The sequence below is a fragment of the Chanos chanos genome, chromosome 14 (genome assembly GCF_902362185.1).
Source record: "Chanos chanos chromosome 14, fChaCha1.1, whole genome shotgun sequence".
NCBI lineage: Eukaryota > Metazoa > Chordata > Actinopteri > Gonorynchiformes > Chanidae > Chanos > Chanos chanos.
The window spans coordinates 6,135,190-6,279,368 of NC_044508.1; the positions used below are offsets into that span (position 1 = coordinate 6,135,190).

Consider the following 144,179-nt stretch of genomic DNA (forward strand, 5'->3'; position numbering starts at 1 on the left):
TTGGGATTAAGCGCTTTTGCTGATGCTAGATTGTTCTTGGGGCTGTCAGGCAATAGAATTTTGTATGTGCCGATGATAGAACGCTGTTTTTAGAATTATAGGAATTGTAAATCTTAAACATTAGCGTAAGGGTTCCAGGCGGCAGTATATTGTGTACATAAAACAGTCATTAATTGCAGCGTTCGCTGTTTCAGATGACGTTCTGTAAAGCAGAATATAACAGGCTTATCAACGGCTCTCCAACCCCCACCATTGTGACATCGTGTTTTTCAAGTTCCGCCTTCTTTGTGTCATCGTGTCTTCTCCAACCTCTTTTGTCCCAGCACCTCATATTAAAGCCACACAAAATCAATGACCCATAGCTCTTTATGGATAAACTATTGATCATCTCCTCTTGCCTTCCTGAACAATTATCTAACAAATTATTCACAACCCACAAATTTGGCTTGTACTTATGCACTAGCCCATTAATCAAAAGGTTTCCACCATGGATCAGCTGAGGAACTTTGTAGGCTGAGGGAGTTTCCCCCTCACCATGCAGGGTCCACCCAAGACTGCTGGAGAGCACCACACGCACACACACACACACACACGCACACACACGCACAGTGCTGAAAGATCAGCCAAATAAACCAGATGCTTTTCCTCCACTCTCTTGTGTGCACTAATTTTAAAATCAGTCTGTCCTTAGAGTGTGTGTGTGTCTGTCTGTGTGTGTGTGTGTCTGTGTGCACATGTGTGTGTGTGTGTGTGCCTGCGCATGCACACGTGTATGTGTCAGGGGTTGGGTCATTAATGAGCGAGAGATGAATATTTAACTAAAAGTCAAAGCTGAGAGAGAGAGAGAGAGAGAGAGAGAAAGAGTGAAGCAGTCTCAGATTCCCAGTATCTGTGTCTGCCAACACGTATGTTTCATACCCCCCCACACACAGTGCCTTGCTCCCCCTCTTTGCTTGTCACCCTTTTGCCAGCCAGAGGCGTCTAATGCACAGTGGATCTGTCATCCTGTCAGGGTAGAGGCACAATTAAAAGGAGCGCTGAGAATGCAGGTTTGAATTAATGACAGCTCAGCCGGCTCACACCAGCGTCCAAGGCGGCTTCATTTATTTCATAGCTTGACCTTGGTTCTGTGCCCTTTTACATGAGGGATAGAGGTCTCTCTCTCTCTCTCTCTGTCATTTCTCTCTCTCTCTCTCTCCCTCTCTCTCTCTCTCTTTCTTTCTCCCTCCCTCTTGTCTATTAGCTGAAATATCTGTCATATCTTTGTACCGTGTGTATTACCAGAGTTTTCCGGAGAATGCTTTGTTGTATTGTTTGCTACTGTGTGTGTTTCCGCCAATTGCCATGGTGACATTTACAGCATGGGTTTATAGCGTTGTTACAGAACCTCAACTATAGGCTATTCATTTTGTGTGTGTGTGTGTGTGTGTGTGTGTGTGTTGTCACTGGTATGTATGAACAGTGACTTTCCAAAGCAAACAAACAAAACCAAAATAACAAACACATCAAAGGCCCTGCACCTTTCTGAAGCCACTTATGTTGTTTAAGATTAGCTTGAATCTTCTCATTTCACTCACAGGACATTGACCTTTCTTTTAAAGAATAAAAAATTGCACGATAACAGCGGTAGGAGAGGGTAAATCCATGGATAATGGGTAACAGAGCTTTTCTAAGCTAAGATCAAACTAGATCACAGCTGTATGTCCAATCATTAGTTCATTATGGACTAGACGTAAAGATAATCTCATTCATTTCTCAGAGCTGGGAAAATTCTCTGATCTATATGGACTTTTCAAGGATGCTACTCGGTATGAAGAGATTGAAAAAAAAAAAAATCTACCAGCTACCAAGTTGTATTTTTATAGCGACTGATCTACCGGGATTTTGATAAACTAGGTTACGGGGATTAAAAAAAAGGAGCAGCAAGGACTGGAAAGGTCAAATAACCCTTAGGCAATTAATCCATTTGGTCAAAGGCCATGAGAAAATGTCGCTTTGTCTGTGAGGCTTTCGAGTTAAGCTTGCGTCAATCAAAATAGAAACCCTCTTCCCTTTCCATTAACGTTTGTAACATCACTATATTTCGCTGAGGCGGAACGCCCAGAGGCGTTTTATCATCGCTGACTCCTTGCTCTCAGCGATTTAGACCCATTCATGTCGACAAAACAGAAGAATATCCAGTCTAGTTTGTGTCGTTTGTTGTAGAAAAGCAAGGTTAATAAAAATTCGCTCTTCTTAGTTCTCCTTCAAATGAACTCTTACCAGTGGTAAAATAAACAAGAGGCGATGTCATAAAATGCGGATGGCGAATAAGTTTTGTACGTCGCGCGCACTTTTACATGAGCGACAAACCGACAGATTGATAAACTAATCTAGATTTAGATTTTCAGTCAACTGAATCTTTATATGTCACGAGCTTCATTTGCCATTTGATACGACGTGGCGAATATAAGACGCTCACGGAGACTTCTATTACACTGCCAGAAGTAAAATATGGGAAAGGTGAGAATATCATTATGGTTCCGTCATATCTTGCAGACGGGCTGTTGCGAGCTCGTCAGAATTCATAATGTAGCGACGGGTGAGGAATCCCCCGACACCCCGAAGCTTCTCATATTTCATCGCGGTACACGTCTCGATAATCATCGCGGCCGGTTCCACGGGTGTTAGCACCAGAAACGGCTAACGCATATGATTCGGTCGTCTTCTGCCAGTCATGGATGGATTGCTACTTTATGGTCACTGATGTTGCAGTCCATAGCCTGGGACTCACATCTGCCCTTGAATATCCTTTTAATTAAGCAGTTTGGGGGGGGGCGGGTGGAAGACAACCTCCTGTTCATTTAATTGAATCGGAAGGTCACCGGCCATGTATTTCTAAGCAAACCCTTAATTAGCCCCTCTGAATCATTTTTAACTCGTTTAAATGACCGGTTTGACCCTTCAATGACATGTCGGCTCTTCGATGGACGTATATCACCCTTGACATGGGACTGAAATTCATTTTTTTCATTTCCTACATGTCAACAGATATCACTGTGACTGAATGACTTCATTATGGATTCAGCAAGGTGCGTTCCCTGATCTTGCTGTATCCAACTGATGACCTCCATACGCCATCTCATTCACTTAAAACTCAACGGACGTCTGAATTTCTATTCAATTCTATCTCGTTTTTATTGGAGCTGTGGAATTTTGGTGAGGTGATCTGACAGTGACGGTACAGGTCCATTTAGGAAGGTCTTTTTTTTTCTCCAACATGATTCCCGGAATGTTCTACCAGTGCCCAGAGAAACAGATTCCCCGTCTAATTTATTCTCATTTGAACCTCCTAAGTAGCCATGGCTTGCCACAGACATACTTGTAAAGGCTGAAGACGCCAGCACAGGATACCTTATGCATAACTTGGTCTATTGCTTTCGTCCAAATCCCCTTCAGGCATCTGATGTGAATAATATTGTTTGTAATAAATCAAGGGCCATGTAATTATACATTATACACATATATATGCATGAATACAAACAGAGGTATGAGGGTTCTTTGAAATGGGAACCATAAATTGATCCATGTCATACATTGTACACAAAAGAAGGAGTATCTGCCGGTAAAATGAAGCTTGACTCATGTAACCATCGTCATCCACTTTGCTTTCGAGTCAGACGTTTTTTTTTTTTTTTTCTGTGTGGAATTATGAAAGCACTGAGTAAATCTGGTTTTGATAATCAATGAAGGGGGAACGCGGAGGACAGAACCTTCGGTCTGTCACCAGTTGCTAGGCGCACGGAGTCGGGTCTATTTTGTAAACACGCCGCACTGAATTTGGAACATTCCAGAAAGTCCGCGGGGATGAGTCGGTCACCCTTCTTTCCCGGGAGCCGTAGTGTGGGAACTATGGTCGTATCCTTCACTACTATCAACAACGCAGTGTTGATTCTGTCGACTTTTATCTGTGGACGGGTCCCTGGATTAGGCTGTCATCACAAATATTCATAAATATTCACTCACAGAAAAGAGAGGCCACTGATGGGTTCATCAGGGTGAGCTTTTTGTTTTTAGAATCTGCCTCCCCCCACCAGTCAGCGTTTTTCCAGTTTCCTTTCTTCTTCTTCTCTTTTGTTCCGCGTAACGTCAAGTTTTAACAGCTGCGTTCATCGAGTCTAACTTTAAGGTTGATATCGGACAACAGTTAAAAAAAAAAAAAAAAATGTTTCAGTTAACTCTCCCTCTACTTTTCTGTCACTGTGTCTCTCCCCATTATCTCTCTGTCTCTCTCTCTCTCTCTCTCTCTCTGTTCTCTCTTCTGTTTTTCTCCTTGCTCAGAAAAGTGTCAAATGTTAACCATGCCGAGGTCTGTCTGTTTGGCAACATTTAATTTTGTTCTCATCAGGGAAGTTCTTTTGTACGTTTCAAAATGTGACATTCAAGAGCCCAAAAACAGCGCCATTTCAGCACCAAAATTATCCATTTGAAGGACTCTCTCTGAGAATAATTACATGCAATTTCAACACTTTGACCTGTCACATGGACCAAAAGGCATGACTGCATTAGCATTAATAATGACTTTGAGGGATGTTTTAATTGCATAGTGAATCCTGCTTTTCAAAAGCACATATGAAGCAATTGCCTTCCTTTTGTGTTCAACACAAAAGCTGCTAGTGATATCATTCTACATCAGTGTCAGGCATGGTCAGATACATTAGTGGAGATTATCACCTGGATTTAAGTGGATGGCTGTTTTGGTTTTGAGTGGGCTCAAGACAAAATCAATTCCAATATGAAGTAGGTGTGACCAATTAATGATAAATACCCAAATTTCACTTTAAGAAATACATTAATTTATTATGACCGTGAACAAAGTGTACTGAGTGTGTGTGTGTGTGTGTGTGTGTGTGTGTTTCAAGTCCTACAGCCATCATATCATCAAGTGGTGCATTAATGCAAAATGGTTTGCATAACAGTGTGAGTATAGAAGAACAAACAGATTTTGAAAAGTAAACATTTGTCTGTACACTGTATCCTTTTATTTCTGCTTCATCGGCAAACAGTTTGTGCGCACAGACTGGACAACACTTGAAACTGGAGCCAGTTCTCTTTACTTAGTGAACATGGAGAATAGTCTGATTGCTCATCTATTGCGTCCATATGAGATAGCGAGCGCTCTTCACAGTACGGCGACTCTGTTTGACAGTCCGTCCTTTTTCTATGGCATCGTCAGAATTAATGTGGGATTGGAGCAGCTGCTGAGACATTGTCGCAGATACGCAAACTCAGAATCCCCACAGCCGCCCATCAAAAGATAGCGTTCACGTGAAAAGCCACATCCATCCACTAAGCGTGTAAGCGCTGCGTTATGGTAATAAGAGTAGGTATGGTAAAAGCCACTGAAACAAAAGAAATGCATCTGGAACCTTCTCCTCAGGCGATGAGGCGATTTACCAATCTGACTCAGATTCAAAGCGGCTTGTTAATTACTACTTGTCTGATGTTAAAATGGTATTTCAGTGGAAAGAAAGAATATGAAAGGGTATAAATTTGTTAGAATTAAATGATTAAAAAAAAAAATCTAAAACATGAAATGTTTTAAGAGTTACACTGATAATTGAATTATGATATAGTCCTTTAATAAGCAAGTTTTTTTCATTCACTGTTAAAAAAAGAAGTATTTTACTCAGGCTGTACTATTAGTTACTATCCCATCTTTTCCGGGCTCTTAAAAGAGAATTTTTGTCAGCTTTAAGAAATCTAATAACATTGTGACATTTTGTACTAGCACAGGTCATATCCAGCAATTTCATAGACTGTAGTAAATCAGGACTGTGGTGTAAGATGCCCCAGATTTCTTATTAAAGCTTGAAAGGATAGAAAGAAAAAACATATATAAAGTATTTCCAAAAACTGTCTGATTATGGCTAAGGTTCTGGTATGAGACCATTAATCAACCTGATATTCACCTGAATTTTTGGCAACCTTTTCAAAGTAAACATCATTATTTCATTCAGCAAAACATACTCCATACTCCAGCCTATTGTGCACGAACGGAGAGTATTTTTCATTGTCATGATCTTTTAGAGTAAATTATCGATGCCCACAGATGGGTGTATACCACTTGCCAGGCTCCCAAAAACCCTGTTTTCCCAAGTGTGGCTTTTGTGCGACCGTCCAAAATGTGCTGATTGGACACTTTTGGCTGTGCCGCCTCAGTAAATATTTTGCTTGAGCAGTTCTTCTTATGGAGCCATTTGGCCCTGGGCGTAAAGGGAGGATTTAGGGAGATTTGGGGAGGCATTGTTTAATAAGCATTCAAATGGCTGCCCTGTATAAGAAATGATTTTCAGCTACACTAGTTAGGCCCATTCACCCATTGCACACATTGTAGGCATTGTATGTTTGTTGGCATGCATGTGGGTGTGTGTGTGTGTGTGTGTGTGTGTGTGTGTGTGTGTGTATGTGTGTGTGTGTGTGAGAGAGAAAGTACATGGTACATTTCATTTATAGTGTTTACAACAGACTGCACAATTATTTATCTCAGTACAATTATTTATCCCTCTAAAAACAGACAGAAGGAACATAATATTTTGTGCTACCATATGGTTATTAAATATTATTTACTTTTAAATTCTCGCCCTACATGACATCGTTTGCATCTAATTTTTTTTAGATTTTTAGGCTGTTCATTTTGTGTAGTTATATATGTTAAGTCCCACTTGTACCTAATGCTGATATATGTCAAAATGTGACCAACTGTTAAACACTGGGCAACCAGTCACAGGTGCTTGTCAACTTCACTCTCATTTTTTGACATTGTCCTGGGCGGTCCCACGACGGTTTCCTTTCCTTCACAGCCCTGAATCCTAATATCAAGAACTGCACTTTAAGTCTGATTTCATCTAAATTCACACCCTGGTAATCCGACAAGGTCTTTTGTCCCTGTAATTGGTGCCCGTGGTGCAGAAGAGTAAATCTCAAATGCAGCCTTTTGCTTCAGCATATAGGTCTGGAAAATAGACTTTCTGATTGGCCGCTGTAGCTCAAGGGGAGGTCACAGACAGCTTATGTTATACTCAGTGGACCAATTAGTGAGGTGATGTGGGTGGGGGGAAGGGAGGAGTTACCCAGGTGTTGACCATTCACAAGTATAATTTAAACTGGCTTTGCAGCAGTGGAAGAGTGCTAATGCTGCCAAAAAAGCAACTAAAAGGGGAATTCAAACTTCAAAGCTCGGAGGGAGGATGATGTGGAATTATCGTCCTCTGCCAGAGATGATCCTACGTGTAAACGCCGCCTCTAGGGGAGCCATTTTGGAAATAAATGCAGATATATTCTGCTAATTATCCAACATGAGCTTATATGGTCGAATAGGCGTTAGAATTTATCTGGTGAAACCCCACAGAGCAAGAAATTTAGAGTTTGAGCTAGAGCTTTGACGCTTTGACATATGAATTTTTTTTTGGATGGGTTTTTTTTTTTTTTTTGCTAAGCTTCCACCTCATTCTAATCTGTTTGAAAATGTTTTCTTGCTCAAAGCGTTTGTCCTCTCGGTAAAGAGAGATGAGACAGTTCAGAGCAAAGCTATCTGAACTACACAGATTCAGGCCGCTTGAATTTATCCTGTTATAACGCGATACACTGTCTCTTCAAAAAAAAAAAAAGGATTTATTTATTTATTTGGTTGTTTATTTTGAAAGCAGACCAAACTAACTAAAATCCTTACAGCAAAATCGGTCACTTACCCCTTATTTCTTTTGGGTTGCCTCGAAGTTTCACAGGAAGAAATGGGATTTTAAGTTATTAAGACGACAAGCCTAGCTGTCCTGAAAAGACCCCATTTGTATCCAGAGAGATGCCTGGTAACTGGTGAATGTAGAGTCATGTTTTCAAAATGTCATGCTCACCCGAGCTAAGAGTACAGCTCTCCATTATTCAATAGCCTATGAACTCCACAGGACCTTATGCTGCCTGCATGTGTGTGTGTGTGTGTGTGTCTGTGTGTCCGTGTGTGTCCATGTGTGTGTGTGTTTGTTTCTATGAATTTCAGTTATATAAAAGTGATTTAAAAAACTTGTTTTCTCTGATTTGCTTTATCTTGTGTTGTATAGATAAATTTAGAATATTATTAAAGAGTATTATTAGAATATTAAAATAAAGAATATTATTTCCTACGTTTTTACAGCATGTGTCATGCTTCTAATTCATCCAAAATCAGGAACCTAGACATTGATTGGTCGAGATATTTTGTAATTCACCAGCTATTGTCCTTGCTGGATTCGGGCTGGACTTGCCAGTGGCATAAGCGAATCTGGCCTCAAGTATCAGTGAAATGAGATATAGACAGGAAGGGCTGCCTTTCTCTCTGTGAGGTAATTACCTGCCAGTCATTTCTCTGAGGAATTCTAATCTGGAAGTGAAGAAGTCATTTAATGTGGGCACAGGTGTTCCTTTGTGATATTGAACGTTTGTACTATAATTGTCTGCTGACCACCCCAGTGTTGCCCGCCTGTAGTTGAAGACAATATTCTGCATTTTTCAGTCCCAGGTCGGGTTTTTTTTTTTAAGTGCATAGAGACAGACTGCTGGTGAAGGGTGGGAGGGGGTGTTGGGGCAAGAGGGGGATGAAACAATCTAATGGGGGGGTGTGGTGGGGTGGGTGGGGGGGTCAGAAAAAAGCACCCTGAGTCAAGCACCACTCCTGAGGCCAGTCTAAATGCTACCTCAGCGGTAAGTAGTGAATTATTCATCTGGTCCCCACAAAACGCACATGGTCACATGCACACTCACAGACACACACACAGACAGACAGACACATTCAAACACATATGCACGCACACACACACACACACACACACACACACACACACATTCAAACACACATGCACACGCACACACAAACACACACACACACACATGCACGCGCACACACACACACACACACACACACCCACATACACGCACACACAGGGTCCTGCAGAGTTCATTGGCTAGTGAATAATGAAGAAGAAAGCTATGGTTCTGCTGTGGAGCGGAGTCCTTTTTTAAAAATTCAATGTTTGTGACATGAATCTAATTCGCCAAACCCCCCACCCCCCCACCCCCCATTTTGTCTGGGTGAATTCGAGGACAAAGACCAGCGAAGGAAGAACAGCACGCAAGCCTGCCTCCACGCCGCCTCTTGTTCCTGTGAGAAAGCATATTTTTTCATTAACTGACACTGAACAAGGCTCATGCAAGCATTTCTTGCGTGAAACTGAAAAGAAATGAATTTTGCCAATAGGCTCAGCATGAACAAAAAGGCTTCGCTTTAACCCTGTCAGCTCACTGAAAAAAAAAAAAAAAAGTCACAGATTCAAAGCCAGAACAAAGGATAACAACGATACGAGCGAGTTTGTCTCAGACAGCATCGTTTCTCGCCGATAACACGCCGCTACATTCAAGAATTACAATGAAGCTGTCAGAAAACCTCGAAATCCGAATACAGAACAATTATTTTGTCGTCATTCACACAACCCAGGATGTCTCCACTATGCCCAACACTCTCACACAAGGCCAACAAGACAGACTTTTATTGATGTATCCAGTTCTAATGATATAACAGAGCATTTCCAAAGAATGGATGTAGACATGTCCAGTGGACTGTATGATGATTTGAGCTTTGTAACAGAGCTGATATTTGACACATTAGTTTAATGCACAATCAGCTCTTCTCATCCCAAGAATGAGTTATGATGACTCGCTCGTCAATACGCTCAATAGCCCTCACGTTGTTTTGACAATAATACAATGATTTATGCGCTGGAAGAAAAATTTTGCGGAAGAGGCATGGTAAAGGAAAAGTTCAAGACATCTAGTTTCAAACTTCAGTGTCATCACCTGGACTTTGTGCATGTATGCAATTCAATGCAGTAAAACAAAAGATTACAGAGAAAGTTCCTATTGCTTAAATTTCTGTGAATAATTCGGAGCTTCTCCCATCTGTCTTGTTCAGATTTTCTTTGTTTTTACTATTTTTCAAATTATTTTATTTCTGAAGTACTGAATTCTATTACCAGGTCTAAAAATACCATTGAATAGGGTTGGACACAGACTACACCAGAAAATGTACAGCAGTCAGCAAATGCCAAAAAACATTGTTCTCTCAGAAACCCTCCAACCCCCTCACAAAAGGGCCGCAGGCGACCACCTCAACCTTGAACCCCACCCCCTCGCCCCTGTCTTGTGGAAGAGGTAGAGCTGAAGACACCTGTCCACACGCTGAGAAATTCTGCTGTCCTCATTTATAGCCACGGTTTTTGATTTATTGTCCCCTTAGGAGCAGCCCGGAGCCATTGGAAACGACCTCTAACCCCAACATCATAAACTTCAATCAGGAAAATGTGGTTTCATCAAGAAAAAGAGAGAGGGGGGAAAAAAAATGCCATTCCATTTTTCCCAAACAGTAGTGAACTTGAAAACACGATTGCCTTAGAGATCCTGGTTGTGTTTGGTATGAAATAAAAAGAGAGAGAGAGAGGAGGAGGAGGTGGGTGTGTGGTGTGGGCTTTTCTCCTTTCTTTTTCTTCATTGCTCTGAAGAACAATCGTTCTGATGTGGTATTATGATGTATTCAGTAAGCATTTAAGGTTGCATGAGAATTCTTTCTTCTAACCTTTCAATAAGAGGTCAGCATTGAAGAGTAACGACCCATAGAGTTATTGTCAGAGAAACTTAATTTACAGCTATAATAAATCATATTGAATGAACCTAGGAGAAAAATCTAGATTTCTCCTGTATCATTCAACAGAGAATAATATTGTCGTTATAGACATGGAGGAGGAGCTGTTTTTTAGACTTCACAGAGAGGAAGTGCTGCAACTGTCTCCCCTTTGATTTGGCTTTGTTCGAGTCTGTGGCCAGTTATCCAGTAGCCCTGTGTGGACAACCAAACCCCTAATGTTTAATTTCCTCCTGAAAATCATTTGCAATGTAATGAGCTTTGTGGTGTGTGTGTGTGTGTGTGTGTGTGTGTGTGTCTGGGTGTGAGTGTCTGTTAGTATGTGTGTGTGAGTGCGTATGTGTGTGTTTGAGCGTGTGTGTGTGTGTGTGTGTGTTTTTGAGTGTGTGCGTGTGTGTGTTTGGGGCGAGAGGACAAAAGACAGTTTGCCAAGCCCTGTAATAAGGACTCTTGAGCTAAATGGGCCAGACAAATGCAAAAGATGTTCAGCCATCTGGGGTCACCCCAAAGTGACCATAAATACTGTCAGTGCGTCTGCTGCTTTCGTCAGCAGCACCCAGGTGCATTGCCTGCAGACATAATCTAATATACAGTACTGACAAGAGCCCCGGGAGCCCCACCTACAGTTACACATTTAACCGGCGTGGGGGATGGGAACGGAGGAAAGAGAAAACACATTTCTCACATGCCTCTTCTTGGATGCTTTTTGTCATCTTCTGAGTGCGATGTGTTGTGTGTTATTAATATGGAGTTTCATTAATCTTCCTTGACAAAATACTGAAATTTTCCCGGTAATGGAAATGTCTCCATGTTGAGAAACAGCGTCGTAAAAACCTATTAAGCGAATTATGTGTGTATTACAGGACCCTTCCAGCACCCCAACACACACGCACGCACACACGCACACGCACACACGCACGCACATTTAGTTGACTGAGGTCAGCTGAGTAATAATTAGTCAGTACTGCTCAGATATGATATGTATAATGTCGTCAAACAACAAACACCAGCAGTTTCTGTGCCAGTACATTACAAAGAGGTTTCAAGCAATTATACAATGAAAAAAAGCACTCTTGACTTGTTTTCTTTCTTTCTTTCTTTCTCTTTCTTTCTTTTTTTCTCTCTCTTTCTTTCTTCCCTTCTTTCTTTCTTCGTCATCGTTCCTCTTTGACCACAAGATATCGGTTGTTTACGACAAGGAAAAAGACTCCATTCATTCTGCCTGTGGTCACTTGCGAGCTGGAATGCGGTTCACTCCATCAAATTCATGATCATTGAATGACTCACAGAACATCCTTGGGCTTTATTCAAATTCACAGTTGTCTCCACTACCATTACAGTTCTATTATAAACAAAATGAGAAGGGCAACCTTTTAAACACAAGGGGCCTTCAGAGTATTTGGCGAAGGAAGTAAGAAACACTATGATGTTCAGTTTGGTTAAAGTAGAATAAATATTTGGGTAGCGCTAACACTTCCAGAATGGGCTTTTATATAGCGGCCGTCTCTGAGTAGCGATCCATCTACGTAGCTACATAAATCATGGCAAATAAACCCAGGCTAAAAGGAGCTATTAATGATCTGAAACAGGTTTGGGAAAAGTCACCTCCCACCAATCAAAATGGGCAAACAAAGCTTTCCCCACCAATCAAGATATGCTCACGGATTTCTCTCGCCAATCGGGACGCACAGACATACCAATCTTGTTTATCTCCATAGTTACCGTGGCAAAAGAAAATGTCTTCCAACTGTGAAGTATTTCACAGATGTACTTGAGAAAAATGCAAAACGGGGCAAAGAAGCCTTCTTACAGGCTCACCAAATGTTAGAATTTTTCTTTTTTTTTTTTTAATAATAAGTCTTTCGCTCTCTAACTTAGATTAGCTTAACATATGTCCACGTAACTAGGTTACTCTCTCACATCCAAGACAGATCCATTTATTTGAATCAGTTCTGTGCAGCGGGTTTCTTTCCTCATGGCATTCTGCCCTCGTAGCGCGTTGTAAGTGTATGAGAACGTGAACACCAGTCCGATCGGTACCTGTTGAAGCGACAGCAAGTTCAGGATAAAGCAGAGAACTTGCAGCTGCCTTTTCAGACCTGATTAATGGAGTGCTGAAAGGTGCTCCTGGGTTCTGTTAAGCGTCACGTGCTCTACACAAAAGCCTAGAGGCACTTAGTGAGGTGATGATGTCTATTTTGAAATCCCCTATGGGGATTCGCTCATAGCTACTATCAGGGTACGCTGTGTTGGCTTTGTCAGACGTATTACAGTGACTACACCATTCATTAACAACATATACATTACTGGAGGATGAGGAGACAGATTCAATTCATTTCTTATTCTTTCTTTCCTTCTCGCTGGAATATGTTTGCTCTGTTTTATTCTTCTTACAAAGGGTTTTTTTTTTTTTTACTTTTTCACCTCAGCACTGGTGCATGACACACCAGACTATGGGCCAGGTTAGATTTTTGCCAGAAAAAAAAAAAAAAACCCGGCAACGACGATTGGCATTCGACTGGAAATCTGGCAAAGTCACTGGCAACCCATTTAACCTTGATTACAATTCTTCAAGCCAAACATGCAAATCTTTGTCTGGGTAACTGCAATTACAGTGCAGTCAGGTCCCCCACTGCTCCTCGGCAGGCAAGAATGGAGGAAGGGGGAGGGTGGGGGGGGGGCGTCTTTTATTGTGTGTTTTCAATTCATCAGGGAACATTTGGTGAAATGGAATGGCCAATTTGTATGGAAAAACTGTCAAAATACAGAGAGGTGAAAAGTCAGTCATCAGCTGTTGGATTTATGTTGGATTTAAATTTGTCGACCTGGTGTATTCCCTTATATAAAAAAAGGCAGAATTTCCACAATATTTTCACGCACTACTGTTCAAGATGTGTTACACGAACGTTAATCTAGATGAAAATGGATTCATTTCCCCTTTGTAAGCAAACATTGCCAGTGGTATTACTGTTTGTGTGGGTCACACTCACGCTCAAATCAAAATACAGACACACTCCAGTGCCTGGATGTTCCTTTAAGGTTGTTGTTGTTGGTTTTTTTTCGTTTGTTTTTGTTTTTGTTTTGTTCTGTTTGTGTTTGGTGGTGGCAGCAGCGGCGACTGCCGTATTCTCAGCAAAAATCCCCCAAGGATGGTCTTGCTCTGTGTTTTCAGCTTCTGAATTTCAAATATGCTAAGTTTCTTTTGAACATAATAAACTATATACCCTTCTTTTGGTTATGTATGTGTGTGTGTGTGTGTGTGGGGGGGGGGGGGGGGGGGGGGGGGGGGGGGTAAGAAATACAGTGCTTGGCCTAAGGGAGAGGAGTTTTCATCGACTTGACAGACACCTGCAATGCTAACAAGAGAATTCCTCAGAGAGTTCCACAGGGATATATATGCTCATTCAGAATCACCATAGGCCTTTGTTTGGGTGCAGAGGAACATAAAAACATCACCCAGTGTCTATGTAAAGCTCAGCTTACACTGCAAAGCCTCCCCAGACGCATTTCAAAAAAACCCAAAAAGGTGGGGCAGAACTCCTGAGATGTGTGTCTGTTTTATCCAGTGAACTGCAAGTTCTTTTTGACATCCTCACACCACATTATTAAACCATCGTGAACCATCGTAACAAAACAAAAAAAACAAGAAAAAAGTTGCTGTTCTCAGAAATGGGTTTTTTTTTTTTTCTTTCTTGACATTTCCAAAAAAAAAAAAACTTTCCTAAAAAGAATATATTCCATATTCCAGTTTTCATCCAGTTTTTATGGATTCAGGTCAACTACACAGGCAAAAAAAACTAAGAAAAAGAAAATCTGAGGACTTTGGGGAGTACAGTGCCTTGTACATATGTATTATATATGTGCGCATGCAACATATCATATTATATATGTGCACATATTATATACTGTTACTGCACTGTGTGTGTGTGTGTGTGTGTGTGTGTGTGTGTGTGTGTGTGTGTGTCTGAAAGAGGACCGTGAAGGAATGCATATTGAGTTAAGGTGGTCTCTTGAAAGCGTAAGGTGTGCTGGGGTGGAATCTGTATTGGAAATTCTTCCTCTCCACATCAAGTAAAAATAACAAAGCTTCTCCAGGAGTGGAGAAACCTCCAGCTCTGCCAGTACACATTACACAACCTTCACCTCAAAAGAGAAGGTCCATAAATCAAGCTGCCTTTTCTTTTTTTTTTTTCTTTTTCTTTCTTTCTTTCTTTTTTTTTTTTTTGTTTCGTTTCGGGAGCCGGGGCCAACTTTCCGACTTTCTCTCTCTCTCTCTCTCTCTCTCTCTCTCTCTCTGTCGGTCATAATTAACAGTAGCGTATGACGTTTCTGTTTTTCTTTGTTTGTCTCTCCCTACAGCAGTGTAAGACAGAACACACTCAGAAAGCACTTCTTTTCTCCACAAAATTCAACAGCAACTCCGTCAGTGTTTATGACATATTTTTCTCCACTTTCGGTGTAAGAACTCCAAGCAATGTGTCCAGGCTGTCAATAACATGACCACTCTGATCTCTGAGCGACATTTCTGGAGTGTTAGAGGGCCCCCCCCCCCCCCTTCATCATTCAGATCATTTTATACTGATCTCCTACTGATGCAGGGAGAATTTCAAAGCAGTGCTCAGAATGAGCCATTGACAACTGATGATCCATGTTCATGTGTAACAATGAACAGTTTAACCGGATGGATGTTGAAAATAGTGATAAAAATCTCATTATAAAAATATGAAATATGATGTTACCCTGACTTTTCAGTGCCTTAACGCCTCTGCAGCAATGTTTGTTCAACTGAATTTAAAATAAATAAATAAATAAATAAATAAATAAATGCATGAAAACACTGAGTAGAGTCTCATACCCGTGAAATGCTAATACTTAAAAAAAAAAAAGTCTCTCCTCAAAAAATGAGTTTCTCTTCAAGGGTCTGTATTCAGCTGTCAGTTGGGGAGACCACTGATTTGAATCGACAAGTTGATTAAAAATGTAGAAAAAAAATGAATAATTAAATATGTTATTTTACAGAAAGGAACGCCTGGGGAGTGTAAAGATGATATCAGCATGTCACAAAGAGCTAATTAAATTACACAGTCTCATTAAATGCACAAGTTTGAGATGACGTTTGTGTGAAATGGTGACATGGTGACAGTCATAGCGAATTAAGTACCTGATTTTAAAAGACTTTTTAAAAAGTGCTAAAATAACAACAATATGTTTCCATATAAACAATGCACGCGTAACAAACATCAGGGTGTGGTGATGGATGAATGTGAGAAAATGCGTTGAATTTACATTCGTGCTCTTTTTTGCTCAGAAAAGACGCGTGCATTTGGGTATATGCAAATAAGATAGTGTTTATTAGCGCAAAAGAAAGAGGAAAAGAATAAAAAAAAACAAAAGAAGATGAAAAAGGTAGAAACAAAGAATTCAGGAACCGTATCGGAGAATTATTATGCTAATTTGGTGAGAAGAGCTCCCCGTGGACACGCTGACAAATATTGGTGCCACCTGGGAAATTCCTTATTAAATATGCAGACGGAGAAAACAGTGACGAGAATGGCAGACAAGTATCTCAGCACGTTATCCCGGAGACCGAGAACATCGCTGCATATTAACTGGACACCCCATTTTAATTAAATTTCAAATTTAACAAATCATTTATATAGAGAGGAGCAAATAATACTGTTATATTGTCTGCAAACACATACAAGCTGAACGTAAAACGACTCAATATGATACAGTGTGTTATATAGTAATAAAATAAGTTATATAACTATATAGCTATACAATAGGTTATTACAATCCATCGATGAGTGTTATGGAAAATCACGATGCTCCGTACCAAAACGCTAATTAGCATGCCCTGAATGAAACTAAAAGACTTACAGAAAAAAAAAACCAAATCGCTGACAATACATTTAAGACAAACGTAAATAGAAGACACAGAAAAGTTTGTTTTTCTTTTCTTTTCTTTGCCTCTGACAAAAGCACTCTATGCACTTAAAACGCACTTGTGTACCAGCTGTGGCTTGGACTCCAAGAGTCATTTGTTCACGCTGCCAGTCTCTTCCAGAGAAAGCCAGTGACAATGTGGCGAGTGTACAGGAAATGGTCAGAAGGGAGACGGGGGTGGGCGGCAAATATCTGGACCATGTCCCTCAGCGGCACAGATGGTAGAAACACTTGTGGGGGCCAATAGTAAACCCCCCCCCCCCCCCCCCCCCCGTTCTCCCCACTGCCCCCCCCCCCCCCAACACACACACATTCTCTCTCAGCTGTTGCCTGCTAACATACTTCAAGCAGGGAGGTCCCAGTATACTTGGAATGCCTCACCCTACTCCCATTTCAAATCACATCATATGCAAAAAGCATATTCGCCTGAAAAATTGTTAAAGCTACTGGCACAAAACAAGCAAAGTTAGCGACCCATTGTGGCGTGTGACCTGCTTTCCCCCAGTTTGGAACGCAGAACAGTCCTGTGAGAGGTCAGGTAACTGGTCGTCAAACAACTGTCACTCAAACAGTTTGTGCTGTCCGTCAAACATTACGTGCTGCTACTCCTAATGAAGGAAAATCCTTTTTTTGTTGTTGTTGTTGTTGCTGTTGTCGGTGGTGGTGGGGTTTTTTTCAGAGGCGCTGTTGAGTGCCATATGTTTATAAAATTATGAGAAGTTGTTAATGTTAGACTTCCAAATAACAGCTTAGCTTTTGTTTTTCATGGGAGCGGAAGCTATTCTCAAAAGGGGTCAGTGGGTTTTTTGACATCAACCCCGGGCTAGACATGGGAGAGCAGATGTGAGGAGAGAGAGAATAGAAAATTCAAATTCCAGATTTCCTGCTCTTCGCAGCATGTAGGGAATATAAACATATGTGATTAGGGTTCCAGCATTACATGCACCGTCCAGTCTACAGGGATTCAGTGATAAAGTAGGTCAGAACTGATCACTGGAAACTGGACCTCAAGATGCAAGAACATTTCCGATAATATGATTTACATGTCTTACATGCGAAGCGGTGTTTATTAATTGCAAGCAAAAAAGAAAATGAAGAGCAACCGTCACGATCACTGAGTTACGCTAACCGTAAACTGCAAGACGGTCGCTGTGGCATTGTGTACAACCGAAAAGAGCATCTCAGTAGATTCAAAGACTCTTCCAGAAGGGCGAACCGGAACTCATCAACACTTCGTCTTGTTGGAAAATTCCAGAAAGTTGAGGTTCATTCTTAAACGGTTCAAGAATCCCTCAGTCTGGACTAAGAGTACTCAACTCCGACTCCAAATTTGGTCCTGTTTCTCCTTCTCACGGTTTGATAACTGAACAATTACCAATGATTGATTAGCCACTCTCTCATTACACCTGACTCCAACATGAAGAGAGAGAGAGAGGAAAATTAGCAGTGCCGGGCAGAACTGTGAGTTGAGAACTGTTAGTTTAGCAGCACTGGTTCAGGGTGGAACTTTGACAAGAAACTCAGTCACTCATGAAGATGCAGTTCCTATCAGATGGTTCAGACTGTTTTCAGATTTTAAGATATAGAGGCTTATTGGCTTATTTAATGGTCTTTGGTGTTTGGATGAATTTAAAGCAAATCTAGTTGATGAGATTTTCTGTTTGGTTTGGTACTCTGCTTAACATTATGTTAAATGGCATTTATTCTCATTTGTAAAGATTAAGTGCAGTGGCCAAAACAAATAATGGCACTGAATCTATTTCGATACCACTTAATCTTCGTGCTGGCCTTTGCCTGCATTTTACATTAACCTTTCCCAGCGAGTCAACATTACAGTGTTTATGTCAGTCATGTAGCCGCATAACTGAGACGGTTAGAAAGAGAGGGGGGAAAAAAAGCTAATATATGCTGGGGCCATTCTCCTGATATAACTCCCCAGACTACCATTCAGATACAAAGACGTTTGTCTCTCATTAAAAGACTCATGGCTGGACATACTGTTTCTAGAGAAAGACAGAAAGGAAGAAATCCATCCACTATAACTCACTGAATGGATGCAGACGTGCCTTTGACGTGAGCCATTCATAAGACCGTCTGGACTTAGGTTCTAGGTCTACCTTCTTAGTTCAGTTTTTTTTTTACTACAAATTAAATCAATGACGGTCGCTCTAAGGAAATGTTTAGAACGTATCAGTAAACCATGCCTTGACAAAACAAACAAAAAAAGCCAACTTTTTAAGAAACGGACGTGACCTTGTTTAGATGTGGGTCTATAACTGGCTGGAATCGGCGGCATAATGGAAAAAAAAAAAAGTCCGCCAGAGAACACGTGTACTTTGCGAGGACTGAACGCGTCGTCAGGACATTCGGCTGGGCTTCTCTCCTGCTGCTGCTGTGTGTGGGCAGACGCTGACGGCGAGTCGGAGACCGGCGTGTGTCTAGGATAGCTGCAGGGAGACATGGGATGGAGAGAGTGAGTAATGGATATGATGTTTTCTCCTCGTGACGACTCCGGCTCTGTGCCAGTGGATGACCAATCCTCGCAGAGAACTATGGAGAACGCCGATGATCCGTGGGGATTTTTATTATGATTATTATCATTAGTGAGATCCCACCTCACCCCTCACCCCACCTCCACACACCCCACCCCCACGGGAGATATTACATTTGCTTTGATTTCATAGATATATTTGTAAGACAGCATGTTACAAACGTATCATACTGTATGACGTACATGGCTTAAAAAAAGTGGGGAGATTAATTCTAACACAGATTATGAAACAGATTAGTGGAAGCCTATTGCTAAGACCAAGGTTCAAATGTCCCACTGTTGGTCATTTTTTTCTGTAGCACTGATACTGCCCAATCAACTCACCATTGTTCATAAATATATGCAGATATAATACATATATACATACACAACAAACAAGTAAATAAACTGTGGTCGGTCAGATCATGTGAGACATGGATATGGGGTGGCAATTAATAGCTCTATGCAATGTTCAGATGATAAGAAATGCCTTGGTATTAAAATACTGCAGCCATGAGCATCTCTCTCTCTCTTTCTCTCTCTCTCTCTCTCTCTCTCTCTCTCTCTCTCTCTCCCCCTTTCTGTCTCTCTCTCTCATCTGGTTATTGATCGATCAAAAGAGTACTGTACTTGTAGTGTCATGGAAAAAATCACCCCAACAATAACACGTCCCCTCCTACATGTGTTTTGTCGGTCGGGGGGGTGGGGGCTGAGGATGCACTCGTTGGGAGTGACAGCTGTTTTGGCGGCAGCGGTGGCGGCGGAGGACTCGCCCAGGAGATGGGGCAAAGATAATGAAACGGCACCAGTGCGTTCGGCTTTTTTTTTTTTTTTTTTTTTTTTTTTTGCGCTCGAACTGAAAGCAATCCAATCATGCTTCTTAAAAAGAGCCATTAGCTATTCTAATTACCGCAGGGGAGAGTTTTCCTCGGCTCCAACCTCTGCACACCACGGAAAGAATAGGACTTTGGCTCTCTGTCTTCTCCTATGCATTATACATTAAACCCATATGCTAGGTCTATGGAGCCTCTGCTCCCCGAGGAAATGCTGATGAAGGTGGGGGGGGGGGGGGTTATAGAGGTGGGGGGGGGGGGGGTTATAGAGGTGGGGGGGGGGGGGGGGGTGGGGAAGGGAAGGGCAAATGCCAGGATTTCCCCTTGATGTGTAAGAAAACAGTATGGGAAAGCCATTCCTGGAGGAGGAGATTCAAAACACTGGGAATCCCAGCTGTTTTTTTGTTTTTTTTCCTTTTCTTTTGCATATTTCAACATGCTCGCGCAGTGTGAAGCGTTTGAGCTGGGCTGGTTTATATTCAAAATTCCAGTAGCATCGTTACTTTATTGCATTCTTACGCGGAATTTCTGAGAGCTGATTTCTGAGCAGTCATTATGCAAGCATAAGCCATAAAATATCACGAGACCCATTAAACCAATCAGCATGTCACACAAGCCGTATTTTTATGAGAACTCGTTTTGATCTAATTAGAATCGTTCTACAGTCTGCACAAGATGCACCAAAGAGTAATGCATGCACAACAAGGAGAGAGGGAGAGAGAGAAAGAGAGAGAGAGAGAGAGAGTGCGTCGGGAGGTTGGCCCATGCTCCTGAAATGAAACAAAAAAAAGAAAAGAAAGTTTAATTTAATTAATAGATAAAAATAATTAATAAATAACTGAATGAATGAATGAATGAATAAGCATGACTCAGCACTAAGATTTAACATTTCAAAGATGTAGTATGTAGTCTATCAGGGATAAACTTTTCAAACATTACACACACTCTCTCTCTCTCTCTCTCTCTCTGTCTTGTGTTTAAGTTTTATTTGAGAAGGAGACTGTGCAAACTGTATATTAAGGATTGTACTTGCTGTAAACTTTTCCAGCAGAGGGTCAAAGTATATTGGAATCAAACTGAACATCACATGAGTCATCTTAAAAATGAAAAGCATCATAAGATGAGGCATGAGGCGGATTGCATGTTGCCTGTAATTGTGAGGACTCTGCTTACATAGACTTCATTCATTTCACTGGGCCTTGTCCCCTCTGCCCCCTTGGCTAAAAGGCATCCCACGTTGCCAGGCGATGGCTGCCAATTTAAAAAGCACCTGTGTAGTCATGCAAAAAAAACAAAAAAACCCAACCAAACAAACAAATAAACATAAAACACTGCTCTGTGATTGTGGAAACTGCCAAAAATCTTTATTTGGCTTGTGAGACATCTTATGATCTGCATGAGGTTTATTCGATTCATTTCTGGTGTCCTCTGTGTGTGTGTGTGTGTGTGTGTGTGTGTGTGTGTGTGAGAGTGTGTGTGTGAGAGTGAGTAAGTGAGTGAGCAAGCCAGCAAGAGAGAGAGAGAGAGAGAGAGAGGTGTACAAAGTGAATAACAGTGTGTCTGTGTGTGTGTGTGTGTGTGTGTGTGTGTGTATGTGTGTGTGAGTACGTGTGTGTCTGTATGTATGTGCGCGTGTGCATGTGTAGATGAGTATGTAAGAATGTGCTTGCATGTGTATGTGTGTATGTGTATGTGAATGTATGTGTGTGTGCCTTGTAACTTAATTTACAGTTCCCAATGGATATACTCTCTACGGCGGCGGACAATGCTCTTGTTGTTTGAGAGGTGCTGTAGACCAGCGGGTATCAGCCCCCTAGATTAAATATCCCTTAAGCATAGAGGAAGTACAAAGGCAAGGCGAGGCAAGGCCAAAACAGCCACCAAAGAGGCTTTTGACAGCGAGCAAACAGATGGCTTAAAACGAAGAAACAAGGTCATAGGACATCGAACACACCCCCCCCACACACACACACACACACATACACCAATGCACGCCCCCACCCCCACCCCCAACTACATTCGATACGCCGAAGCATCATCTGATGTTTGCTTCACTCGTTTTAATTAAAATGGATGCTTTGGAATAGGAGCTTCCTTGTTTTTACCCGAAGGTGGTTTGGGAGGCAGTGGGTGGGTGGGTGGGTTGTGGGGGGGTGGTTAACATAAAGGCAAGGCTTTGTATTTCACTCCCCAATGAAAGGATCTTCTGTCTCCGTTACTCGATGCAAGACCAATCAAAGATAACCTGGGTTCTGATGATAACGGCAATTGTAAAGTATTAGCGACATGTAGTATCTACATGTAGATTTGATAAGTTTTTTGTGGTAAGAGGACCTGCAGGCTAGCTCACGGGTGTGAATGAGGTATTGAGTTTTCCACAATATTGAGTGACTTTTTGCACGTGTTTTGCTATGTATCTTCGTTTTATGGCTATCAAATAACCAGGGGGTCTTATCAGAGCCGCGTTCAACAAAGCGAACAATGGCTAACATTGGCTTACCTGTGCTTTTAAAAGGTGATTTAAAGAGAGTTTCCGTAATATAGGTATATCAGCGCTCACTTGGTTGATTGAAGAGAGGCAGTATAATGCTTCATTCAGGCTACTATGATTCCGCTCAACCTGGTTCCTGTTTTTTTTTTTTTTTTGACCAAAGAGCTCGACTCCTGGCTGTCTATTGTTGAGTATATTTCTTAGCCAGGCTTTTTGTTGATTCAGGTTGTTTACTGAGCTGAGTTAAGGGTGAACTTGTCAGAACCAAACCGTTTCACTGTAGGGCAAGCGTAACACCTTTGAGAAGCAGCCAACAGCACCTCCACAGACTGCACACAAGAGAGAATTACAAAGTAATAATGCAGTAATGTAGCAGATGTTCAGTCTGTTATAAGACCTGTTGTTAAAATGGACTGATCTCTTTGATGAGGGGTGGCTGAAAGAACACGTCTATCTCTCATGATGGAATGTCTCTTGCAGGGGTTCGTTTATTTTGTAACCGACACTGGGGCAGCTGAGGGGAAATCGGTCCTGCGGCCTTGATGTTTTTGCTAGGTTGGAGTGTTACAGTTGCTGGAGATGGGGACAGGATCTGTCTATGTTGCCCATGTTCACTGTTATTAGAGGCATTATCATCATATTAGTAACTACAAGCATTCAGTGGCAGAGACTAGCTGGGTGAACAATGCATCTTAAGGAGCACTGAGTAACTAACTGATTATCTGACTGACTGGATGCCCATTCTCTCCCCTATGAAGATCTGTTGGTAATATCCCCGGTTACACCTGAGTATTAAACCTTTTCACACAGAGAGCAAGCTACACTGTCATTTGCCAAGGCCACCAGAGGTCAAAAGAGCAATGGCACATTGACCTCTATTCAAATCTGACAAAGCTAGTCTCAGGTCTCACAATCCCCTTTCTCAATGACCAATCAATAAGTCATCAAGACTTGCCTGAGCAACACTCTGGGCTCCATTTTCTCCCAGCAATAAACCCTGAGCAATTAGTAAAGTAACCACAGCTCTTTAACACGAATCGCTGGTGAAGAGGCAGCATCCGTTTATAAGCAATTTGATTCGTAGTTCTTTGGGTCTCCAGGTGGTTTCAAAGCGATATGTTAAAGGGGGTTACAGCTAATTTTCCTCATCACAACATGATATATTGGGGGGGGGGGGTCATTCTGAGCTGGTTCTCTGTCACTCCAACCAGGAGAAAGATATTTTTCTATTTTGTCTCATTACAGTAGAAAGTCATTTCTGTGTTTACTTATAGTTAGAATTTACATGGTTCAGGTACATTGGAGGCTTCAAGAGGTACAGACAAAAAGCAAACAGAACATACAATCGAAACAGTCAATGTCAGGTACAGTATAGAAACAAAGAGTAAACTCACACACACACACAAACACACACACACACACACACACACACACACACACCAAAAGTAAAAAGTAAAAGGTAACCTTGCTAGCTATTTGCCATTCATGGTCAGGTATGTATGAGCTGTTTTGTTTTTTATTAAATGGAGCTTCTTCTGACCTTGAGTGATTCTCCAAGTGCTTATATTAGAACACACACAGCACTGTCTCACAGGTCTGCAGCAACTACACTATATGCAAATGACAAAAATACTGAAATTATTCTTTAGTTCATATAACACCCCGCCCACTGTCTTCCTCCCGTAGCCGAGTGTGTGTGGACCAAGGATATCAACACACGAGAAATATTCCATAGCATTAGTGTGTTTGAACGTATAGGGTAACAAATGCATTTATTTAAGGTTTCTGAATGCCTGTGATGTTCTTTTTTGGACATATCAGTACTGTTGTTGTTTTAATTTCTGTGATTTTTAGGAATGGGACTTACTGGGATTTCTAACTCTTGTGCTCCCCCTTTGGACAGTGGGAATGAGCTTTCTGTAACTTCCGAATGGTCTGAAGACCTTTAGATTCAACTCTCTCCGCAGTTTTCTTCCACAGGATTCTGAAGGAGAGGAGTGGCTTGTAAAATCTGGGGTGTTTGTGTCACATGGAAATTTACCATGAAGCACCTGACTATGTTACTACATAAGCACATTTATATATATGACTCATTCAAAATGATACCACACAGTAGTAGTATTAAAATAGGCCTATACAATTTCAGTAGGTCACAAAACACAGGCAGACAAACGCACACATATCTACACATATCTCTCTCTGCCTCTCTTTATTTGTGTGAGTGTGTGTGCGTGTGTGTGTGCATGTGTTTGTACACATATGATATATATATATATACACACACGTAAGTGTATAATTACATGTATATATGATTCTTTGTTCTGGTAATTTAGAATACAGAATGAGGGAAACATGGGGTAGAATGTTTATATTTCTTCACTTTTGCTTGCTTTGAGATACAGAATTCGGATTGTGTTTTATTTCGTTTTAAACTCATTCAAATTATGATATAAACATTGTTTTTACGTGCACTTTTAGAATGCATCACCCTATCGTCACTAATAGATCAGAAAAGACTAGAATATCAGTAATGCATAGAATCGACAGGGGCTTAAGTGTAACGAGACTGCAATGTGCATCATAAATGCTTTGAAATGGCGCGCAGTTCTGAACCTTATCTTAAACTGGGAGGGCGATAGGACACTATGGTTCAAAACATTCTTACCACAAAATGACACTTTGCCTCGTAGGCATTTTTTAATCAAACAGATTTCAAAACAACCGGTCATACCAAAAGATGCCAAGTTGTTTTAACCGTAATCTTTATATTGCATATAATCAACGTCTGCAATGCAGAGATACACTGTAAAGTTCTTATGATGTTTATTTTATTATCATTAATATTATTGGTTTTTTCCAGAAAGTGGGCAAGAGTATTCTAAGGTGTTGCTCTCCTCCCGGGAAATCCACCGCTTTAAGGGCGGCGCTCCTATTCCATATGGGCGGGGTTTCCGCTAAACTGAACGTTAGGTTGATTCTCTATCGATCAGTTGGAAAAGACAAGGCTAGATTTTCTTGCGTTGAGGAAATGCGATGTGTGCGCGTATCGGACGATTGCGGACTGCTGATTGATCTTTCCTTGTAAATAATTTCTTGTTGAGGTGACTGTCCTAAGACTGACATCGGGACAAACCCCTAATTTAACAAGAACAACAAAAGTGTCTTTTTCTCACTTGCTTCAGGAAGAACAGTTTGCGAACGGACTGAATTCTTACTTTGTTTTTTCTCTTGCTCTTTGCTACGGGCGTCTTGGTTTATCCGAAACCATTTCAAAACAGTTACGCTTCGGAAGATCCGTGGAGTGAGAGGAGAGAGTGAGAGAGTAAAGGCCCGATTTCTCGACATTGTCGCTAGTCCTCCTCTGTTTCTCCCGTGGAGTACTTGAGTCTCTCACCACCGGGACCTGGATGGATGGGCATGGGGAAAGTAGGATTTTATTACCCCGGGGCTGACCGCCTCATCTACCCATCGTCATTTCTTTTTCTTCTGTTTCTCGGCACACTCTCGTCCCTGTGCCAAATAGGTAAATGTCTCTTACTTCTTTGGCATCCTCCCCTAAGTAGGCAAATCATTCAGGGAAACCCATACAGTATAAAACATTCAAAGAAGCGTATCCCTGGAACGTAGTGTTAAAACTTCATGGTGGTTCTGTTTGAGCAGATAAAGTAAAACTCTTTATTGTCGGCTACCTCTGAAAAATAGAAATTTTTGTATAAGTACGCTGTAACAAACTTACCTATCAATTATAATTTCCTTATCGTGTGGGATAGCTGCGCTGTTGATCTAGTCAGTGTCATATTTCCTCCGCCTCGTCTCACTCGCACATACCGTAGCTAACAAACAGGGTGATGTAGCGCGTAATTTTCTCCTTATTAAGGACAGGTGGCGGCAATTAAAAAATATGGAGTAAAGTGTAAAGAAAACTGTGCTTATATAACCAAATAAATATGTGTCATGTCATTACTACTTTGGAATATCGTGGGCAACGTGGTTACTTAATCCAAACATAATGGTCATAAACCTGGACATTATTAGCTTTAGATGACAGTATCGAACGTTTATACAATTTAAGATGTATAGGTTGCATTCTCAGTAGCACGTCAAATGCAAAGTTCCCTTCCGTCTTGACGTTTGCTGACATGTGAGGGAGGGAGGAAGGAAGAGGGGGGGTGGAAACGATCAAAATTCCTTAAATCCTTGAAAAATGATGGGAGTTCGTGATTCCAGAAAGTTTTCATAGTACTTAAGTTTTCGCTCACTGTGGGGGAAAAATATACGTTTATGACACAGGCCAGTGCATGATCATTGTAGCGGTCCCGTCAGTGAAGACGTGTCTACTAGATCTCGTTCCTCAAACTAGAGCAGGGCTTGGCTTGTGAATAGGTGTCTTTTAATACCGCACATTTGGTGCCCTGTTCTAGCTTGGACCCCGGACAGCTGCTCCACTTTGGGTGTCCTGGCCGGAATGTGTTCAAGGCCATTATGAATTAATGAAAGAAGGATTGCCGCCGGGTGTCCGTTTAGCAGTCACACCTTCATAATTAATTTAACACGAATCCTCCAGCGTTTGGCAAAGCACCTTTCAATATTCCTCCAAGATGAAGCAGAGATTTCTGAACAACGGCTGAAGAGCCGTTTTGTCGTGAAATTGTGTGGATTTTAAATGTTGAATGTAGAGGCATGATTTTTGTCTGATTCGAGAAATGATATAATACAAGGGTCAATGTTTTAACTTTTTTAAAAATTGTGCTTTAATTAGTTCGTGTGCAGTATGTTTTATGTTGTGAGGTGAGAGACCAAGTTGCTTTTGATGAAATGTAAAGCTACGTTTAATGGCGAAGTGGTTGCTTCAAACACCGAGGCACTGTTAAAGAATAAGTTTGGTTCAGCGTTCTGTGTCAGCCAGTGCATTTCCAACAATGCAGTGTCTGTTTTGTGATTTTGGATAGTTTTAGATATGAAGTAAAGTGAGCAGAAGCATCTGTTTCACTTATCTTATCTTCTATCTAAATGTCTTTGTTTTGAGCAATTCAGAAGGACCTGAATGTTCACTTGGCTTTACTCTCCAAGACCACTTGGAAAAAAAAAGAAGTGAATGAGCATTTGTATTGTATTCTAATGAAATATGCATGAAATGTCCATGATTTTATCAGACATAATGCTTTCTTCTGCTCTCCTCTGTAGAACAGTGTTTGGAAACCTTTTGTTTCAAAAGACTATAGCATTCGATCCAACAACAACCAGTTACTGATTCAAATTTTAAACAGGGGAGCCAGCCGCAAAAGGAATTTTAGATTCCACATAAGCCGCTGTGTTTTTATTACAAGTGTTGTTGCATCTCTTTTTTATAATCTACAAAACCAGTCCAGTTTCAGTGTCTTTTCTGTAAATGTGGATCTCATTCAAAGCATATGTATTTTTCTACTGTGTTCTTTGACAAATTGCTGCCATGTTAAGATGGGTCACAAAACCTTCGTGAAGTTAAGGGTTGGAGATGCCATTCAGATATAGGAGCTTGTTAAAAAAAAAAAGAGAGAGAGGAAAGAAAAAAGAAAAAAAAAAGCCCCCAGTTCTTGTCTACTCTTCGGCTCTTCAGTTGTTAACATTCACTCCTGGAGAAGGGCGTGGGGCTTGTTGACCTCTTTGCCCCGGCCAAATTCCACATCTTGAAATTTCACTCCGTCACACCGACCAGGGCCCCTTCTGAAGCGGAGAGCTGCCCCTCTCAAACGACCACCCTGAGAAAATATTTCCAACTACTTAATTGCAACAAGGGCTTGCTGTATGTGTGTGTGTGTGTGTGTGTGCTCCCCTAACGAAACATGTTACTCCCAGAGGAAGAAAACACAGATAAAACTTGCCTGTAAATCAAGTACCTCATTTGAATTTATAAGGTTTTTATTATCTGTTTTATTTTAGAATCTTAGCAGAGAAATTGGAGTGGTGTAATAAGAACATTGTTCTTCTTTAACCCTTAAATCATTGTAAATATTATGACATTAAAGTTGCAATTACATTTTTGAGGACCCCAAAGTATCAGATAAACATCATTATACCTCTCTAAAAGTTAATAGTTCTAAACTTTATAGCTGAAACAGATTTTTTGAATTTACATCGGTAAGTGTTTTGTTTGTTTGTTTTTTTGTATGTTTGTAAGATTTTTTTTAAAAATGTTTTAAGAGTACCTTATCTCTAAGTGTTTTTATTGATGCGTTTTAAGATAAGTATTTAAGAGGTGAATATGTTCTTCTCGTCTGTTTTTATTTGTGTTGTTTTCATTTTGGTAATGGACTGAGTAATTTTCTTCTTAGTGAGAACAAATGAGAATGTCCTTCATGCTGAGGCTGCAGCAGTCTGCGAATTCAGTCTGATCATGTCAGGTCTGCGTCGATGATGAGCCCGTCTGAATTTTATCTGGAAGATCAAGTTTCATAGGGTTGGAAATAGTTAAACAATTCCGTCTCCACATTCGTTTCTGTAGGATTTTTGGTTACTTCTTGGTTGTAACAGTTATGTGGGCGTTTACCAAGTTGAAGTATTGCGTCACTATCTGACGGTGAATTGAGAAATTCTAACACTGCATGTCATAGTCTGAGTGGTGCATCCTTTGCTGCTGACAGAAGAGCTTCTGCTGCCCCCAACTGGGAGACCCTTTGGAAATGAAAAAAGAAGCTTTTTATAGGCCACTTCATACTATATGAATATAATCAACTGCAAACAAAATTGGGCCTTTTCTGTGCGGTGTCTCTTCTCTTATCAAACATCTCTCCTCTGTTATTGTTGCTTAGCTTTAACCGTGGATCCAATTGCGCTGGTCTCCTACAACAAGGAGGGTGTTTTTTTGTTTTTTTTTTCCTCAGATTGTAGTGTCAGATGATCGTCTAATTGTATTTCAGCTAGCCTAACAGCGAAAAACAGCCTATGTTCATGATTGGCGAGAATTCAATTACAGTGGATTTTTTTTTTTTTTTTTTTTTGACACAGAAAACCCTTGGTCATTTATGCCAGCCTGTGTAAACGGCTGTGCGCTGGGTTTGGCCCTGCTCACACATGCTGGTGATAAAAAAAAAAAGAAAAAAGTGCTGGAGAGCACATGGGTATAGTGAGCAGAGAGGTCACACAGGACTGACTGTGACTCTGTGAAAAGCTCCTCTGTTTTCAGGCCTGGACATGGGGCATACCTGCTTAATGCAGTTTCATCTGCAGCTGACACTCCCGTCATCTTCCAACCATGCTTATCTACCTCACAGACAGAACGACAGCACAGAGAGAGAGAGAGAGAGAGAGAGAGAGATATACAGATAGATAGATGATCCCCAACATTTGTCTTATAGAGTAGGCCCTTTTTGGTTTTGACTGAGCACTGTAAAAAAAAAACTCACTTATATTAGCTATAGTTGTTCAAAACTTGAATTTAGAAAATGTGCAATATACTGCTTTGTGTCAAGTAGACAGAAGTTTAAGTAGACCTAACTGTTTTGCATTTTACAGTTTATGTTCTGTTTCGCTGTATTTGTTTGACATATTTTATACCAGTGATCACAACATTACTTTATGCTGTTAGTATTTAAGTTTGTATTTTAAAGCTATGCCTCTTGAACAGTTCCTTTTGCACATGAAACGTAAGGACTAGATAGACACTGAAACACATTGACAAGTACAACAAAGATGATTGCCCACCGTGACTAAGGTGTAACCTCAACCATTTTCTTTCTGTACCACAAAATGGTATAGTCAGCAAGAGGCTGTGTAATCAGGCCTGCAGGATGCATTAAAACACGCTTTGTCATGCTTCCATTCCATGCTGAATGCAGTTAAAAGAAAAAAAAAAAAAAAAAACACAACAGCTATGGTTGAATGAGTTGTCAGTGGCAGGCGGTACATCATCAGATAATCAAATCAGATGTATTTGAATCTGTGGTGGTTGCCGTTATTGGCAGCTCTGGGAGAAATGGGTGGCCTTCGCTGTGAGGCAGAGAGTCATTAAACGTGTGTTAATGGAGAAGGCTAGGCCTTGCTATCAGATTATGGAGCTGCTCTCCGAGCTAATCAAATTGGTCCACACTTTCTGCTGAGGCATTGTGGCTTAGTGCTCTGGGTTGGGAGTGTCTTCTTTCTCAGTAAAACAACAGTGTTTCCTGACGCTCATTACTGATGGATGTTATGAATGATTGTTGATTTTTTTTTTCCCCCTGATAAAGAGAGATATATGTCATGATGTAGCATTACAGTGTTTCGAACCAAGACAAGTATGTCAAACATATTTGCAAATTTACAGAAAATGTACAAAAAAGTATTTACAAAAATACTTTGGCTGGTGTTTTATGTATCTAAATGCACTAGTATTTTATGTTATGCATAAACATGGCTAATTTACACTAGACAGAACCAGTCAGCATGAACGTAGTTCATTTAACTGAGTGCAAATCTGTGGCCACGCCCACCGAAGGATCGGGTTTATCAAAGATCATCACCAGAAGGCATGCAAATGGCCCAGAGCACTGATAGAACACTTATGGAGGTTGACTAGCGTAACCATATGGGCAGTTTAATCCTGCTGAATGAACTAATTCAATGGTCTGTCTGCTAGGTAGGTTTTAACAATGAACTTTCCTCAGATATTGCTTGTTTATCTTGCTCTTGACAGTTAAAATAAAAAAAAAAGAAGCCGCCATTGTCACAGGTCTTTGAGGTGTCTGTTTTATGTGGTTTTACAGGGGCTATAAATGTAAGTTCCTTTGGAGATAAGAGGAAGTTTCTCACACTTGATGACCTTACTTAGAGTGTCTTTGTTTTCACAACCTGCTGTATTTCAACCCTGTTATGGCACAACTTGCTGTTTTTCAACGCTGTTATGTATCCTGACCTTGGGAATTGCCTTATTGTACCACTACTTGACATTTTTGACTGTCTCAATATCAGTGATGTGAACTAAAAACACTCTTGACCCACTTTTCTGCTTGGTGAGCCTAATAACTGTATATTTCCACGTTTTCCAATGTGCCACTTTTCTATACACTGCATTCATTTATTAAGTGGTTATGAACTCGTCACTTAGCCTGAAAGTTCATAATTCCAGAAGAATGTATAAATTTCCTGTCAACAGCGTATAATCTCTAATTTAACACAATGGGAAGAACATCCCACGTAATGTGCGATTGGAACTCTGTGTAGGTCGATTCGACCTGATTTTGATCAAAAATCGTGGAAAATCGCATCGGTTCCTCCGTTCCCCTACAGGTTGGCAATGAAAAAATCCATAAGGCTAACCTGTTTCTCTGTTTGGCTTCCTTAGGTCACAGTCAGGTGCATACACCACAGTGCCGCATCCAGAAGTGCACCACCGATTTTGTTTCGCTCACTTCCCACCTGAACCCGTCTGTGGATGGCTTCGACGCGGAATTCTGCAAGGCCCTCCGCGCCTACTCCGCGTGTACCCAGCGTACCGCCAAGAGCTGCCGTGGCAACCTGGTCTTCCACTCGGCCGTGCTGGGTATCAGCGACCTCATGAGCCAGAGGAATTGCTCCAAGGACGGACCCACCTCCTCCACCCACCCAGAGACCACCGTAGAGCCCTGTAACTACCACAGCCGCCATCACAGCCCCCGCCCGGGTTCCCCGGGATCGCCCGAGCACGTCCGGCCAACGTACCTTTTCTGTGGTCTCTTCGGAGACCCCCACCTCAGGACATTTAGGGATCATTTTCAGACCTGCAAGGTCGAGGGTGCGTGGCCCCTCATTGACAACAATTACCTGTCTGTTCAGGTCACAAATGTACCTGTGGTGATTGGATCCAGTGCCACAGCAACCAATAAGGTGAGTAATCTAGTGTAGGTGCCTCTTGATTGACTCTAATGTTCCCTGAAATATAATTTCGTTTTATTCATGTTGTTTGTCAGTGAGATGATGCATGTTTCCGTATGTAAATCACACATACGTTTCTTATTGAATTCTGAAACCACTCAGATGGTCTTTAACTGGCGTGTAAAAGTGTTTTGAGAGGTCACAAGATGTCCTGAAACGTTCTGACACCTTCGTGAGAGGTTAATCTCTTTTCACTTCACCTGCCCTGTATAATTCTTCCTTAAATGACACATCTGCTGTCCAGATATATTGGTAGAGGTGAACTTTTTAAGAAGTTTGTCAAGATTCTTAGGAGACTGGTGGTGATGGTGTGGTTTTATACAACATATGGAGTGTTATGGCATATATCTTTTGTTCTTTTCAGAAGGTGCAGTGGGAAAACCTATTTTAATGGAGGATATGAATGTTCAGTAACAAGGCTTGAGTGTATTGCAGGAGCAGCTTTTCCTGCTCAATGACTTTAACATTGTTATGCGTCCATAACTTTGTTTCATTATTTCTATTTTTGCTATCGGCAATGCGTCTGATATCACTTTAAAAGCCCAATTAGTAAGACTGCTTTTCTCCTTGTCACGCATAATTAAATCCTGAAAAGGTTTGAACTTTTTAAACTTTTTTTTTTCCATTCTCTTCTTTCAAAACACCAGTTTCCCCACTTCTTCTTTCTTGTCTTTCTTTTTTGCATTCCATTCATACAGATTCTTTACTGTCAAACCTGATTAATGTTTTTATTATATTCATATTTAAAGAAAAGAAAAAAAGACGTGTTTCGTGCTAACACGTTATTTAGATAAGGCGTTATCAGCTCGAGGCCTAGATGACAGATAAGCGCCGTCTCAACCCTGACCACACACTCACAGGTGCGAGCTGAACAAAGCAAAACGCAGAGGTCTTGTGACTCACACTTGTGACTAACGCCTCCGTGAAATTCTAATTCCATTAATGACCAGATATAGCCCAGGCAGTGGCATACCCAAAATGAAATGGGTGTGAAAGAAGCTTCTGTTTTCTGTTTTTCAAGTCCAGGGCAGAGGACTTCTCTCACACAAGCCATGCCATTGTACAATGGTTCCTAAAAAGGGTAATGCCAAATGTTGATAGCTCTTCACTACGCGCCAGTTGATAATGGCTTTAATAAAACCCAGTCCAAAGAAAGGTGTGATAAATCCTCACAATGTGAGTGATACGCTTCACAAAGAAGCTTTACCATAGTTTAGAGTATTTTAAAATACTCCTCTGCAGTTTTTGTTGTTGTTGTTGTTGTTTCGGTGAATTTTAGCAGTTAAACTCATCTGAGCTTAGATGATTATTTTAATGAAGGGCTAGTTCTGATGCTAATTATGTCTTGTTTGACCTTATGACCTCCTGTGGCGGAGGAGTGCTATTAAGCATTAGCATGTAATTATTAGCACAGGCTGTTGAACTTAGGCCTTTTCAGCTGGTCCTCTTAATGGTTCTCTAGTCATTTTTCATCCATGTCATGTGTACAAAGCTAGCATTCATCGTCAGCTAATGTAACACCAGACTTCTTGTTAGCCAGCTGGACTCTCCTCCATTTTAGTGTTACTTTCTTGCACAATTTTTGGCCATATGTTGAGTAAGTTTTTGTATTTTGTTTTTAAAGATATTTTAAGTGAAGAATGCATGTCAGCATGGGTAAACCTGCTATTCTTAAGTAAACTGGGGGTGTAATCATAGCTTTTGTTTTACATCAGAATTTTGGGTAAATCAGTGGTTGTGTGGGTTTTAGGCTATGGTTAGGACTGAAATATTTGATAAATAAAATGTTCCTGTATATATATATATATATATATATATATATATATATATATATATATATATAAATATATATAAAAAGACTTACACACTTTGAAGGTGTGAATATCAAATATTTGTTTAAACTTTTAGAGTTGGATTTGATTCATGTAATGGACACATAGGTAATTCAGAAAAATCATGGTTTACTGAACAGTAGTTCTCATTATTCACAGTTTGTGAAGTAACAATGAAATACATTGTGGTGTGAATAATGTTGGGTCTGGTTTGAGGCGTTGTGTTGTGAAGGTTGACCTAGTTTCAGGTGTGTCTAATAAACATGTATTTTTCTTCTTTTCTGAACTCCCATAGCAAATTAATGGTAGTTCTAATACCACTTAGTACACATAGTCTCACCAGATATATCTATACAGACATTACACTCTACCTCTAGATGTGAAAGTTCTTTTACGGCAGACATAAGAGAGAGGGCTGTCTTCATCCTTCCTCCATCTTGTTGCTGTTGTATCTTCAGAACTGTGTCCTGATGAAACTGAAATTGAGATTCTACATTCTTCCGAAGTTATATTTTGTACTAACGTATCTATGTGCAAGGACTGGATAAGGATGCAGTCTGAAACCAAAATCATCCCTGTCTGTTTTGCCCTCAGATTACGATAATCTTCAAACCGTACCAGGATTGCACTGATCAGAAAGTGTACCAGGCCGTGAGCGATGACCTGCCTGCGGCCTTCGTGGACGGCACCGTCATCGGGGGGGACAGCGAGACCCGCAGCCTGTGGATCTTGGAGAAATCGGCGGGGCGCCACGTGGAAATCCACGCCGCCTACATCGGCGTCACCATCATCGTACGTCAGCCGGGCCGCTACCTGACGCTGGCCGTCCGCATGCCCGAGGAACTCGCCATGGCCTTCGACGAGTCGCAAGACCTCCAGCTCTGCATGAACGGATGCCCCACCATGGAACGCATCGACCAGGAGGGACACCTTCAGCTGCCCGTTCTGGGCCTCCAGCAAGCCAGCATCCAGCAGCAGTCCCGGACGAACCCCGGGCACCAGCGCGCGGGCTTCAGCCTGGAGGGCGCCATGGCCAAGTGTCGCGAACAGTTGGAAGTGAAAGACATTTACTTCCACTCGTGCGTGTTTGACCTCCTGACCACCGGGGACGTTAACTTCACCTCCGCCGCTTATAACGCCCTCAAAGACATGGAAGCTCTTCATCCCAAGAGGGAACGCTGGCACATTTTCCCACGCTCAAACGCTGGATCCGTATCCGTACCGTCGCTTTTGAGCGTGCTGTTACTTCTCGGTCTCGTCCTCGAGCTTTTGTGATGTGTGTGTGGCTGTGACTTTTTTTTTTTTTTTTTTTTAATTTTTTTGGAAAAAAAAAAGACAAAAAAAAAAAGAAAAAAAACCCAAGACTGACAACAAAAAACAAACAAACAAACAAACAAACAAACAAACAAGAGGGGGTGTCTGTATATACTCTAGAAAAGATTGCAAGAAACCCCAGGGACTAAGACTGTAAAATTCCCCAGGGTGTAAAACTCGCGTACATGTCATTTTCAGACGAGCTGGGAGTAGTAGTATTTTTTGCGTGTGTGTGAATATTTGTGAGTGTGTATGCTTGTGTGTGTGTGTGTGTGGTTTTTTTTTTGTTTTGTTTTTTTTTTTTTAAAAAAGAACCTCGAACGGGGACATTTAACAGAAGCACTTTATTTTATTTGTTTTTTTATGTTGCAACTACGTAACAGTGTTGCCTGGAACCAGAGCTTGGTTAGCTAGTTTTCTTGGTACTTTCTTCAGCGCTTTTCTTTGTCCTTGTTCCGTTTCTATTTGATCTGTATATACTATGGATGGTACGTTCCTCATCACTTTGGTCCATTGTAACTTGTTTCAACCGGCTTTTATGATAGTGCAATTGTACAGTGTTTGCTTTGGAGAGGTGAAGAGAAGGCTCACAATGAAACAAAAACACTTTCACGTTATCTCTCTGTAAATCAGTTCATATTTATAATCCTGTTCCTGGTACTATTAGTTCACCTGTATACAACTATAGATAAAAAAAAAAGAGAGAGATGTAGGGTTAAGTCTGTCCGCCCCCTACAAATTTTAAGACAAAGTGTCTTTGTTTTCTGTTAAGTGACAATCAGAATGGTACTAACTCAGTCATCTGTGCATTGTATACAATGCACAGTTATTGCTTGAGCAGGTACTGCTCTCTTGCGCCAAAAAAAAAAAAAAAAACAACAAAAAAAACGCCATAATTCCTGAGATACTTTAGATGAAGTATTTCTTTTTGCAGACAGGTTTTTGAGACAAGGAATGCACCTCAAATTCTTTTAATTATGACTGGTTTTCCATGATGAAATTCCCATGACCACAAGAAGAATTTTCCCATCATCCTCCACAATCTTTAACCTTGGAGAGACAACAATAAATGCACTAAAAAAAAAGGGAGGCAAAAACAGTCTTTGGAACACAGATCTGAGTAGTGTGTGTGTGTGTGTGTGTGAGAGAGAGAGAGAATGTGTGTGAGAGAGAGAGGAGCAAGCCCTCCCAATTTCACAGTTTTATGTGTATAGTTCACAAAAAGTAGTGCTTTATAGCTGAAAAAATATAAATGTATTCTTATACATAATTCTTGTATTCAGTGAATGGAAGCTGTGCTTTGGACTCTGTTATTTTGTCCCATATGGAACTATAATTAGACTACCAGCTTCGTTTGCCGTGTCATGAGTGAGATGAAATATTTAACACACGTGTGTGCTATTCTCACTCACATAACTGAAAAGCAACAGTCTTTGAACCTTAACTGTCTGTTAAGGCAAGTCACTTGTCTGACATACTACAAAATCATCATGTCCAAATTTATGTGAGGGGCTTGTATCTTTCTCTCCACAAAATGAATCTCCACAAATTTGAGGTCTTACCTGTCAGCTTTGCTTTGTCTCCAAACCACACTGGCTGTCACATTTAGCACATAATGCGTACCGTTAGAGTTCGTGTTTTGTTTCAACCAAAGATGTTAACTCTGATGTCACCGGAGAGCCAACTGCATATCAGCAAAATGTATGGCATCGCTAATATGAACAAACCTAGACATCGCAGTCGAGATGCAGCTGAACTCTCTGACCTCTTCCAAGGATTTCATTGATTTAGTGAACTTTGTCTGACCTTTTCAAAAATATCAGATGTCTTAACCTTCATAAAATGCTTACATAACACCCCCCCCCCCCCCCCCCCGACATAGGCTACAAATGATTTTGGGGTGATCCTTCAGTCTTATTTTCATACAGTTTGCCGCATAATCATCATCAGCAATCTTCTTATTGGTTGCATACTGCATAGAAGATCTTTTTTTTTTTTAACTCTAAATGTAATTGGTCACAATGGAATTATATTCGGAACCCAAATAGATGTTGTTTTTCAGTTATGCATTTCATCAAGGAAGCGGACCGAAACTCACTACTTAAATGTGAATGAAGTCTCCTTCCTTAGAGTCATTACTTATATTTCATTTTCTGAACTTTAATATCTTGACAGGAAAACTCTTTGTATTCATGCCTGACAGAGGCTTGTAGATGACACGTGGTTTGAAGTTGGTTTGAATATAGGTGAAGTTTGTTAAAACCGAGTGCTGATGCTCTCTGTTGAAGGAAACATTTCACATTTCTACTCACTGTTGTCGCTGTTGTCTTTAGCATTGTGGAGTATGACATTTGCTTTCTTCTACGTCTTTCATTGATACTGAAAATGACAAAACGCTACAGTCGTCAAGTGCAACTAACATGGTAGCCCACTTTAACACCCCCTCCCAGCCCCCCCATTTTTATACCATTTTGCATTTTTTAAAAGAAGAAAAACTTGCTACTGTAGATTCTTGTGTTTTTTGTAACTACTGCCAGTGCTGAAGAGCTGCTACCATACTGTGACAAATGTAATAATAGATTGTATTTAGAACACTGGGAGATTCAAAGGCGTTGATTGGCTGAACCATAGATGGGCTAGTATTTCATTGGAAGATGGGATATTTAAAACCATAACAAGGTCTCAGTGCAATTAATTGCAAAAATAAGCCTTCATCCTATGTTTTTTGGGGGTTTTGTTTTGGTTTGTTTGGTTTTCTAAACATTTAGATTCTTTCCCTTGCTTTACGTCGCATTTGACCTTGTGATCTCTTTTTGTTGTGAATGAATATCTGTTTTTGTGACTGAGAGTGACTGCTCAATGTTTATACTTAAATTATTTATGAATATAGTATCTTGTTAGGAAAGTAAGCTTCATATTCTTGCTGTTGGAAAAAAAAAATGTTTCAGACGTGATTGTACTGCCACCTAGTGGTCCACCATTGTTACATCATCAGTGTTTTAGTATTGTACTGGATTCAGTGAAGAAAAGTGGAAAAACGGGAGTAAGTGTGTTTTATTTAAAACAATAAATGAAAATAATGAAATGTGGACGGGTCTAATGTGTAATTATTTTGCATAAAAACTCTGCTTACACTCATTTTTAGGTCATTTGTTTGAAGAAAAAACAAATCCTCCTCCCTCTTGTCTTTTTTATTATGTATGTATGTATGTATTTAGTTATTTGATTACTAATCAATTATTTTATTGCTGGAAAGAGGAAATGTTAAAAAAAAAACTATTTACCATGGCCACTCTTTCCTGTTACGATTAAAAATAACAGAAAAGCACAAACAAATATGTGAAACAGATATGAAATCAGAAATACACGAGAATGACATAAATTAGTAAGTGAAAAAAATCTCTTTTCTGGATGCATCCACCAGACCATATCCCTGTTTTTTTTTTACAGACTGGGATTTCGAGTTTGTTCTGTTTAGCTGTGGGATGAGCACTGTTGAATTTTGCTTGAGATCCTTCCAGTAAAAATAAGATGTCTCTAGATTGAAGTCTAGACCTTTAGAGCTGGATAAAACCAGGTTGAGTTTAGAAAGGTTTTCTCGGTGGCTGTCAGACCAGCCCTGGAAATGTGTTCCTACGTGTTAGAGAGAGTGACAGTGCTTTTTTTAATACCCGTTTAATAGCTGTGCCACTGTCATAAAAAAATGAATGCTTCAAAACACTAGAACCCTTCAAAGCTTTAGCAGTTTACTTCTTATCTTTCATTGACAGGTATGAGGGAAGATCTTTTATTTCGGGTGTAAAAAAAAAACAAAAAGAAGGCATAAAATGAATGAATATTCAATGAATTCCAAAGCAATACGTAAAAAGGGATTCACAGAGTTTATGATCGCCCCCCCATTGTGAAAAAACTCTAATACTCCTTATGTTTAGATAACAAACAAATTTTTAAAAAAAAACAGCTCATACAATAGAGTTCATCAGAATTCGTTAGAATTTTTCACGTCAGCATTAAGACACACTTTCATTTTTTTTTAATAAAACAAGAAAGAAGATGAAGGCATATGAGTAGTAATGTGGATGGCAAAGACTTTGAATAGAGGTCATAATGTATTAGCCTTATGCATGCACTATTTGTCATAAATTATAAGTTCATTTTGCTTGTAAAAAAAAAAGAAAAAAAACAACCAATTTTGAGGTCATATGTAGAGTGAGCCTGTGTCCTTGTGGCCCACATAAACACAGGTGTTACCTTCTCACTTCAAGAACATTTGAATCCACCAGTGGCTTCTGGGTAACAAGAATCATACCTCTCATTCGATTGGCCTGCCAGCCAGACGTTGCGTAAACATAACGTAACCTAATAACTTCAAGGTTCAACTGAAAGCCAAGCCAGTTGTCTGCTAGACATATAAAACTGGTTTCAGGGTCATGGCTAAAGCTGTAATAATATGGTGTAATGCATCTGTTTTGTTCAGATAGCTTTGGGTCAGGTTGTGATCAGATACTGCAGTGTTCCCACAACATATACACCAGGCACCTGTGCCTCACAGCCAGTTTGTGGTCAGCCTATCAGATGAGAGCGTTTTCAAAAGAGCCCAAACTTTCTCTGAACACAGAGCTACTTTTCAGTCACCGGCTTGCAACTGTAGTATGTGCAGAACTGTAGGACATCCAAGCGAAAACTGCCTTTCTCTTCAGAGGTTTCACTCAACTGCAAACGTGTCCCGTTCTGTAAGAGACGGACGCAACAGGACAACGGCACGGTCTAAAATTCAGGATCTGTTTTATGGAGCTGATGAGAAGAATGAACTTTCTGGGTATTCAGTACAACAGAGAATTATTTCTTAGCAATCGTAACATGCAAAAATCACAAGAAATTTGAAGAGGAATAGCTTACCATTTTATGACAGCTCGAGCTGTCATTAAGACGTTAAAAACCGTCATCTTGAGGAGTAATATTCTGAGACCCATGATTTCAACATGACGAGTTTGATCTCGAATAGCTGAGAAAGAGACATATATTAACAGGCACCAATTAACAGTCAGAACATAAAGGGACATTCGCTATTAGTAACATTTCAAAACTGAGCAGTGGCGGTAGATGTGGCTGTTAAAGAAAAAAAAGTTTCAGTATGAACCAATATCTATCTATCTATACACACACACACAAATATATATATATATATACACAAACACACACACACACACACACACACACACACACACACACACACACACACACACACATATATATTTAAGTTTACCTTCAGATATGCTCCTATGTCGAATAAAACAGGTGTTGTCCTCGTCCCTATCTGAAAACAAACATAAAATTAGAGCTTAATCTACTAATAATAAACATTTTCATGAAAACATTCGATTTTTTTTTTAATGAATACAGTCTTTGAATAGAAGAACATACTTCTCCAAGGGAAACTCCTCTCCTTTGGAAATTCAGCGTAGTGTCTCTGGGTCACTTTGGCCAAACGTCTATGACTCACAAAACACATGTAAGAGTTCCAGTCATCAGTGGCCACAGATATGACAGACATTGCGCTTAGGGTTCCGTTCTCTCCTCTCATCACGTTATAGGTGCCAGGCTGAGATCCGAAGGCCCGGCCAGACAGCCAAGACACCTGAAACTCCCCATTCACGAAGTCGCTGACCACACACACAAGAATGGTCAGACCTCCTCTTTCCATGGGCAAGTGGACAGGAGGGGACAGTGTGGCATAGAGCCCAGCTGCCACATGCACTGTGCAGAGAGTACAGTCAAGAAACATGCTGTTAAACTGAATGAGCATTTAACAGGTTAAAAATAATTCATACAAGTATGTGCATGTATAATTTACGATACTTAAAATCATACTTGTTACTGTTTGCAAACACAAAAATACGTTTATTTATGCACCTTTCACATCTCGTTCAGTAATCACAAAGTGTATAAGAGTGTAAACACAACCAGCAACAAAAACAAATCACAAAGAAAACAGATGAATATATGCCAAATTCACCACATTATCATAATTTTCATCAGCGGTCCAAAGCATCTAAAGTCTCTTTGACAAGCGCGTCGCTATGAGCAGATACGCGTTACCCTACACTTACATGTGGTGAGGTAGATGGAAAGGAGAGCGAAGATCATGCTGTTGCGCTCTGTGAAGTTTAATGAGCCGAACGGATTCAACGCTGCGGATTATCTGCTTTAAGTCACATGACTTCACACCCGCCGCGGAATTTTTCCACCGTGTTCAAACTCCCAGGGGCACCGCGCCAAACCACACATAGTGCCATATTTACAAGAGGAGAGGTATCAGTCCTCTACTGTACACTTATTATAGTCTGGCACCGGCTTCAGACCGTTTTGGAAAAATATTTTTAAAGTACCAATGACACAGATTTTCCCTCTAGTAGACCTTGGCTGTTCGTTTTTGCAGAAGCCTTATTCTGTTTTGTTATGATCGATGAACCAGTCAATCAGGGAAAAAAGTGATGTTTTAATTAATATACTGATTGCAAAGTTAAAATAAGCAAATATATGAATAAAGCAAAGATTGGGTAGAATGTTGAGTTCTCTGAAATACTTGGAAATGTGTGGCACACCTGCTTTTTTCACCAGGTTTTTTTGTGGTGAGAAATCGATGATATCAGCACCAGCCACAAGAAGACATGAAAACGGCTGCGCACCTGAACAAAGCAGAATTGTTCATTTACAGTCCATGGTTTGGCTGTTTCAGCATTAACAAAAGGTAGGCTATTTGATGACATGTTTTAACATGAGTCAAAAGGGTGTTTCTGTTCCAGAGCCTTACTCGAATCAACATACTGTTTCAAAAGTTAAGAAATAAAGAATGACAGGCCGCTTGTCGTTTGCAGTGTTTGGAAAGACTCTAAGAAACAGAGGTTTAGTAATCTTTTCTATTTCTCTTTTCCCCCCATAGGTTCCTCCAGATTGCCCGCGCTTGTATTTGCACACATAAAACGTTAAAACATTCAAAAGCCATCTACTTTGCTCAACCAGTCAACGTGTTCTGTTACACAACAGGAGCTGACTAGAAAACAAAAACATGCCATTCCATTAAATCCTATCCTTAAATGACCCTGCTCGATTCTAATTTAACTCGCTGCCTGCTCTTGTTGTCCTTTTGTTCCGTGTCTTTTTTGTGCCCTCTGTTTAATTCCGCTGTCATTTGAACACAACACAGGGAGGCAGCGTAGCAGCTGCAGTACACCGAGGAATTATGGGTCGGACACATGAAAGGGAAAATGAAAGCTGACAACAGAAACGACAATGATGCAGCCGAATTTTAGGTAACGATCCAACCTTCCAGTTATGGCAGGATGAAATTTAAACAAGTTTGCTGTTACACTAAACGGTTTGTCGGTTAATACGTTGTAGTCAATCGAATGACTGCTATGTTGGTGACATTCTGAAGGGTAGACATAGTTTTGAGTCAATCTGTAATCAGTCATTGTAAATCTCTCTGTAGTAACGTCTCGTCTCTGTGTTAGCCGTGTCACATTACACGTGATGAGATGTGCTGTGTTGATTCTGAGCCCACCATAGAGAAGCATGCAGTCCGGTCTCTGTCTTTGCTAAGCTGTTTTATAAACATTGTTGCTGTATTTATGTGCGGACTCTCTGTGCTTAATGTATTGTGTGTCTCCATAAATTTCGTTTGCTCTTGCTAACCTATTGCTCAAAGCTTAACGATACTTTGTATCATGCAGTTTTTTTTCCCAAAAGTTGTGCAGTAATCATAAATAGGGCAACATTTACGTAATGCTAAAGATGTAACAGCTTTTTTTTTTTTTCTTTCAACTTTTCCCCCCTCTTCATAGGTTTGAATGAATGCTGTTCTTGCTACCATCTGCCATACCCACAGAATGTGACAGGTTTTGTTAAAGCTAGCATCATCAAATCACAACCACAATCCACAAACAGTCCGTTTTCTTTTCCAAATATGTACCTCTTGCTTTTCACTCTTCTTCCTGTTGTGCTGCGCAGCCTGGCTCATGCCACGGATAGCAGCAGTGACGTTTTGGAGAACACACACACGGCCACCAATGAACTGTCCTTCCCATGGAGCAAAGTCAGACTTCCAAATTACATCGTGCCTATACATTACCATCTACTCATCCATCCCAACCTTACAACACTTAGATTCAATGGTTCAGTTAGCATTGAGATTGATGTGAAGAACAATACCAACTGGGTGGTCTTGCACAGTAAAAATTTGGAGATCACCACGGCAACAGTTCTCGATGAGAAAGGGGATCACCTGTCGGATAAAGTCCTTCCTGTCTTGGAATACACTCCACATGAGCAAATAGGGATCTTTTCTCCAAAGATTTTAACCTCTGGAGAAAAGTATTTTTTATACCTGGAGTTTGGTGCTCCGTTGGCGGACGGGTTTTATGGCTTCTACAAAAGTACATACAAGACAAAACAAGGAGAAACAAGGTGAGCGGGATTTTATTAGTCTTATTGTTTTCAAGAATTAAAAAAAAAAAAATGCGGAATGGGGTGTTATTTGTGGTTGAAATTTGAGCTTGTTTTCTTTGTTTGGTAATTCTGTTCTCTTTTTTTTCCTGACCTTTCTGAAGGTTTATGGCCTCTACACACTTTGAGCCCACTTCGGCGCGAATGGCCTTTCCGTGTTTTGATGAGCCCATTTTCAAAGCAAACTACTCAATCAGAATAAGACGTGGACCCTCACACGTTGCCCTGTCCAACATGCCTATAGTAAGAGCTTAAACATTAACACAGTCCTTCCATAAATCAAACGCAAACACTTGATCAATAATGGATATCTCTTCACTTATTGTTAATTTTCGTTATTCCGCTGTTCTGTTTAGCTCTTATTTTAAGGTTTATATATGGCACCTATTAATCGTTTATAAATATACTGCAACACCACAGTGAGACATCGGTAACACGCAGTTTTTTTTATAGTCTTTGCAGTTTTTCATATTCAGGCCTAAGGCCACGCTTACAATGTTTACAGTCACACGTGAGAAGATTTTTAAAACTCACGTGATGGGTGATATATGGGTGAACAGTTTGGTAATTGTATTTAAAATTTTATAATACAACGAAAAAAGAAAACTATTCCCAAATGTGCATTATCCTGGCTGATTCTCCCCTGAATGTTTTGGATGAAAATCTTGCTGATAAATGCGCACGAGAACTTGTACCCTTAACATAACATAAAAACAATTTTTAATATAGCAGACAGATTTTGTGAGAAAGTCCTCCGGTAAGTTTTTCCACCGTTTCATCAAGCCTTTCTGACCGTCTCCTAGGAGCAAACAGTGAAAGTGAGTGACGGACTCCTAGAGGACCACTTTGAGCCCAGTGTTCGGATGAGCACGTATTTGGTGGCCTTTATACTGTGTGACTTCAAATCTGTTAGTGGAAGAACCTCAACTGGAATAGATGTAAGTAGCACAGACCAGCACAGTGCAGCACAGCTGAGTTATCACTGGACTGGTTGCATATCCGGTTACGTTTGCGCAGTAGATGTAAGTCTCGCTGATCAACATAGCAGTACCTGTTAATGGCTAGAGTATGCCGATTATAACTTAATAGAAATTCATAATAGATAGATTGTACGTTCTGTAGACGTTAATGCCTGTTTAGGTTTGTTTACCATGAAGCATTTACTGTAATACACCATGTATTTTACCATCAGATTTGTGAAGTGACCATACACCCCGTGAGTCTTATGTAAAACTATGCAAGAGTGTCACTGCATGGAAGTCATAATCCATGTCAATGTGAACATGCAGGTCATAGAAAAAAAAGTCAGACAATCAGATATAAGACTATTGTGTTGACTCTGCGGTTTTTTGTTCATTGTAATGATTGGTAATTATATGTAATGGTGAAAATCTCTCTCTCTCGGTCTCTCTCTCTCCCCCTTCTCCAGGTCTCTGTCTATGCTGTTCCAGATAAATGGAACCAAACCCATTATGCTCTGGAAGCTGCAGTGAGAATTTTGGAATTCTATGAGAAGTATTTCAACATATACTATCCCCTTCCCAAACTCGGTGAATATGAACCTTCCGAAACGCCTCTGCAATTTTCCATGATCCATTAAGCAGCTACGTGCTGGATTACTATTAGCAAACACGAGACCGGCTATGTTTGTAAACCACCAAACCAGTGCATGCTGTGTATTTTAGTGCAAGGTATAGAAAAGAACAGACTATATCATATTACAGTATTTGACCTAAAACAGTTATTTAACTTTGTATACATATAACTGGAAATTTGAGCTTTACAGTTTGAAATTAGTAATCTCTAATAATGTGCATGCATCTGTATCATACAGCTATTTACTGTCTTCCTCTCTCTGTCTCTCTCGTAGATTTAATTGCTATCCCTGATTTCCAGTCTGGTGCTATGGAGAATTGGGGTTTGACCACTTACAGGGAGACCTCTCTCCTCTATGATCCCAGTATCTCCTCTGCTTCAGACCAGCTGTGGGTCACCATGGTGATAGGCCATGAGCTGGCCCATCAGGTCAGGCCACACACACGATTTTCATGGTTTATGTTGGAAACAGAGACTCAAAACCTTCCCTTAGCATGACAGTCCACTCCCATGTTTCAGCATAAGGCTTGTGCAGTGTGCGGAGAGCCTTATCTTTTTTAAAGCATGCTCATCTTCACAATTTTGCCCAAAAGAAAAACATATTAGACTTACTTTAATTATTTTCTGTGAAGTTGGCAGTATCTCGTACACACATACACATACACACACGTGTGTGTGTGTGTGTTGAAACTTTGCTGAAAGCTTTGTCTGACCGTCTTCTCTTTTCAGTGGTTTGGAAACTTGGTTACTATGGAATGGTGGAATGACATTTGGTTGAATGAGGGATTTGCCCGCTATATGGAGTTTGTTTCTGTTGATGCAACATACCCAAAGCTCAGAGTGGTGGGTTCAGTTTTGTTTTTTAAACAAATATACATTTAACGGACACAAAGACTGTTTCTTCTTCTTACTGTTCTCATGAATCAATGCTGAAATGTTTGTGAATTTTAGGAGGACTATTTGCTGGACACTTGCTTTGCCGCGGTTGGACGAGATTCGCTCAACTCTTCGCGGTCAATATCCAGCGCTGCAGAAAACCCCACTCAGATTAAAGAGATGTTTGATACAGTGTCCTATGACAAGGTGAGATCTCTCTTCCTAAACCCAGTTCAAAAAACGCCCTTATAAATATATATATATATATACACACACACACATGCTCACATGTGCCCCATTATACTCCCCACAAACATATTAAATGACTTTGGTACATTTTTTTTGTTAGGTTTGATTTGATACTTGATATATAAATCTTACATCATATTCTGTATATGATATATTAAATATATAAAAGGAATAAAAAAATCAAAAGGCAGGAAACCTGCATGAAACAACAGATGTATCTTGTACAATGACTGTGTTTAATCCCCATAGTATATCTATGGTATTTGACAGTGTATTTTTGAAAAATGCATAGGTTTGTGCACGTTACATGTGCTTAATTTTGATCATGCTGACCTGTGATTGGCTGTTTAAGGGAGCATGCATTCTGCACATGCTCAGACACTTCCTGTCAGATGAGGTCTTCCAGAGTGGCATTGTGAGGTATCTGAGAAGGTTCAAGTACAGAAATGCCAAAAATGAAGATCTTTGGGAAAGCCTTGTCAACGTACGTATTCATTTCATCCTCTTTCTCCTATTTATTCATCTTTTGGATATTTCAGCAGTGTTGAAGGGTTATGTTTTCTAAATGTCTGTTCGCCAGACGTGCTCCGAAGATGACTTCACATCTGGAGAATACTGTTACAGCAGCAATCAAGCAACAAAGAATGCGGTAAACATTTTTCTCCTTAAGTTATAGTCCATCCAGTCATAATTTGGTGAAAATTCACTGGAACAAATTCTCCACTGAAAACTAAACCTGACACTAAAAAGTTAATAGTAAATGTCCATTGTACAAAATTTTTAAAAAAGTGTTAATGTATCAAATTGTGTTGTCGTAAGTTACCACAAAGACTGTGATTGTTTAACTGAACAAGGACCTTAGTGCGCCATGATAAACTGAGGCACAGGTAAAGTGACTAACCCATTAAAATGATATTCATCCCAGTACCGCTACGCCGGGGAGCACATAGACCTGAAGGAGATGATGCATACCTGGACCCTACAGAAGGGCATGCCTTTGATCACTGTTAAACGACAGGGTTCAAAACTTCACCTTCAGCAGGAGCGTTTCCTAAAGACCATTCAGCCCACTGATCCCGTCTGGCCTTTACTACAGAAAGGGTAAGCAAAAACACACACACACACACACACACGAGTAATTATATGTCACAACACCAGTAATTTCTCTTTATACATGTACCCATGATAAGTGTGTTTACTTTTTGGTCGTTCGGTTATGTAACAAGTGGTTGAAATGTCCGTTTGACAGGTACTTGTGGCATATCCCTCTAACGTACAAAACCAGTCACTCAACGCATGATGTGAAGCATATTATGAAAACCAAAACAGGTATGAAGGTCTTTTGGATGCAGTCATTTTAATCTGTGTCTCTGCTGTGCCGTGTTGCGTTTTTAAGACCTTTTTCGCTCGTCTTCTCAGATGTCATTCGTCTGGACGGGGATGTAGACTGGGTAAAGTTCAACACTGACATGACTGGATATTACATAGTTCATTATGAAGGGAAGGGTTGGAATGACCTGATCAAGCTCTTAAGAGTTAATCACTCTGCACTGAGCTTTAAAGACAGAGCCAACCTCATTCACAATGCATTTCAACTGGTCACGTAAGTTACCCTTCAAGCACAAACACCAACCTCCACAAATTAATCAAATAATTGAATAAACATTTCTTTTCACCGGGACTCAGGAATTTGAGTGAAAAGGCTACAGCATGAATAGATTTTAAGCTTTGACTTATTTTGAACTTTGTTTTTTGGTTTGTTTGTTTGTTGGTTTCACATCCTGTGTATCCAGCGCTGGGCGGCTGTCGCTTACCAGCGCCCTCGATCTGATCAGCTACCTGAAGTCGGAAACTCATAACGTTCCACTTCTGCAAGGCCTGGGATACCTCGAAACTTTTTACAAAATGATAGAGAAGAGAAACATTGCAGACGTCACTCAGAACCTAAAGGTGGGACTTAGTATCCTTAATAAGATGTTCGATATTATCCTAACAATCTTTTGTTTACAGTGCACAGTTCACTTCATGAGAGCTTTGTACCAAACATATCCAATCCTGGTAGCACCTTATAGTAAACCTGAATGAGCTGTGCACTATGGAGCAGTGAAAATAAGACTGAAACAGTTACAAAAACTATTCCCGTGTTTAATTTTAGTGATTGTTTGTGTGTGTGTGTGTGTGTGTGTGTTTATGTGCATTTCTGTCCTGCAGACCTACATCCTACAGTATTTTAAAGATGTGATTGACAAGCAGACGTGGAGCAATGAGGGAACGCTCTCTGACAGGAGGCTGCGATCTAATGTTCTATCCCTGGCCTGTGATCTTGGTTATCCACCCTGTCTGGAGAGGGCCAAGGGCTTCTTTGACGACTGGGTGAAATCCAACAGCACTCTCAGGTCATTATATATATGAGTACAATTAATTTTCTAGTGAGTGTATAAAAATGCTCTGATATATTCATCTGGTAATAAATACATTAACACCAAATTCACCGGTATTAAAATAAGTCTGAGAATATTGTTCCAGTCTGGAATATTTCATTCCATTTCATTCAATTTAACACTGATGAATTTGCTTTGATATTGATAATGAACTCGAGACAAAAAATAATGAAAATGAATGATAAATAATTAATAATAAAGCATCAAATTAATAACTTTAAAAAAGTTTAATGTCCTTTCTTTCATTATTTTAAAGCCTTTTTTGTGTGGTTTACGTTTTGTCTTTTCCACAGCTTGCCCTCTGACCTGATGGAGACTATCTACGTGTCAGGAGCACAGAGTGATGAAGGCTGGGCCTACCTTTTGGAGAGATACAGCAACTCCATATGTGCAACAGAGAAATACAAACTCCTCTCGGCTTTAGCCAGCAACAGGGATTTAGATAAACTGGCACGGTAAAATCTGATTCCGTAACAGAAAAGTGTCAAAAGGTCAATCTGTATAAATATGCTTAAAAGTGGATTTTGAATAGTCTTTCCCAGTGGTCAGTTTGTTCCCTCCAGTCACTCAACATGGCAGTTTAATCTCAGTATCACCAGAAGTACTCACTTAAGAGTTCTTAGTTACATGACTGAGGTTTCATACAGACTGTGTCGAATGGCTGGAGATCCCCGCTGACTTGTTTGAAAAATGCAGATCAACAGAATAGAAATGAAATGTATCACGCGATTATAAACCACATGATTATAAAATTCATACATCTGTGTCTCTGTAGGTTGTTGGAGCTTGGAATGGAAGGAAAAGTTATAAGAACTCAGGATTTGTCTACAGTCATATACATTGTGGCCAGAAATCCAGCAGGACATTTCCTGGCTTGGAACTTTGTGAAGAAGAACTGGGATGAACTGGTGAAAAAGTATGTGAAATTTCATCATGATGTCAGCTGCTAATCTGGAAATATATTAGTGAATTAATGCATAGATCTTTTTTTAGTTCATGAAAGCCAAGTAATTAGTGATGCCATCACAGTGATGTCAATGTAGTGATGTTGTCTGTTTCTTTTTTGTTTGTTTGTTTGTGTCATACAGGTTTCAGTTGGGATCTTTCAGTATTAGAAACATTATTATTGGTACCACAGCTCAGTTTTCCTCTAGAGAGGAGTTGGCTGAGGTGAGATATGTTTTGAAATTCTAGCGCACTCTACAACACGGGTGTTAAAGTCCAGTCCTGGAGGGCCATGGTCCTGTAGCCCTAACTAAATACAATCTCTGATTGGCTGAAAAGCGTGCACACCTGTTTTCAAGGTGAACATCAACAGGTAACTAAGAGGTGAAAACAAAAACTGGCAGGACCCTGGCCCTGGAGCCGGGACCGGATTTTTGACGCCCCTGGTCTACAGCAGTGATTCTAAACTCCAGTCCTGGGGGCCCACTGTCCAGCACATCTTTATTATCACAGTTATCTGAGCTAATCAGGGGCTTGATGATTACTTGATCAGTGGAATCAGGTGTGTCAGTCCTGAGTTAAAACAAAGACATGCAGTTCAGTGGGCCCCAAGGACTGGAGTTGAGAATCACTAGTCTACAGTAACCTTCATCCCAACAAATGGTTCTTTTTGGTTCAGTATCTACTTCAGTTAAGTGGTGCATGTTCCCTGTTCTCAGATCAAGGCCTTTTTCGAGTCCATACGGGAGCAGTCGTCTCAACTCCGTGCCACTCAGGTTGCCTTGGAGAACGTCGAGAAAAATATCCAATGGCTGGAGAGGAATTTGGAGACCATGAGGACTTGGCTTCAAACAAGACTGGGTTAAAGAAAGTCCAGTATCAATGCTTTCTCAATTACAAATCTCAAAAAAAAAAAAAAATTTTGATACACTTCATAATTTTCACAGTGAATGAAAGATTGATGAATGTGATGCTTTAGCTGTTGGATATTTTTGTTTGTTTGCTGCCTCTGAAAAATCACTAATGCAAGCGGGCGGACAGTCCACCAAGTAGTGGACTCACTGTGTTCGACAACTGGAACCAAAAGTGAAAACAGTTAAGTAGGAGAACACCTGAGGAACGTTCCTATTGGACATTTAATGTTCCTGTCGGAAGTTAATCGACAAAGTGGGAAATCCTGCCAAAAGGACTCCGTTTGTCCGCCTAAGCTCTCTTGGTTTTGTTTTGAAGTTCCTCAGTGAGTGGAGAACTTGTTTATTAGGAAATTTCAGTCAGCATGTTTTGAGTGATCAAGGGTTAGAGGAAATGTTTACTTATGTGTAATATGATGTGTGCTTTATCAAACGTCATAAAGTTCAGAGAAGCATGAGTGTGTTGTTTTCCAGAATTTTCTTAACATACAGTTTGAAAATATATTTGGTTGACAGGTTTAAATTTGATTATTTTACAAAGCATAGCAAAGCAATGATCTAAACTACTGGAGTTTTTTGGAGTTTTTTTTTGCTTGAATGATATGGGGGTAATGGGTGTGATGCTGGGGTCAGCCAAAATATTTTTTTAACAGATGTGTGCCCTTTTTCCAATAGAAAATAAAACTGTTATTACAAATATTTGGTCTTCTGTTGAGCACTTTGAACTGCACTGCTACACAATAAAATAGTGACCGTCCATACACTCGTTGTAAAATTGCTATGGATATACAATTGACCGCATATGCCAACGGACTACGCATGTAAACCTTTGTGGTTTGCAAATTAATCAGTGCGAGGCTTGGTCAAGAAGCAAGATAAGCGCTGCTTTAATAACATCACACTAGTCGATAGACAGCACAATCTTGAATGCCCTCTTGCAACACACAACCAGGGAAAAATGGATCATTATCTGGTGCATGAACCACCGCTTGTCTGCTTGTATTGTGAAATGTTACAGCTGTGCATGAAGAGAATAGTTACGTGCTTATGAAAACTGTCAACTGCCGAGGGAGCAAGATTCAGCGTTTAAACAATTTTGTTATTTCTCTCTTACGACAGGGCTTAAGAGCAAGGTTTGTAAACAAAAAAACAGGAACAACGTATGTCACATTATGTAAGCCATGTGACTAGTTACGGATCTAGCTGAGTGCTTAAGTAACTGAGTACCAGAAACAAAAAAATATAACAGGACAGAAATGCAGACGTATAAACCATAGCATTACCAGTGTGCGATCCCAAAAATTGTTTGTCCGTGAAAAACTGTGCTAACCTTACGGATGGCGTTGTAGCCAGTATTACTCTGCGTTTTTGGTGACTGTTTCCTCGTCTGAGAATGGATTCATAGCGATACAAATACGCAGACAACTGTGGTCTCTTACTTATTCTTACGCTTGGAATACGTTTCTGTTCTGTCTCTCCTTCGCTCTTCCTGTCACTCTCTCTACCCTTCTTCAGCTGTGCATTTAGTAGGTGAAGCAACTGTCCCTCGAAAAAAGTGTATCATGCGTCATCGATTGACTGCCAATTAGAGAAGTAGAGCATTTGGGGTCAGTCGCCCTCACTCTACCATGCAATGTAGGCAGCACGTTAGTTAGCGACTGGAACGAAACGGGAAGAAGTAGCAAATAAATGTAGTCTGTCAGATTGGAGTTAGTTGATCTTCGTGCTTTTGTCATAATCGCAGTTATTCCCTCCGTCAGAAGTGTTGTTAGCAATGGCTCCACAATTTCTCCACTAACTGTGTCAATGCCTAGGTGTATTTTTTTGTTATCAGAAGTAAAAGCGCACGAAAAGCATGCTAGTAGGCTAGCCTAGCTTAGCCAAGCTAGCTGTCAGCAGCAGTGGAGTTGACGATAGGCTGTCCTGATAGCTCGTAGGATAACGTTAGGCAAGTGTGGGTGGTTTTGCTTCTCTTTTCTGTGGATTATTTTGTGGTTGTGAAGTGGATTCGTCCGTATCTTCGAGTGTCAGACTTGACATCTCAAAATGGAAACATTTGACAATGGTAAGAATATTATTTAACTCATCCAACTATTTGCTACTTCGCTAAATAGCTACAGAAATGCAAATAAAGCCCGATAACAACGCCATTTACCAATTTGGTACCACTCATTTAGCAAAAACAGCGTTGTCCCGCAAGTGGTTTCCTCAAATTACTTTTTTAAAGTGATTTTAGCTGGCTAGGCTATTCACTTGGCTGTAACTATGGACAAGTATCACTTTCCATAACCAGAACTGGCCAGTACACTAATCCCACATGATAACTTGTTCGGCTGCTTCTTCCAAATGTCAAAAAGTTTGACGTTCCGAGTTACTTTACGGGAGTTGCACGTAAGTTTTAACGAACCATGTATGTAGCGGCTCGCCATTTAACCGGCTAACTTTAGGAGATCTGCAAACGTTAGCTAACCTCTCAAAGTTGCTTCATGGCCTGCTGGGGTAGTGTCAGACAAGTTTGGTAAGGTCACCGTCCCGGAGGACCCAGCCAGCATTTCATTTCTTTTTCTTACACGCAACGGCGAAGTTGCTTATTTTGTCTCACGGTTTGACATTCACGTGATGTGGTTGACGCCTCAACGTCCTCAAAGCCAAGTGCTAGCGAATAGGACCCCACAGGGAAATAAATGGACAAATTATTTATTCTCCCTGTTCATTTCAGTTGAGTCAGCTGATGGACAATATCACATAATAAAGTGAAGCAGGTTCTTCTCTTCGTGTCTGAAAAGATACGAACCGTGGCACCGCTGCCTTAGAGTTTTTAGTTACACATTTCCTCCTTTTCATTTGCAGCCGTAAATCAAAAGTTAATAAACTTGTTGACATTTCTGACAGACTGTAGCCATGCAATATAGGTAGCAGTTCAAACAGTAGTTCAGTTTATCCTCTTTTATTGCTGAAAACCTTTACAAGATCGGCTGATAACATACGAAGAAGTGTTTGCTTTCATTCTGTTTGTTTATACTGACAATTACCACAGGCACACTTCATTAGAAGAATATGTAATATAAATATAGATATAGACATGTGTGTATGTATATGTACATAAACATGAGAGAGAGAGAGAAAAGAGAGCTTGGAACTACTTTGAAAATGGGTAGGCTGGGTATACATAGATTTCATTGCAAATTCAGCTCATGTTTCTTCAAGGCCTAACTGCAAGTTGCCCAACTGTTAATTACATGAATTATTTTACGTTAATGTGAAAATGATCAAGTTAGACCACATTATGAGACAGTGTTTTAAATCATTCTGGCCAATGACTTCAATCAGTAAGCTATGTCGCAACTTTGCAACCTCTGTGAGGCAGGAAATGAAAACGGGAAGATTGTGGTCATTGGTTCGATTTCAGGTTGTTCTTTAAGTGTGAAAATAAAGGTCAGAAACTAAGTAGCTTATTGTCACCTACATTTACTGAAACCTTCATTAATTACTAAAATTAAAAGAGATGCTTTGTTTATTTATGTGGTTAACCTCATTTTCAGTATTTACATCTAATCTGTTGCTGTTTTTGCCAAACTGCTATGCAGTGTTTAAGTCTCAAGTCCTGCTCCAAATTCAGATTAGTTTCCGTCTCAGCATGTTGCAAAAGAGTTTGCTGTGTTATCTTTAAAGCAACAAAAGCTTGTGCCCCAGACTGCCACTTGGCTGTTTTTTTTTTTTCTCCCAACCACTCTGTATGTTTACCCGTCTGAAAACATTTTTTTGTTTGTTTGTTTGTTTGTTTGTTTGTTTGTTTGTTTGTTTGTTTTGTTTCAGCAGCAGTGAAACCATAGCAAAGCTTTTGCGTCAGGGAATCTAAACAGTTATGCACAACGTGTAAACAGACAATGCTTTGTAAATGAGTTCAGTCATGTGACTTAGGTTAACTCTACATGTCAGTTAGTCTACATGCCATGACATAGCAGCGTAGTTTGGCTTGGACTTATGCAGCATGCAGTTTTTTGATCCCATGTCTGTTCTGGCCTACAGAACGGGCATCACTGCCCAGAAACATGATTGAAAACAGCATGTTTGAAGAGGAACCAGACGTGGTCGATTTGGCCAAGGAGTCGCCTTCCTATCCCCTCGACCCTGACGACGTGGTCTACGAACCTCGCAGTTCCCGCCTGCTGGTCCGCGGTCTGGGCGAGAACGACATGGACGAAGACGAAGAAGAGATGGAGTCCTCCGCCCGACTCCTGGGCATGTCATTCATGAACCGCAGCTCCAACCAGCGCAGCACTGCCTCAGCCTACATTCGCCAGACACCCTCAGGGTCGTGCTCCATGCCCTCCACCAAGACCTTGGTGATCGGAGTTTTCATCCTGGTGTTGGTCGCCTCTATGGTCATGGTCATCTACTTCTTACCCGGCTGTACCTTCACCAGAGCCGGCTGCCGGAAGAACAGCTCCGTTCCCTTGGAGAGGGTGTATCCGATCTCCACCAGCGGAGATCTTTTCCCCTGGACTGAGCCAAGGCTTCCTGCCAGCGTTCGGCCCGTCCATTACGACCTCTCCCTTCACCCGAACCTCACCACCATGATCTTTCAGGGAAACGTCTCCATCAGAATGTTGGTTCTGCAAGATGCCAAGAAGATTGTCCTCCATAGCTCCGGCCTGAAAATAGACAGCTGTACTTTACAAGGGAAGAGGGTCAAGATCCTGGAGTACAAGCCATGGGAACAGATCGCCGTCGAGTGTCCCAAGGAACTCAAGAAGGGACAAGAATACGTGTTGAGCCTCGAATACTCTGCAAATTTGTCCAACAGCTACGAGGGGTTCTACAACAGCTCATACCACAGCTCCAGTGGTATAGGAAGGTAGGTGTCAAACTAGGGTAGTTACTGCAGTGTTTTCATCAGATGGGTCATATTACAAGCTGAGGGACCAGTTCTGGTGTTGTGAGGTCACTTCCTTATTCACAGGAAGAGCAATGAGCGCAAAGATGAACAATCTGGGTTTAAAAAGAGAGAAAGCAGGCCCAACCGCAATTTTGTGTTCCAAACAGGTTGGTTGTTCCACACGTAGCCGCACAATGTCTCATTTTGAGTGTAAATTGCGTGTGGGCTGGTGTTCTGTCTCTTTTTTCAACCACGTACCTATTGAGCACTGTTTCTATCAGATAGCGCAGCCAGCCTGTGAGATCTGTATATTCAGATGGTTTGTGGTTGCTGAACAGAGACCAAAAAAGGCCCAGATAAAATATCACTTCATAGTTTGTATAGTCAAAAAAAACAGTCGGACTCGAATTAGAGAGTTTTTTTGCCCCCACTCCTCCCCGAAATAAAAGGACACGTTGAGTAAATTAATTTAGCTGACAGAAAAGAGACTACGATCAAGGGAACTGCTCCGTATTGAAATATTCTTGCTGTGTTGTTTTTTTTTTTTAATGCAGATGTTAACAGTAGAGTGATGGCTGATTTCCTGTGTCTCTTTTTATATCAGACTGGCTGCCACTCAGTTTGAACCTGTCGCTGCTCGAAAGGCCTTCCCTTGCTTCGACGAGCCTGCCTTTAAGGCGACTTTTAGCATCAAGATAAAGAGAGAATCTGGATACGTGAGCCTCTCAAACATGCCCAAGGTAATTATTTTCATTTTTCTGAAACTGGTCTTTCTTTTTCACGATGTGATAAAGAATCACTGATGTAGGCCAGCTTCTGGAGGTCCACAGCACTTCATGGCTCAGACCTCTTTTTGATCAAACGCACAAGACTCAGCTTATGAGCTAATTATCAAACACCTGATAGGCCCATCATGTGCATTAGAGTGGGAAAGACAGCTAAAACATGGAGAGCTGTGGGAATTATGGGACCAGGAATGGGGATATCCTGGTACACTTTATTAATCTGGACCTGTGTTTGCACAAACACTTCTGAAGACTCTCTTTTGTGTGATCCTGAGTGGATTTCAGCCAGTGCCTTTCTTAGCGGCTCTGTTCACTGGAGCGACAGAATTTGAATTCCTCTGTTGTGCCCCTAGTTGAAATCGACCGATCTAACCAACGGGCTGTTTGAGGATGAGTTCGAGACTTTCAGCGTGAACATGAGTACCTACTTGGTCGCTTTCATTGTGGCCAACTTTACCAGTGTCAGTGCCAACGTCTCCAATATCAACGTACGTATTTCACCCTGGTTGTTCTGTTTAGTATCATTTGTGCGTATGCAGAACAGATTTACCTACCTACTGTCTGCAATTTGCCATCTGGGTATCTCTCATTTTCTCTCTGTCTCCCTCTCTCTCTTTCTGGGCTCGATTGTTGGCGTGTGTGGTGTAGGTTTCAGTATATGCGGTGCCGGAGAAGAGGGACCAAATGCACTATGCACTGGAGAAGGCCTGTGACTTGCTGAAATTCTACAACCAGTTCTTTGAAATTGACTATCCACTAAAGAAACTGGGTGAGCCAGCCTTCTTCTCACAGCTATTCCACCACTGTGAATTACTTCCATTTTCTGAATTATTGGGGAAATCACCATAAACTTTATTAAAGACAGTAGCTAGTTTAGTTAAGTGGTATGTGTTGGTGGTGGTAATGATGGTGTTTTTTTTTGTTTTGCTTTGTTTTGTTTTTTTTTTTGACGTGGTGATTGACAGATTTGGTGGCCATTCCTGACTTCTTGGCCGGCGCCATGGAAAACTGGGGACTCATCACATTCCGAGAAACAACCCTTCTGGTGGGGAATCATTCCTCACCGTTGGACAAGCAGCTGGTCGCCTCTGTTATTGCGCACGAGCTGGCACACCAGGTGCTTCATCCTGAATGTTCTGACGTTTTCTTATAGAAATTTCTCGTTTTTAATAGAATTGTTTCACTTTACGCGATTAATACCACGGCCAATGTCAGCCCGGTCTCCAATCTCAAGCTACTTAATTCGTATTCAGAATATTGAATGCTGTATTAAATTAATCCATTTTTCCACTTTCAGATATATCTTTTGATCAGTCTTGTGTATACTGTGTGTATGTCTGTAGTGCTGTGTGTGGATGTGTGGTATTGATGATGGTGCCTGGTACTCTGTTACAGTGGTTTGGGAACCTTGTGACCATGCGCTGGTGGAATGACCTTTGGCTGAATGAAGGATTTGCCACTTACATGCAATACATGTCGATCGAGAAAATTTTCCCCGAACTTGAGATCGTAAGTTTTTGTATTCTGTTCTGATCCTTTTCTACGTAATACAGATTTAATAGTTTTTTTCTACATCTCTTATTGAATGTTTGTGAGGATGATGCTTTGTACACAGGAACCTCAAATGACTGAGTCGTGCTTTTTTCTTTTTTCTTTTTTAATAATTATAGAAATGTTGTAGTTTCATATTCTGTTCATATGTCTCTCACATTTTTATCGATTCTCCAATTTATGTTTGTATCCTGGTTGTACTCATTACAAATCTCCGGTTTGGCTGATTAGCATTGGACGCAATAAAGGACTCAAATCTCAGATTTTTCATTTTGTTTCACTCCAGTTGTGTCATAAGCTCAATTTTCCCTTTATTTCTCATTTCTCAGGACGATGACTTCTTAAGCATGCGCTTCCGCACACTGGCCAAAGACTCCCTGAATTCCTCTCACCCTGTCTCCAACGATGTGACCACCCCAGAACAAGTGTCCGAAATGTTCGACCCCGTGTCGTATGTGAAGGTAGAATTCCAGAATTCCATACACGGTTCCCGTTCCATAATGCTACACGTATACAGAACTCTCTCAAGGTTTAGATCCGGTGTACTCTGAAATGCATGATGGGAAACAGTGCCACAATGTGTGGCTTTCATATCAACGTTAATAAAGTAGAAGTTTGCCATAGATGGCCACTGTGCGTTAGTATTGCATTGTCTTTTTGTTTTTACACAGTGCAAATTCCCTAGTCCGAGGATTCAAGCACTTATGTTGTTTTTCCCTCATATTTCACCTGTTGTACAGGGCGCATCCATGTTACTCATGATCAACTCAACGCTCGGCGAACAGGGATTTCGTAAAGGAATCATCGAATATTTAAACAAATACAACGGCGGGAACACAGAGAGTGCAGACCTGTGGAACAGCTTTCCCTCGGTACCTATCCGCAGAACCCTGCTCAGGGTGAAATACTGAGTCCATAAATATGCACTGGGGGGAAAAAAATAGAAGTTTTCTGTTTCTTTGTCTCTGTGGTAGACTTCTTTTATTTCTGTAATAGCTGTGTTTTTAATGAAGCGGTTAGTGTTTTGTTACGTTGACACGGACTCTCGAACGCATCACTAAGTCCAAACGGAGACTTACAGTAGCAGGGTTCAGTGTTGGGTATTCCAGTCTTAACTCTTACCCAGACTATAAACCTGAATAGTATCAAACTCAAACTTAAAGCTTGTATCATGGTACACACAGTCGTTTCGATATTAAGACTGGTTGTGTGGAGTTTTGGTCCAAACTGCATGCCAGCTGGGTTTTGAGTACGCCCTGGTTTTTATAATTAAAGTCATAAATTTTGCCAATAGTAATAATTCTTGGTGTGTTTCAGTGCATAGTCCTGATACAACATAAAGTTGTGTAGTGTTGCAGTTCTGATCTGTGCCTTGCACATGTAGAACTGTTGTCATTTGATTGCTCATCACTAGAAGAGTGCCCCCTGCAGGCCAATGCATAGATTTTCTGTTATCTGTAAAACAGATTTTGGACCAGTGAGCTTCTATCAGCTTCAGTGATGGAACATTAGCTATGTGTGTGTGTGTGTGTGTGTGTATGTGTGTGTGTGCGTGTGCGCTTTGTTGTTGTGCCTAAAACGTTGTCACGTGTTGTTCACAGGGTCCAACAAATATCCCGTAATCTGAACTCTGCCGTCCTCTGTGTTGCTGTTTGTTTGTTTGTTTGTTTGTATTTGTTCCCTCTGATAAACAGCTAGACTTGAATGTGGTGAACGTGACAGAGATGATGAACACGTGGACGAAGCAGAAGGGTTTTCCTCTGGTGACGGTGAAAAGGACAGGCACAGAGGTGACCGTGAGCCAAGAGCCCTTTCTCCTCAACGCAGACAACAGCAGCAGAGTTTCCAGGTAATTGGTCTGGAGATGAAACGATCAAAGCTTCTGGTTGAACCAGTCGGGCTGAAGGGGTAAAGCAGAGAAACATGAGAGTCACGCTTTGAAAACTGGTCTCTGGTTTTCTGACGCAAGATTCGAAAGTTGCTTCGAAATTGGTCTTTTTCGTGAAATTGGTTGAGATTCTCGTCGCCTTTTGAGTTTTGATTACGTGATTGAGTGATCTAGTTCTTCAGCTCTGTGTTGTTCATTGCTGCAGAAGGCGTGTTAATGAGTTTGAGAATCAGTAGTCGTATTCCGTAGATTTTTGTGTGGCTTGCCCCCTACAGGTAGAATCATTCACACCAACCTGAATAACAGCCTATAATACTGCCTGTCATAGGAAATAAAATCTCTCTTTTTTTTTTCTTCTTTCCCTTTGTCAGCAGTCTTTGGCATGTCCCCTTAACGTATGTGAATGACAGTTGCAGCAATGCTGACATCTGTAAGCAAGTGTTTCATCTAAACAGCAAAACAGGTATAAAAGCTCTTTCTTTTCATGCTCGTGTAATCTCTAAATTAATCTGTGATATTAACATAAACATATATTTCAAATTTTGATTTATCTTTGATCGTAAACAGCCACGTTTAAGGTGCCGGCCGGTGTGAAGTGGTTGAAATTCAACTTCCGAGGCGACGGATTTTACATCGTGCAGTACGAAGACGGGGGTTGGCAGTCTCTCACCGACGCTTTGAGAGAAAACGTCAGCGTCCTTACTCACGAAGACAGGGCGTCGCTCATCAATAACGTCTTCGCTCTCTCCAGGTAGTTTTTCGCTCACTGCGTTTGCAGCGGTACATGTGTATAGTAGCGTAAGCCCGGGCCATGTTTATTTTTTATTCCAGATTTTATTGCTCAATTGTTTTTGAGCCTACACAGGCTTGTACGATCAAAGTCTTTCTCACAGCAGGTGACCTACCTTTGCTTTTGTCGTTCAGCCAATCAGAAGGCAGGAACGTTGTGACATAGCATTAGAACCGTAGACAAATATTTGGTCAGGACTCATTGGAAGTGACCCTCATTTCCCCTCCATCTTTTTCTTTCTTTTTTTTTTTTTTTTTTTTTTTTTCTTTTATATGTCTTTGGAAATATGCCAGGTATAGCTTTTGAAGTTACATATCTGTGATTTCATCTTCTGTGTCTGTAATACATTTTGTTGTAAATTGTGTTCTTGCTAGCAACAAAGTAGTACTTGCAAAATCGCCAAACAGCAACCCCTGACAAAGTAGTTCTGACATTGTTACTACAACATTACCTTTGTGAGTGTAGAAACCACCTGACCCTGTCAGTGCTGATGAGAAACTTGTAACTCAGATGATTACCCTGGGAAGGTGAATTTTTTTTCCTTCCCAAACCAGAAGGAAAAGGCTCATTTTAAATTCTCCAAGCACTTTTTTGTTGCTATTGTTGCTGTTGTTGTTTTTGTTTTGGTGCAGCGCTCTCTTTAGCGGCTCGGTGACGGCTTGGCCGAGTTTTTGCTCTCGCATCTGACCCGTGGATGGCTCAGTTAACTAACGGCCAGGTTCAGTCTTTTGTGGAGGGAGCGTTGACGGCCTATCTCATCCAGTCTTTCCCCTTGCTTTTGCAGACTGGGTAAAGTATCCTTCCGACAAGTTTTAAACGTCTTGGCCTATGTAACCAATGAGACGGACGCTGCTCCCGTAACCGAGGCTTTGACTCAGCTGACCAGAATCTACAGAATGCTTGAAAAAAGATCAGAGTTGAAACTGGCAGCAAGAATGAAAGTAAGACGTGGACATTTTTTTTTTCTTTTCATTTTTATATATTCTCTCATCCCTGATTCCTTTGTCATCCTCCATTGCTTTGACATTTATTTAGCTTATGTGTGTGTTTTGTGAGTGATTCATGTAGTTATTCTTTCATTTTTTTTTTTCTCATTTTTGGTCACGTGTCTTATTGGAGCCAAACAAAGTGTGGTGACTGGTTTTAAAGTCAACTATAAATTCTGTGTCTGTAGTCGTACATCTTTGAACATTTTAAGCATCTGATGGACGACCACTCGTGGGAGGAAGAGACGTCGATATCTAAGCAGTTACTGAGGTCCTCGGTGTTGGAGACAGCCTGTAGTCTGGGCCAGGAGAACTGTACCCGCCACGCTGAGTCCGTCTTTAAAGAATGGTTAACGTCCAATAAAACAAAACAGTAAGCTCCATTCACCGTCCTGTTCTGCTCAGACAGGACCATGAATCAAATGTGTTAAAAAAGAGAAAAAGAAAAAGAAATATGATTTATGCTGTCCTTCGGTTTGCGTCGTCTAAGAAAGTTTGTGTTTAAAGTGTGTTTGTTTGGTTTTTTTTCCAGGATTCCTGGAGATCTTCTGAAGACAGTTTTCTCCGTGGCCGCTCAGTCAGATGATGATTGGGGTGAACTGTTGGAAACCTACAAATACTCCATTTTTGACTCGGAGAAACGCAAGATCCTGGAAGCCATGTCTAGCACAAACGACGTCCGGAAAATCATATGGTAAGGCCAGATAAGGCGTCGCGTTTCCGCGTTTCCTGGTCGACGCGCCAAAGAGCGCCCTCAGCTGTGTCCTGGATGGTTTAGGTTTTTGAAACTGCCAGACGAATGGCAGCAGGGGCTGATTTGGCACGTATCAGAGGATGCGCGTTCAAATCCTAACCCCCCCCCCCCCCCGAAATGGCAGAGGGAAGGGTGTTGTGTGATGATTCCTGGGACGCACAGTAGTACTGGGAATTGGGGGCGTTTGAAACCCAGCAAAAATGGGAATAATAAAAAAAAATAATAATAATAATTCTTTAGTCGACGTATTGCAGATGAACTAAAGTCAGGTGTGTGGTGTTTTCCTTAGTCAAATGATCCGGATGTTTCTCTTCAGGTTATTAAAAGAGGGTCTGGACGGAGGTAACATCCAGACTCAGGAACTGCCTCTGGTCATCGAGACAGCTTGCCAGAGCTTCGGTGGTTACCTCCACGCTTGGAATTTTGTCAAAGAAAACTGGGATAAATTAACTGAAAAGTGAGTAGGTCTGCTTTTGGCACCAAATGTAAAGGTGCAGTCTTTTTTAGTGGAGCATCGTGTGACGCCATCGTTACATTTTCAGTTATTTAGTTTGTGTTTAGTTTGCTGACCCGCAGCTGTGCTGGTAAAGTTGGGGTTTTTTTGTTTGTTTGTTTGTTTGTTTTTGGGTTTTTTTGTAATAGCAGTAGTTAGTGTGTTAGTCGTAATGTAATCTTTATATGCTCCTTATCATTTTGTGCTGAAAGTATTTTTTTAAAACATAAGTATATTTTTATTTTATCAATTGTAAAAGTATTGTAACTGTAAATAATAGATAAATACGTGAATAAATAATAACAATTTAGTTTGCGAGATTTCTGAGAGATTTGATGATTTGGTCTTTACCGTGTGCTGAAAGGGAGGGTCTGTAAAATAATCATTTGTATGAGTGTGCTGGTGACGGGCTGTTTTTAGTGAACTCTTCATTACCTTTTATTGTAGGTTTCCCATTGGATCTTTTTCCCTTCAAAGAATAATCATGTCTACGACCAGTCAGTTCTCTACAGAGATGCATCTCGACGAGGTCTGTTTTCCTAAAACAAAACCTAACTAGTCTTGAATAGCTGTGGGGTTTCAGTGATGGCCTAGCGATTGGTTAATGCACTTGTGATGCACCAACCAGAAACAGGCATAAATAGGTTTAAAAGAGTCGGGGGGGGGGGGGGGGGGGGGGGGAGTCTAATGCCTACTGACTTTGAAATGTCTCCCACAGGTGCAGAATTTCCTCAGCTCTCTTAAGGAGAAAGGATCTCAGATGAGGAGCGCCCAGGAGGCCGTGGAGACGATCAGATTAAACATTCGGTGGATGGAGGAGAACCTGGACACTCTGAGGAAAGCGTTGTAGACGCGTGGACCGCCTCTCTCTACCGCCACGCCCCTCTTCTCCGCTAATCCGCACAGGCAGTGACGCCGGATTAAATTTGACCGATGTCGCACGACGGCCGGAGCGGAAGACTTGTAAGGTTGGACCATGTCATTCAGCAGTCGTCACATTTTTACCTGTTTTTGTTTTGGGGGTTTTTTGGGGTTTTTTTTTCAGTCTGTAGTAGCTTGGTTGGTGATGTCAGAAACAAACCGTAACCAAGCACTTTAGAGCTGCTTTTTTTTGTGTGTATGTGCGCGTGCGTGCGTGTGTGTGTGCACGTGTGTGTGTGTGTGTGTGTGCTGAACTATCTAACCTGTCAGTTTAGCTATCGAAGACAAAGGTTACGAAGCTTTCGTTTGTTAATCTGATTCACAGATAAACAAAATGCTCCTGTTTGAGTGCAAATGTAAATTTGTTGATTTGAAATGTCTGATTATATTGATTGAAAGTAGTTTTGTAATTTCTGAGCAAAATGAACTTAACAGAAATAGAGTTTTACAGTGTGTTCTTTTTTTGTTTTTGTTTGTTTGTTTGTTTGTTTTCCTCGATGTTTATTGGTCGAGCCCTGTATGTCTGTTACTCTGACATGGCGATGTTTTGCACTATGAGGAGTTGCAGCTTGCTCAGGTATACCCAGATTAGTAAAAGTCATAAAGTGTTTTTGAACTCTCTGCTCAAGCCCTGCGTTCTTAGCTATAGACCAAACATTTCATCAGTATACTTTAAACCACGCCTTTACCGCATGCTCTGCCAATCAGAGAAAAAATATAAATGTGTGTGTATATGTGTTTGTGAGTTAGTGTATACACACACACACACACATACGCACATATGTGGAAACCTGAAAACGGTAAATGAATACATGTAAAACTTCCTCGTGTTCGTTTGAAGAAAATCACACTCCAGACCTATACGGATGCTGCCTGGATCATGTGTAGACAATCACTTTTTAAGGCTTTGGCAACTACTCTCTGTTTATTTGCAAGATTCTTTTTTTATGTATATTATGAAATTGGCAGTTTTTTTGTTTGTTTGTTTGTTTTGTTTTTTTGCATTGCCTGACAGTTACCGTGTAAATACTTGGGCGGTTTTTGATTTGTTCTGGTCATCACTTTAAAACTTTCTGCTTGAAATGTTCTGTTAGTTGCATAGTGTATATACTGTGTGTGTGTGTGTGTGTGTGTTAACATTAGTCAAGGCTCGAACCGAGAGGTGAAAAGTTCGGGATTCACGTAATTCTGACTTTTTTTTTTTTTTTTAAATAGAGCTTTGCATCAAATGCACATTTTTTGGGAGGGAAGGGGGGGGGGTGAGGACGATTTTGTGTTCTGTTGCTGTGCATCGATCATGACTATGTAATGGGGGGGGGGGGGTAAAGTAAGCTGTCTGATTTAAGAAGAGAAGAAAACCATGTACTGTTGAACGTCAGTAAATGTCTCAGTGACTACTCATTTTATTATCATAATTTAAAAAAAACAGATTTTAAATGGAATGTTCTAGGTTTCTCTCTGCTGTTGTGGGGAGATGGACGTGTGGCCCAGTGATTGTATTAAACAGTTCTGCTTTCCCATTGGACCAGGTTATTTGTGAGCACTATGATTGTATTTCTTCTCTGCTGCATATAATGTACAAATTAAATCAGATTATTCGAGCAAAAATGAACACGTTGAGGGTTTAAAAAGAAAAGTCAGATTTATCGGTCGGGTTTCGCGCGCTCAGTTTTTGAGTGCGCCGAGTTGTAATTGAGCCTGCCTGCTTAAACTCTGTCTTTACCCGAGTTTTCCTTAAGGTCATGAAGGCTGTTGCTATAGCAACTGATTCATTTCATTTGGATATTTGCTTTGATATCGTTTTTGGCCGAAACCCATCCTCTGTCATCACAGACTCTGTAGAATGTCCGTGGAAACGGGGATTTGACACAGGAATGTCAAAATGGATTTTCATTCAATAAGTAACGGGTGATTGGAGAAAGATTTTGTCCAATAATATTTGTTTTCTTTAAAAAAAAAAAAAAGTTGTTCGGGATATGCCGATGTTCAAATTTTAAGTGGCCAACCACACCCAAATGGATACAGTGTTTCTGGAGTTGCTTCAGTTCTTTGCTTTGCTGTAAGATGCATCACATGGCTTGAGAGATGCTGAGTTACATTCTGTTGTATAAATTGAAACAAAAAGAAACAAAAACATATTGCTGAACATGGACATTTATTTTGCAGGCTAATGTTATGTTAAAGCCACTTGAATGTTTGCTCCACAAGCGTTTTAAGGTTGTTTTTTGCACTGGATACGACTTCTTAAAAGTTTGAAAATATGAAAAGACTGTAAATTGGCGCTCTCTATGTGAAAATAGAATAAATAAACGGTTTCTTAACTTTCATCTGTTTTCTCAGTTTATTACAGTGTCTTCCACAGTTTTTAGTGTGAGGAGTGATTCTTCAGTGATCTAATTGTGGTCAGTCCCAGTGTTTAGTCAGCAGATGGCGCTGTTCTCCTATTAGTATTATCCATGTCGCAGTTGGCACAGCCAAAGAACATAGTTCTAGAACTATCATTCAGAATAAAGTAAATGATTTTTTTTGTTTTGTTACACATTTAGAAAACATATGGTGTACATTAAATATGTGTGCTCTGTATATATGTATATATGTATAATGCATATATCTACTAACCCCCCTCAAACACACACACACACACAACGCAGCACAAACACATTTGCACGCAGGTTTGTGTATTTATACCCTATATAGAGACATATTGAAGTAAAATATGTAGAGTTTACGCATATTTTAAAATGTATTCGGTAGTTTCCAACTAAACAATGACAATGCCGCAAACGCTTTACAACACTGTTAGTTACCCACAACGTTGTAAGGTAACTGAGAAACTCCTGCCAATAAGTATGAAAAAAACGTGTGCAAAAAGTAAGACACATGACATTTTTGATCTCTTTCCAAAGCGCTTATCTCTGTCTTATCTGAGATCCTGAGGTCTTTATCTACAAACTTCATAAGGGAGACTTTTTTTTTTCTCAATTTTTTCAACAATCATTGCCACAGACCTAACTGCCATCTGCATTTTTGTGAACACCTGATTAGAGTTTATGAACTGCCCACCTGGCTTTTTAATAACAGAATCAGGTATGCATGTGGGGAGAACACTGATAATACTGGTGATTACACAGCAGTGCACATTTTCTGCGTGCTTCGTTTAAACATTTTAATGGATGATGTGTCCTGTCTCACTGTGACCTTGTGCGCTTTAATAACATTTTAGCCAGAATAACCAGTGTTTTTGGAGTGGTGATGTACACTGATCAGATTGTGAAAGACCGGTTTCAAAAAGATTGGTAGCCTCTTTCGCTCAAAGCTTTTGTTGGGTTTTTTGTTTTCACTTTTTCTTGAAACAACAGGTGTCTTTTATGTAGTTTTGTACTTTTTGAAGAAGAAGAAAAAGAAGAATGATATTGCTAAAGTCATTTTGTCATTGGCCAATGTTGTCACAGATGGCTCTTGCCAACTGTGCAGAGGGTGAACATCAGCGTATCCTTATTATAACGTCCCTACCCCCCCCCCCCCCCCCCCCCCCCCCCCCACGTAGTACTGCAGTTATGCGCGTGTGTGCAGAGAGGATCCAAAACCGCGAAATCTTTTATCTGTGGACGATCTCCCACTCGTGTCGCAATGATGACACTTTCAGAAACTACACAAGCATGGACAGATTTTAGTATAAATGCATGTGCTTGTTCATACTGATTTATTTATTTTTATTTACTGATTTATTTATCGACAAAAGTATCGGCGATCTGACATGTGACATATGACTTACCTCACTGAATTAAAAAAAAAGGATAACTACTCAGTCATGTTGTTATAAGTATACATATACATATGTTTTGTGAGGCTACATATTTTCTTTTTTGTTTCACTCATGTATATGTTGGATGCATACTGCCACTGAAATCTATAATTAAACTCAATCTCTCATCTGCTTGTCAGTGGTTCTTTTTATTTCTATTTCTTTTTCTTTTTACCTTCTTTGTGGGCAATAGTTCTTATTGACTAAGTAAAACTGGATCGTGGCGTGGTGTTTATTAATTGTTCTTAGTAATCTATTCGACAACTCACAGCAGTGCTCACACTCTCGGTTGTCATTCTCAGTCAAACTGGAAGCTTCTCTCTGGTTTTCTCTGGTAATAACATACCTGTGTGACCCAGTGTGAGTATTTCCCTCTGTGCAGCTTCCAGGGTGGCGAGGTCGGCTGTGCCCCAGTTAATTTATAACATAGACGTAATCCTCCTAGGCCTCTTTGTCCCACCATAACAGCCAGAGGAAGGAAAACCTTACAGGAAGGAGAAAGTAAATGAACCACTAATGCTATGGCGAGAGACGGTCATTGAACCTATTGCCTTTTTGACTTACACACTTCCTGTGTGATATGACTTTAGTACATCTGTTGTTTGGACTACATTTAGTAACAGTTGTCTTTTTGCTTTATCAACAGATGTCATGAAAACAACCCTCACAATACTCACACATTCTGGTCTTAATATCCCGTTCCCTTTATGTCTTATCATACATAATAGACACTCACGTTGTAGAAAAATATGTCAGCCATGATCCCACTCTTATTTTCAGATAATGTTGGGCCAATATTCGCAGAATAAACTGTAAGGTATGTCCACCCTGTCAGGGACATATACTGTTAAATATATTTTCATTGCAATATTAAGATAAAAATGACATTATCTGAAAGGTATGATGTCCCTTTCCTAAACAGGGTTATTTGTTTGCTTTTAAACGATAAATAAATAAAATATTTTATGCAAACCATTTGTTTGTAAAGAAACACATACAATTTGTACATACATACATACATACATACACACACACACACACACACACACACATATATATATATATATATGCATTTTTTTATTTGCATATTATTGTCCCCCACTTTGCTGTTGAGCACACTAGATCACATATACAGATATTTCACAGTATGAGTGAATTATGATTTAAAAACATGAAGATGACAGGGTGGACTAGCATGTGACAGGGTGGACACATAAAACAGAAGACACAAAAGCGTGACGAAATATAAAAATGGAACACTTATTCAGCTGTTAAAATGGGTACATTCTCAATCTATTTGAAATAAATCATTTCTTATCCCCTTGCTTATTCGTTTTAGAATCGAATTTATTTACATGGGTATAAAAAAAAAAAAAAGTGATGATTCACAGAAACACACATTCTTGAACACGTTCTTGAAGAAGCACGTTGTAAAAAACCTTTAACAGTCGATCTGGAGGAGATATACACTGTATATACAGTTTGGCCATTTTAAGGTACTTAGCACTCTGAAGAGACACTTTCTAGATCATATCTAGATAGACTGTCAGTGTCAGGGTAACGTACGGAAGGGCTGTATCTATATAGAGCATCCCCCCCCCTCCCCCCCCCGAACACTCGGAGATATTTGGAAACATCTAGACGGTCTACGTCAGTCTTTTTTTCATAAACAGGTATTAGCCACCCTCATCATGTGATCCTTCAATTTTGAGAGGCATGCAGACTAGGAGCTCAGTTCCGGGACAAGTGCCTTGGGCTAAACAAAGAGCGGAGTCCTTTTTGGTATTCTCTGTAGTGTTCAAGAACCTAATTGTCGCAGAAGGAAAGTACAAAGACTTTATTTCAATGTTCAAACTCGTCTGTCAATGATTATATACCTAACTAACTGACTGCAGCATAGCACGTCGGCACGCTATTACTCACAAAAGCTATGGGCTTATGACACCCATCAGTTTTTATGCATTTGTTGTTAATGAACGCTTGAAGGAAGACAAGACTAAGGAGATGTTTAATATTTTATGAAAAATACCACTTTATTAGATAAATATAAAGGACATAATTCAAAATAGAAATGGCAAAGGTGTAACAGATTTCACTAAATTCTAAAATATATTTCTTCATGACAAAATTACATCAATTTTTTTTTTTTTATACTAGGATGCAACATTTAATCAAACAAATCCAAAAAACCCCACTCACCTAATCACACAGGTGTGCGCACACACACACACACACACACACACACACACACACAAGTGCAAATATTACATTCTCTTGCATTTGGTCCAAAAGTCCTGTGTGACTGGTGATATTGATTCATATTAGAGCAGGTGTGAAAAGACTGTCTTGTAAGTGTGAGTGGTTAATAGTTAAGAAAGCAGTAATAATATTATAGATGCGAGTTCATGCGAGTACAAGTATGATTTCAATCTCCTAAACGTCCATAACCATGACAGCAGACAACCGCTGGTACAGACAGTTCTACGAAGCACCTTTTTTTTTTTTTTTACATCAGAATGTTTGTGTATTTTGATCAATAGCCACGTAATGTAGTCTTTCTGGATGCGCAAACCTTTCTCTTGGTCACCCTGAGGGCATCGTCAAAGACAATTTCAATGGGGCGCAAGTACATAAACAGATAACGCTACTAAATCTACTGACCTTTATCAGTACTGTTGGAATTTTACGGTCAAATGTTTGGAATAAATTGTGAGAGACAACTCCTTTTTACCTAACAGTTTTCCTAGATGGCACGCACAGTCACATTCCTCCCCTGTCATAGCAATCACATCAGAAATCTACCAATGTGGCTACCCCCCCCCCCCCCCCCCCCCAGAAACCTGCATCGCATTCCCTGTCTTTAACACCTGATTATCACCGCCGGTTGTTTAAGATTTCCCTGAAAGCGTCCACGTTGATGCCGTGTGCACCCAATAAAGTGTCTGCGGACAAAACGAGATTGTTGTAAGCACTGACTGATTCTATGTTCTTTGGTAGATTTGGGACAATGAGAAGTTGGGTTCAGATGACAGCGGTATATGACTTATGCTTGCGTCACTTGGGTGATCTCTGCGCTGCTATCGCTGGGGTTCGTCTCTTCCGACGTGTTCTCCTCATTCCTGTTTTCCTCCGTGTTTATGTTTACGTCTACGTTCATGTTTACCGTGCATTCTTCCTGCTCTTTCTCTTCCATCGTGACTTTGAACTCCTCCTCCTCTCTCTTCATCTGTTCTTCTTTCTCTTTGACCTGAGCCTCCTCTTGCGCGTCCTTCAGTTTTTCAGCCCGCTCCTCTTTTCTCATTTTCCAAAAGTAAATGAGGTTTTTCTCAGGGTAGGTTACTTTGGCAAGAGGCAGTTTAAAAATGGTATTGGTTTCTGTGGTTATCAACAGGAAGGTGAGAGCAGACAGGCAGAAAGGCCAAGTGCAGGCGGGAAGTCCAAACTGCCAAAAAGGGAAGAAATGGATCATCACAATCAAGAAATAGTTTACCCGTACAGAAGTTTGATCAAGCCCTACTGCAATAGATGGCTTCGCAACTACACCCCTAAAATTACAGTTAAACAGAGAATTTTACTGAGATTCTGAGATCCAACCGTAATCAGTGTTTAATCAGAGCGATACTTACAGTAGACATCACGTTTGAAATGGCAGAACTCAGATACGCACAGAAGAACGCTGAAGGGAAAAGAGATAGAATGTTTCATTTCAGTCTGAGTAATTACGAACATTTACTCTTTAATGAGACTGAAAGAACGTTTGTAACGACTGAATCTGCAGTTGCTGAGGAGAAAACGTAAACTGTTGCGATGACGGACTTACCACAGGCCACAGCTAGGAGATGGGTCTGCCATGTGAGTGCATAAAACATGCCACCAATTGCAATGCAAGCCAAAACACAGTTATAGCCCCATAATCCAAAATAGATGCTCCCAAATGGTGCAGCTAAGGCAAGACCTATAATATAATAACAGGGGGAAAAAATTATACTCACAGAGTGATTCTTACTATTTCTAAAGGTGATTTCCATTTTGGTGTTTCATTAACATCTCAATGCTATTACCTTTTTTGAAATTTGCGACTCATCAAAGCATTATTCAAGCATACATTTACATTTGATAGGTTGGGTTTAGTTTATTGACCCCTGGGAATGCAAATTCATTTGTCACTGTGGTCTTTTCATGTTGTCAAAGCAGTGTATGAACAGATACACAATAACATACGATTAACACATCAACTGACCACACAATGTCACACAACTGATCATAAAATAATGACGTAACCGTACCATGAACATTACCGCCTAAAAGTTCGAAAAGTACATATTAGCAAGGGAAGAGCTGTTCTCAGCAAAACTCAGAAGACTTGGAATTTGCGGAACAACGTCTCTCAAAACGGTCGATGGATATTCGAAACCACTGAATGAGGTTGTTAAAATAGAGATCATTCTAGTTTAACAAAGAGTGTTACAGCATGCACGGAACGACTGGATGAAAATATCTTGTGACCGCACTTCACAAGCACCTGTATTCGGCATTTGGTACCTCACAGATTGTACTGTTTTGTCTGTAGACTTACCAGACACCATGCCAACAGTAGAACCAATGACTGCATGCAGACATGTGATTGGGGAGGAGATGAACAATGATATGATGAATATTCCCCCCGTCCAGGCGTTGTCACACCCGTATACCTGCCCAATGCCTACAGGGATGGAGCGGAAGAGCTAGAAAATGAAAAAAAAAAAATTGGTGAAGATCAGTGAGGGACTACGTGCGGGTTTTCGTCATTGCTTTAAAAACTGAGAGACTTGAAGACGTTTTGCGATGAACTTGGAAATGCTCCTTGGATCGGGCTCATTTGCTCTGGGTGACACCGATCAGTAAAGTCAGTAAATGCAAAACGGAATCCAAAGCAAGTTAAGAAAAAAAAAAATGTAGCTTTTCCAGCTCGATCAAATTCCTCACTGACAGTACCAGCATCTACACAACGTTCATGTCCCCGTGACCGAAGAAAGCTAAGAAGGTTCTAGAGCACAGCTGCAGGAAAAACCATGCTCGCTGCTTCTCCATTCTTACCAGTGCCACGTCCAGTTCGGACCAGGTGATGTTGGGTAGAGAGGTACGAGGCTGAATCAGGACCTGAGGAAAGTGGTGGTTGTAGTGTCCAGTGGCCACCATGTGAAGGCACACTAAGATGTTAAATGGCAGAGTGAACACTGGCAAATCCCATCTGCTGTTTATTGAGGCCAATGCGCTGGAGACAATTGGGCTAATGAACAGAAAAAGCATTGAGATAAGGTATCAGTGATTGACTCTGAGGAGGATTCAAATGTGAAAGACTTGCTAAAGACTTTAGCATAAAATGGTTTTAGTTGCTCTGTGAGAGAGAATTATGTGAATCATGCAAAAGAATTTCTTAACAATTTCATGAACTTTCCCCTTGTGGGATCGAAACTGCAATTTATCTTTAGGGGACAAACTTTTTTGTGTGGTCAGTTAAACACAAATATTTGACAGTCTGTGCGTCGGCACAGAATTCAATCTAGAAATTCTTTTGACCTTTCACCCCTAAGATAACTAATTTTTCATTAGCATGACATTGAAGCTCAAGGGCAGTAAACAATGTCACTCTGATGTATTTCCTTAGCTATGGAAAGTTGACAGTTGTCATTCTCTGAATGTCACTTATTTTCAACATTCTAGATTTATTCACACAGTGAAGTCACCTTGCACAAAAACATTAGAGATTCTGCATATTTCTGATTAAGGTTTTAATCTTACCATGACTGTTTTTTTTTTTGTTTGTTTGTTTTGTTTTGTTTTGTTTTGTTTTAGAAAAGTCCTGAAAGGATAACAATCTCAATGCCACTGCTCATGTTATCATTCGCAAATCAATCATTCTCTCAATTTTTCTTTCCTCGAAAGGTAATTAGGGCAGACAAAGATGGCATCCGTCTGATCATATGCCACAGCCTGTCCTTTGACCATTGAAGGGGATCAAAGACAAACTGTTAGACTTGTTTGTGCTTGTTTGAAATACTTGAAAAACCAGTGTCATTAATCTTAGATTCTGTCCTTCCTCTTGTCCTTGCCCTTTTGACTACACCTGAACTCAAACCAAATGAGTGAGACTTGTACAGACAGTGTAAGGGAAGACTTTGTAGAGTAACTATGACCCTAATGGGGACTGTACAAGAACAGGACCAGAGCACAGATTTGCTGCAGTGGGCTTTCCAATAGATGCAAGTGTAAGAGAAACAAACTTAGTGAACAAAGGACCATACCAGGCACATTTCTGTGAAAAATGCGCTTTACAGTAGCGTAAAGTCGGTCGGTCAAGCACAAATATTTGACAGTTCAATGTGTTGCTCAAAGCCACGTCAGAATGGCCATAGGGCAGCAATTTCTATTTAGGAACTCTGTTCATATTCGATAGTTGTAGAAGTTCTCTGAAAGTCGATTATTTTGAACATTCCAGGTTTATTCTTGTAGTTAAGTGACCTTGCACAATAACCTGAGAGATACTGTACACATTTGATTAAGTTCTTGCCATCAAATACCAAAAACTAAGGCTAGATCAGTTTAGCTATTCTAAAATATGAATGTTATGTCCTCACATGACTTAATTTTCTAGAAACTGGCACTTCCCTCAATTTTTCTTTCTTCGAAAGGTAATTAGGGTAGAGAAAGATGATGTTTGTTTGATAAGATGCCAAAGTATGTCCTTTTACCACCAAGGGAGGTCAAAGACAAGCTATTAACCTTGAATCATCTCTCTCTCTCCCTCTCTCTCTCTCTCTCCACCTCTCTCTCTCTCTCTACCTCTCTCTCTCTCCACCTCTCTCTCTCTCCACCTCTCTCTCTCTCCATCTTTCTCTCTCTGGTGTCAATCCACTATACTAGGGGTTCCCAGCCGGGGATTTGCAAGACTGCAATGGAAATGTCAATGTCAAACTAAATTCAACTGCATAAAATCTTAAGGGAGGTACCTGAGGAAACACATTTTGGTTGGAGGGGTCCAGCTGACAAAATATTGGAAACCCCTGCACTAGAACAGTCTAGCTGACAATCAGGCTCACATCGAGGGAGTTTTCCTTTGTATTATTTTGATCTATTCAGTTTTTCCTTCACAATTTGAGCAAGACAGACATAATGTGCATGTATCTCATTACGGTCTATAGATGTATAGAAAGTCCAGCACACATAGCAAACATAAAAACATTCATGAACAGGAAATACAAATGTGGAAAGTGCTTACCAAGTAAAGGACAGGAAGATATTCGGAAACAGAAGCCACCAGTACCAATCACCTGCATTTGAAAAAACAGCCATCAGGAGGCCAACCAGGATTCCATTGTATCCATAGAGACCAGCTGCAATCGCCCCTCTGTAAAACAAGGAAACTATTTCTTTAAACACTTAAATGCTTAATTATATCATTTCTGTTCAGGACATGGTGATCTCTCATGAAGCAATTTGTGACCTTTGGGAATATTCTGTTGTAATTTAGCCTCGGGGTCGTGTTATGTAAGACTAAAACACTTTTCAGAGCAACATTTGTACAATTTCTTACTAAGATTTTTTTCCCCCGCTTGATAGAAGTCTCAAGCATACATGTTATGTGTTTATATTCCATGTTTGTGTACTGTTTGTCAGTCATAACAACCACTAATCCCAAAATTATAATGTTGATGAATGTGAAGATGAAGATGAATGTGAAGATGAAGATGACATCAGCATACCTGTTTTGTTTGAGAATGAGGGCTCCTACTGTTGCAGCCAGAGTACCCACAAAACCATTGAGTGCCCACCACCTGTTCTGGAGGATGAGTCCAGCAAAAATGATTAGCCCACTGAGGGGGTTGTTGACAAACATCACCTGGGCTGCTCCTCGAAGCACCCAATCCAGGAGCTGAAGGAGGAAGAACTGACCTGAAAGTGAAGGTATTAAAAGAAGGATGTTAGGATGGGCCTGGATACACAAAGGGGCTCGTTCCTGAGGCTTGGAACCTGCCTTAGTAATATCGCATGTGTTTCATTCAGGGCTCTGTAGGAGATAGAATTGAGATAGAAGATGAATTTAGGCTGATACTGTTATTCAAAGTACTGTCAAATCGAAGTCTACTGGAAGTGAACTCTTTCTCTCATATAAAGTTGAAGGTTATAACAAGATACTCTTCTGTTTTCATGTTCTCTCAGGAGGAAAAAAAAAGTTTACATTCATTAAACAAGCAAACTATTTTTTAGATTCTTAAATGCTTAATGACATGACCTCAGCTCAAGGCATGATAATCCCTCTTAAAGTAATTTGCACCCCTTTGTGAATGCTCTGTTGCAATTATACCCTTGAAGTAGTGTTGCGTAAAACAAAACAAAACAGTTGCAGATTAAAATTTACATCATTTCTTAGTAAGATTTTTTTTTACTTTCTGCACATTTCTTTGGCGCAAACAACATTTTATGTTATGTGGTCTCGAACATTCATGTTATGTATCCAGAGTTGGTGTTTGTGTATTATTTCCGATAAGGGTGTTACCGATTAGGTCCTGCACAAATGAGACTCTCCTGAGAGGAAGGGAGTTGCTCTCATGAGAGAAAAGAATACTTTAAGGAGATTTTCAAGTTTAAAATGGGAGTTTAATGCTCATTTCTCATTTTCTTCCCCTCACCTGCAGAGTTTTACTCTAGGTTTTTAATTGGCTCAGTAGAAAATTCCGGATTTGCGTAGGCTTATGTCTGCTTTTCTCTAATATGTTTCAAATATTCAAACACTCCTCTAATAAATCTAATGCTCCCTGATGAGTCAAAACAGAAAAAAAAAAAATTAACTCATAAAACAATCTGAATGACAAAAAAAAAAAAAAAACCCTAATTATGTTACTTTATGCTGAGCTAATATTTATCTAATATCTATTTACTAATATTTTGACATGGACATCATAACCCAGAAGGTTATTTTAGGGCATATGGGTTATGTAACACCAGCTATCTAGTTACAGACAACATCTAAATAGTTCTAGAGTTCTTGCAGGTAAGGCTGAGATTGTAGTATGAAACTGGGCAGCAAAGCAAGCTTGACAGCATGCACAGAGCAACGTCACGAAGTACCAGCAACCTGATTCTACGACAGATGTTAATATGTACATTTCCTTGTCTGCAAGTCCCATGTGATGTAATGAACATTGCATAACCTCAGTGTCGTGTTTATTTCATCGCCTCTGTCTTACTGTCATTTGTCATACAATCATCCTCCTCATCATCATCATCATCATCATCGTCGTCGTCATACAGATCATATAGAACCGTGTTGTACCTTTCATCCAGTTCCCAAACGCCTCCATGTCTCCAGAGAAGTAGGAGACCCATCTGATGACCTTAGACTTTACTCTCTTGAACATGGTGGAGGTTTCAGAATGTTGCTGCTGCTGCTGCTGCTGCTGCTGTTTCTTCTGCTGTTCAGCTGTGGTCTCTGTCACCAGCTGGGCCATGAGTGGCTTGGATTCCTATCAAGTATTGAGGATGTTTTTGTTGTTGTTGTTGTTGTTGGTTTTTGCAATTGCAAGTAATTGGGTTGCATTTCCTGATTACAACAGGTACAACAATGAGCAATCAGCAAACGACACACAAAAAGCCCCTCAGAAGTTGCAAGTAAACTATATTTTCGTAAACTTTTCTATTGACATGAGCACATAGCAGCCTGCATGATTCTAATTCCAAGACAAGCATGCGGAGCTAGAGGCTTACCTTTGATTTTGAGACGCGAGAAGTTTCGAAGGTAGACGCTCTAAGGAGACGCGTGATATTCAGCGGAATACCCTTCAAAATTAAGAATAAACACTCAGTAAAACTCGACCAGTTCATCGGTTCATCGGTTGGAACGTGACCCGTAACTTAGTACTTGATAAGACTCCTTTTTGCAGTTCCTTCCAGACATCCAATTAAAGATCTGCGTTCTTCTGTATGACTCCCAGACAGTCAGCTGTTTGTTTGTTTGTTTGTTTGTTTGTTTTCCTTTATTTTTTATTTTTTCGAATCTGTTTTGTTTTAATCAGGATCCTCATTTGTATTACAAAACAATTCATCAGCAGTTAAAGTTTTTTTTTCTGACTGGCTTGTATTATTGTATTAATTTAACAATTTATGTGTATGCACTATAACAATGACAAATCATATTATAGTTCTTATTAATGTTAAGATTGATTCGACAAAAATAGGCATACTCACCTCTGTTAATCGTGTGCCAGGCATAAATATCACCCAGTGTGAATATTGTGAGCTCCATATATTTGCGACTGCACAATTACTCGAGAAACCCGTCTGGTCGCAGGTTTTATGGGTCTCCGCCGGTATTAACGCCCCTCCCCGTGTGCCGAAAATTGATGCAAACGTGTACTAAGCCCCCGCCTCTGCTCCCTTTCGGAGTTTATCAGGTAAACACACCCTATAGCCACGGCAGAATTGAGGAGAAACCCGGTTAGTGACTCAGTTGTACAATCTTGGAGGGTAAGTGAAATGTCAAGTTAATTTGTGTGAGGTCAAAAAGAATAACATAGTTCATGTCACGTTCTCCTCAGTTTAATCACCATGAATAAAAGAGACACATACTGGTCCTTATATAATAGTTTCCAACAAAAGCATAACTGTTCTACGGCTTGAATAGCATGACTTGGCTTTGTTTGTTTAGATGTGGTCCAATTTAGAGATCGTACGGACAGAAGTGCGAAGTGCGCCCTCTTGTGTTTATCAATGGTCAGCCTTGCAATAGTACCGTCAGTTTTAGTCCGAACTATCTAAGCACTATTTACGCTTTAAAACAGCGAAATACATTCTGTGTGACGTTACTTTCTTACTGTATCCTCTTCATTCCCAGTCTGGACTTAAGGCGGCTTCCGTCACCTGCCACTTCAGTCCTGTCTTTTGCATCTCCATTTTGCCTTTGGTCATACTAAGCCGAATTAATAATCATTTTGCCTGCCAGCTGGCTCAGTAAGCAAAAAGTGGAAGTGTCAGCGTTGTTCCTGGAAACACAACAGGTACTTATAAGCCAGTTAAGATGTGATTTGTGATCAGATGAGACCACGGAAAGAGTATTTTGGCCAAAAATCAAACAGGTTACACTTTTAAAAGTTTAGTCATGGTAGCATCAAGCTGTGGTTCCCAGTGTAGAATGAATTTTTGGGAATATCTCAATAGACAAAGTACAATATGTACAAGTTAATGTCTTTGGAGTTGGTATGTTGATGTAGTTCATCGAGTTTCAGCTCAGCCCTCGACAACAGTATCCCAGTGAGGCCGGTTGGCAAACTCGGAGCTCTTGGTCTGTTGAACTCTATATCCAGCTGGATCTTGGACCTCCTTACTAGCAGAACCCGGTCTGTCAGGATGGGGGCCCACACCTCCATCACACTCATCCTGAACACTGGTGCCCCACACGGCTGTATGATTGGCCCAACATTGTACTCCCTGTAACTCCCATAAAACTTGCAGATGACACTGCAGTGATGGGTTTGATCCCTCAAAGCAACAAAACAGCCTAGGAGCTCCTTGTGGACTGTTGCACAGAGAACAGCTTGTGCATCAGTAACAGCAAGGAAAGGGGCTATTCGTTGACTTCAGGAAACAGAGTGGAGATTACAGACCCATCCTGAAAGATCCTTCACTAGAGAGGAGGAGAGCATATTAACCAGCTGTATCACAGTCTGGTATGGCAACTGTGACTGATCGCAAGGCTCTGCAATGGGATGGTAAAAACAGTAAAGTGAATCACTGAAATAACAACTATTTGTTATTTATTTCAAAAGTCTAAATACTAAAGAAAAATAATATTTTTTAAATCGATTTTCTCATTTAAATAATTTAAATATCTTAATTTATTGATGCCCACAAAAGTTCTGTCAACTGACAAACAGAACTCCACCCTGCACCTCAGAAATAGTTTTTCCCAATACTATGAGCCCAACATCACATGATGTCATTTTCCTCTGTGTTGAACACACTGTGCTGACTGTCCTCTCATTTTTTTCAATATTTATTTATAATAGCGCATTGTCAATGAGTATATTACTTGACCGTCAACTGTGTTACGTACATTGTTATGGTTTACAATTGTTTAATGATTGTAATTCAATTATATGTTCCAATTTGACATTAACCTGTTCAAGAAAATGACATGTGGTCAGCCATGCAAGGCCTTCCATTGAAATTATGGGTCAAAATGGGGAAATTGTCAACTGTGTTTTTGCTGATGTGAAATGTACCCCAAATTAAAGAATGACTCGTATACAAAATAGGTTATTATACCCTATGTTCTCGTATGAAAAATGACCTTGTATTTTTAAACTTCTTATGTCAATACACCTTTTTATGACAATAGCTGAAGTAAATCTTCTGTCTATGTTCCTTTGAATTTGTGAAAGCGAATGATACAATGAATGAACATTGCATAACCTAAGTATTGAATTTGCTTCATCATCCACGTCTTAAATAGCTTAGTCTATACTAAGATTTACTAAGACTGCCAGTAAAGACAGCTGTTTCAAAAAAAATTAATACAATTAAAAAAAAAAATTAAAATTAATTAAATTAAGAAAAAAGAAAAAAACCTTTCCTGTTTGCTTTCCTGTTTGCTTTCCTGTTAACCTAAGGATGACAGTAACTGAGGTCATTGAACTGACAAATCTTCTATGTTTGTTCTTTTCAGTTTGTCAAAGTGAATGGACCTGCACTACCTTCAATATTTACACTGTTTTTGTCATACACTTTGGCAGACTTTTTTTTCCCTACCAGTAGCATTTATACTACTTTGTGTTGTGTTGCACTGGGAACAGTGAATGTGTTGGGTCAGCAGTGATGCTGTGAATAGATATTCTGTAATACAACTGTTAACCAAGGTGAAGCCTATTTTGTGACTGTGTTTAGGACTCCTATTATTAAGCTGGACAAAGTGATATTAGTTGGAGATTTTAACCTGCACATCAATGATGGCACAAATTCCGTAGCCACTGAATTTCTTAACATTACTGTATCTTTTCATTTCAAGCGACATGTTTCAGACGCCACGCACGCGGGTGGACATTTTTTGGACCTTGTTTTGTCTCTGGGACAGGAAATTGATCATATCCGTTCTGAGGACCTTCTGATCAGTGATCATAAATGTGTTTTCTTTCATTTCTCTGTAAATGGTGACCCTTTGTGTCCTAAAAGAACGTTGAGTTCTCGCATCATTACTCAGAGTACTGTCGTGCCAATGGTATGAGGGAAATCAGGTTGATGGTTCACTGTGAATATTAGACTTAATACTAATATCACTCAGCTGTAACCATAACCTTGTTTCGGAACCGGAACCCAGTGAAATTACAGATATTATGAAAAACTCTGTTTATAGCTCAGCACTCTGAACCTAGAAATTATTCAGAATAACTCTTCATTAGCCGCACATATAAAGTAGCAAGTACAATAATGCTCTTCAAATTCAATACCTCTAGCTAATTTCCTGGATCACCACATTCACTCACTCACTCACTCACTACCTAAGCCGCTTATCCTGATTAGGGTCGCGGGGGGTGCTGGAGCCCATCCCAGCTCCCACAGGGGCGAAAGGCAGGGACACACCCTGGACAGGTCGCCAGTCCATCACAGGGCAGACACACAGACAAACCCACTCACACGCACACTCATACCCTATTCAGTGTCTCCAATTCACTCCTGGAGGAAACCAGAGCTCCCGGAGGAAACGTGCTCAAAGAGTGGGAACACGAACGTACATGTTTATTACAACGATCACACTGTGGTGACTGTCCTCTCATTTTTTTCGATATTTATTTATAATAGCGCATTGTCAATGAGTATATTACTTGACCGTCAACTGTGTTACGTACATTGTTATGGTTTACAATTGTTTAATGATTGTAATTCAATTATATGTTCCAATTTGACATTAACCTGTTCAAGAAAATGACATGTGGTCAGCCATGCAAGGCCTTCCATTGAAATTATGGGTCAAAATAGGGAAATTGTCGACTGTGTTTTTGCTGATGTGAAATGTACCCCAAATTAAAGAATGACTCGTATACAAAATACAAAATTAGAATATATATAGCATTTAGCATTTATACTATTTTGTGCTGTGTTGCACTGGGAACAGTTAATGTGCTGGGTCAGCAGTGATGCTCTGAATAGATTTTCTGTAACACCATTGTCACATAACCAAGGTGAAGCCTTTTTTGTGAGTGAAATATATAAAGTCATGTCTTGCGCTTCCAAGATGCTATATCTTTGTTCCGTGATGATGTGCATAGCACAGTGTTTGCACATGACACTGGTGGCTTTTCAGTAACAAGTACAGGTTATTATACCCTATGTTCTCACATGAAAAATGACCTTGTATTTTTAAACTTCTTATGTCAATACACCTTTTTATGACAATAGCTGAAGTAAATCTTCTGTCTATGTTCCTCTGAATTTGTGAAAGCGAATGATATGATGAATGTGATACAATGAACATTGCATAACCTAAGCGTTGAATTTGCTTCATCATCCACGTCTTAAATAGCTTAGTCTTTACTAAGATTTACTAAGACTGCCAGTAAAGACAGCTGTTTTAAAAAAATTAATAAAATTAAAAAAAAAAAAAAAAAAAAACAGTCACAAGAACTTTCCTGTTTGCTTTCTTGTTAGCATAAGGATGACAGTAACTGAGGTCACTGAACTGATAAATCTTCTATGTTTGTTCCTCTCAATTTGTCAGAGTGAATGAACCAGACAGAGTGAAATGTTTGACACATCTGTCCCAACCCCCAAGCTCATTGCGAGAGCGCAGTGAAAGTTTGTATTGTTTTGAAATGAACTGCAGTATTCACGTGCGTGTCAAAATATCTGGCAAGAGTACAACACCCTTCAGGCGAACGATTCAATTAATTCTTGAAAGTTAGGCAAGAGTTCAAAGATAGCTCTCCGTTGTGTTTGTAAAAACTGTGTTTATCTGACGCCACATGACTCTAAACTGACAGGTACTGTCAACCTTGAAACTAATATGTTTTCAGAACGCGACGTTCGACAAGCTGATGAAGTTTCCTGCTTAGCAATGAAAATATAGACGTCATGATTAAATGAATGGGTTTGTTTGCCGCACGCCCCTTGTCTAAATACTGAGTTTAAAATGTCAGTTTGTCATCCATAGAAATTTTAAGCTAATCCCCCGTGCGTGAAATTGAAGTTGTTTCCTGTTGGACAGATGCTGAGTCATTCTTGGCAGCCCTCTGAGGTGTGAACAGATTTGGACACGAGTTTGCAGATGCCGGCGCAGTCAGTCAAGCCGCCTGACGATCAAGGTAATCGACTTTTATTACACGAATGGAGGCCTGGTAATTCTCTGAATTACCTTAAGCATAGATTTTGCATTCTAGTTTTGTTTTTTGTTTTTCATGATTGGACAGGCTGTGAATTCAAAGGAAATCCAAAGGAAAGATCTGCGGATAGACAGATAGATAGATATATATATACAGAGAGGGAGAGAGAGAGAGAGAGAGAGAGAGAGAAAGAGAGAGAGAGAGAGAGATGTTTTAGATCATTTCAAATAATCAGAATCAGAAATTCAGTTTTATTGCCAAGTAGGTTTACACAAACGAAGAATTTTTCTTGGTGTGTTGTTGCACCACACAAATATGTTGTGCCAGTGGTATAGGGAAATTCTGGTTAATGGTATACTGTGAATATTAGACTTAATACTAATATCACATAGCTGTAACCATAACCTTATGTCAGAATCTGAACCCAGTGAAATTACAGTTATTCTGAAAAACTCTATTTACAGCTCAGAGCTCTGAATACTGAACCTAAAAATTATTCAAAATAACTCTTAATCAGACTTAACATATATTAAATAATAGCAGTAAAGTAGCAGGTACAATAATACTGTTTGAATTCAATACTTCTATAGCTAAGTTCCTGGATCACCACATTCAGTAAATTGGAAATAATTTATCACATACTCAAAGAGTGGGAATACGAACGTACACATTTATTACGATGATCAAATTCAATGGTACAGAATGAATCTAATGTTGAATAAATCGCAGTTCAGGTGGAATTAAGGCAATCTGCCACACACACACACACAACAGCATCTAAACTACTCATGAGAAGACAAACAACTAATGGTAGACAACGACAATACCCTCGTTACCTAAAGTATGTATGGATGAACAACTTATGCGAGAATGAGGCATTACTCACGAAGAGGCACGCTAAACCAAAAGAACTATCTGAGTGATGTTCTAGTGGAGTTACTTACACATAGAAGGGTAGTGAGGGAAGGAGAGAAAAGGAAGAAGAAGAAGATCAGGCCCAGCCACATTCAGGTAGGAGAAACTGGAGTGCCTGAGGTTAGCAATAGGAGACCATGAGTAAGACTTCGGTGTCGGTGGCGGGACAGTCTTTCAGCATCGCGGATCTTCTGAAGTGGTGAGGCTGGGCTGATTTCTTCACAGAGATGAGCAGGTCAGAATGGACGGACTACATTATGGTTGGGACAACAGGAGCTCCACTGGAGCTGAAGCTGAACCGTTGGCTGAACTGCAGCTTAGCTGAAAGCTGAACAGTAGGATAGCAAGAGGTCTGGCATTTTATCTGATTTTCAGATTGGGGAGGGGGGTGCTGCTATCCTTTTATGGGTGTCTCTGTCTGAAGGGAGGAGACACTCCTTGGAATTTGCCGAGGAGTAGAAAGGGTCAAGCCTTGATAAGAAGGGTCAAGGAATGGTGACATGTGACAAAAAGGTCAGGGAAGAGTGAATGGAGATCGAAAGGGTCAGAAAGAGAGAGAGAGAGTGCAGTGGGTCATGGGGAGAGTCCGTGCAATGTTTAACCTCAGCATTATTGAAACATTTATTAGCCCACACATTGCAAAGCAAAAAGTCTCTCCTCCAGTTGCCGCCTGACAAATACAACACTAAAGTACAACGAATAGTCTCCAGAACACTGAGCTCCAGTTTGTTCTGGGTGCACCAGGTCACCAGATAGTCAATTTCCCACCTGTAGGTGGACTCATCCCCACCAGAGATGAGTGCAGTGAGGGTGGTGTCGTCTGCAAACTTCAGGAGCTTGACAGAATCATGAGTGGAGGTGCAGCTGTAAGTATACAGGGAGAAGAGTAGGGGGGACAAAATGTGGCCTTGAGGAGAACCAGTGCTTATGGTCAGGGTGTTGGAGATGTGCTTCCCCAGCTTAACGTGCTGCCTCCTGTTAGACAGCGAGTCAGCGATCCACCTGCAGGTGAAGTTCAGCACGCCCAGCTGGGAGAGCCTGTCCTGAAGCAGAGCTGGGATGACCATACTGAATGCAGAACTGAAGTCTGCAAACAGGATCCTGGCACAGGATCCAGGAGAACCTAGATGTTGGAGGATGAAGTGAAGGGCCATGTTGACAGCATCGTCTTCAGACCTGTTGGCTCAGTAGGCAAACTGCAGTGGGTCCAGGAGAGAGTCAGTGATTGACTTAAAGTATGACAGTATAAGGCGCTCAAATGACTTACTAAAGAGGTCAAGGCAACGGGTCTGTAGTCATTCAGTCCTATGATCGTAGGCTTCTTGGGGATAGGGATGATGGTGGAGGTTTTGAGGCAGGTTGGCACATGGCACGTCTCCAGTGAGGCGTTAAAAATGTCTGTGAGCACCAGAGACAGCTGGTCAGCGCAGTGCTTCAGTGTAGAAGGGGGAGACAGAGTCTGGGCCGGCCGCTTTGTGGTGATTCTGACACTTAAGCAACTTGTTAACGTCCCTCTCCAATATAGAGAGGGTTGTTGTGGGGGTGGGGGGTGGGGGGTGCATCTGAAATAGTCAATAATCAGAAAGTGGAGATGTTACATTACCCCAAAACTGCCTTTCAAACAGACTGCCTTTGAGTGGAAGTTACTGAGAGATCAACAGGCACTGTGAAAGAGCTAGTGTACAGTTTAGAAGCTGTAGAGTGTTAGAAAGGTGCAACATTCATCCATATCAAAGGTTATGCATTACAGTCACCTGTGTGGGAGAAAGAGGCAGCTAAGAGCTTGTTTCTCCAAATGCAGTTTTAACAGACAGCGTGTGGAGTGAGCCAGCATATGTGTTTCATGAGACCATGTTAAGAGTATTTTAATCAACAATCAAGGGGCTCGTATTGTAGTCATGGCAACATCATGCCGTATGTTATTTATCATCACTGAGGACTGGAAATATTGATACAACTGAAGGAAAAATGGAGGGAGCCAATTCAAGGGGAAAAACTGACAGGAAAACTGTTTTCGTCTGAAGGAAAAAAAAAGCCATCTTCAAATTTGTTAGGTTTTTTTTTTTATTGGTAAAACCTGTTCGCAAAGCTCACGAGAATATTTGATTTTTAATAGGACAGGGATCCCAGACAAAAAGGCCAAAATAATTCTCAACTGGCTGAAGAGTAAAACGATGAATGTCCTTGAGTGGCCGGGTCAAAGTGTTGACCTCAGCGACATCGTGAATCTGTGGCACTGTTTGAAAAGTGAGGTTTGTGAGTGCTGTCCAAGCAGCTTGACCACGATGGAGCAAAGAGACTTGGGAAAACATCATTCACATTCAATGTCTCAGCCAGCTCCAAATGTTGTAAGCTCTTTAAATTAATGGAGTAACACACACACACACACACACACACACACACACACATCTCTATCTATCTATCTATCTATCTATCTATCTATCTATCTATCTATCTATCTATCTATCTACATATCTGTGTGTGTGTGTGTGTGTGTAGGTATATATTACATTTAAAGTATTAATACGTGATATGTATTATATGTCATATGTATATTATCAATTAATGGTTAATATATATTTACCTTTCGGCTATGTGGCACACACACACACATACACACACACACACAAGGTCAAATCACAGTAAATACAGTACTCCAAACTGTTAAATTGAGCAACTTTTTTTTTGCTATTGCATCTCAGTGAATGATGTATCACTCATAAAATATACCTTTGTGAATTGTTATGGGTGAAAGAAATTCTTGAATTCTGCATCTTATTTCAAGGCTTAATGGTTTGTAATTAATTGGCCCAAACACACACACAGCTGGATTTGAAACAATGAGGAATCAGTAACCTCTACATCTGTGTTTTTGAAAACCCTGCCAAACTTGATACATCATGACTCCAAATGATAGGAATGAAAGTTTTTTTTCTTTTCTTTTTTTCTTTCTTTTTTTTTTTTTTTTTTTTTATAACAGACGGGGCTTAGCTGAGGACTTGATGAGATCTCCATATGGAAGCCATGTTATGATAATCCTATTTCATCTCACAGGAGAACCAACTGCGTAAAAAATCAGACATTTTATTTATTTTCATTTTTCACAGACTCCACTTGTTTAATTTGCCAAATTTCTTTTTCTCTCCCGTATCGTCTAATCGCGTCTTTCCTCTTGTCCGTCTCTGTAGGCAAACCACTTTATAAAAGCAATTACTCCACTACAGATTTTCTGCAAGCAATTGTGTTGCAAGAGCCATCAAAGTAGTTCTAACTGGAACCATATGCAGAGAGGTTTCTATTCTGCTGAGGTTTCAGACAGACAATTTGTCTAAACAGCATGATGTAAACATCACATGTATTGTTTGATGTCTCTGTTGCATATAAGTAAGAAATAATATCTATCAATAGCCCTTTAATAGTTCACAGCTTGAATAGAATATCTTGAGAAAGATTTGATTTTATACAGACACTTACCAATAAAAAAAAGAAAAAAAAGAAAAGAAAAAAAAAGATGGAGAGAAAGAGCATTGGCAGTGAAATTGCAGTCAGTGCCAAGTGTTGAAGTCTTTGCTTTTCCTTGAGGTTCCACAAATTCCACCTCATAGAGCATTAACTGAGGTCTCAGTGTAGGTTTATTTCAGATACAGGTAAAAATGCAATGACAGTTGTTGGATAAGTTTCTAAAATGCAACATGCTAACCTACGTCACGTTTAAAAAATAGTACTTTTGGGGTCTGTTCTCTGTTATGTCATTAAACATTACTGTGAAAACTTGTGTCATGTCCACAGTTATATATTTCAGATAAAATAATGCCTTAAAACTTAAATAAACCTAAATACTTAAAAAAAAAAGTCGAATAGAAAAGAAGAAAAAGGGGAGGAGGGGTATCTTTCGCAAGGATGATGTTAGTAACAGATTAAGTCGAGTAGTTTTTGTTTGAAATACAGATGCCAATTCCGTTCCATTGAATTTCATAGTGCTACACCAAGATTCCTGCTGTTTCATGTGTGTTTCCTGTTATACACCACAGTAAAATGGATGCTGTATGATATCCAGTACACCAAGAAAAGCAACGTTCTGCTACACCCTCGAAAATCCTGTAGAGGGAGCTCTAACAGCAATAATCAACAGTTCCCGCCAATCCCGCAAGCAGGTTGAAAAAGACATCTTATTGACAGTGTTAGAGATTTATGAGTAAACTTGGCATTTAAAGCCTAACTTTGTGTTGGACCTGTTTGTTTCACTGATTGCCATGTTATAAACTGAAATTAATTTTGCCTTTATGCTGACTTATATTAATGGGTGCAGACAGAGAGAGGGAGAGGGAGAGAGAGGGAGAGTAACTGATTTACAACGTGGGGTAAAACACTGTTTTTATTTCATGACTCAAAATGAAACACAACGAACTTACATTTCCTCTGTTTAGAAAGTGTTCAGAATTTCGTCATAAAACAAATACTGTGCCCCATGTAATATTAAACCCCCAAAGGCTTTCAAAGTTCTTGGAAAACCTTCTAGACTCATCTGTCTGTCATTGTGGAGTAGGGCGACAAGGGAGGATCTTAAGCTGTCCGTCAAACGTTTTTTGAAGTTTGAATTCAACAACATGAAGGTGTCAGGTGTCAGCGAATGGAACGTACAATCCTTCCGAAACTATGCCGGGCAAGGGGGGGGGGGGGGGGGGGGGGGGGGGGTTGTGGGGGGAGGAGGGGGGGGGGTGCTGCTGCACCCTAGTATTACACATCTTTGCCAGGGTCAACACTCCAAAACTGGCATTCATATTCCAATTTATTATCCGTATTTTGGTTTTAATAGATGGTCCAAACCATTTGTCAGTGTCAAGCCAAACCTAATAGACATCTCCTTGCCCAAGTGAACACCACAGTCCCTACATTCTTTGAGCAATAGGTTGGCTATATAAGGCCAGCTCTCTTACTCATACAGGGCTCATACAGACAGCCAAGAGAGCAGAAGTGGTTTCCAGATGTTGACACAGACAGACAGTAATTGGAGTTGGTGATGACTTCCAGCTGTCGTGGACCCCGGCCAGTGAATTCTCAAAGGCGGCGAATGTTCCTTTGCTATAACTCACACAGAAAGGGCTTGCAATAATAATAATAACATACTCAGCTGTCCTGTGAGGAAAAATCGACTTAGCAATGGCAATTGGTCATTGGTGTTGTTGTTTTTTTTCTTCTTTTCTTTTTTTTTTTTTTTTTCGCTTTTTCCATTTGTGCTTGCTTATGTTAATCTCACTCAGAGTGATCAGCATCTATAGACAGACACATTGATAGATAGATAGATAGATAGATAGATAGAATGAGAGAGAGAAAGATAGACAGACAGACAGACAGACAGACAGAGAGACTATATAATGAATACATACATAATCTTCTACTAATATCAGCTTAATTGCTGATTCCAGGGAACATTTTCAAAATTTGGCTGTTCCTGGTCAAGTTTTTTTAATCAGCATTTCAAATTTTGTACCAGTATGAAATGGAGAGCTACTGTTACCTTTGACTCTGTACATATGCATGATTCTGAATGCTGAACTGTCTATGCGACTCTTTGGCCCGCTCCAAAAAGTAATCCTGCCAATACCGTCTCACTTACTCTGATACATTTACCATTGCATTGTCCATATTCAGAATGTTTATGAGTCTTCTGAGCTCCCCCAAAAGTAAAGAGTTTAGTTTTCAACTTCTGACAAATATACAAACTCACCAATATTTCTGCTTCACTCAAATAGGCAAACTCACTATATGTATGTATGTATGTATGTATGTATGCATGCATGTATGCATGGCATGTAACAAAACATTAAATCAATGAACTCATAAAATTTTTCACAAGCATTCTCCTGTGATGCATTGTCTACCTTTACGCTACTTACTCAAACCAATGCATTTTTTTAAAAACATAATTTATATTATTCATTAATAACCAGTGCTAGCGAAGATAATGTTATATATATATATATATATATATATATATATATATATATATATATATATATATATGTATATATTAAAAAAGGCAAAAAACAAACAAATAAATCAAATTAGCGAACAAGTTTTAACAGGAAACTCTCCCCTAGGGAGGCTGTGCGTGGCTGACACCCAGTGGTATGGAGGAGCATTGTTTGAGCATGCGGTTGAGTGCCTGCAATTAATCATTTGAAAAGTATCCGAAGACATGTTGATGAGGGGGGAAAAAAATATGTCAGCATATGAGGTGTATGCTAAATGTGCCGTTAAACAAAACAAACATGGTAGCTAAAGCCAAACAAAGATTCATACACAGGCTTAAACAGAAAACAAACAGACTATAAAGAGTTTCTTATAAGGCCTGGCAGCCCATCTCTTACCCCCCACGTGACCAACAGGTCCTTTGAATACACTGATTCATCAATAATTTAATTTCATGCATTGGTTATTCATAGTCATCCTCTGAGTTTTTTTTTTTTTTTTTAAAAAAGGAGCATATTTTGACTGTTACGCTGTATATGTTCTAAAAGTAAGTAGGACATAGCATAGGGGAATGTTTATGTTGACTACCGCATTTCTGCTAAATTTTGTCCAATGAAATCAATGTGTGTTTGTGCATGTGTTTGTGTGTGTGTGTGTGTGTACATGTGTGTGTGTGTGTGCGTGTGTGTGTGTGTTTGTGTGTGTGTGTGTGTGTGTGTGTGCATATGTTTGTGTGTGTGTGTGTTTGTGTGTGTGTGTGTACATGTGTCCCAGTTTTAGTGCTTCTATGGAGTGTTTATTTACTTTGTGAGTGAATGGCTTTGCCTCTCTTTAAATATCTGTCCCTCTGTGCCAAGAAAAAAACCCCAAGAAATAAAGGATGTAATTAACATGATTATATGACCTTTATTCAATTCAAATTCCTGGTTTGTTAATGTGTATAAAATATAGCTTTTTGGATAATTCATTTGTCTGCAATTCCAAAATCCAGGGCGAGTGTTCGTTTCAAGCTTGCACCGATTTTGACAGGGGGTTTACGGATCCGGTCATTTCCAGTGCCAGGAACATTTTCTTACGTTTTGTTACGGCTCGGCACTGGAACACCTGAACAAAACTATTTTGGCTTGTCACCCCTACTGGAATAGAGTAGGAAACACTATTTAACCTCAAGTACATTATGTCCTCCTTAAGTCAGAATTGAAATATGGGTATAAACATTACCTTCAACATAAACCGCCCTAAAGAGCGGCGAATCTGAAGTGGACAAAAGACCAAATCTCAACCGTTAAACAACACTGGAGACGTTTGACGATTGGTCGCAGTGCTCGTCTCCTTGACCGGGGCCGGGTGAATTTGCTTTGTCTTTAAAATGCAAAAAAACGGAGGTTCGAACCCAATTTTTACCGCAAATTCTTTTAAGCTGCCCCGCTTGAGGATATTTTGGAAACATGGCTCATCATTAATGCTACACCTTTGATTAATCACAGACAATCTGCTTTGTATCCTCTTGTTGACAGCTGAGTCCAGTTGAGAGGCAATGGCTAAGAAACCCTTAGCATTGACACAGTCCAGATGTTGGCAAGGTCCCCAGGTTTTGCTCTAAATGAAATGAGGGCAACCAGCCAACAATCTGAACTGCTTTCACTATGAAATTATATGTTTACAATAGTGCGCTGTGGGGCTAAATGCATGAGGGGTGCAGTTTCTCAAGGAGAGAGAAAACTGAACCAGCTGCAAATGGTCAAATCCAGTTTGGGCAAGCATGAAAAAGTCCAAAGCACTGTGAAAAGACAGAAAACTCTTTTCATTAACATTGCCGTTTTTGGATTCATTCTCTCTCTCTCTCTCTCTCTCTCTCTCTCTTTTTAAGCCATGTGATATTGTCTTGATGTACTTTTTTCCCCTTCAGGTTGTTAATGGTGCCAGCATGCCTTTTGAAACAGAGAGAGTGCTCATGGAAAAATTGACCTGTTATATAATAGATTTTCTCTGACTGGGCCTGACTTCCAAACAAAGTATATATATATATATATATATATATATATATATATAAAAACTTCAACTGATACAAAGTCTAAAATGCCACAGTGTAGCTGAAAGGAGCAAGAAATCTAACGCCTAAAATTTAAATGATCAAACATTCTGAGCTTTTATTTGACTTTGGATCACGAACGATGTTGTGATGTTATATAATCTTAGTATTTTTGCTCTAGATGCCAGTCTAAATAATGTTTCATGTAATATTCCACAAAATGCAATTCAACTACCTGTTAATCGCATCTGGCCACTATGCTGACTCAAATCTTTATTTTCATTTGTTTGTCAACACGTTTTAAAAAAAGGCCTGCAACATAACAGACTAAGAGACTCTCTTGGGTAGCTTCAATGTTTAAAGACACACGATTAATTAAAACAATCCAATTTAGTTTCAAATAAAGAGATAAACAAAAACAAAGGGGAATATCTGTCATACAGACATCCTCCCCTCGGTGCTCCACTACAGAGTTCCTGGGCTTCTAATTCTCATCAAGCAAAAAGACTGCAAGACTCAATAACTCACGCTGCAGTTATGTTGTTTTTAAAAAGTTGGCCAAGGGAGAAAAATATCTCACTTCTTGGTCTGAGGGCTAACATTATGTTCCTCTTCTCCTGTTTGGACAGAGAGACTTGCGTGCACACACTGAGCTCTGGGTAAAGTTCACTAATTACTAGGAATAAAAGGCCCCTTTTTATCCAACAGAAACCTGAGAGGTCCACGGGGAAGGGTTTCCTGTAAGTGGCTCTAGAGAACAGCAATCAAAAGACTTAGAGAATATAACTTTTACTACAGAAAAAAAGAGAGAGAGAGAGAGAGAGAGAGAGAGAGAGTGGGGGGAGAAAACGTGTGTCTGAAAAGGTAAGCAACTTTGACTTGTGAACAAAAACATCTGCTTTGGGTGGACGTGGAGGGGTGGACAAGATTGCTCAGGGGTTTCGGAGATAAAGTTCCAGCGCTCAAGTATTTAAAAAAAGGCTAAAATAAAAATAGAACTTCAAGACTGTGTATACTTCAGGAGTGTGTACTTCAAGGTTTCAAGACTTAAGCCGGAATATATTTGGAGTTTGTACTTCACTGTTTGCATAACTGATGAACTGACTTCCATAATCCCTTGTGGCCCACGCGTTTTCTAAACATAAGGTCAAGGGTACAATCTAAGATGTATGTAAAATCTAGGTTCTGTATTCCTTTGAAAATCCAAAAGTAATGCGATTGGGTTTATTGACAGTATTTCATAGCCAATATACCTGCCAACATGCATTGCAATTTGGTGAATGGACAGATTTGTGATTTGTGATTTTTGACTCTTGTCTCTCACTAAGTTTTAAGTTTAAGTTTAAGTTTATTTAAAGCCCAATATCACTGTTTACAGTCTCAAAGGGCTTTACATGCCCACAGGACTACAACAAAACAGAGCAGGGTGGCACCCCATGACTTGATCCTCATAGCAGGCAAGAAAAAACTCCTCAAAAAACCCAGATGCTAGGGAAAAATAGGAGAAATCTTGAGAAGGACCACAGAGAGAGGAGACCCCTTGTAGGCCAGCCAGGTGTGCAAAAGGTGCCAACCCAGTGGGCAAATTACAAACAACACAGTGATAATGAAAATGAAAACACTAGTCATTCATATCAAAAACACAACCAAAACCACCTTTTATCACCTCTGTAATATTGCTAAAATTAGGCTCTTACTAAGTATGGCTGATGCAGAAACCATTGTTCGTGCATTCGTCACATCTTGATACTGCCTGCCTCTAATATCAAAAGTCCTCAGTTGGTCCAGAAAGCTGCTGCCAGAATTCGGACCAGAACAAGGAAGTTTGATCACGTTATACCCATCCTGGCTTCCCTTCACTGGCTCCCAATTCATGCAAGGGCAGATTTTAAGGTCCTTTTATTAACATATAAAATTTTACATGGGCTTGCGCCTTCCTACCTGTCTGACTTAATTACACCCTATAACCCACCTCACACCCTGCGCTCTCAAGATTCTGGACTATTAGTCATTCCAAGAGTTAAAAAGAAGTCCGCTGGCAACCGAGCCTTTTCCTACCGCTCCCCCTTCCTCTGGAATGGTTTACCTACGGAAATTAGAGAGGCAAACTCTCTCAATACCTTTAAAATGAGACTAAAGACTTATCTATTTTCTCGAACGTATGCATATTATAATTTTGATTTGACTTTCTTATAGACATGTAAAGCCCTTTGAGACTATAAATAGTGATACTGGGCTCTAAATAAACTTGTATTATTATTATTATTATTTATTACTATTATTATAAGCAAAAGCAAAACAAAAAACACAAAGGTTTCATCATGTCTGGGCAATTATAATTATTATTCCAATAATATCACACAGTATCAATCAGATTGTAATGAGGGGTAATTGCAAGTCCATTGCAATGAACACAGAGGTTTGGTTTTGTAATTCCATGTGTAATGTATCATGTATAATTTAGAGAGCTCTCATCTTTTACAAATATATAAATAAATAAACGAAACAAAATGAAACAAAATGAAATCTGATGTCAAAATTTTATTTCAGAGATTTAGAACAAGTAGGAATGGCATGATGCGGAGAAAGGATCTTCTTTCTTAAAGAAAGTTATGACCGGAAAATTACAACAAATAATGAAACCTGACATAGAGCGTGACTCACTGATGACAAAAATCACACAGCCTTGAGCACCTACACTCACTTCATTCATTCATTCATTCATTCATTCATTCATCTTATCTGTAAGCCTTACAATTTTTCCAGAAATAACCTTCTAGCTTTCATCAAAAAAAAAAGAAAGAAAGAAAGAAAGAAAGAAAGAAAAAAAAAATCAAAAAGAGAAGCGACATGAAGATGGATTCTCTGGGAGGTCCCCCTGTTTCAACAATCAAATCACGCAGTCTTCCAATAGCTCGAAGCTTCATTCACCAACCAAACTGCCATGAGTCAGCCTGTCACCGTAGCAACCAGAGCTTCCCACTCCACCAGTTACCGCCATAAAGAAAAGCACTGCTCATATCCCGCGACATACATGTAGATTGATTGCGGCTCATCGCAGAAATACTGAGTGGTGCTTTGAGAGGACGTGAGTGGACAGGAGGGAGATAAGGGAGCGGGGGTTGGGGGGGGTGCGGAGGGTGGGAGGTGTGTGTGTGGGGGGGGGGGGGCAGTGTTAGTGTTACACACAAGTAGAAGTAATTGATGGTGGCTGGTAAAGGAGGCAATTTACTGTGGATTTTTTTTTTTCCTACAAAATGATTTTCTGTCACTTATGTTGATGAAATTAGTTGTTTTGCACAGATTATCACTCCATTTAACATATAACTCCATTATACGGACAGTATTTTAATCACACGCGGAGAGAACACTGCAGGGGGAAAAATTCGTTTAAGGTCCACACCGTCGCAGGAAAACGTTCAGGGACACAGGTTTGGCATCCTATCCTTTTTCATACACGCCGCTTTGAATTCTATCCACTCTGGGCTGTGCAAAGCAGCTCTTTCAGCTGTTTAAATTATGCTTTTCTGTGTGTGTGTGAGGGGGGGGGGGGGCAGTTATGCAGTGAGGTCATGAAAAAAAAAAATTTACTTTCTAAAAAAAGAAAACCAAAAAAAAAACCCCTCGTACCTTTAAAATTTCTGGTTGAAGTGATGAGCTTCTCTTTTCTTTGTACCAATCTGTACTCGTCAAACCATGTTCTACTCCATTCTCCTACACAGGGAAGAGGCTGTAGAAGAATTATGACAGTTTACGCATGTCGGTTGTTTAATTTTTATCTGTGTATAGCCACACATCAGGTTGGATATATATTTAGTAGATTTCCTCACGCATGATACGATTAAAAAAAAAAAAAAAAGAAAAAAAAAAAGACGGTTTTCAACCAAAACAAAAATCCCCCTCATTTCTGCCAATCAAGACTACTATGAAAACAACAAACTAGGCAGCTCAGTGGCTTAATTGCATGCATTTGCTGGATTGAGCAGAGACATTTTACATGAGCCAAGCGGAGCACTCAGGAATATTTGGGCAGTTCGCTCTGCTGCCATGGTAACAGGAATTTTACAGAGAGGCACAGGCCTATGGTGAGCCACTTTTCACTTTGTCTCCACCAACCAATGCGCAGGACGCTGTCCAATACACTTATCTTTCCAATGCAGTCTTAGGCTAGGGCAGTGATTGAGACTGTGTGTGGTGAGAACCTTATGAAGAGAAGGGCAGGGTGGATGGGATGTGTGTGGGGGTGGGGATTCCCTCTATTACAATGCGCTGAATTACAAAGGTCAGGCATTCAGCTGAATTGGGAAGTGTGTCCTAATTGTGTGTGAGCCTCAGTATATATATTTGCCACGTGTTAGGATATTAATCATGTGCTAAGGAAATAAGAGTAAAATGCTCTTGATGAAATGGCATAAACATGAAGGTTAGTTAAGAAGGAGAGTTAAGATCAATGATGTTCCAGTAGGGAATTCCTGTTATGGTATCTTGATAAAATGTTACAATCGCACATTGACGATATGAATATTTTATTCACAAAAATTGAAGAACGCTTAGACAGTAAACATTTCACTTTCAATAAACTCTTTTTTTTTTATTATTTTTGTTTGTTTTTTTTTCACAATGAATGACATGGACAAGATCAACTGGTATTTTTAAGTGCTCAAAACTGCTAACCAGAAATGGTAGCACAAAAAAAGGGAGCTTTCCTGAACAAGAAAAAAAAAAGAAAAAAAGAAAAACAAATTAAAGAAATAAAAAAATAAAACTACAGGATCCTGAATGGCAAAACATGACCAAACACATGCAAGCATACATGTATATACATATATATACACTATATGAGTTTTATAAACATGTGTGTATACACAGGCACACAAAAAACATAAACGTGTATACAGACATTCTATGTACACTATATGCACGAATGTGATGCAAGGCTTATTCTCTCCTATATAAGTTGAATAATTGCTGCTTTTTTTCATAATCATACAATGTACAAAAATGCTTTTGTGAATTAAAAATCTATTACAAAAAAAGAGAAACATATCAAATAATGTACAAGTTGTTTGTTTTTGTTTTGTTTTTTTTGTTGTTTTTTTTTTCAAATTCCATTGAAATTCAGTATTTTGCTTTTCCAAAATATCTATGCGTTTAAGCCACATTAAGGATATGCATATGGGGAGGGGGAGCCCAAAACAAAGCAAAACAAAGCAAAGCAAAGCAAAACAAAACAAAACAAAACAAAACAAAACAAAACAAAACAAAACAAATAAACACCAATCAACATGTTTGTTAAAAGTACTCGTATACATTAAAAATATGTCGATTAGAGCTCAATTTGTGCTCTCTCAAAGTACATGACTTTTTGCTTTATATCTAATTTGCACTTTAGCTCCTTAAATAAGAATATAGCTTAAAATGAAAATGCAGTGGATGATAACATTGGTATGAATGGAGTATTTCTGGGTAACATTGACTTTACTACATTTTACTGTTTTAATAAACTTTTGCAAGGAATTGGACCATAATATTTACATAACATTAATAGCACGTAACAGGTTTTGCTATCTTTATTGTTCAAGAGAAAAGAGATTTGATACACTCTGCAGGATCACAAGGCACCACTTTCATGAGCTGGTAGAGAAAGATCTGATGTTTTAAACATCAGTAGAAACACATTTGAGCTGCCAACCTCTGCTGCTAACACCCCAATTTTGACAATATTAAGATGCAAATGAACGTCAAGGAACACTGCTATATATTTTGGTTATGGAAAAAAAAAAACCCACTCTCATTCATCTTCAGTAAGACTAGGCTTTGAGTGGTCAAGCTCACGCAGATAAATGGACTTCTTTATTTTTGGCAATGCCTCCCAACAGTTCAGCTGAGCTGATCCAAAAATGAAAACACCCTAAGACGTCCGTTTTAGTACCCCTGGATGAAAGGAATAGCTGCCAGCCGGCCAACGCAAATTATTTGTCTTGGCTCAAACGCGTTAGAAGTCATCGTCTTGACTGTATGGTTCTGCTGTGAGTGAATGAGGAAGAAAAAAAAAAAAAGAAGGTGGAAAATCTTGAAATCTTCTGTTTCAGAATGCGGCATGTTTAACATTTTTAGACCGGACATCTAAAAGGTTCCACAAAGGGTGAGCACAACTTGTCCATGCAATGAGATTATACACATTAGTTACAGTATATACAAACACTGGTTTTGCTGAATTTAACATATTAAGGCTGATCTGCACAGGGCAGGAGACATATTCCCGGCCCTAAGCAATGATACTAAATAGTATTGATAGTCACTTTTTTTGTACACATATGAAATTATTGATACTGATCATTATAATTTCTCCTATAAGTTTTTTTTTTTTAATCATATTTCGTTTTCATAAGACCACTTGATTTTCTTTGTCAAATGGATAAAACCAAAACAAAACAAAAAAAAGGCTTATCTTTTCATAATTACTCTTTGTAAGTCATTACTTGTCAGCAAATATACAGGAACATTTTAACCTGCTGCATAGTAAAAAATATGATGAATATGTGAATGTTACAGCCGTCGACTGTTTTGATACGAGTATCTTTATACTGTCGGTTGATTTTGTGTGTGTGTGTGTGTGTGTGTGTGTGCGTGTCTTTGTGTGTGTGTGTGTCTCGAGAAAGGTCTAAACTCTTGACCTAGTTTGGCTGAATTTCTAACGGGAGCATTGCGCTCACACACAGTCAGATTTACGTTCTGAAAAGCAAACCAAATAAAAACCAGAAAGTGAATCTATATGTACAGTCAGGGTTGTTTTTGTTTTTGTTTTTTTATGTTATCAACGATATACTTTCAAGGGTTTTCCCTGTAGCTGAAATGCTATGGATCCGCAGATGAATGTAAGGCACACAGATAAGAGACAAAAACCCAAACAAACAAAAAAAAACGGGGAAAGCCAAAAATAGATGAACGGCAATAGGAGTCATGCTCTGAACGAAATCCACTCATCACAAACATCGACTGTTACATTCTGGATACGACACTGAAGCTTCGTAAACCCCACCGAAAAAAAAAGAAATTTAAAAAAATACCGCAAGACTCTTCAGTCTACTTGACTGCAGACAACCCATTTTGTATATTAAGTGTCCCTAAAAACTGAACATTTGCATGAAAGCTATGTTTTCAATTACAGCATCACTACTGTGTAGGCATACACTGATATACCATTAGCTCGCAACATCTCACAACTAACTGGCAATTACACATGTCATAAATACGCAGGTGCAATATAATAATTTGTACCAACACATTAGTTACACGGAACTAATACAGCTAACATGAGAACAACAAAAAAAAGGTTTAAGTGACTCTTGATATAGCATGGGACCGAAATTTGAAAGCACATACTGAAGAATCATACACAGAAATTGTTGAAAATCATACAGAGCGATGTTGGTTGACTCAGCGGAAAGGTTTTGCCATAGTGACACATTTCGGAAACCCGCTAAATACCGCGAAATACGGATACTCTCTCTGACGCTTTGGTTTCGTGGTCTCCTTAGATACTGACAGGCGTGACACAGGGATGGTATCGTTCAATTTATCACTAAGCGCGTCGTCGAGTTGTCTCTATGACGCGGAAGGTAATTCAGCGGTTTACTCACTAAGTAAAGACAATCATACCATTCTACCTCTTACAGCATTCTTTTAGTAGAAGTGGTGATGTTTATGAACAATCCTACGGCAAGCTGAACGGTGGATCAAAAGGTGGATGCTACGCCGTATGAGAAGATTTGAAATGTTTTCATGCAATATTACCAACTGATCAACACTGCTCCGTTACATGAGACAAACACACAAACAAACAAAAAAAATCGTAGGTAACTCTTGGGTGCTGTTAGGACTCGTACAGGACAAACACGTTCTTTCGTTTGTAGGTGGCCTAAAACAAAAGAATCACTAGTCTTTTTGGACATTCAAGAAAATGAACACAAAAATTACCAGCAGTCACACGCATGTTCTCTAAGTTCAACAGATGACACTTAGAGCTACCCAGTCAATTAACCAATCGGTGACGATTCCTCATCAAACTTGTTGCTGATGGCTGCTTTACCACAATGGGAATCAAAGAGTCTAACATCGTGAACTAGTTCAGAGCATCTTAAATTTTTTCACTGGTAACAAAACAAAAAAAAAATGAAAAATGAAAAATAAAAAAGTCCAACTACTAGATTAAGTGCTTAACTGGTTTTAAACAGATAATCACTGTTTTGGATGTACCATCTAATAAATTTGCTGACTCTAGAATAACACAACAGGAAAGCAGAGGATTTGATTTGCATATTGTCCTACAGTCATATGTCTGATACAATACTTCCATCTGTGACGTATCCACTCTGTTATGATTTGATTAATAAATACGTTTCATCTGAACATAAACTTTTCTGAGTCATATCTATCATATCCATCGCTATATTTGGTTAAAGGAAAAAAAAAAAAAACATAGCAGTTACCCTTTCAACATTGTACAGTTTTTTTTTTTCTATTTGATATACTGTCAGTAGCTTTAATTCTATAATACTTTCCGGAAGCTGCAGTTATGTAAGTAGAAGAGTAAAATAAGTTTTTATGTACAATCATACTGTAGGCAAAGAGATGGCTATGACAAAGTCTCATTCTAAACTATTGCCTCTGCTTTGTGCTCAGGAAAAGCACAGGCATCTGTGTGTGTGTCTGTGTGTGTGTGTGTGTGTGTGTGTGTGTGTGTGTGTGTGTGCGAGGAGCGGAGTGGAAAATGTATTGTTGACCTCTATCGATCGTATTGATCAATACACTGAGCGCTGTGCTTTGACTTAAATGAACCGCAAACACAATGAGACCGTAACTGTGTAGTATTTTGCAAATAAGAAGCCTAATAATCTACAGTTGCTGGTAAAGTCACAGCTGATGCCGTAGTTAAGAACATCTCTTGAGTTATGGGGCTTTGGGGAGCTAATAGCTTGATACTGAAATGTCTCCACGAGGCAACCAAAAAGTAGTAGTTCTGAAATGCAGTACACAAACTGAAAGCAGAGCACTTTTTGACCACATTCACCATCTGATTCCTCAGAGAAATGCCCATATATGTGAGTCCACGGAGACATCAGAGCCAAAAAAAAAAAAAAAAAAAATCCAAAAAAAAAAAATCAAAAGAACGACGTTATACTATACAACAAGAGTGCAAGGGTCAACTCACAGTGCCCTGTCGCGCAAAAAAAAAAACGAATTAAAAAATCTCGTCTTTCTTGCTTCCCCGGCTTCTCCGCGGACGCTCCAGAGCGCCCTCTGTCTGCGCCTTGGGCCAATGCTTCCCTCCCTCTGCAGACTGGGGAACAGACTGGGACCTGGCTCTATGGACGACTGACTCGATGGCGTCCATAATGGAGTCGTGGTTAGAGAACTCCAATGGTTCGGGCATCAAGGCGTTCTGCGGGTTCCTCTTCCCGGGGAGGTCGACGCATTTCTCCAGCACGGGCATCTGTCCGATGACGCCTTGGTCGTGGTCCAGAGGCTGCTTCCTGGGCCTTCCACGCCGTCTCTTCACCACGTTGTTGCCAGTTTTGGCCTGCCTCTGAAGTCTCTTCACTCTGAGGATCTTGTTGACGTGGTCCAGGCTCTTCTTGGTTGTAAGGATTTTGGAGAAGGAGCACACCTTGCGCACCTCCTGCTGTATCTCCTCCTCTTCCTTGCGCTTGTACCTTATCTTCAGGGAGCTGGGTTCTGTGAGGAAAGAATGGAAAAACAGTAAAAAAAAAAAAAAAATTCATAGTGATGGTTCAGGGAGGGAGGGGGATGAGAGGATATAAAATGTATTTTAATAGTGCTAAATGTGGAGTCAAACAACAGAACTAACTGTTATAATCATCACGTGACTTGTTACTCCATGCTAGTTACTTAACAGGCAAAAACAAGCAATTTATAATTAATATCTAGTTAGGGGAGAACTATCAATATGCATGAAGTGCGCTGAAATCTTTTGAATGAGCGACAGGCGGTGTGTAAACCTTATCCCGCTACACTGTGCCAGACACACGGTACTTTGAGGCAGCTTAATGTTGTCTTAATTACGTTTCCATCCCGGCCTAAGTACGCAAATCTTCATGGCGTTACGTGACTTAAGAACTTAAAACAGCACTACTGCAGGGTTACAAGTGCAAGTACATCAAGTCCTAAACCATGTCACTACTTTGGCAACCTGTACCTCCGAGCGAAGTCAACATACTTATGAAAAGTGTTTCCATGAAAAGTAAGAGTTATAGAGCTACAGAGCACTAAACACTTGACATCTGGCTCCCTACAAGTTATGCACAGCATTTGGGATCAAGGAGACATCCCACTTATCCTTTGCTCTGTAACGATACTCAATGTTCAGCACTGCCACATGTTGAATAGATGAATCTGTGAATGTGAGCAATAAACCGTGAGGCCCAGGAATACATCGGTGATTAATTTACTGCCTCTCAACTTCATGTCTGAGTATTGGAAGGCAGCCCAGAAGAGAGGAAATGTTGGTTTTCTGGCAGTCTCATTTCAAATGAGTTCAGACAGACTAAAAGCCCACCAAAATGTGTTCCATTTCTCCAATCTCTACTGAGTCCCTCATATCTCTAGAGAACACACTCTCTCTCCTTCTTTCTGGCTTGCTTGCTTTCTTTCTTTCCCTCACTCTCTCTCTCTCTCTCTTTCTCTGCCCCTCTCTGTAATGTTTGATTGCCTCTTCAACTGGCAACTGATAACGTAAGCTTTCCAAGAAAACAAACAGGAGCTCTAATTGTGCGTCTGAGGATTGTGAATGAGATCAGGGGCATTCTATTCATTTTCAATGTCTCCCGCCTCAACCTATTTAATGATAATATGCCAAACCTCCTGAAAAATTTTAATTTACCCTAAAAAACACTTCTCTCCAGTCAATGAATATGTTCTTGTTCACACTAGCTTTCACACTATACAAGCACCCTGTTACACACAAGTACACCTATTCATGGTACAAGAGGAGGAAGTGTATTTTCATTTGAAGGTAATTTCTATGACTTCAAAAGGATCCTAAAATGAAATGAGAGAAAAGATATGATTATATGGGGAAAATGTAAGATGTTGAGTACAGAAAACCATTTGTATACTGTTCGCTGACTGTATAAAGCCAATTCCAACTCATTTGGTTTTAATCAAGTAATATGTGTGCCGGTCCAAACAAGCAACCCCCCCCCCCTTCCTTTTTTTTTTCTTGGCCCCCGTTAATCACTGGGAAACTTTGGACTTTGGAGACTTCCCAAGTGCCAACAAATCATTTGAAAGAGACATTCGTTTTCAAAGGGAACGTCACAACTCATTTGTCCACTGAAATCTTTACCTGCATCCTGCACACAATGTTTTCATTAGGAGGGACCAATTTATGGACTCTCCTGTGTCGTCCCCACAGTTCTGTTCGAGCTTGTGGAGGCCTACTTCCTGTTGTCATGGTTACCAAATTCCACAGCTCCAAAGGTAAAATGTTTTGAAAATTCAGAGGAGGGAACATCACATTTTTGAGCTGCATACCGTGAGGAGAAGAGGCCATAACAAAAGTCAAACAGCTCACAGTTTTTAACACAGCCAAATGTTAAACAACCACATATTTTAACTTTAGGCACATCTATTCTGTAGACCAAACAGAGATAGTATTAACTATCACTGTCTTGGAGCTCATAATACACTGTAAAAAGAAAAAAAAAACCCCAAACCTGACATACAAAAAATGTTAAGCGGTAAAATGGAGAACAAGTCACATGGGTGTTACTTTAAGATGACTTCATGTCCTGGAAGTTCTTTTCATTGTGTAACATTAGGACAATTCCATATGTCCATAGTACAGTATACTGTACTCTACACCTCTGATGCTAAAGAAATACTCAAGCTGCTAATGAACTCTCATTATGCTTCGGTTACCATATCTTAATGCAGAAATATCAAAGTCACTCTCTGAAGTTTAGTCCAGCCCTTAGGTTGTTCTTCGATTTCTGTGGGTATGTCTTTTGTGAGGCTGTAATTAGCCAGTAACCGCATTAAAGAACTAAGCAAGTAAGACATAATTTGTAGGTACATGACTTGAATGATTTAAGTGAATTAGTCAGTGTGTTAGTTATCTTGCTAGTTTAGGTAGTGAGGTAGCTAACTTCCGCAGTATGTTTAAATGGTCTAAATCTTGACAGTGTAAATCTTCACACTAGGGGGCAGAAAAGACAGAGAGTAATGTATCACATCAACTTAGTTTCTACACAAATTATAGGACAATGCTGAGTCTGAAAAATGTCCCTTTGCTTAAAATCATCTTTTTTTTTTGTTCTGTGATCTTGGACCAGTGATCTCTGACGGGGTCTTTTCCATTTAATTATTTACTTCTTTATCTATTTACTGATGGATTGATTGGCTGATTGACTGACTGAATGACTTACTGATCGATTGAGTCATTGACTGGGTGTATTATGATTATGCAAGACATTTCATTACAGCCAAAAGATGAAGCATCCAGTTTGGCTCTATTGTGAAAACACAACTTCACTAATGTACCTCCCTGTGAAGGTGACATTTCAACTCATTATGGATTTAATATTATAGTATGCATTTAATCTAATAAAAAAAAAAGCCCAGGTAATTTGACTCTGGAATAATCAAGACTGATATGATGCACAGTGTGCAGTGGTCCTATTATAAATCTGTGGAAAATAGCTCTAATTAATTGTGAATGAAGTGTGACCTTTTATGTAAATTGGTGCAAATAAATTGCTGCCTAACCACACTGGCTGCGACTCATTTGAATAGTAGCAGCTGGCACATTGGCTAGTATATTAAGAAACGTTTTTTGAAAATAGTTTTGTTTTAAGCACCTGCTTGGGGGAAAGAAGACAACAGACTTGAGAATGACATGAATTTGATCATTTCCCTGTCTATATAAACGGTGACAGGCTAAGTCGTTGAAGTATTGTACTAACTCATGGAGGTGGATGGTAGCAAGAGGTATTTATTTATTTATTTATTTATTTATTTTTTGCAAAAACATGAGTCATCCTCCTTCTTCTCTTTCCCCAAGGGAGTGGGAATGTAATCTAACTGTGCCTAGGGCTTGCAATTCCCCTTCACTGGAGTGGACTGGATTCATTAAACTTCTGGCAGCTGTCCAGCTCCTTTAACACAAGGAGAGTTTTTTTTATTGCATGTCTGTAGAAAATAAATCAAAATGTGTGAATAATATATCTCTAGGAAAACCATTGGCAGGCAAGGGAGAAAGAGGGAGAAGAGAGAATTTGGTGAATTATAGTTTTCTCCAATCATGCATTACATTTTCCCTGCCAGATGTACTGCCTGTGAAATTCTGTGTTCTGAAAGCACATTTATCCTCAATTTCATGTAAAAAAAAGGCAGAAAAGTTTTTCATTTACACCCACGAAAGTATTCTCTTTTTGGTGATTAAATGAGACCAACCTTATTCCAAAAAAATATTCCACAATACATTTGTTTTAAAGGTAATTTGAAATTCTACACGATAAAAATGTTAGCAACCTCAGATCTACCAGGAGATACAAAATCTAAAATTTAGTCGCTTTTAATTCAGAAATTAAATGTCTAGGTTCCACTTCGTGTTTAGAATCCTAACTGCTGTCTATTAGCATAAGTGTAAAAATACATGCAGTGCTGCTGTCACCACATTGGTTAAAGAAATAGCTGAGGCAGACTTGCATGGTCTAAATGCCTAAGCAGAACCATTTGAAACAGTTCTGTAGTTACAATATACCACAACTGTTTTATGTGATGTTTTTTAATACATATTGGTGATACCCAGCTTACTCCTTACCTGGTAAGGATGCATTTGGGCACTGGAACATTGGCTTGGTCCTCTCCTGTATTTCACTTGAGAAAGGCTTCCTGCTGCTCTCACTGTAAGTCCCATAATCCTCCAAGCTGCGTCTTCGACTCCGGATGCTTGTACCTTGCTCGTGTATGTGCTGCCCCTTGAACAGATCCAACGACCGATCCTGACCAGCTCGCATGCGCTCATGCGGCTGTCGGCCGCAGACATTCAGGAAGTTGTTCATTATTTCCCCTCCGGTCCGTTTACAATGCTGGGAGTCAGACAGTGTTAGTGACGAGAGCGTGTCTACTTCAAAGTAGTTCCGGGAGCTTTTCGACGAAACGTCTGTGCTTTGCTGGTCCCTCTGCTTGTCCTTTAGTTTGGACAACGCAGAACTTTTCTCGAGCCTCTCGTTTAAAAGGCTAAGGTAGGCAGGGTTCTGGGCTCCACTGAAGAGTCCGCCGAGGTCTTCTCTCTGCGACATGGAGTACTGGTCCTCTTTGTATTTGTGCTTGTGCTTGTGTTTGCGTTTGTGGTGGCAGACACTCGCCAAGCAGCTGCTGCTACCTTTTAGAGCCATGAAGGTCGACTGCGAGTTCTTCATCCCGGATGAAGGCAACTCATGAGGTGTGCTCTTTGTTCTATGTCGGCTGGCGGCAGCAAGGTTAGAAGGCCCACCAGAATGGAACTTTGGTGGCGGAACAGGTGGTCTCATGAGAGAGGACCCTGAAGGCCCGAGGGAATGAGATAAGTACAAATGAGGAGGGTATTGACCATAATAGCCCATATTCATCATACTAGTGGCAAGAGGCATGGATGTATAAGGCATTGCGTAGGGTGCATAGTAATTGCCACTGGGCACCGGGTAACCATACCCTTGAATGAAAGGCATCTTTGTCATTGTCTCATTTGATTTGGCCGGCCTGCCCCGCCTTCTCTTCGACTTTTCGGAACTCCTGCGAAGATAGTGCACAGGGTCGTAGGGAAAGAATGGCATAGGGTAGTAGTGGTCGAAGTTGAGACGGAAGATGCTGGGATACGAATTCTCACGGTAGAAACTGTAGCTGCGGTGGGAGATTCGGAAGACCTGGAACTTGCTAATGAGCTCCTCAAGGTCAGCCAGAAACTGAAGATCATCTCTGCTCTGTAGGTTCTTGCGCTTTCTGCGGTGTTTCTGTCTCTTAAGGCTTTCTTGAGCAAGGAAATTTTCCACAGCTACTGCTGTGGCACGCTTCTGGTAATGCCCTCTTGCTGCTTTGCTGGTAGCTTCTAGAGCAGCAGCTTCAGCCGCCTCAAAACTGCAAAGGTCAAAAGAGTACCTCCTGCGAGAAGCTGGGCCTTTCTCAGCTTGATCTGATGTGCTGTTGTTGTCAGTGCCAATTCCACTATCACTGGGGATTGTCTCTTCACTGTGTGACTCGCTGACTGGAGAAAGAGTGACTTCTTTGATAGAGGCCACTTCAGAGAGGTGAGACGGTGAGTTCGCCATGAGTCTTGGGGGAGAAAGCTTCCAATTGCTGCTGAGCAAGCTCTTGGGTGTTTTTGTGGGCAGCGCACTGATAGGCTGTAGATTTGGCATGGTCTTCAGGTCATGCTGGCTGGTGTCTGTAGAGGGAGGGTGTGGCATCCCACAGGCTCCTAAAGATTGCGCAGAGAGAGGAGGCATGACCCTGGGAGAAGGCATTCCGGTAGTGGACGATGGATTAGAAGGCACTACAAGGTTCTCCAATGGACTAGAAACTGGCAATGAGTGCTTATCACTAGCTTTGTGCTCATCATGTTGGGTCTGTGTGTCGACTCTGGGTTTCCTTCCCCGTTTTTTGCCTATGTAAATAGTCCCTCGTTTGCTGACGTTGATTTGCTTGCCTAGACGGGCCTCGATTGTCGATGCCATAGCTGACATGGCATTTGAAACAGGAGCATTAGATTTCAGGGCAAGATTGCCATTGCTTGAACTGGACAAAAGTTCATTCAAAATGCTCTGCATCTTAACCAGCTTCATTTTCTTAACCGTCCTCTTTTTAAGAACACCAACATGACCTGTCTTTGTAAGTTTCATCTGGTGTGCAGAAGAGGATTTATTTAAGGCCAGCTGTACTAGTTTTGACAAATTGTGTTTCTTTCTTCTTCTCTTTGAAGTTGCTGAAGGGTCCTGGGCAATAGGGCTTACAGGGCTTGTGGCAGTTCCTTCATGAATAGTCTCCACAGTGAGCAATGGTTGCTTTTTTGGCCGCCCACGTTTCTTCTTCACAGGGGTTATAACTGTCAGACTGTTAGTGTTGGTATACAGTGGGCTTGCTGGTGTAATAGGAAAGGCTGATGGAGGTTCCTCGATGGATAGGATCGGATTAATATCTTGGTGAGGAGCTGAGCTCTTCGCCTTCAGATATGACCATCTGTCCTTGACCTTTGGTTGTTTTTCATCTGCTTGTTTACCCGGATAAGCCACTGATCTTGGCCTTCCAACTGGATTTTTCCTGTGCCTGTTCTGACCCATTTCCAGATTATTTGCTTTTACTGCAATTCCATCTTCCATATCCACCTGACTCACTCCGAACTGCTTCGCTTTAATCACATCTACTTTGTTTGCCACTTTGGGTTTTCCAGAGCTTTGATCTGCTTTGTCACTTGATTCAACTGACCGTGTCACTTGCTCTTCCTCCAGAGCAACATGATCCTCAGTTAATCGTCGATTCCTTCGTTTTCTACCTTTCGATTCATCTGTTTGGAGGTGAACACATATCGGCATCACTTTGTTTTCACCCTCTGGCTTTTTAGAATTATCTTCAGACTCCTCCCTATGAGGTTCACATATCTCTGGTCCATGTGACTGTTTCTCTTTTGTGTTGTCCATCGCTAATGGATCGGAATCTCTGTCAGTCTTTTTTAACCAGTGCAGCTCTGAACTGTGGTTACCCAGGGCTCTCATCGAATCTCTCCTGACATACTTCCGCTTGCTGTTCCCAAACACTTGATCAGTGACTTCCTGCGATCCTCGATCCTTACTAAAAGAGCTAAGCATCAACAGACTAGTGTCCGCTGGGGGACTCAATGTTGTATCTTCTGCAGAAGATGCTTGGGATGCTGGGCCTTGGCCAGGTATTCCAGAGCCAATATGGCCTGTAGATGAACCCTCTGAAACCTTTTTGACCTGTGTCTTTAAGAAGGGGATAGTGGGGTCTGAGAGAAGGCTCTTGTTAGTGCAGGCTGATTCTCTTTTTGATTCAGAATCCGTCCTATGTTCCTGATGGGATAGCAGCTCCACTGCTGTTGGCTTTGTCCAGTCCAGTTGGTGAATATCACTGCTTTTCATGTCATGCTTTGGTTTAATGTTGTCCCCTAGAATATCCATTGTATTATTGTCGTTCTGATCCACAAGTTTAAAAGTCCTCTCGTAAGTCTACAAAATGTAAAGGAGAGAGAGAGAGAGAGAGAGAGAGAGAGAGAGGGGAGAGAGAGAGAGAGAGAGAGAGAGAGAATATCAATATATGATACAATGCAAAATGCAAAACATTTCTCTCTAAAATTATAAACTTAAATGAATCGCATCCTTTACAAGGATCACCAGGAATTTAAAATGAACATTAAACAAGAAAATGTGTTTGTATACTATGGCCTGATCTTCAAATATTACATTTCCCATATACAAAGAGAAAGCACTTAAATTTACATTCTGTCAATGTATTATTGTTGAACTCTGTTTGTCACATTTAAGAAAATGCATACAAACACTGCGTCATTAAGAGAACATTTGAGCCTTGTGGTTTGGCCTGATAGAAGCAAAGCACTGCAAGATCAGCACTTGATACAAGGATATGCTATGTAAAGCCATCCTGTTTTCAAAGCCAACAGCTATAGGCGGTGATGAAGCTAAACCACAGTTTTGTTTTTCAACAGCCCCACTTCCATTTTACAGCTCTGCAGCAAAGACCGAAACATTCTGTGTTGCGGTCAGAGATTACCTTACATCTTGACTCTCTCAATTTTCAACACCAAAACAGCATCTTCTGAACACATGGGTAAATCCAGCCGATGTTTTTTTTCTTTTTTTCATCATGAACTCTTTGAATGCATGTGATCGCTCTCCGTAACAATAAAAACACACATTTCATCACACGGACAGAAAATCATTCCTCGGCTTATAGATTTTTTTTTTTTTGGCCGGAAAGATTTATATGTCCAGGAAAGTATGTGTTCGGGTCGTCTACAACTACAAACAACCACACAAAGGGTCTCGTACGCCAGACCTTCCACTCTGAAGGTTTAAACTGCCAACAGCCTCCTTAGCAAAGCTACTCAGATTGCACCACAAGAGAGCAATTTAGTATTCTGGAGTATGGTTTGTTTGGAATCAAATTACGTTGCATGAACACATGTTTGACATATACAAAATTAATACACTGACTGAAGATTTTTCAAGGCGGGGGTAGAAAAATAATAGCTCTTTATGTAAGTGCTCATAAGGGAGCATGAAAACCCATCTGGGTGCTAACGCAATCTCCTAATGACTGACTGAAAATAAGCTGAACCACAGAAGGCAAAAGATATCTGATCATTGCCGTTTCTCTTGTAATCTGCTAACCAATCACACCATTTTTATTCCAGTCATCAGAGGGCTGAGCGAAGAAGATGAGGGTGCCAATATAACAGAATCTGCCAAGCTCTCCCTATGTTTAACGTTTTGTTTGCTTTTGTTAAACGATTCCATTAATGCTTTTTACACAACTTTAGTGTCACTTGAAAAGCTACAATACTTCTGTATCTAATAACTTCTCCAGGTCAAATTACAACAGGTTGAAGTACCAAATGTGGTTTTCCTCTCTGTTTAATCTTGCTTTGTGTGTAATAATAGATTTTACACAGTGCAACTGACACTCAAAGAATTTCGAGATTTCAGAGCCAAAGCTTAAAGCCAATAACATGTGGCATGTATGAATAAGTGTATCAGTCAAGATAATACACTGTTCATTTATCAAAAACTGTCAACATTTTAAATTAATGTAAATGACATGTACTTAATCCTGTATCTTTAGATGTGATGTGCTGTGCTTCCGGTTAACATAGTGAGCTTGAGATTTACAAAGGCTCCCTGAGTCATAGTAATGGTCAATAGCTGCTAACTTCCTAATAACTGTCAAGTATTTAAGCTCCTATCAACTTTTGTCAAACAGAGTATGTAATTCAACTCAAAGTTCTCAAAGTTTGTCTATGGCTTTACTGGGGATTTTAATGCCATTTTCAGTCTCAGGTGGGTTATTTAATTGACAAAGTGCTTTTTTCCCCCAAAAGGAACAGTAAGAAATACTGTTTGGCTATTAGACTCATCTCTCTTGCCTTCTTGTCACCTAAAACACAGGGAGTCCATCTTTTTGTGACTCTGGAATGGCCTGTTCTCACTAGTTCTTTCCGCTGTCCATCTGTAATAATTGAGAGGGACCCGATCAGGTCCCTCCCCAAGAGAGCAGCTGCATGGTCTTTATCTGTAGTGTACAGCCTGCCTGACCCCCTTAAGTTATTGTAACAGCATCCCCCGCATGCATTGAGGAAAAGACTACAGGGAAAGGCCCAAGGAAAGCTTGCGTGTGTGTACTGTAAGGGTGTTTTAGGAGTCATCCTACAGGCTAATCCTCTCTGATATCATTCAATCAGTAGCTTTTAATTAAAAAAAAGGGGGAGGGGGCGTGTGGGGTGGGGGGGGGGGGATGTGGGGGGTGAGCGCAGATGGGATATCGGCCCTCTTACATTGCTTGTAGTCTTTTATTTTCCCCCATCTGTGAGAAACTGCATCACCTTTCAGATCCCTAATCCCGTAATCCTCGGAAGAATCTGAGGTCTTTCCCGCAGACCCAAAAGGCTATGCAGTGTCTGATACAATGGGCCAAACCTCCTGGCTGCTCTTTAATTTGGCTAAATGGCATTATATTCCACAACCGACCCCCCCCCCACCCCCCCGCCGCTCCATCTCCAAAACAATATCCCCACGTTGCGTAACCTCTGCATCGAAGATGTCAGAGCTATTAGTAAAACTCCATTATACTGTATTAATGTGAAAAAGACTGACGGCAGACACAGCGTAACAGCTTTTTAACAACCAGCGACAGCGATCTCTATTATTTGCCCGCGGTATTCATTTCCGCTTATTGAGAACATTCTTAAAATCATGATCTGACTCTAATAGGGAAGACAGAGAGAGAGAGAGAGAGAGAGGGAGAGAGTATATTTTCAGAGCCATGTCAAACACAAAATTATTGTGCTGAAAAAAAAAAAAAAGATCATTATCTTGACAGCTTTATCAAATGAAGACATATGCTGTAGGCATAGTGATAAAAAGAAGAATTTGAAAATGTTTTAGCTTATCGCCATTATTATTAGCTTTTAGATTCACCTCCAGTAAAGTGATACGGGAGATACACCATCTTGATGACAATTCTACATATTGAGTTTCAGTCATGTAGTCCCCCCCCCCCCCCAAATAAAAGCTTTATAATAATCATCTCTGCAGTCAACATAACTGACTGATGGGTCCCCTGAACAGGGACTTCCTATCTCCTGAAAACAGAACAGGATTTTGGCAAGACCACTGGGCAGTTGGCTCCACGGAATCCAATCCTGGCAGATTTCAAAATCCACTCAGGGCCCAGACGCAAAGAGACGAGCTGGACCCGCGAAGATAAATAGACAGAGAGGGAGAAAGAGAGAGCGAGAGAGAGAGAGAGAGATTACAGAGACACTCAAATGATAATGAGGCAGACTTGGCATGCAGCTGTAGCGCTGTGCCTTCTTCAATTCCTTGTCAGTCCTTGTTGTCCTCATCATCTTTTTCTTTTCTTTTTTTTCTCTACCACCATGGTGAGGGGCCAGCCAAAACCTCATTGGTCTCTTGTGTATTCGGTAACCAAGGGATACGGTGAGTCATAACCACTAGGAATAGCCAGCGATTCATTCAGCCAATCATCTTGCCAGCTGTCTACCAGCAGGCCAAAATCACTCTGCCTTTACACCAAAATCCTACTTGTCCTGGAGCGAAAGGTTTCTATTTGCTTTTTGGAGTTGACAGTTGAGTGATCACAAAGCCAGGCTTCTGGTAAACATGACTTGTCATCGAGTACGATCTTTCCTCCAGTGTTTGGAACTAAGAACAGTTAATACATGCAATGCTTTTGTTGAAGAATTACCGAGAGACTTGCCACCAGTATCTTTATCAACAGTAATCTTCGCAGAACCCCCCCCCCCCCCCCCCCCCCCCAAGAAAAAGAGAGTTAAACACTAATCTGAGCTCCTTAGCCAGTCCATCTTAAAACATCTGTAGGTCAGCTTGTGCTCTGACCACAGGTAGTGTTCCTTATAACCGCAGTGCTAATTGGTCGAATTACAGTGCTTGTAAGGCAGTTTCTGGTAACGTTTCAAAGATTTCTCAAGCGAATGCCAGCACTAGCTTGTAAGGTGACACCCATGCAGAGGCAATACACACACCAGGATAGAATGACTTTAACCTGATACGAATGGTCATGATCCAGTTACACACAGCACCTCTTAATTCAAGTAAGGACAGAGATATATACACAACCAGTTAAAGGAAAGGGGAAAAGGCACGCAGTTATTTTGTAATCTCTCTCTCTCCCTCATACACACACACACACACACACACACACTCAGAAACACACATACACACACACATTCACCTTGTTCTGTTCAGGCACTGTAGAACAAACCTTTTATAGTGTCTACATGTAGCTCCCAAGTTAAGATGAACTGATTTATAGGCGCTTTGTTGTCATCAGAATCATGAAGTTGACTAATTGCACCAGTCCATTTTCCTGCTTGACGCAGCAGTTTCAAGGTGACTCAAAACTGTGTTGCCCTAAAGCAGAAGCCAAAGGAAGCGACCTTTTCTCTGCAGAGACTAGTGTGAACAAAAACGCAAACAAAAGTCAACAACAAACTAGTTCTCACACATGTTAAAAACACTTCTGCCAAGTCATCAATCAAGCGCTAAAAACATTCACACGTGTAGAACTTGACTCCTGCCTTTTAACAAATATTTTTTGTCTGTTAGTTTATTTGTTAGGTTTGGTATTCCAATTCCAATACAGATGCTCAGAGATGAAATCCCACCTTACACACTGTGCCGTGAGTAGTACCATGGATACAGCACCACCCCTCGTGCTGCTATAAGGAGAGCAGCAAGTCATTTTTTTCTTCCATAGTAATTTTTGTACATAGTGATTTTTGTACGTAGCCTAGGGGAAGGTTTGAAAAATCAATCAGCATTTGATAAATATTCATGAAAGCTATGATTTACTGCAGCGTTTTTTATTCTCTCCTCTCTCTCTCTCTCTCTCTCTCTTGCGCTCTTGCTCTCCCTCACCTCAATCACATTTCACACATCAAAATGTCTCTGATCTTCCCACATGGCTTACCGCCACTTATGTGCCGTGTCATGGTAACCATAGCAACCTTCATACACACACCACGTCATCCTTTATGGAGCATGACTGGATATGATACATATACAACCTGTAATGTCATGCATGAGCGGATAAAATTTAACAACAACAACAACAACAATAAAAAAAACTTTATGAAGGATGGAAAAATGGAATTCTTTGTGACCAAAATAGTTGTCTGAAGACAGACCAGGTTCCACATTCTGGGAGTACGCATGTTTACGTGACTCAAATCACAAGATGTCAGGTTACAGCAAACCTTAAGAAAGAGCGCCTTCTTTACTGCCTCTGGGGCACATTGTGAAATGTTGTTTATTAACCAGGAACACTCGTGAAGTCTCCTGAACCCCTTATAAAGATGGGCAGAGGGCTGACATTTGTAACCTGTTAGAGCCTGGTCCGGTTAGACATTACAGCACTGTTATGTAAACCGTCCATTCTCCTCTTTTCACATTACACATGCTTACATGTTTTTTGAGTTAATAGGGTCTTGATTCGAATCTGGGTTCTTCTAATATTAGAAAGAAAACAGAAAATCACTTGGATTGGAAGTTGGAAGGGCCATAGCCCTTTCTTTTTTCCTTTTCCTGCTATTGCACTGTGGGTAATTTTATTACAAAATATTTAAGTGGCTCTTGGGTTGTGGCTGAAAGCAGCTTAGTTGTAATGATGTAACTGCTGCCATTGTGTCCCATGAAAACGTACAGCACAACTTACATAATCGATAATGTAGGACACACACAACATAACTGTGAGTTAATATGCTTCAAAACTATACCCGGAGCTATCGTAAAGCATAAGGAAGACTTCATAATTACCACGTGAGCCACTAGTTCTCTTGGTCATACGCTGAACATTAATCGGAGATTAGAAATATCTATTCTGTATGGTCCTTAATTTAGAAAAAAAAAAAAAAAACTTCTGACAACGTACAGTCATATCAAGTCTTTTGACAGGTATAAATCAGTATGTCTCGAAAATATATTAATATAAGTACATTCGGCAATAAACAATGCAGTGAATGGATGTTTGAGCAGCTATTCCTGTGATCAATATAAGGTATGATGATTGATTTGAAAACAGAATGGGCTAATCACCAGATTAGGCTATTCACATTTCAAAAAAATCATGTACAAGGTTTTTTTTTTTTTTTTGTCAGCTACCATCCTTTTAATCATCAATTTTATTGATTTGAAGAGAGAGTCAAACACACATGAGCTTTCATTCTTCATTCTCAAACAACATCCCATCTCCCAGTACTTAAATAAGCCCTTCATACTATTAGCCTCTATAATTACTGCAATTTGCTTTAAAGTTCCATTCATGCTGTGTGTTGGTTGCCGTTTGGACTAATTAATTATGAGCGGTCCCACTGGGCTCTCCAAACTCATCCATCCTTTTTGAACTAAATCATTAACAGACCGTACACAGGCAAGCAGGCGTTTGAGAACCGTCAACGATGTGTCGCATGCTAACCACAAAGACGCGAGTGGGCTTTGAAGCGCGGGTAACAAACGGACGTAACCCGGCCGTCCCCTTTCCTGTACATCTCCATCATTTAATCTCTCTGTAAATGTCTGTGATATGCAGAATCTCCCATCCTTCTCCCTCTCTCTCGCTCTCTCTCCATCTCTCTCTCTCTCTCCATCTCTCTCTCTCTCTCTCTCTCTCCCTTTTGAGATGGTTTGTTCTTGTCACAATATGTTTGAGGTCGTTTTTGCTTGAGCTGAGACACGCATCTGGGTTTCGGCTGTTGGGGGGGTGGTGTCGTGGTGGTGTGTGTGTGTGCGTGTGTGCGTATGGGGGGGGGGGGGGGGGGGGGGGGGGGGGGGGGGGGCATGTGGGGAGGAGAGAAGGAAGGAGTTCTGAATCCCATTAAAAAAAAAAAGAAAGAAAAAAAAAGAAAGAAAGAAAAAACGTCTAATCCGAGAGCTGAGGAAATGTAAGCCTCAGCTCCAACTGCGCATCTGGCACAAACAAAATGGAGCACCCAAATTGGAACAGGGACGCTGCATGAATACGTGCGCAGATAATAAAACATTTGTGGCGGTTCACCCTTGAACGAAGCCCAATAGGAAATAGCAGCACTCTAGTGCAAAGAAGCATACACAAGTGGAGTCCTCGCATTTCCATGCGACATCTGCATTGTCTAATGACTGCCTGTTTTTTTGTTTTTTTTCTTTGAGAACGACTTTTGGCTAAAGTGAAGTACAGAATATTATATTTGTTTTGACAGTAAATCCTGAGCACAGACGAATTCATCTGAGCTCTTGGGTGGTATATTCCAATTCTGAGATGACAGCTTATTGGAGACACAGCACTAGTGGTGGAAAGACAAAACCGCGCTCTCACCCTGAGCTGTGCGTTTTTGATTAGCATGAGGCCTATTCTAGTTTGTTCAACACTTTCTACATCTTTCTGAGTAAACAAATTCTATAGGGTTACATATGGGACATAAAAAGAATAATAATAAAAATAATAATAATAATAATAAACCATAATCTGAAGTTATGTTACTGAAATGTTCTGACTGACAGTTTCTAAATGTAGCCAAACTTTAAAAGCTCTTCCTTCTATAGAGAGGAGCTTTCATCTAATTCCTCTTTGAAAAGAGACCTGTCAACTCACGTAATCTCTAGATTACAGCTTTGAATCCTCTTGCATTAATAGCACTTAGTCAGCAGGTGTCATTAGTGGCTACATTAGATGCTACGGCAGAGTGAACAAGGAACCTAGCGTTCACAATGACCAATTGACTTCCTGTGACAAGTAAATTTGCTTCATGTGTAATCCTTCAAGATTACACAGTATCAAAGCTTTGTATGCTAATCTGAAGTGGGGAAGTTAGAGGTTACAAGTGACATTTAAAGCAGTTGGATGTGAACAGTCAAATATTTCCTTGTGACCTTCTTGTGCCAAAACACAGCGACCTTTGCATAACGTATGACAGAGGAGTAGAATGGTTAGAGTGACGACTGCGTGACACACGCAGGACTAACCGATTAGGCGACATGCAACATTTCCTGAGTCCATTTTTCTTTTCTGAAAGTAAGACCGGTGAGTCTTCACTTAACGTGTCGGGAAAATTTCCATCAGAGCTGTAGACTTTGGAGTGTGAGGAGAAAGCGTCAAAAACGTTTTTTGGTTTTTTTGTTTCCTTTAACATGGCAGAAGAAAGAGATAAAAAAAAAAGAGTTGCCACCCCCCCACCCCCACCCCCCCGACCAGGAACCTTAGTTGTAAACCAGCTGCCCCATGGCTTCCTCTCTCACCTGCACAGTCTGTCTCAAAACTCTTTAAAGAGGAGAACAAATGCCCTGTTAAACACTCCAGCTTCTAGTCAAAACACAGACACTGGTGGAAAGAGACAGGGAAAAATGACACCAAGACTAATGCCCAGTCTGATTAATTATGGCCTGATGACAAAATATTGTTGACTTGGATGGTTATTTATTTGTATGGTTATGTGAGTATATGAGAGTTCATTATGAGAGATCAAGCTCGATTTCAAAACAGACCGGAGTCTTAAAACTCCGCTCTTGTACAAAATGTCAGCTGAGACCCAAAAAAAAAAAAAAAGTTTTTATTCACAATGAAATTCGAAACTCCACTCTGCATTCTCCTGTACCAGTTTCTTGGCAGACTATTTAGTTGGTTTTCCAGCCTGAACTTTGAATTTAATTGACTCTGTGGTTTTAAAATAGCAGAACAGGAGACGTTCTTTGACAAAAAAAAAAAAGACACTTAAACCATGACTGTATAAGAGCACCCTCAACATCTCTCTCAGAGTACACACAATACACACAGACACACAAGCATGCACACACCACACTCTTAGAGACACACACACACACACACACACACACTGCCCTTCAAACAGTTCCCTGCAGCCCTTTATTTGGAAAAAAGCCCGGTGGCTAGAGTGTTTCATTTTTCCCGTGTATAGGTCCGGGCAGATGTCCAGAAAAGGCCTCAGCACAAAGAAAGAGAGAGAGAGAAAGAGAGGGAGAGAGAGAGGGAGAGAGAGAGAGGGAGAGTGAGTGAGTGAGTGAGTGAGTGAGAAAGAGGGACAGAAAGAGAGCGAGGGAGGGAGGGAGGGAGGAAAAAAAGGGAGCAGGGGAGGGAAAAAAAAGACACAGAGAGAGAGAGAGAGAGAGAGAGAGAGGGAAAGCAAAGAGAGGAGCCCCCAAAAAACCACTTCTTTCATAACAATTCCCTCCAAAAAAGAGATTGATATGATCCTTGCAACATTCCCTTGGCTTTCAGACAACACTACAGCCTCTACTCCTTTTCTGCCCGGGCAACCCGGCCCCAAAACCACCGACCCCCCCCCCCCCCCCCCCCCCCCCCACCCCAACCCCTCACTACCCCTCGCCCTCCACAGTCCCCCACATTTCGTTTCCCCTTCTCTTTCTCCCATTCCCCCCCTTTTTTTTCTGTGGATGACCACCCTCCCCCTGTGGGAACCACGTTCAGCAAAAATGACCCCCACCCCCACTCCCCCCCCCCCTCCACTTCACCTCACCCCCGCCACCCTGGACCCCCTCTGGTTCCATTGAGAGCAGGGCTTCTCTCTGATCTGGCTTAGCTTTTGTGCAGTGGTCTGACAGGTCCAGAGCAAACAAACAAAATGAATACTAACACTGCTTTGTGTACGCTTTTCCGAGGAAGAGCACTTAAAGTGGAGGGAGGAGGGGGGGTGGATTTGGTGGGGTGTAAGTGCTGCTGGGAGGGGTGTGGAAAAAAAAAGCAAGGAAATAAAAAGAGAGAGAGAGAGAGTGAGAGAGAGAGAGAGAGAGGGAGGGAGGGAGAGAAAATAAAGGCTCTGGTCCTGATCCCCTTGGCCACACTCTCAAACCAACACTCCACCCCCCCACCCCCCACCACTCCTTCTCCTCCTCCCCACATCCCCCCCCTTCCCAAAACTTCCCATAAGCCCCTCTGGGAATAAAGACCACCATTCATTCATCCCTGGAGGAAAACGGCGGAGCAGCGGGGGAATGCTTCTCGAGGTGTGCCCGGCGTGATGTTGGTCTCAGACGGGGGCGGAGAAACCTGGAGAAGGGCCTCTCAGACTGAACAACCCCTGCCCCCCCCCCCCCCCCTCCATACAGCCACCCCACCCTCAAACACACACACACACACACACAAGCTTGGTACTATGCAGTGGTTCACTCCAATGCTAGGGCTGCACAATGTAACGAAAGCTGGTGCTCACCTCAATCCGAAATCACATCAACTGAGAGATCTACACACCTAGTGAATATCTGGATGTTAACGCTACCCTCCATCCAAGAGTTTGCCAGTCTATTTTTATTTTTATTTTACTTTTTTTTTTTTTTTAATGACCACATTTATCAAGTCTCATTAAAGGCACAATGACTGCAGACAGCAGTGAGTTCTCCAGCTCTACAGGAGAGAACAAAAAATTATTTCCAAAAAGGGAGGGAGGGTCAGGGTTTGGATTTGAAAGGGCTAATGGTCCGGATTTGAGGGTGATGCTAACAAAAACACGACTGTGAAATAAATAAGACCTTAAAATCTTTGAATGTTGGGCCGGGACGCGAATTCACTCAGGTTTTTACGCCGCTCAAAATGACAACCCTGACTATACGCCAAGCTTTAAAATGTCTCCTGAATGTTTAATCAGTTCACAATTTCAAAGCCTAACACAGAGCCAGCCTGTCGGACGCAGACTCAAACTACACCCCCAGGGTGCTTTGGAGGGGTGGGGGGCATGTTATCCTATATAACAACCAGGCAGTCTCTTATTCACATAGTAGTCACAGATGTCAACTGCTTGAATTTGATGTCTATTTAGACCAAATATCACGAGGTGTATTGTATTGATGTTCGGTCTGAGAGCTTTGCCAGGGACAAACACACACAATAACTGTAATTACTTCTTTTTTTTCTCTGGCTGCACTTGCTTGGCAATTTCCACTAAATGACTGCAAACAGACTCTATTTAAACCAAACCTGAAGGACTCACAAATGCACTGCATACAATGTACATCTACATTTCTTTTGTAGATGAAAATTACCTCTATTTTACTGGTAATCATACCTTTCGCTTGAGCCAACGTATTTCACCTTTGGGGACACAATGCTTCAAACAGTTAATTGGCCAGGGCAGATGTTTGAAGGGGGGGGGGTGTAAAAATGAGACACTACATGAAATCAACTAAATCATTTTCTGTCTGTGAACTCAAAAAAACAACAACAAAAAAAAAACAATAAAAAAACAGGACACTGTTCATATGTATTATCTGGTGCTTTGTTGTGAAAAATCTACTTCGGGTACTGAGGTTAAAATAATAAAAGCAAAAAGCAATACTAAACATACTTGACACGTCAGTCGAATGGCAGTCCAATGACTCAACCAATTATCGTTCTAGAATACACTCAAACAATATGAAAATGTAAAACAGGAGCCGATTATTAAAGTTAATTAACTCCAGTAACCTTCAATTATGTTTTTAAGTCAAGACTCTGACAACCTTAAACGCAGTCTCATGAGAAGCTGCCAGTTTTGGACGAGAAAATGATTCAAGGTTTTAAACGTTTCTGGGTTAGTTTGGGTTTGTAGAGGTGCCTTAAGGCAAACAAACAAAACAACACAGCAAAGTATTAAAGAGATGGGTTCATTACTGCAAGACAGAATGAGTAATTAGCACAATGTAATTATAAACGCTATTGTTGGAGGCAATTTTACAGCCAATTTTTACTGTCTTTATTTTCCTCTATCAGTGGAGTTTTAGCAGGGATATCCAGCAGGAACCGTTCACAGCTGCGCCCTCAAAAAATGGGCACATATCATCACAACCACCTGACCGTGGTTTCATATGTTTATCAATTCTTTTTTTTTTTTTTTGAATGGCAGTCACCCAATGAATTTTGGCAGAAGCTGTCATCATTCAGAGTCATTTCTTGAAAAACATACAGAAGTCATACATGTACCGCAGATCCCTGACAATCCACCAACAAAGCAGTCTACTGAACCGCATCATGGGAGCTCATTTTGCTTTGGACCATCTTACGCCGTGACTCGATTAGTCATACGCTTGCAACTGCACCGTCTTTTCTGTGTCTTGCTGCTGAAGCAAACCGCTATCAGTTGCCCGCTTGTAGACCTCAAAAACCACATTAAATGCCCACTCAAAGACAAGGTCTTGTTTTTCGAAGATTGAGGCACATCTGCTATTCATTTTGGTCACTGTTCACCGTTAATATTGCTAATTTGGTAGGGGGAAAAAGCGCCAAAACGAAACGAAACAAAAAAAGACATCTGTTTACAAATAATTACGATTAAACTAGGACACGGCGCTGTGTTTCACTTCTATCACTCTCCATTTTCTTTTCTATGACGCATCCTTTACAGCTCACTGACAGACACACACACACACACACACACACACACACACACACACCGAATGACACGGTGCCCATAATGACGTCTTTGGCATTGTGGAGAGAAAACATTATGACGGCTAGTTCTTCCAACCCAAACAGGAAGAATGGAAGAGAGAGAGAGAGAGAGAGAGAGAAACTGGGGCAGAATGGTTTAAACCAATAAAAAAAGGGATTGCTTAGTGCCGATGCTTGAGTCTCTGAACAATAGCTTCTTTGTGAGTGGGAGCACTTGGCTCCCGGGCAGCTGTTTCTGCACTCGATATCGATCTAAACCCCCTCCACCAAACACCCCCACCCCACCCCCTACCTCACCCCCCCCACCCCCCCCCTCCAAAAAAAAAGGGAACGATCCGCGTAAAGCACCTGTGAATCGAAATACAGTACGGCGAGGCAACCCGGGATGCAGGTTCGATACACCATTAAAAGAAAATGGTAGCTCAGCTGCAAATGGTGTCTGGAAACACCTGATGTTTGGAAATATGGTTTCAATCGATTTCAGTAATGCTATTTTCTGCTGTGTCTCCTTACCTGCTCTTAAAAACACAAACAAATACATGAGGAAATTGAACTTCCAAGTTTCATATTTTACAGCCCTTTATTTACTTTTCTCTGTATTTATTTATTTATTTGAAGTTGTTTCTTCGTGGCGGTAAAGACGGGGCAGATTTTTACCGTGACATAATGAGGTTTTTTCAAATGCTCTTTTTCTTTTCTTTTCTTTTTTTCCCTTTTTCTTTTTTGGACAGCAAACCAGACTCAGGTCTGCTCACGACTATTTTTAAACGTTATTGAGCGGTTGCCCTTCGAAGACAAATGAGGCTTCTTAAGCATGCTACGCTCGACTAGATAGTCGCAACAACGACTGAATTGTCAAAGTGAGGCTAGTCATAAAAGAAACTCTTCCTGTTAATGTGGGGGTGGACTGAAATTCAACTTAATCTGTCACCCTCTGTGCTTTTCTGAACAATGACTCATACGACTTTCACGTCTTTTTTTTTTTTTTTTTTTTTTCCTTGCCGGCGTGCTTCCACAAGAAGGACAACGTGTCATTTGACACATTCACACACATCTGACCTTGACAGAGAGAGTCATAATAACAGACTGTACAAACAAAGCCTTTTTCCACTGTATTTGATTGGGGGTGATCTCCTCTTACGCTGCCCTGGTGATAGCTGCGCTTAGATCTATTTAAGTGATGTGATACGTTTGTTTATTTCAACGCGGAAGAGTCATCTTCCGGCATAATTAATACATGGCTGCATACAGTTTATTTAATCGGCTGGGTTTTTTTTTTTATTTTTTTGGACTGAAATTCCGGTAAGAAAAACAATAATAGGAATGAAAGTGATTCTGTTCCACAGTTTTCTCACTAAAACACGGAAGCTTCTACATCAGGATCATTCAGCTGAATTAATCATTCGTGCAGCGCGACAAACAAAAATGACCGGACACAATAGAGCGGTATTCGTTTCCACGGTCTCTAAAATACCATCGGTATCTGGGTCAGGTTAAGGGTTATACCGCTCATCTGAATTTCCTGCCCTGTTTGCCTCTTGACCACCCTTTCTGTCACATAAAAACACGATAGCTCCTCATGTTTCAGATCTGGAGGTGCAAACTGAAAGGGGCAAGAAAAAAACAAACCCCAAAACCTGTTTATTACATAAGGGGCACACATAAGTATAAAAAAATGTTTAATCCTTAAATTGCATGGTACTTTCAATTTGTACACAGCCCTTTTAAGAGTGTCACAGAAGTTATGAGCTCACAGCTGTACTTTCACCTGAACACATGACTACCACCCCCCCCCCTCCAATTTCCAACACACACACACACACACACGCCGCACACACACAAACACCCCTCCCCCAATGGGGCACATTCAGAGTGTGGGTGAAAGGTCACGGTAAAGTAGCATTCCACAGAGTCTGAGACACCCAGTGCAGAGAAAAGAGGAGAGAGAGGGAAGAAAAAAGAGAAGAAGAAAAGAAAAAAAAGGTTTAGGTTTTATGTCACTAATCCCACAAGAGTCTCAAGGATTTGCAAGGACAAACTGAACCTTTCCACTACCAAAAGGCCTGGGATAACGGGCTCCCTCTTTGTGTGTGTGTGTGTGTGTGTGTGTGTGTGTGTGTGATCACCCTTGTACATCTACATCCCATGACAGAGATGATGTCATACTCAAAGCTGACACAATTGCTCTTCATCATTAAATGACATCTCAATTCACATTTTAAAAACTCTGTGTGCGAAAACCAAATGGAAAAAAAAACATACAACAACATCAACAAACAAACAAATAAACAAATGAACAAACAAACAATAAACCCTTTAGCCATCTTGCTCAGACTTTGATCTTTGTGAATCCAGAGACATACTGGTTCTCATGTGGAGATGACACACAAACTCAGACACACACGCACGCACGCACACACGCACACACACGCACGCACATGCACATGCGCGCGCACACACACGCACACACACACACACACACACACACACACACAGTCGGATGAAGGAACTCTTTCATTCTTCTCTAGCTGTTTTAGGAGCTGCTGTGCTCTGTTTTGTCCCCACAATGAGATTGACACAGAATACTCTCCGAGGTCAACGCGGGTGTCAGGCTAACACAAAGCTCTACACAAACACAATTCACTCCAATTTTTTTTTTCTCTATTTAGTCCTTCCCTTTTCTCTTCAGTAAACTGCACATCTGTTCAAGAGCCTTTTCTGCATATTTAGTATTTTACTGGAACTTTTATTCCTCAGTGCTCCTGTCTAATTAGAGGTCCACTTTCAAACCACCTTTCAGGATCTCGACAAGTAACCCACATCATTTGCTAAACTGACAGAGGGGGCTTGGGAAGGGTGTTCGGTACTCAGAGTTCTGAAAGACCATGTTAGTTTTTGTTGGACTAAAAGTAAAATAGTTTCAAATTAAGCTCAAAAGTTAAATTCCTCAAAACTCAGTGAAAACTGATCTGTATTAGAATCAGATTCAAAAAGTACTCTTGAGTTTGTTTTTTTGAGGGGGGGGGGGGGGGGGGGGGACTTGTGCAATTAACCTATCACAGGAAAATAGCAAACATGTTATGCACCTAAATAATGATGTGCAACCACTTGAAACAGATAGCATTAAGTGCTACTCACTTCCACGTTTAACTTTTCATATTTAATTGAAACACTCAGACGACAGTTTGTTTATTTTTTGCGAAAAACACTGCCGAGACACTACCTTTAGCAGCGCAGTCCCCTTTGCATAAACAATTCATATCGTTTTAACACTGCGCAAACTAAACATTTCACATCATTTTAACACCTTGGGAACTTAAACATCTCACCATCAATCCATCCCTCTGTCAAAATGTCCTTTCGTGGCCACAGTTAATTATGCACTTCTCAGATACTTGTTTAGGGAGCGATAGGAACATTTGGTGAAAAAGGATCTGAGGATCTGACAGCAAAGGAGCGTCTCCCGAAGACAGCTGATTGGCCCGATCGTATTTCACTGACAAACTCGATTGCGCTCGAAGTGAGACCTAGTGAAAGTCAATATGCCACATGGCCCCTGTGACGGGTCGCCCGACCCGGCCGAGACCAGATACCCGGCCTTGCTGATGCTTCTCATTTATTCATTATGTTTTCAAACGCATCTTCCGCAGTTTAGAGTTCCCTGGAGGTGCGGCGGCCGTTGACGACGGAAGACGAGATCACGTCCTGACGGATTCTGACGAGCTATGAACAAGAGGTGTGCTTCACAAGTATATTGTTTATATAAATGTTTGAAATGATTTTCTTTAAAAAAGAGAGAGGAGAAGAAAAGGCTGTACCAATGAAGCTATAGAAGCCACAGAGCTACAGTTCTGAATAAAGCAAAATGAGTATGAGTGATAAGGTACTCAACATCTCCAACTGTCACTACATTCAAACGTTTTTGGGTTGTTGTTTTTTTTACCTTTCCGTGGTGCCATAGACCATTAATGCATTAAAAGACAATAATCAGACCGACCATAAGACGTTCAAAACATAAATGCCGATATCCTTCACTATGTTTTGATAACCTTTTTTTTTTTTTTTGGCCCTCAGACTCCAGCCGAGGTTTTCACAGACCTCAGTAAATATGACCGCTGAAAACACCAGAGGTCATTGCAAAAACCTCGGGTTTCTCTCCTGTGACCGGCTCAAAGGCCTTCGTAACAATGCCGGTGGTTACAAAAAAAACAGCAACTGTTCAGAGCAACCCCACAAAGCCAGAGGAACAGAACACTTACATAACCTTAGAGAGGCTTTACTGGGGGAGCACATGACAGAGAACATTATTAACAAAAAAGAACATTGAGGATCTCCGCAGCCAAAAACAAAGGAAAACTGAAACTTATCTGGAAAACTACATCTGCACCATCTCCAGCGAAGGAGGCCATCTTTGTAATATGACTATATGTACAAAGATCTTAATATCACTATCTTCGCGTGTAAGGGGAAAGAGATTGAAGATCAGATGGCTTTTGTGATACATATGTGATTTTTCTGTAATTTTTTTTTTTTGTTCCGCTTTCGAATCGTTCGGGATCTGATGTCTTCCTCCCTCAGGGGAGATTCTCCTAGTGAGAACAGCCTGGACATATGGTTAGGTAAGACAAGATGCAGGTGATCTGTCTTTTCTGGTAGTTGTTTATCCTTTCAAACAAATGACATGTTACTTTTAAGAAACCTTGAAAAGGAGTTCAGAGACAGCAGAGAAGCTGGTTGGCCGTGATCATCGATGCACGGGGTGTGACAGGCTGCCGTTAGCCGCTGAAGGTCACATTCATCAGACGACCCAGGATACCAGCTCGGTTTCAGTTTTCAGAATCTATCTTGGGACACAACGTGCTGAGCTACGAGGTATGCCCGTGGTCGTCGGGCGGTCAACTCTCGAATGATAAAGTGAGAATGTTTCGAACATCTGTGGGTGGGGGGGGGGGTTTGGAGGAGGGGGGGGGGGGGGGGGGGGGTAGTTGGGGGGCGGGCGGGCGGTGGGCTTCAGCGGAGAGCTAAAGGGAGACTAAAGATTCCGCGAGGGAATCCACTCTCTCCATCTTTCTGACGGAATGCTCAATTGACCTGTCACATTCCCCTTCTAAATATTTTGGTGGATTCCCTTTGTGACCAACTACACTGCCTTTAATACTAATGCCTGCTGTCACAGGTAAAAATCTTCCCGCCTCATTTCCGGTCCATCGGTTAGTCTGCTGCCCATCTCACCTTCCGATCAAGGGAAGGTCTTCAGTCGGAAAAGCCCCGTGTCTAGATAGGTCGACAAGCTCTCTGACATCAAAAGATCAAATGGTTTCAAGAAAAAAACTGAACCGATGCAGAGGGTTCCTAGGTTGCTGGGAATACACAAGTATGAGCAGACCACTTGTCCAAGGTAGATTTAGGAGTCTGGAGTGCTCTTGTGAACAGAGCCTCTCGACCCACAGCTTAAATTGGAAGAGGGATCCCGAACTAAGGGGATGCTAATATACTTGTCATGGAGTAAAGCCCTTGAACAGACATTACACTGATACATTACAACATTTGTCAAGCATGGGGGAAGCCAATGAAGTTTTGAATGTTACAACTGGCCAGCCCTCTCTCTCGCTCTCTCTCTCTCTCTATCTAGCTAGCTATCTCAGGCGGACTTCCTGGTTAAATAAAAGTCAAATAAAATTAAAAATAAAATGCTGCGTCACACGCAGAAGTACTGGCATGAAATGACCATCGCGCAAAAAAAAAAAGAAAAATTCACAATCTTGACTCGGTCATTAAACGACATGATCCTTGCGACTTTTGTTCACACCAGATTATGATCAAATGATCATGGAAACTGTTAAGAGTAAAGGGGAATTGGAGATTGTCTGGAGGGGTAATGTCAACACAGGAAAGTTGAAAAAAGGTATCAGAAGCACATCTGTGTGTTTTGACACTCCTGATATGAAACAGTGTAGTAAATCAGAGAGCCCCCCCCCCCCCCCCCCCCCCCCCCCCCCCGGGCCTATAAAACCACAGTAACTATATTAGTGAATACAAGGGATTCTGTAAGAGATGTCAGGACTTTCATTGTAATTATAGGTAATTACGCCATTTATTATGTATAAGTAATTAGACAATTGATTACAATGTCTGGAAGAAGAACGTGTTCCCATGGAAAAAACACCTCTCTCTCTCTCTCTCGGAACACCGAAGGGCATCGCATTCTGGAGTAGCGTATCCACCCACATTCCTCCAGCAGTTCTCCGCAGCCAAAACTGTAATTTGACATCTGGGCAGAATTAACTGAAACTGTGGCTAAACAGGCTTTTTTAGCTTCACAGAGCACCGATAATAAACAAAGTGCCCCCCCCCCCCCCGCCTTATTTAAGGGGCTAATACTCTGTTGAGACGATAGTAAACCAAAAGTATAACAGTGGTGATTGTTTGGAGGACGAAGCCTTATTTTAGCGTATCTGACTTGACTTGCTGTTTATGATTTCATACTGTGTAAACATACTGTGTAAGACTTAATGGGGGGTTGGGTGGATTTTTTTCTCCCATAGATATTAATCCTCTGGAACACCCCCCAAACAAACACAAACACACACACACACACACATATCTCAACAGAGTTGTTGTGTATGATACATGGATGCAACAATTATCAGTGTTGAGTGACTGCCAAGCAGATGACTGAGATATCTGTTGACCACATTTTTCAGTAAACAGGGTTAAGACAGCTTCAGTGATAATGCACTGAGTGACTGCTTATAAAGATAAGAAAAATAAATTAAAAAAAAGTAACAAGAGATAAAAACAAATAACAATTCAAAAGCCTGCAGGTAAGAGTCATCAATACTTCAAATTCTTCACAGCTGCATTAATGCCAGAACACAAGCTCATTCCCAAACTTCTCCACTCAAATATCCTTGGAATGTCTGATACTATGAAAAAAAAAAAGTATGAAGTATTAGGAAACACGCTCAGATGTTCCACAAAGACTCAAGGCTGCCAAACAGAGAGAGAGAGAGAGAGAGAGAGAGAGAGAGAGAAAAATACCCCGCATCACATGAATGCAAAATGAAATAGCCACATTGATATGCATGACGTTACAAAGAACATAGAATCCGTGAATTATTAAGGTGACGGCCTTGTAACAGGCACTGAGAGGTTGTCTGTAAATGTTGACTATTCCACCTAATCTGATAAAAGAACAAGCTTAAGGTCCTGAAATGTAAAGCAAATTTTATAGCGTGCACATGTAAAAACCTTTGTAAAACATACTTCATAAATGTATAGTGTTCAGATCAAAGTCCTGAGAGGACATGGCTGGAGGGCTGTGTTCAGGCTGTTTGCTATGAGGACCCTCAAAGTACTGGACTGGATGTACAGTTGACATTAAAAACAATACTTTTTATGAGTATGTGGAGCCCCATACAAGGTCTCTTCTGAAACGGAAATATCCGAATGTTAGACATGGTTACACAGTTAGCAACCGTCTGTTTATAGCCGCCGCCACCCAAACGCTAAAGGGTCGCATAGGGGGTGGATTCCAGTTGTCTAAACCCTGACCCTGTCTAACACACACGCACGCACACGCGCACACACACACACACACAGAGAGAGAGACAAAATCCCCTATGTGCAATTCCCTCCAGCAGGCAGCCAGTTCACTCCAGGACAAGACATGACCATCTACTGAGCTTTTGTGAAAAGAATGAGATTGTATCAAAGCAACACATAGCGACGCAAGGAGATATTCTAACTTCTTGTGACATGCCAAACGTTCCGTTAGCACGTCTTAAGAACTGCCGAAGAAGTGAGGTCTTACCTGCGTTCAGAGAGATGGGATAACGGCTCTGGTCACTCTCCCTATGTTCTACGCTGCGTCTGTACTCGGTTACTGACACATGCTATGCCACTTAGCCTGGCTAGCCTTGCATGGGGGGTTGGTAACTTGGGCAAGACAGACACAGAGGGACAGCTGGTGTTTCAGTGGTAGTAAATCACACAGACACAGTCTCTGAACACCCCCATTACCCGCCCCCCCCCAACACACACACACACACACACACACACACACACCACACACACACACAGAGCCTCATCCCTCTTCAGCCACCAATCCACAGCCCCCCCCCCCCCCCCCCCGCCCTTAACACACACACCTCGCAAACAGAAGAGAAAAAAACATCCTTTCCAGTCTCCCCATAGCCATGAAACAAAGACAAGCCCATTTGAGATCCAGCCAGGAAGCACTGAACTGCAACAGAGACTTTATTTAAGAACTCAAAAAAAAAAAAACTAAAGCAAATCATCACTAAATACTGCATTACAAGCATTGCTAAATGACGAGAACTCTACTGTAGAGTACATTCTGTTACATAATCCTGTTTTAGTAGTTTATTATTTCCATACTAATAGAAAAACAGACAGGCCCTCCAATAATTTATTGCATCTTTCTAGATGATCTCAATCTGACATTTAAACTAGCTCTGTATGTTAAATGCAGACACATAATGGATTTGTGCTCATGAACAAACTGTAAAGGTTACCAAGCAGCCTCTTCATTAGCGGTATATTTTGGTATAGAGAAAATAACAGAGAGAGACGTTATCAGTGTCGCACTAACGGAACTTTACAACGCTCGCCTCCTTCAAGCACAGGTCCACGCCCACTCGGGTCCACCCAAAAAAAAAAAAAAACCCCCTCCTCAACATCCACATTTCCCACCAATCACAAACCGACGCCGCCGCCGCGTTGACTGGCAGCTCGTCCTAACTACCCGACACCACAAGACGACACGGAAGTCACCTAACTGCTACCTTGGCAACCAGGATGGAATGAATTTTCTGCTGAATACACTCACCTCACTCCTAATGATTACACCCACAGTATTAAAGATAGCTCGACGGAGCAGAGCGAGAAGCCAAGGGAGCAGAGCGGGTTGTGGGACAAGAGATAAACATTGGCCCGTTACCATTAGGAGTGCATTTGATTTGGATGCCCATAAAAGGGACTTCCTTATCGCTCCTAACAGACGTTTAAATGGATTTAAATCCAAATTTGGCACCACCTGCTCATTAAACAGATGAACACATAAAGAGAAAAAAAAAAACACTCCTTGACAGTCATCAAAACTGACAGCAGCTATAAAACAGAGTGTGTGTGTGTGTGTTGGGGGAGGAGGGGGGTGTATTATAAATATATGCCGTGACCATAATTCAATATGGATCGCCGAAACGTTGCGCTGGCTATATTTCTTTAGCAGTAAACACTGTTGACTCTATATTACTACCAGCCAGCTATGGCTCCCAAACACGAGCCAAAAGAAAATCTGATCCATATGTCATACTGACCGCTCTGTAGCAGCAGATCACTGGGGAGGGATCCACGTTCTTCTATTTTCCCTTTTCTTTTTCTTTTTTTTTTCTTTCAAATGAATGCCAGCCTTTTTTGTTGTTGTTGTTGTTGTTGTTGTTGTTGTTGTTGGCAAGATGGTCTAGGGAGATCTTGTGCGTTCAGTAAGACCTAACCCAGAATGGAAAACTGAGATGGGGAAGATGCTTATCGAGCAGTGTGAGAACGAACCCCGTGCGGGATCTACGCGCAACTTCAGTGAGGACGCACAGTGCGTTCTCACGCAGGGCCGTCCCATTCGGCGACACTGCAAGTCCATTTCCACAAAGGCCAGCAAATGTCCAGTAACCTTAACAAGTAGCCTGGTAGATAGTCTGGCAGATAAGTAATTAGTAAATTAGAATGTCTTGTTGATTATTCATATAACTGACATGTTAATGTCATGACAATCATATTATAATACTATAAAGACACCCAGATAACCAATTGGCCCAAGTCGATCTAGACGACCACACTGAATGGCATTTACGTAAACAAACTCCAGTTTCTTATATGACGCATTTCTTACGCGACAAAGTGTCTAAACTTCATTAGACCAAAAATGACGTTAAGAGTACAAGAGAGTCGTTTGATAAGAGGGGACAGATCTTCCCAAAAATATTTCTGCCTGGAGTAAAAAGACTTACTAGTGAAATCAAGTCTTTTCATTAATTACCTACTATTGTATCACACATCTCCAGCTCACCCCCTACCCAGCCCCAAAAGCCCCCCCCCCCCCCCCCCCCCGCCCCTGCACCCCCCTCCCCCCCTGCAGTAGGGTCCCGTTTTAAACAGGCTCTCCATATGCCCAAGCTCACTTGTTGGCCTTTACTCTTTTTCACCATCTGGCATATTAGTTCAGCCAAAACGAAAAAAAAAGAGAGGGAGAGAGAGAGAGAGAGAGAGAGAGGGGGAGAGAGAGAGCGAGAGAGAGGGAGAGAGAGAGAGAGAGAGAGAGAGACCCAGACACAATGAGACATAGAGCTGGCCCATCTGCTCCACGCCAGACTCCCCAATCGTTACAGCAACAAAAGCAACATTTAACCCGCGCGCGCAGTCTCTCCCTTAATTTAACCTGTTCCTCTCCGTTGCTTCTAGCCGCCCCCCCCCCCCCCCCCGAGGTGACAAGCGAGTCAGTGGAGAACACAGATCCACTTGGTCTGTTTCAGAGAGCTTCGTTTGGGGAATCTGGGCTGGATGAGTTTAGCCAGCTCAGAGGTCCCTCCCTTGACAAATCTACACCAGAGTGTGTATGTGTGTGTGTATATGTGTGTGTGTGTGTGTGTGTGTGTGCTCCAGCGGAAATGACTGACAATCGAAGCTGTCATCAAAACACAACATGAAGAAGCAGGGGTGTTGTTGGGGGTGCGGGGGTGAGAGGCAAAGCTCTGTGACATCGGGGACTTTAAGCGCAGACTAAGAATATTGATCGGGTGTCTATCTGGTTTGTCATCGCGATGAACTTGCTACTGTGTCATGTCACATGGGGATACATAGTGGAGACAAGGACATGATACACTTTGAGTCTAGTAGGCTCCACCAAAAAAAAAAAAAAGCTATTTTTGTCAATCTTGGGTTTTTTTTTTTTCCACTTGTGCTTTTTACATCTAGTTTTCGTCCGAGGGTTTTATTTTTTTTCCTTCTTTTTTTGATTCGGTCATTAGTACTCAATTTGTGCCACAGACACGAAAAATATGATAAAAAAAAAATAATTCTCAGGCTAATGAGACAGAAAGGGGGGAAAAAAACAGATCCCCATTTGCAAAAAAAGCGCCTGAACATTAATGGAAGGAACAAAACAGAATGTGGCTTGACCTTCTGAATATTCACATTGGCTAATTACACTTCCAGACTTACAGGACTTTTTTTATACCGGAGAGAAGAAAAAGAAAAGAAGAGGGGAAAAAAAAAAGAAAAGAAAAGAAGGGAAAAAAGAAAAAGGCTGAACGATCTATTTCTAGCCGTGGTCAAAGGGCAGCAATTGTGTGGGCACTGAACGCACTGTGCCCACGTTAAGCTCTGCTATTTTCCCTCGTTTCGCTCCTTTGCGAACCGCAGCCCGCAAAGCTCCGCTCGTGGAGAGCTGGGCGGGTTTTAGGCCACCTACACAAGCAAGAGGAGAAGCGCTAACAGATCTCACTAATACATTAAAGTGCTTTGTCTTTTAGCTAATTGCCATAGCCCCAGCACTGTGATTTCATTACCGAGAGGAAAAGGAGGGGGGGGGGGGGGGAGGGAGGGGGGGGGGGGGGGTTACCACAAATGGGAGGCCCAGAGAGCAGCTGTCACAGTCCGGCCAGTTGATGTAAGCCCCTGTTCTCAGAAAGCCCCCAGACCGGTTTCAATTACGTGCTAACCCCTGACCCCATACTGTTTGTAACGGAGAGATGTGAAGGGGTGCTAAAGCTCGATGCCTGAGCTCCTCAATAAAAGAGGCGCTGAATCGAATTCGTCCGCCGTCACCGCCGCGTGAAGAGATCATCATTATCGTCATTATTAGGGAATTTTTTTTTTGCAACCGACTGAAAAACGAGATTCCGGCTGTATTCTTCGGGCTTAATTCGTTTTAACCGTCCGTTGTGGTGGGCGTCTGAGAAACAGTCCTGTTTTACAAGCCTTGTTAAATCACCTAAGAAGAATTGTTTTGTTTTTTTGGGGGGTTTTTTCTTCCCTCTTTCACTGTTGCGTTCATCGTAATGTGACATTAAGCCTCGTGGTCACGTCAAACTGTCATGTTGTGCTTTTAGCTGCTTTGGATTTGTTGGGTTTTTTTTTTTTCTGAGTGTGTGTATGTGTGTGAGTGACGGTGTGTGTGTGTGCGTGTGTGTGTGTGCGCGCGTGTGTGTGTGTGTGTGTGTGTGTGTGCTGCTCTATAGACACGGTCATCCTTTTATCTAAGGCCACCTCCTCTGTTCTTCCTCCTGCCCTTTTCGACCTTCTGTCTGTGGTCAATGCGGAGCTTGCCAAAAAGAGACAGCTGCACTTCAGGCTTCCCGCCTCTCTCTTTCTCTTTCTTTCTTTCTTTCTCTCTCTCTCTTTTTCTCTCTATTCTACACCCCCCACCCCACCCCCCGCCCCCCGCAACCCCCCATCCTCCCCAAAACCCCAGCCCCCATTTGCTGTATTAAGCCATTTTCAAGAAGAAAAGCTCATCTGTACAGGTTAAGCATGGGCAGAATTTCTGTTTTCAACCTATGGTAAGACTATCCAGACAGGGAGAACGTAGCATGACACCCAAAAACAACTAGGTTAAAAGCATTCTGCTGAAACTGCTCATATTGCCATATTGCTACCTTCTCCCCAGAATGACAAATCCCGACATAAACATATATATTCTCACAAAAAAACAGCCAGTAATATGTGTGTGTGTGTGTGTGTGTGTATATATATATATATATATATATATATATATATATATATATTTTTTTTTTTTTACCTGCACACAAGCCTTCCTGTTCTTTATAGGTAAAATGAGCTACAGAGGATAAAAAATTCAAAAAATTCCGAACCGTTTAGGAAATCCAATGAGCTACTGAGCTCTGATAGTCTCACTGAAAGATGCTGATCCCTTTCGCTCCACTTTGATTCAGTAAGCGTGCATTTTCTCCCTAATTATGTTAAATTACAGGGTTGCACTGCGGTATCACGAGCTTTGCTGCTCATTCTCTCTCAGAATCCTCCACAGTACCCTTTTCCTGCCAAGATTTATTTATTTATTTCATTATTTGTTTGTTCATTTATTTATTTATTTCTTTTGCAGTGGAGGAAGGAAAAAAAAATTGCAACAAAATATCTGTTTTGGAAAATTGTAGGAGCTTACTGCGGTCTTCTCAGTATGCATACTAAAATTAGATTTCGGCAACACGCAAAAATGAGGTTAACACACACTGTGTCTGACTATCATTGAGTTACAGCCTTGTAAACATTCCCTCTAAAAAATAGTTTGCTGTGTCTTCAGCGACCAGTTTTCCTGGACTCACACGTGTCCATAGACCAACATACATACCGAACACACATCTGATTTGAGACAACGCAGATAATATAGTGATTTCCAAAATCTACGATCATGTCTCATCTATTAACAAAACATCTGCCTTTAATCTAGAGCAAAGGAGAATCACTATTCTGTTCCCAATCAAAACTATCATTCCAGTATGTCATCAGTGTTTCAAAAGACCAAAATCTCTGTGCTAAGGAAAAAAAAAAAAACACGCGTCTCGGCGAGATGTTCTGCTCACACGTAAGCCGACGAATTCATCGCGTTTAAATGCCACAAAAAAAAGGTTAATGGCACGAAGTGACACTGACTACCAGGACAAACGCGCTGAAAACCGTTCTAAATAACACGCAGAGAGGCGAACACAAACCGCAACGTGGCGAATACAATTTTCTCTTCTTGGCAAGCGTCCAAACGAAATTTATTTCCGTAATGAGCTCAGCCACAATAGAGCCCCAGACATAACAGAACCAATCAGAGACAAGCAAAAGGAAGAAGGACACCGGTTGTAATCATTTTTTTCTTTGTGGAAATGAAATCGTTTGATGCTATAGTTTCAATGCCACTGGAGATAAATGGGAAGCAAAGATAACCAAAGGAGAGTCTCAATAGCCTGGCAATTAACTCCAAAAAAAAATACAGAGTTGTAATACAGTATCACATGTATATGGAAGGTTCATGAAAATAAAATGTGAAAATTTGATTTACTATTAGTTCTGCAGAGCAATTTGCTAGTGTTGATTTCCGCTGTAACATGTTCTAGGGTTGGATGACAGATATTTTAAACCCATGAGTGCTGATAATGTTACAGTGACTTGCAAGTGTTGTTTCATAGCTGTATTTACTGGAGAATGTTAATTTATGTAACACTGAAAAACTGTTTACATAACTCAACGTGGCTGAATTACACAAACATTTGTGTAGTTCACTGAACACTGTTGAATCTGCTTTGAACCGACTCTCCCGTTAAGTCTTGATTGACCAGACACTCAAAGATGCCCTTCATCTAAGTTTTATTTATTTAACCTTTATTTTTACCAGGCAAGACATTAAGAATAATTTATTATTTTCAATGACAGCCTGGCAAGTCACATTCACACTCACTAAAATACCTTGTGTTCACTGATCAATCAATTGTTAGAAAAGGTAAGAAGAGGAAAAATCATGTTTTTTTTGTGTGTGTGTGTGTGTGTAACATGACAAATGAACAGATGACACAATATGTTTCCATGCCAACTAAGGTTCTTACCCTCTTCCTTGGGGGTCCCTTGTCCTCATCCTTCCCTGTCTTGTTGCTCTTGCCATGTTTGGTTGTCTTCTGGTCTGTCGGTGGTTTGATGGTGATGCGGATCTCTGGTGGGCAGATGTAGTTCTCTAAGCTCTTGGGAGGTTTCTTTGCCCTCTTGGTGGTCTGAATCTTCAGCTTAAGGCTCCCTTCAGAGAAACTAGCCTCCTTGATGGAGAACTCCTGTTCTTCCAATCCATCTCCCTGCGACCACTTCTCGCTGTCAGCGTTGGAACTGGCGTCCATGTCCTTGCCCAAGCCGAGGTCTTCGTCCTCCTCGTGATCCAGCTGATCCCTGGAAACCGGGAGTTCCTTCCCCGGGTTGGGCATCATATTCCCCGGAACCTCTGCCAGGCTACTCCGGCTGACCAAGCTCGCGCCGGGATAGAACTCGGCCTCGACTCCCTTCGGCCGAGTCGTTCGAGCGAGTTCCCTTGGCTCCATCGGCGATCCCAAATTATGGAATCAGGAACCAAGAGCTAACAAGGCAACAGGTGGAACTCCAGTCAGTTTAAGTGATCTCAGTCAGTGAGGCGTAGAATGGCTTTTGACTCTACTGCTCCCTATATCTTTTAACTATCACCAGGATTTTCCAAGGTGAAACTGTAAAAAAAAAAAAAAAAAAAAGAAGAAGAGAGAAAGGCAGTGATTATTTCAATCGAGTATTAATCTGCAGTCATAAAATGAATACTTTCGCAATGAACTGCCACTAACAGCAAAATATAAGAGCATGTTATTCAAACTGACCAACCAAGTTTTTCAAGGTTTAGGTTTCTAGGAGGCCTCTATGACGGACAGAGGGTGGTCACTTGTGTATTTAGTTGCAAACATTACCTGAAGTAATACACCGTATTCAGAAGCGACAGCAGTGATGTTAAAGTGGCTAACATAAGCTTTGTTGCACCAGCTACTGATGCTTAAGGATGGAGAAAAAAAAAAACCCTTGGTTATACACAGGCGTCTCTCCATTCCCTGTAAGACATGTTACGTCTGTATTGATGAGTATTGACTGAGGGCTCCAAAGTTTACTCTCCGCATAGCTCAACCACTTGAGCTACTTTAATGCTGTTGGCATGTTGTCAGATGGAGCTTAGCATGGTTTTCCCTCCTCTAGCTGTTTGACGGACTGTTGAAAAAGACAACTATCAAATAAACACAAAAAAAAAACTGCAGCAGAAAAGAAATGTCTTTGTCAATCATGCTGCTTTAGCAAGAAAAAAAAAAAAAAGATGTAAAACCAATGTTTTGTTTTGAAAGCATGGCCATTTGTGAATCTCGTTTTTTTCTGCTGTATGCCATGTATGTTCCACTGTGTTATTAATATGTAGTCAATATATTATTACATTGTAATATGTAGTTTATGCATTCATCTCGCAATGCATTTGCGTTAAAGCTATGGCTTAACATCAAGTCCAGGTTAGGTCTACGAATGTCCTGCCAACAAGAGTTCTTCATCTTTTATTTTTTTTTTCCAGAGGACCATTTGAAAACGTACGTGACCGATTTTCCTGCCTGTAATTATCAGCTCCGAGATTCTGAGTAGGCCCAATCAAATCTTGTGCCAAAAATTCCAAAACTCTTAGGAAAACCAGCCAATCACAGTGTGAGGGCACTGGCAGTTTCTACACAAACAAGGGTTAGCATAAACACTATGAATCAAAAAATACAAGCAGACTAAACAAAGAAAGCTCTGTTTGACCACTGTCAGTATGCATTTCTCTTTGCGCTATATGGCAATATTCACACAAATATTCCATTTATCTTGTTAATATATCTGTAGAATGCTTGCTTTTTTTTTTCAAACATAGCACAAAGTTTATGTAAAGGCAAAATCTCTTTGGCTTAACAGCCGTGCTAATTGTGAAATACTGAGTTTTTCTCATAAACAGGTTCATTATTTACACAAATACGCCTCTGGCAGCCCCTGGATTTCCCTTTTAAACATGCACAAGGGAGTTCTGTCTCACAAGTGTAGCCTCTGGCTTCCTCTCAGGGCATATTCTGACATTTGTCCTTCAAGGGTTTTGTCCCCCCTCCCCACCCCAACAACAACAACAACAACAACAACTCCAAACTGGCCTTTGATGAAATCCGGGGTTAGCATTGACCATGGCGTTGTGATCCAGCGTTGGATGAGCATATACACATTGTACCAAATCGTTTAACACAAAACCACCACAACTGCAATGACTGTAATATATAAACTGGACTCTTTCAGAATTACTTTAAAAAATTGCGCTAAAAACCTTGCACGATGGTTTACAGTAAATCCGGCTGAGCTTGACACAAATGAACAATGGGAAAAACATTAAAGTAGCAAGTTTCCCTGTGTTAACTCGTCTTGCTTCAATCTTGTTCCTGTAATTCAAAAATGAATGGAAAACTCATTCAGCAAACAAATAAGCAGCTTTCCCGTCTCTCTCTCTCTCTCTCTCTCTCTCTCTCTGCTCTAGGGTAGAGTGTCAGACATACTGCAAGTGTGAAAGGATTCCACCTCGTCACAGACCCCCTTTTAAGGCATTGAACTAAGAGAGAAGCCCGAGGTACACACACAAATAGCTCAGTCAAACACACACACACACGGTCATGCTCACAGTTTGCTTGAGTCCAAAAACAGAGACTGAGGTAACTTTCCCTACTCTGAACTTCATCACCCTTTGATGTGCAAGTGGAGATGCCGGGGGAGCACATGTCTAGTGCCAAATCCATTAAAATGATATTTTCCCCCCCTAAAAGGCATCCACCCTTACCTTTCATCTAATTGCTTTGAAGATTTAAATTTTAAGTCAGTTTCCCCGCCCAGACAGCATGATATTTACGTCCCGTCGCCGAATAAAGAGCGATCGCGTTATATATTCCAAAAAAAAAAAAGAAACAAAATTGTAGACCAATAAGAAATCCTGCAAAAACAAACCAATCACTGCTCAGAATTCTCTGTTTGGATTTCTACTACGTTATTAGGCTCTCTTCAATGTTAGCAACAGCAACGGAATGGCTTAGTAAGATTTGCCAGGCTCAAGGCAAAAAGGTGTATTCAAAGCCAATATTGACATGAGAACTTTCTTTAACTAGGCCAGGGGACTAGAATAATGAGCTTGATGCTGTCACACCACTGCCCCTGAGTCGGGGAGGGGGGAGAGGGGGGGCGGGGGGTGACTTAGTCTCCCGCACAAGTAATCCTGTCCTCTGGAGCAGCAGTCTTGACAGCTCTCCAGGAGAAGCCAAACAAATGCCTGGAAGTCCTCTACAAGATAGTCAATTCATCACTTTGGTCACATTTGCTCAGAGCAGACCTCAAGGCCTGCAAATTATCATAACCTGTAGTTTAGCTATGTTCACTATGGCAAACTGTACATGGTGTAGAACACATGAATAGCCATCCAACAGCGATTACATAACATAACGTATAAGAAATTTGCGGGTTCTGAGACAGTATGTTCTTTACCAAAAGTATACCCTTGTGACTTGCAACATTCACTTAGCAGGGCTCGAAAGTGAGATGAAACCGGCTGAAGAAATGAAACAGAGGCTGGTTTGAAATTTGAGGTCTGAAGTCATCCTTGGCCTGAAGCAAGTCACAAATCCACTACAAGCTTTATAATAATTTACAGACTACTTACACCCTTGTTTCAACAAACATACCAGAAAATTTTATCACAAGTAACAATTTGAGCAAATCAACACTCTACTGATGAAGCTTGCTGTTGGTTAACAAAACCAATGACACTTTGCAATCCAGTACCTGAGGTTTACTATCTGAACTATATAGTAGTAATGCTCCTGATACGAATCTGAGCCACAGCAGTAATACAAACCGAATCCGAATTACAGCTATATATATATATGTGTGTGTGTGTGTGTGTGTGTGTGTGTGTTTGTGTATACACACACACAGCAATCATAACTGAAGTTATGAGCTATACATATCATAACTTCTGCTTTGGAAATTGCACACTGCTGCTGTAATCTGAAGTAGACTCTGGCCACTGGCTATAATCTGACATGTAGCTGCAGTGTTTTTAATATGAATCTGAACGACACCAATGCTCTTCTTTAATCTGAGTCTGAATTACAGCAGCAGTGTTTCAAATTACAATAGCTAGTGTGCTAATGCGAAATTGGAATTTTTATCTGATGAAAGCTAAAACAAAAACAAGGTATTCCAAACCACAGAAGAGAACACAAAATGGCCGTGGGGGGAAAATGAGATTGGCCTCCTCCTTCATCAGGCTGCCAAAAGGTGTTCTTGCTCTGATATTCAGTTAGGACCAGCTGCCAAAAATTAGATTTGTCCTTGGATATCTCTCCCTTCCCTTTGTCTCCTGTCAGGGATTGGCTGGCCTCCAGTGGAACTAGCCCCTGCCAGGGCCCGAGGGGTATCTATTCACACACACATACACACACACACACACAAACACACACACATTCTCTCTCTCTCTCTCCCTCTCTCTCTCTCTCCCTCTCTCTTCTGCTAGTAGCCACTAATATATAATTTAGTACAGCACTTACTTATGCAAACAGTATAATACTAATTGGCTGGATTAGCTGGATGCAATAGATCAGCAGCAATTTCTGATTTGTTCTGATAGATACATAATCTATAGACAGATTAAAGGACACTGAACACATCCATACACCACTGTCTCATTTTACATCTTTGCATAGAAAATGCAAAGATGTGCATCCAGAAATGTAACAGTGGCATCTGCCAGTCATCTCACACTGAAAGACTACCAAACACTGAACATGTATGACTACTGGGGGAAAAAAACGTAGTTGTCATAGCAACTATAATTATTCAAAACCACAGTCAAATTTATGTATATCTCAGCTTGGCTTATACCTAACACATAACATTTGTCTTGTTTTAGTGCAATATGACATCTTCAGTTCGTACAGACATAAAATCACCAAATGTGGGCAAAGTTTCTTGAGAAAAAAGTATAATTACCACAAGTTGGTTTTGTATATCTCACATCTTGTGATCAAAGAATTCTGCATTAGCAAATACTACCAGTTCAAAAGAAATAGGCTGGAGGTTCTAAGTGACTGATATTGAAACACTGGATGTCTGGAAGAGTTTTTAGGGACCACCTCCTCTGGATCAACCAATCCCGGTTCCCTCCCTAATACAGTTTCCTGATCGTCCATGCTCCTTGGGTGACTCGCACTGTTTGATAGGTGTGAAATTGAACTTCTAGGAGATAGATTGGGTACGTTCCCATTGAGCTACGCAGTTGAAGAATCCAATTCGGTGGAACAGCGAAAGCTTGATTGCATACGTTCCAATGAAAATAAGAAGACGCGGGATTCAAATCAGAGCGATACTACAGGGTTTTACCGTCGATAATAAGCTTGGGAAATGCACTGCTAAAAATAGGGTAACAAGTCGGATCAGTACAACTCAATCAAAAACTTGTCTTGCCAACACAACAATACAAATTTGTCCCAACAAGCAAGAGGCACTGCAGTAATGTCAGGGCAAGCCAGCTGGACAATTTGGAGCAGGTGCCTAACCAGCAAGTCTAGTTTTCACACACAACAATTCAAACAAAATAACTCTAAGAAGGAATTAAATAAACCGGTTAGCCCAATAAAAGCAAAGGAGGTACCATGAACCACCCCAAACCATGATGTCATCTCAGTTGTGACTCCTCCCTTTTATCCAGCTGAAAGGTGGCAATTTTGGGATGGATACAATCCAACCAAAATGAACATGTGACTCTCTAGAAGGTCAGGACAACAATCATTCATTCCTGTATTGAACATTTAAAATGAATTGTGCCTAGGGAGAATCTCCAGCTCTGAGACTATGAATTCCAATAATCAAACAACCAGTTTAAAAAGACCCTTGAAGTTTAGCTCCAAGCATAATATTTTAGTCACGATAATAATTTATAGGTTATACGTCTTGATTGCAAGCCATGATAGATAAGTCATTCAAATAACTGCAGTTGCAATTGTCAGGGAAAGTCTATACCTTCAATAAAAAGGACACATCAATTTGCCTCAGTAAATAATGTAGAGTACCAAATGATCAATCACCACATAATGGTTTATGATTTATTTTAAAAAATAAACAACTGCTGATCCTGACCCTGTTTCATTACATAAAGTTCAGACCACATCTCTGAGTACACGTAAGCTTTGAAGTTACTCAAACGGAAAATGAGGAGGATAGTGGAAAAGACTCCTGGTTACGCAGCCACAATGTGGACGCCTACTCGCTATTAGCGGGAAACTGCCGCTCAGATGCCTGACAACAAATGATGATAATCAATGACTATGGGTTATGTGTTCGTTGAACTAGAGAATGTTGCCTGAAACACACAAACATGACATTAATTATTCTGCAAATTGTGATATACCCTCTGCGAATCCCTTTATACAACGAAAACTGCATGAAAATTGTTACATACTATAGGCTATAGCTTAAATCTACCAATGCTGAAATCTACGAGCCGTCTCTCCAAGCCGAGGTGGGACAGCGACAATCGCAGATGTTTCAAACTACGAACGAACTGAGAAATTGAATCCTCGTAAACCTTCTTTTGGTCGGAACGCTTCTTTACAACACTTAAAGTTCCTTAGCTGTGACAAACAACATCCTGCATTTGAGCTGTCTCGTGGAAATCTGCATTTACGTGAAGTTAGTACGGGGAAGGAATCGAATCGCACGAATGTCAAAATTATTTTGCAGCCTTCGTGTCTGCTGTTTATTACGGCCACCGTTTAGATTCAAGAGCAAGGAGCACGAAATTACGCACTTACCCATTTCCAAAGCTGTTCTTCAAGCGAGCCTTTCGTTTAACAGTTTCGTGTAGTTCAGTGAACGTCTATCCAGTTATTTCAATATGATCACCAGTTGAAATGATGACATGCACTCTACGATCCCTCAAAGTGGACGAGGTATTAAAGCGGCGTAAATCGGTATAAAATGGCGTCAACCAAAATCTGACATTAGATTTTAAAAATCAAAAGCTATCGATTATCAATTGTTGGTGTGAAAACGAAATCCAGATGCCGCTTTACGTCCAGGTTAGCTGCAGAAAACAAAGATTAAATGTATAGCTAATGGTTTGAACTACAGCCTACAATGTATCAAGCTTGACTGCAGAAAGCCCAGCCGTCTTGCTGGTCAGAGACCTGCATTGCTTCCCTCTCAAATCATAGACTTGGGGGTGGATCAAGCCTTTTCACTGCAGAGAAAACAAACGTAGCGTTTAATATCCGTAATATCCAAAGTCCTTTTAAAATGGCACTGAGGCTGTTTCAGGTATTAAAACGAACATCCAGATGAAAGTATCCTCAGGTATTTTCCTTTTAGGTTGTCTTCAATCGGACTTAGAAGTCTGGTCTTACACTCTCTGACTCCGTCTGTCGAGTCCCGCAGCAGTTTTTGATAATGATCTCACAGAAACATGCTCAGGATTGTGCTACAACAGCAGGCGCGTAGTGCTCAATGTCGCCTCCACTTGTCAAATGGAGCACACAACACAATTCTTCTTTTACGCAGCACGGAATCCCTGACGTATTCCTCGTCCCTCCGAGGATTGAACAACAGTTGCATGAAAACCTGTAACAGTGAGTTCATTTGCGTGGTGTAGGTTTTGACATCAAATGTAAAATTCACGAGCGACC

General features: G+C 40.7%; 5 protein-coding genes across 6 annotated transcripts; 3 read left to right on the plus strand and 2 right to left on the minus strand.

Moving 5' to 3' along the window:
• Window positions 1-25,916: 25,916 nt before the first annotated feature.
• On the plus strand, window positions 25,917-35,476 carry rgmb (repulsive guidance molecule BMP co-receptor b). Its single transcript, XM_030791782.1, has 3 exons — window positions 25,917-26,028; window positions 31,801-32,321; window positions 34,796-35,476. Exons 1-3 carry the CDS (start codon window positions 25,917-25,919, stop codon window positions 35,474-35,476), a joined length of 1,314 nt encoding a protein of 437 aa, XP_030647642.1.
• An 8,005-nt stretch (window positions 35,477-43,481) lies between these two features.
• erap2 (endoplasmic reticulum aminopeptidase 2) lies at window positions 43,482-51,008 on the plus strand. The gene is made up of 18 exons (XM_030791411.1): window positions 43,482-43,981; window positions 44,125-44,263; window positions 44,824-44,958; window positions 45,450-45,570; window positions 45,891-46,045; window positions 46,346-46,459; window positions 46,568-46,699; window positions 47,094-47,225; window positions 47,322-47,390; window positions 47,667-47,842; window positions 47,991-48,070; window positions 48,161-48,344; window positions 48,535-48,691; window positions 48,953-49,137; window positions 49,476-49,637; window positions 49,958-50,098; window positions 50,271-50,352; window positions 50,847-51,008. The coding sequence occupies exons 1-18, from the start codon at window positions 43,482-43,484 to the stop codon at window positions 50,991-50,993; spliced, it is 2,811 nt and encodes a 936-aa protein (XP_030647271.1). The 3' UTR covers window positions 50,994-51,008.
• Window positions 51,009-52,740: 1,732 nt separating this feature from the next.
• Window positions 52,741-64,525, plus strand: lnpep (leucyl/cystinyl aminopeptidase). 2 transcript variants are annotated; one of them, XM_030791591.1, is made up of 18 exons: window positions 52,741-53,103; window positions 55,068-55,896; window positions 56,522-56,657; window positions 57,056-57,190; window positions 57,351-57,471; window positions 57,668-57,819; window positions 58,098-58,211; window positions 58,583-58,714; window positions 58,994-59,125; window positions 59,948-60,102; window positions 60,513-60,604; window positions 60,709-60,892; window positions 61,716-61,872; window positions 62,106-62,290; window positions 62,450-62,611; window positions 62,988-63,128; window positions 63,612-63,693; window positions 63,883-64,525. In XM_030791591.1, exons 1-18 carry the CDS (start codon window positions 53,085-53,087, stop codon window positions 64,012-64,014), a joined length of 3,060 nt encoding a protein of 1,019 aa, XP_030647451.1. In that variant the 5' UTR covers window positions 52,741-53,084; the 3' UTR covers window positions 64,015-64,525. The 2 variants fall into 2 exon arrangements, with proteins under 2 accessions (XP_030647451.1, XP_030647452.1); XM_030791592.1 differs by having other exon boundaries at window positions 60,516-60,604.
• A 6,408-nt stretch (window positions 64,526-70,933) lies between these two features.
• slc14a2 (solute carrier family 14 member 2) lies at window positions 70,934-77,378 on the minus strand. The gene is made up of 8 exons (XM_030791784.1): window positions 77,204-77,378; window positions 75,633-75,822; window positions 75,149-75,277; window positions 72,967-73,159; window positions 72,467-72,614; window positions 71,711-71,845; window positions 71,517-71,566; window positions 70,934-71,332 (listed from the first exon to the last, which is right to left on the minus strand). Exons 1-8 carry the CDS (start codon window positions 77,376-77,378, stop codon window positions 70,934-70,936), a joined length of 1,419 nt encoding a protein of 472 aa, XP_030647644.1.
• Window positions 77,379-101,401: 24,023 nt separating this feature from the next.
• On the minus strand, window positions 101,402-137,057 carry setbp1 (SET binding protein 1). The gene is made up of 3 exons (XM_030791785.1): window positions 136,503-137,057; window positions 106,004-109,400; window positions 101,402-101,895 (listed from the first exon to the last, which is right to left on the minus strand). Exons 1-3 carry the CDS (start codon window positions 136,980-136,982, stop codon window positions 101,402-101,404), a joined length of 4,371 nt encoding a protein of 1,456 aa, XP_030647645.1. The 5' UTR covers window positions 136,983-137,057.
• Window positions 137,058-144,179: the final 7,122 nt, after the last annotated feature.

What these genes read in the sequence shown, in the direction of transcription:
- rgmb (XM_030791782.1), top strand. Translation starts at nt 25,917, where the DNA reads ATGGGCATGGGGAAAGTAGGATTTTATTACCCCGGGGCTGACCGCCTC. An exon ending in CTCGTCCCTGTGCCAAATAG is followed by an intron (nt 26,029 to 31,800) that starts GTAAATGTCTCT and finishes TGGCTTCCTTAG; the next exon opens with GTCACAGTCAGGTGCATACA. An exon ending in GTGCCACAGCAACCAATAAG is followed by an intron (nt 32,322 to 34,795) that starts GTGAGTAATCTA and finishes TTTTGCCCTCAG; the next exon opens with ATTACGATAATCTTCAAACC.
- erap2 (XM_030791411.1), top strand. Translation starts at nt 43,482, where the DNA reads ATGTACCTCTTGCTTTTCACTCTTCTTCCTGTTGTGCTGCGCAGCCTG. An exon ending in CCCTGTCCAACATGCCTATA is followed by an intron (nt 44,264 to 44,823) that starts GTAAGAGCTTAA and finishes ACCGTCTCCTAG; the next exon opens with GAGCAAACAGTGAAAGTGAG. An exon ending in GATTTAGATAAACTGGCACG is followed by an intron (nt 49,638 to 49,957) that starts GTAAAATCTGAT and finishes GTGTCTCTGTAG; the next exon opens with GTTGTTGGAGCTTGGAATGG.
- lnpep (XM_030791591.1), top strand. An exon ending in GCCTCTCAAACATGCCCAAG is followed by an intron (nt 56,658 to 57,055) that starts GTAATTATTTTC and finishes TTGTGCCCCTAG; the next exon opens with TTGAAATCGACCGATCTAAC. An exon ending in ACCCCGTGTCGTATGTGAAG is followed by an intron (nt 58,715 to 58,993) that starts GTAGAATTCCAG and finishes CCTGTTGTACAG; the next exon opens with GGCGCATCCATGTTACTCAT.
- slc14a2 (XM_030791784.1), bottom strand. Translation starts at nt 77,378, where the DNA reads ATGGCCCAGCTGGTGACAGAGACCACAGCTGAACAGCAGAAGAAACAG. An exon ending in CTCATTCTCAAACAAAACAG is followed by an intron (nt 75,278 to 75,632) that starts GTATGCTGATGT and finishes CTTGTTTTACAG; the next exon opens with AGGGGCGATTGCAGCTGGTC. An exon ending in TACTGTTGGCATGGTGTCTG is followed by an intron (nt 71,846 to 72,466) that starts GTAAGTCTACAG and finishes ATTATATTATAG; the next exon opens with GTCTTGCCTTAGCTGCACCA.
- setbp1 (XM_030791785.1), bottom strand. Translation starts at nt 136,982, where the DNA reads ATGGAGCCAAGGGAACTCGCTCGAACGACTCGGCCGAAGGGAGTCGAG. An exon ending in AGGGACCCCCAAGGAAGAGG is followed by an intron (nt 109,401 to 136,502) that starts GTAAGAACCTTA and finishes TACATTTTGTAG; the next exon opens with ACTTACGAGAGGACTTTTAA. An exon ending in CCCAAATGCATCCTTACCAG is followed by an intron (nt 101,896 to 106,003) that starts GTAAGGAGTAAG and finishes CTTTCCTCACAG; the next exon opens with AACCCAGCTCCCTGAAGATA.